The sequence below is a fragment of the Scyliorhinus canicula genome, chromosome 4 (genome assembly GCF_902713615.1).
Source record: "Scyliorhinus canicula chromosome 4, sScyCan1.1, whole genome shotgun sequence".
Taxonomy (NCBI): Eukaryota; Metazoa; Chordata; class Chondrichthyes; order Carcharhiniformes; family Scyliorhinidae; genus Scyliorhinus; species Scyliorhinus canicula.
In genome coordinates this window covers 12923213-13043098 of record NC_052149.1, presented here as the reverse complement: position 1 = coordinate 13043098, position 119886 = coordinate 12923213, and the positions used below count along the sequence as shown (strand labels likewise).

Sequence of the window (119886 nt, the reverse complement as noted above, 5' to 3'; positions counted from 1 at the left end):
TTCCCGACATATTCACGTCCGGGAAATGGGCTAGGAACGGGGCCGCGTCAATCACATGCGCGATGACGCCAGAACGCGACGACGACACGAACACGCCCACGTGACGCCGCCCCACGTCGAGCACAGAAACTGTAGGCCAGGATGTCGGAGCTGAGGAGAGCAGCCCCGCGATTCGTGGAGGCTGACGTGGAGACGCTGCTCGAATCAATCGAGCAGAGGAGGGGCATCATCTGCCCACGTAGAGGGCATCGCCACCCTGTCAGCACGGTGCGCCAGGCCTGGCGTGAGGTGGCTGCTGCCGTCAGTGCTGTGGGGCAGACCCCTCGCTCTGCAGAGCAATGTCGGAAGAAGATGCACAACCTCACCAGGGCTGCCAGGGTAAGTGCCAAGAGGGTGCCTCCGGGTCACAACCATCCCTCCCCCCTTTACTTAATCACCCACCTCCCCCCCCCCACCCCATCCCGGCACGGGGGGTGGAGAGGGATTGGGGCGGAGTGAGTTGAGGGTGGTTCACAAAGTAGTCACAGACCCAGCGCTCTGGCCCCCGTGGAGAGATGCAATGGTCTTATTACAACTTGACCCCCAAACTGTGCCAGTATCTGAACGGACTGCTGATACCTGCCGTATTGTAATGATATACCTATGCCCCCTCCCCCAACAGGACAAGACCGCTCACAACACCCGTGAGCGGAAAAGACTGGAGGGGATTCGCCCATCCTGCACCCCCTCACCACGTTTGAGCAGAGGGCACTGGACCTTGTTGGGAGATCTGCCACCCGGGAGATCGCGCAATGCGAGGTTGGCGGAGCTGCAACAAGTGAGATAACCCTGCATGACAAACACCCCCCTTCCCCCATCCTCTGTCCCTTCACACACCCTGCCCACTGGAACGCCTCCCACATCCTCTGTCCCTTCACACCCTGTCCACTGGAACACCTCCCCCATCCTCTGTCCCTTCACACACCCTGCCCACTGGAACACCTCCCCCATCCTCTGTCCCTTCACACGCCCTGCCCACTGGAACACCTCCCCCATCCTCTGTCCCTTCACACCCTGCCCACTGGGACCGTCCAGCGCCCGGCCGAGCATCTCTAAATAACCCGTTTCATTCTCTTCCCTAGGACGTGATGCCGAACGATCAGGGCCGTCTGCCTCCAGGCGGACACAGGCATCTGCCCCCACCTCACCCGGGGCCGCACGACAGAGGGTGCCCGATCAGCGGGGAGTCCCATCCTCCCCAACCGAATCTGTGGAGCAGGACGCCCAGAGGGCGGCGAGAGAGGAAGACAGAGAAATGGCCTGCGAACGCCCTGCGGCGTCTCAGCGGGCCGATTACATAGAGGAGGCGTCAACACAAGACGACCTCGAGCTTGCGGCACTGCTATCTCCCACACCATCCACCATCCCAGAGACACTCACCCCGGTTGGCCTATTTAGTGATGAGGCTCCTGGGTCACAGTCTGGGTCGCACATCACAGCTGAGCAGGTACAGCAGGTGGAGGTCGGAGCAGCCGAGGGCCCGGACTGGCGGAGGGCAGGCCAGGCCCAGCATGCAGCTGGCTCCCAGACGTTTTCCGAGTTCCTGAAGTTTCTGAACCCACCCGCACAGCCGATGCATCAAGAAACCCAGGGACACAATGACGGGATTAGGGCTGTCTTCCAGACTCTGCAGACGCTGTTAGAGGAGTCGAACCGCGTCCATGAGCAGGGAGTGGTGCCGCTCATGGCAGAGACCCAGTCCGACACCGCACGGGTGGCATCCGCGGTGGAGGCAATGGGTCAGGTTATGCAAGGTGTTGGGCTTAATGTGCACGCGTCATCCTCGGCCCTGGACAGGGTTGCCCTCTCACAGGCAGCAATGCGTCAGAGCCAACACGACATTGCCGGCGCGCTGCGGGCCATGGCCGAGTCTCAGCAGGTCATGGCCCAGTCGCAGCACGCCATGGCACATCACAGCAGTCGATGGCACAGTCCCAGCAGTCAGTCGCGGAGAGCACCAACCGCCTGACACATGTGCTGGATGGCGTCGTGCACTCACAGGTTGAGATTGCACAGTCCCTGGCGGGAATGTCTAACTCCCTGGACTCCGCCTCTGCAAACCTTCGGATCCTGGTGGATACCGTTGCAGGCCTCCAGGACTGGCAGCGCCAGGTGTCGGTGGCGCGACGGGGCACCTCCCCTCTCGCACCTCTGTCCCAAAGTGAGGCCCGGGGGCCACCGGGCTCCCCGAGGGAGGAGGAGGTTTCGGGGCCCGTCCCATTAACTCCATCTCGGGACGTCCCAGAATTCTCGGCCTCCCCCCATCCCATCCTTGGTGCATCGGGTGGGCAGCAGGCAGAGCAGGGTGGCACAACGTCACCCGAGACGCCCGCAGAGCAGCCTGGCCCATCAAGGCCGGGTCGCCCCAGGAAACGCTTGGCCAAGGAGAAACGAGTCGAAGGGGGCGATTCGCAGCAGTCCTCCTCCACTCCTGCTGTATCATCTGGGGAATCACTTAGACGTAGTGGTAGGGCCCGTAAGGCAACAAAGAGAGACACTGAGTAAGTTGGCACGGGTGAAGGGCACAGTTTAGTTGTAGGGGCTAGGGCACCTGTAAATTATTGTTAACATTAAACGCACTGTTCCACCTTACTTGTAACACCGTGTGATTGTTCCACAGCCGCAGGAATCGTGATGGTGACCGAGTGTCGCTGGGGTTGACGAGCGGTGAAAGTTCGGTGCCGGGTGTGCAGTCCCTGCCCCTCCCCCCACCCCTTCCCACAGCTAGCCCACGCGGGCACGTGATGGAGTGTCCGTGACGAACTCAGCGGCCACCAAGGTGGATGGTTCAGCTATTGCCATGGGTCAGACTCTCTCTAACGATTCTGAGCTCACAGCTCATCGCAGAGCGGGCTGTCATCATTCCACATGGCACTGATCACACCCGCTGACACAGTCATCAATGTTGTGCCATACCGTCTGGACCCAGTGGTAAGGGTGATGTCGAAGTGGAGCAGTGTACACTGAGAGGGGGTGGGGGGGGGGGGGGGGGGTTTGATGGTGGCAGTTATGTGTTGACCCTCTGCACGACTAGTGATGCAGGTGGTGGTTTGGTGTTCAGCGGGGACATCGCATGCGACGCGTGAACCGTGCTGCCACCAAGGCGTCGCGTGCCCGCCGTCCTCGCCGGGTCCGTCGTGCCGCCTCCTGGACATCACCAGCACCTGGGTCGTGTCTGCGTGCTGCGCCCGCCACTCCACCAGCCTCCTCCTCCTCCTCCTCTGTGCTGGCACAACTGCCACTGGCTTCTCCCTCCGCCTCCTGCAGCAGGTCATCTCCCCTCTGCATCGCGATGTTGTGCAGCGCACAGCAGAACACAACAATGCGAGCGACCCTGTCGGGCTGGTACTGCAGGGCCCCTCCGGAGCGGTCCAGGCACCTGAATCTCATCTTCAGGAGGCCAAGGCAGCGCTCCACCACACCCCTGGTTGCTGCATGGGCCTCGTTGTATCGGGTTTCCGCATTGGTCTGAGGCTTCTGTATAGGCGTCATCAGCCAAGACCTCAGTGGATAACCCCTGTCGCCTAGCAACCAGCCCCTCAGCCGGGGGGGACATCCCTCAAATATCGCAGGGATGTACGACTGCGCCAGTATGTAGGAGTCATGCACACTCCCTGGGAACCTTGCACAGACGTTCATGAACGTCATGTGGGGGTCGCATACCACCTGGATATTCATGGAGTATGTCCCCCTCCTGTTTGTGAACACCTCCCTGTCCCCTGCAGGAGGGCGCATGGGGACGTGAACACAATCGATTGCCCCCTGCACCATCGGTATCCCGGCCACACTGGCAAATCCACGAGCTCGTGAGTCTTGAGTTGCTTGGTCCTCGGGAAAGGTGATGTAGCGGTCCGCGATGGCATAGAGGGCGTCGGTCACATCCCGGATACACCTGTGGAGCGATGACTGGGAGATCCCGGAGAGGTCCCCGCTCGGAGACTGGAAGGAGCCGGTCGCATAGAAGTTAAGAGCGACCGTCACCTTGATGGCTACCGGGATCGCGTGTCCTCCCCCCGTTCCACGTGGGGCGAGGTGCGCCACTAGGTAACAGATATGTATCACCGTCCGCCTACTCAGCCGGAGTCTCCTCCTGCAGGTGATGTCCATCGTTGTTAGGAAAGAGACCCGGACACGGTACACCCTCGGCCTTGGTCGTCGCCTCTGGCGCCATGGCTGCACCCTCACTCTCTCCTCCCCCTCCTCCTCCTCCTCCCCCCCATGCTGCTCGACGACTGGCAACTCCTCGGCCCTTCCCTCTGCTGCTGCAGCTGGCCCTGCATCCACTGCGGGTTGTGGCTGTGGATGCTGCTCCATCTCCAAATGCAGTGCAGCGGCCCCAACCACTGCGCAGAACATAGCCGTTCTGTTCCCATGCATCGTGCTAACCTACAGAAGGGTGGTGGGGGGCAGAGAAACGGGACATGTTAGACAAACGTTAGTCGACACCTCGGCAGCCGCCAGCCATGGGATACCTGTGTGTCCCGGTGGCCTGGTCGCGCTGCTGACACGCGGGCAGCCTAACCCCTGGTCACTTTCTGCATCCAACGGGCAGTTAACTATGTCCTCCTCACCGGTGCGTCAGTGGCCTGTGGCCGTAAGTCACAGGGCAACCAGCGGCCGTGTCCTCGTGACCGGCTCGCCATGGCATGCTGGCAGACATTTTGTTACGGGGTTGGACGAGTCACTCGCTCACTCTCTCCCTACCCCCCCCCACTCCCACTCCCACTCCCCCCTCCGTCTCCCCCACTCCCCCTCCGTCTCCCCCACTCCCATCTCCATCTCCCCCACTCCCCCCTCAGTCTCCCCCACTCCCCCCTCAGTCTCCCCCACTCCCCCCTCAGTCTCCCACACTCCTCCCTCAGTCTCCCACACTCCCCCTCAGTCCCCCCCACTCAGTCTCCCCCACTCCCCCCTCCATCTCCCACACTCCCCCCTCAGTCTCCCCCATTACCCCCTCAGTCTCCCCCACTCCCCCCTCCATCTCCCTCACTCCCCCCTCAGTCTCCCCCACACCCCCCTCCATCTCCCCCACTCCCCCCTCAGTCTCCCCCACTCCCCCCTCAGTCTCCCACACCCCCCCTCAGTCTTCCCCACTCCCCCCCTCAGTCTCCCACACTCCCCCCTCAGTCTTCCCCACTCCCCCCTCTGTCTCCCCCACTCCCCCCTCCGTCTCCCCACTCCCCCCTCAGTCTCCCCCACTCCCCCCTCAGTCTCCCCACTCCCCCCTCAGTCTCCCACACTCCCCCTCAGTCTCCCCCACTCCCCCCTCCGTCTCCCACACTCCCCCTCAGTCTCCCCCACTCCCCCCTCAGTCTCCCACACTCCCCCTCAGTCTCCCCCACTCCCCCCTCCGTCTCCCCCACTCCCCCCTCAGTCCTCCCCACTCCCCCCCTCATCTCCACACTCCCCCCTCAGTCTCCCACACCTCCCCCCCTCAGTCTCCCACACTCCCCCCCTCTTAGTCTCCCCCACTCCCCCCTCAGTCTTCCCACTCCCCCCTCAGTCTTCCCCACTCCCCCCTCTGTCTCCCCCACTCCGTCTCCCACACTCCCCCCTCAGTCTCCCCCACTCCCCCCTCAGTCTCCCACACTCCCCCCTCAGTCTCCCCCACTCCCCCCTCCGTCTCCCACACTCCCCCTCAGTCTCCCCCACTCCCCCCTCCGTCTCCCCCACTCCCCCCTCAGTCTCCCCCACTCCCCCCTCAGTCTCCCACACTCCCCTCAGTTTCCCCCACTCCCCCCTCCGTCTCCCCCACTCCCCCCTCAGTCTCCCCCACTCCCCCCCTCAGTCTCCCACACTCCCCCCTCAGTCTCCCACACTCCCCCCCTCTCAGTCTCCCCCACTCCCCCCTCAGTCTTCCCACTCCCCCCTCAGTCTTCCCCACTCCCCCCTCTGTCTCCCCCACTCCCCCCTCCGTCTCCCACACTCCCCCCTCAGTCTCCCCCACTCCCCCCTCCGTCTCCCACACTCCCCGCTCAGTCCCCCCCAACTCCCCCCTCAGTCTCCCCCACTCCCCCCTCAGTCTCCCCCACTCCCCCCTCAGTCTCCCACACTCCCCCTCAGTCTCCCCCACTCCCCCCTCCCGTCTCCCCCACTCCCCCCTCAGTCTCCCCCACTCCCCCCTCAGTCTCCCACACTCCCCCTCAGTCTCCCCCACTCCCCCCCTCAGTCTCCCACACTCCCCCCTCAGTCTCCCACACTCCCCCCCTCTCAGTCTCCCCCACTCCCCCCTCAGTCTTCCCACTCCCCCCTCAGTCTCCCACACTCCCCCCCCTCCGTCTCCCCTACTCCCCCCTCTGACTCCCACACTCCCCCCCTCAGTCTCCCCCACTCCCCCCTCCATCTCCCACACTGCCCCTCCGGAGCGGTCCAGGCACCTGAATCTCATCTTCAGGAGGCCAAGGCAGCGCTCCACCACACCCCTGGTTGCTGCATGGGCCTCGTTGTATCGGGTTTCCGCATTGGTCTGAGGCTTCCGTATAGGCGTCATCAGCCAAGACCTCAGCGGATAACCCCTGTCGCCTAGCAACCAGCCCCTCAGCTGGGGGGGACATCCCTCAAATATCGCAGGGATGTACGACTGCGCCAGTATGTAGGAGTCATGCACACTCCCTGGGAACCTTGCACAGACATAGAACATAGAACACTACAGCGCAGTACGAGCCCTTCGGCCCTCGATGCTGCGCCGACCTGTGAAACCATCTGAAGCCTACCTGACCTACACTATTCCATTTTCATCCATGTGTCTATCCAGCGACCACTTAAATGCCTTTAAAGTTGGCGAGTCTACTACTGTTGCAGGCAGGGCGTTCCATACCCCTACTACTCTCTGAGTAAAGAAACTGCCTCTGACATCTGTCCTATATCTACCACCCCTCAATTTAAAGCTATGTCCCCTCGTGTTGGTCATCACCATCCGAGGAAAAAGACTCTCACTGTCCACCCTATCTAACCCTCTGACTATCTTATATGTCTCTATTAAGTCACCTCTCAGCCTTCTCCTCTCTAACGAAAACAACCTCAAGTCCCTGAGCCTTTCCTTGTAAGACCTTCCCTCCATACCAGGCAACATCCTAGTAAATCTCCTCTGAACCCTTTCCAAAGCTTCCACATCCTTCCTATAATATGGTGACCAGAACTGCACGCAGTACTCCAGGTGCGGCCGCACCAGAGTTATGTACAGCTGCAGCATGACCTTGTAGCTCCGAAACGCAATCCCCCTACTGATAAAGGCTAGCACACCATATGCCTTCTTAACAGCCCTATTAACCTGGGTGGCAACTTTCAGGGATTTATGTACCTGGATGCCGAGATCTCTCTGTTCATCTACACTACCAAGAATCTTGCCATTAGCCCAGTACTCTGCATTTCTGTTACTCCTTCCAAAGTGAACCACCTCACACTTTTCCGCATTAAACTACATCTGCCACCCCTCAGCCCAGTTCTGCAGCTTATCTATGTCCCTCTGTATCCTATAACATCCTTCAGCACTATCCACAACTCCACCGACCTTCGTGTCATCTGCAAATTTACTAACCCATCCTTCTACACCCTCTTCCAGGTCATTTATAAAAATGACAAACAGCAGTGGCCCCAAAACAGATCCTTGCGGTACACCACTAGTAACTGAACTCCAGGATGAACATTTGCCATCAACCACCACCCTCTGTCTTCTTTCAGCTAGCCAATTACTGATCCAAACCGCTAAATCACCTTCAATCCCATACTTCCTTATTTTCTGCAATAGCCTACCGTGGGGAACCTTATCAAACGCCTTACTGAAATCCATATACACCACATCAACCGCTTTACCCTCATCCACCTGTTTGGTCACCTTCTCAAAAAACTCAATAAGGTTTGTGAGGCATGACCTACCCTTCACAAAACCGTGTTGACTATCGCTAATCAACTTGTTCTTTTCAAGATGATTATTAACCCTATCTCTTATAACCTTTTCCAACATTTTACCCACAACCGAAGTGAGGCTCACAGGTCTATAATTACCAGGATTGTCTCTACTCCCCTTCTTGAACAAGGGGACAACATTTGCTATCCTCCAGTCTTCCGGCACTATTCCTGTCGACAAAGACGACATAAAGATCAAGGACAAAGGCTCTGTAATCTCCTCCCTGGCTTCCCAGAGAATCCTAGGATGAATCCCATCTGGCCCAGGGGACTTATCTATTTTGACATTTTCCAAAATTGATAACACCTCCTCCTTTTGAACCTTAATTCCATCTAGCCTGGTCGACTGAACCTGAGTATTCTCCTCGACAACATTGTCTTTCTCCAGTGTAAACACTGATGAAAAATATCCATTTAACGCTTCCCCTATCTCCTCTGATTCCACACACAACTTTCCACTACTATCCTTGATTGGCCCTAATTTTACTCTAGTCATTCTTTTGTTCCTGATATACCTATAGAAAGCCTTAGGGTTTTCCTTGACCCTATCCGCCAACAACTTTTCGTGTCCTCTCCTCGCTCTTCTTAACTCTCCCTTTAGGTCCTTCCTGGCTAACTTGTAACTCTCAAGTGCCCTAACTGAGCCTTCATGTCTCATCCTAACATAAGCCTTCTTCTTCCTCTTGACAAGTGCTTCAACTTCCTTAGTAAACCACGGTTCCCTTGCTCGACAACTTCCTTCCTGCCTGACAGGTACATACTTATCAAGGACACGCAGTAGCTGTTCCTTGAAAAAGCTCCACATTTCGATTGTACCCATCCCCTGCAGTTTCCTTCCCCATCCTATACATCCTAAATCTTGCCGAATAGCATCATAATTGCCTTTCCCCCAGCTATAATTCTTGCCTTGCGGTATATACCTATCCCTGCCCATTGCTAAAGTAAACATAACCGAGTTGTGATTACTATCACCAAAGTGTTCACCTACATCTAAATCTAACACCTGGCCGGGTTCATTACCCAGTACCAAATCCAATGTGGCCTCGCCCCTTGTTGGCCTGTCTACATACTGAGTCAGAAAACCCTCCTGCACACACTGCACAAAAACTGACCCATCTATAGTACTCGAACTATAGTATTTCCAGTCAATATTTGGAAAGTTAAAGTGCCCCATAACAACTACCCTGTTACTCTCGCTCCTGTCGAGAATCATCTTTGCAATCCTTTCCTCTACATCTCTGGAACTATTCGGAGGTCTATAGACAACTCCCAACAGGGTGACCTCTCCTCTCCTGTTCCTAACCTCGGCCCATACATGAACGTCATGTGGGGGTCGCATACCACCTGGATATTCATGGAGTATGTCCCCCTCCTGTTTGTGAACACCTCCCTGTCCCCTGCAGGCAGGCGCATGGGGACGTGAACACAATCGATTGCCCCCTGCACCATCGGTATCCCGGCCACACTGGCAAATCCACGAGCTCGTGAGTCTTGAGTCACTCGGTCCTCGGGAAAGGTGATGTAGCGGTCCGCGATGGCATAGAGGGCGTTGGTCACATCCCGGATGCACCTGTGGACCGATGATTGGGAGATCCCGGAGAGGTCCCCGCTCGGAGACTGGAAGGAGCCGGTCGCATAGAAGTTAAGAGCGACCGTCACCTTGATGGCAACCGGGATCGCGTGTCCTCCACCGTTCCACGTGGGGCGAGGTGCGCCACGAGGTGACAGATATGTATCACCGTCCGCCTACTCAGCCGGAGTCTCCTCCTGCAGGTGATGTCCATCGTTGTTAGGAAAGAGATCCGGACACGGTACACCCTCGGCCTTGTTCGTCGCCTCTGGCGCCGTGGCTGCACCCTCACTCTCTCCTCCTCCTCCTCCCCCCCTCTGGCGCCGTGGCTGCACCCTCACTCTCTCCTCCCCCTCCTCCTCCTCCTCCCCCCCATGCTGCTCGACGACTGGCAACTCCTCGGCCCTTCCCTCTGCTGCTGCAGCTGGCCCTGCAGCCACTGCGGGTTGTGGCTGTGGATGCTGCTGCATCTCCAAATGCAGTGCAGCGGCCCCAACCACTGCGCAGAACATAGCCGTTCTGTTCGCAGACATTGTGCTAACCTACAAAAGGGTGGTGGGGGGCAGAGAAACGGGACATGTTAGACGGAGGTTAGTCGACACCTCGGCAGCCGCCTGCCACGGGATACCTGTGTGTCCCGGTGGCCTGGTCGCGCTGCTGACACGCGGGCAGCCTAACCCCTGGTCACTTTCTGCATCCAACGGGCTGTTAACTATGTCCTCCTCGCCGGTGTGTCAGTGGCCTGTGGCCGTAAGCCACAGGGCAACCAGCGGCCGTGTCCTCGTGACATTTTGTAACCGGGGTTGGACGAGTCACTCGCTCACTCTCTCCCTACCCCCCCCACTCCCACTCCCCCCCTCCGTCTCCCCCACTCCCCCCTCAGTCTCCCACACTCCCCCCCTCAGTCTCCCACACTACCCCCTCAGTCTCCCCCCCTCAGTCTCCCCCACTCCCCCCTCAGTCTCCCACACTCCCCCTCAGTCTCCCACACTCCCCTCAGTCTCCCCCACTCCCCCCTCCGTCTCCCCCACTCCCCCCCTCCGTCTCCCACACTCCCCCCTCCGTCTCCCACACTCCCCCCCTCCGTCTCCCCCACTCCCCCCTCCGTCTCCCACACTCCCCCCCTCCGTCTCCCACACTCCCCCCCTCCGTCTCCCCCACTCCCCCCTCTGACTCCCACACTCCCCCCTCCATCTCCCACACTCCCCCCTCCGTCTCCCCCACTCCCCCCTCCGTCTCCCCCACTCCCCTCAGTCTCCCATACTCCCCCCCTCCATCTCCCACACTCCCCCCTCAGTCTCCCCCACTCCCCCCCTCAGTCTCCCACACTCCCCCCTGTCTCCCCCACTCCCCCTCCGTCTCCCACACTCCCCCCCTCAGTCTCCCCCACTCCCCCATCAGTCTCCCCCACTCCCCCCTCAGTCTCCCACACTCCCCCCTCAGTCTCCCTCACTCCCCCCTCAGTCTCCCACACTTCCCCCTCAGTCTCCCCCACTCCCCCCTCAGTCTCCCTCACTCCCCCCTCAGTCTCCCACACTCCCCCCTCAGTCTCCCCTACTCCCCCCTCCGTCTCCCCTACTCCCCCCTCCGTCTCCCACACTCCCCCCTCCGTCTCCCCCGTTCTGGTACCCCTCCCGTTCTTGGGGATGCCTTCCCCGTTGTGGCCAGACTCCAGCTGTGCGCTGAGCGGTGCGCTTACCTACTCGAAGCTCTCGTCAGCCAGTACGACTGGTTGACGAACTTGAAAAGCAGGTGTGTTGGCCGGCGTGAAAACATGGCGTGAGGACGTCGGGACTTCGGCCCATCCGGGCCGGAGAATAGCGGGGGGGGCCAATAAGTCGGGCTTCTGGTCGTGTCGGGGGGTCTTTCGAGGCCTTTTCCGGGAATGCCGACGTGTAGTTTGTGCGGGGTTCGGAGAATAGCGGGAGGGCGTCGGACCGGCATCGCCGTGAAAATATGCGCGGCCCGCTATTCTCCGAACTGGCGTGAGAGCGGAGAATCGCGCCCATAAGACATTGATCATGAGCCTTCTGGGTGAGAGCAGATCATAGTTAATGTTATAGTGTAGAGATTAGTAGTAGATAAGTGCAGATTAGATGTTTATCAACTGTGGACTATCTAGTAATAAGTGTCGAATCCAAATTAGTAGAGTTAATAAATTTATAGCTTTGTTCGAGTTAAAGCTATTTTGTGGTCTTTGTGAACACTTTGCCAACCATCCTGAATTTAGCAACAGAAAGAACACCTCAGTTTCTCTTTTCTAGTGGACTTCCTGACAGGCGTCTAATTTCTGGCAGCCTTCTTGACAAGTTTCTTTTTTCTGGGGGGGTCTAATGGTCCCCCTAATTTGGGGGTCTCCTCAGTGGTCGTCGTATTTAGGGAATCTATGTGGGCATCCCTTATCTAAGGGGTCCTGTGGGTTGGGGGGATTCCCCTATTTGGGGAGTCTCTGTGCGGGTCCTCCAAATTAGGGGTTTTGGGGGGGCATGTCCGGTCACCCTCATACTTGGGGGAAGGGGGGTGGGACCAAGATAACCCAGGGGTGGGGAGCTGATTTGCAATCCAGAGGCGGGTGGCCCGCTGCAGGATCTGATTATTGGGCCTCCCGCTCAAAATGGCGGCCCAAGCGGGTTTCAGGAAACCACTGATTTTGGGGCAATTCCAGCGGTTCCGTGGCATTTTAAGTGGGAAAAATCGGCGAGGACCCAGCACCGATCCTCCAGGGGGCCTAGCAGCCATGCCACGTAAAACAATATAGAGAGCCGGAGAATTGCCGGGTCCGTGGCCAAGCATGGGCACGGCGACCACCTGCAGCCGTCGGGCCATACAACATGGCGCCGGCTGTGCGCGGACCCGACCTGCCAAATACAGCCCCCCTGCACCCCCCTCGCCACCCCTACGAATCCCCCCAGCCCTTGCCAAAGCCCCCCTGGCCAGCAGCACGGCTCCCCGCCCCCCCCGCGACTGTGGCGGCGCTGGACACAGTCCGCAGCCGCCATTGCGGGTTCACGAAAACTGAGAGCAGACATGTCCTGCGCCGTTAGGAACTCGGCCCATTGGAAGCGGAGCATCGGGGAAGGGTAACGTCCAGAGGCCATGCCAACAGCGTGCGGCGTACTTCTCGATCATGCTGTTTTGGAGGGGGCGGAGTTTTGGAAAACAGGCCACGCCCCCGATTTCATCATAAACAGGGATTTTCCGTCTGATCGCCGATTATGATATCGACGTCGGGCAATGGATAATCCAGGCCATAGTCTCCTAAATGGAGAATCCCGATCCATGGCGCGATTTAATGGAAACATTTCTCAGTGGGATTTGGGTGCAATTGGTGGGGTGTTCCTTGATGGCTGAGTTGGCGCAACCGCGGCCTGTAATTAACGGCACTTTGTGCCGAAAATAACCCCCACAAGAGTCTCCATTACTGGCTGTCTCGCTGTCTCATTCGTCAGACTCAGGTCTCAGTGATTTACCGCTAACAAGGGGGAGCTTCCTTTCAACAATCCCTCACCACTCACTCCCAGTCAACGCACAGACCTGCTCCTCGCTTTGGCGAAGCCGACCATGACAGCTTTCCCGACGCTGTGATTGAGAGATGGGGCATCCTGTATCCTCGAGGAGGTGGGAGTGCCAGCAGCAGGGTCACCAATGCCGCAGTGGTGGCGGCTGTCAGTGTGGGCAACATGGCCAGGAGGACCGCCGTCTAATGTTGGAAGAAGACCTCCACCGAGCTGCAAGGGTAAGTTACCACCTCTCTCCTGGCATCAGTTCTGCCTGACACCCCTCAAATCCTCAACCCATCCCCCCAATCCCCTGGCTGACAGGTTGCACCTTCCCCACATCCAATCATTGTGCTCGTTCCTCAGCACCCACTGGCAACCAGCAGCAAATCCCCTTTATGTCCAGGTGTGGTGCCCACATATGCCACGTGCAAAAATCCTACCTGACCCATCTAGCGCACGGCTCACATACCATCTATTTATCCCCGTAGGAGAAGATAGCCCATAATAAGCGGGAAAGGACCAAGTTGAGGCGAACTACAAGAGGTCTGAGACCTTACCCCCTATGAGGGACGGGCCATGGAAATCGCGGTGTTGTCCGAGCAGAGAGCAGCCACCAACAGCGAGGTTGGCCTCCACAACAGACCTGAGGATCCACTGCCGCAAATGACCTGTCTCAAGTGAGCTGTTCATGTCAGCCAAAATGATCCTTCTTTCTCACTGACTGCATGTCTATTCTCTTGCAGGATCACCATCTGATGGGGCCAGGCCATCCGGAGTCGTACCCTCCCTGCCACCCAATAGGCCACCTTGGAGGAAAGCTCCGAGGAGACCACCATCGAGGCATCACAACTATCACCCCACCTTCCACCAGTGCAGAGACACACACCTCGGTGGGCAACATTAGTGGACAGGCTTCTGGGGCACAATCTGGTGAGCACCACACCGTTGCTGATGCACATCAGGTGGAGGCAGCAACATCCAAGGGACTCAGCAGTCGGAGGTCTGCTGGATCCCAGGACTCTGCTGAGTCCCAGTCAGATGCTAACCCTCTGGACAGGGTTCTCCCAGAGCTGATCCAGATGCCCGGACACGGCTGTGAGATTCAGGGGGGGATGTCAGTCTCATTCTTGTGAGTGCCACAGGCTGAAAAGCACTCTCCTGAGGGATTTTCCCAGTCAAACCACAGTCCATTAGCCTAGATAGAAGAGTTTCATGACTGAATGCTAAAAAACCACAGGCCCTGTGATTTTAAAGAACGAGACTGACATCCCCCCCCCCCGAATCGCACAGCCGTGTCCGAGCATCTGCATCAGCTCTGGGAGAACCGTGTCCAGGGGCTCAGCATGCCCAAGGCCTGGGGAATTCTGTGCACCCCCATCCCACCACCACCCCCACCTCTGCCACCCCAGGGAATGGCATTCCACATGCAGGGATCACCCAGGTGGACGGTGGAAAGTGCTACCATGGGCAGGAGTCAGACATTGTCAAAACGATGCGGAGCACCAGAGCTCTTCGCTGAGCGGGTTGTCATCACCCTCTATCCCATGGACCAGACCCGCTGTTACTGCGAGCTTTCCCCCAGACCAGACTAAGTATGGTTTAACAGATTCTCTTGTGGATCCCAGTGATGAACAGCTGGTAACTGTCAACTTTGGTCTGAAGAGTGAAGACTTGACAGACTTGAAGCCCTTACTGCCTGTTCATCCTCTTCTGAACGTAATTTGTTAGGTCATTTGGACATTCTGAATCCAACAGATAACTGGAATTCCTGTTGACCTGACACAAAGCCCCATGGCTAAATATCTGTGTTACTGCTGGAATTAAAGAGATAATGATGTAGTGAAATAATGACACATTCATAAATGAATTAGGTTCAAACTGTCATTTATTATTCTCAATAAATCAGATTTTAGCAAGCAAATAAATGCATCATACAGCGTACAATTTGTATATTGCGCGAGATAAATTGTAATCTTTAAAAAATAGCTTTGTTTGCAGGAAGCGCTGAGTTAGATAAACACAGAGATATGTATGCTTCCATCAGCTCGCTCAATCGCTCAGTTGGAAGAGACCATGGGCGGGATTCTCCGACCCCCTGCCGGGCCGGAGAATCGGCGGTGGGGGGGGGGGAGGGGAGGGAGAGAGCGGGCAGCGTGAATCCCGCCCCGCTTCCCCGCCGCCAGCTGCCGGATTCTCCGGTGCCGGTTTATCGGCGGGGGCGGGAATCGCATCGCGCCGGTCGGCGGAGGCCCTTCGCCAGCCCTGCCTGCGCCGGCCTAGCCCCTGAAGGTGCGGAGGATTCTGCACCTTACGGGCGGCCCGACGCCGGAGTGGCTCATGTCACTCCTGGGGCGGCCCGCCCTGCCGGATAGCGGAGAATCCCGGCCCATACCTCTCTCTACCTTACCTATACAGATCAGAAGGGTCTGGCCTGTGCTGTTAAATGAGGTGCAACAATTGACCTCGATGTTCCTGCATTAATGAGGGCATGTGTGTGTGGATATTCAGTGACATCCCTGTACACGTCAAGGAATTATGCTGTAAGGCACAAAATTAACTTACATAGTGATTGGGGAGGTGCTGGCGCAGTGGACTAGTAATCATGAGGCCCAGGGTATCTCTGGGGACCTGGTTTCAAAACCCACCTGGGCAGCTGGTGGAATTTGAATTCAATAAAATTCGAGAATTAAACTCATGATGAAATTGTTGTCGATTGTTGTAAAGTCCCATTTGGTTCATTCATCTGCTCCTGGGAGGGAAATCTGCCATCCTTACCTGGGGCGAAATTACCTGCTGGGGGTCGGAGAATCGCCTGGGGCCGCCGAAAACCCCTCCCCCGCCATGGCAGAGATTCTCCACCACCCGGGAAGTGGCGGTGGCGGGAATCACGCCACTCCGATCGGCGAGGCCCCTGCGGCGATACTCCGGCCCACGATGGGCCGAAGTCCCGCCGCTGGGAGGCCTCTCCCGCCGCCGAGGTTTGTACCACCTCTGGTGGCAGCGGGATCGGCAGCGCGAGCGGGCCCCCGGGGCCCTGGGGTGGGGGCGGGGGGCGATCGGACCCCGGGGGGTGCCCCCACGGTGGCCAGGCCCGCGATCGGAGCCCCCCGCTCAGACTCCGGACCAGTGCCCTGGGTGCACTCTTTCTCCTCCGCGGCTGCCACGGCCTCCGCCATGGCGGAAGCGGAAGAGAAACCCACATCGTGCATGCTCCGACCGGCGAAAGCCTTTCGGCCAGCCCCGCTGCCGGGGGCGCTGGTTTTTTGTGCCAGTCTTCTGGTGCCAACCGCTCCGGCGCGGGGCTAGCCCCCAAAGGTGGGGAGAATTCCCCACCTTTGGGGAGGCCCGACCCCGGAGTGGTTGGCGCCACTCCCCTACGCCAGGACCCCCCGTCACGCCGGGTAGGGGAGAAACCCGCCCCTGGTCTGGTGGCTGCCATCTGATTCCAGAATCACAGCAATCCTCTGAAATGGTCTAACAAGCCACTCAGCTCAGGGGAACAAATGCTAGGCCTCGATGGCAACGGCCACCTCCCATGAAAGAATAAAGAAATGAAAACCCTCTTCCGGCTGCATTTTGATGGACGACCTGGTTTCCACGTGGCGAAGCATTTATGGGTCGCTACCTGTGATGTCTGAGCAACATCTTAGCTGGTGTGGATGCATGGAGCTCCGGAGTGCCTGTATCTGCTCCAATGTCTTGGATTGCCATTGTCCTGATGTCATACAACCTAACCAGCTGATGTGATGCCGAGTCACCAAAACTGGGCAACACAGGTCCTGGAGATGCCTCCAACGTCCAGTCCTGAACAAAGAAACATGAAGCAGCCGGCTGGGCCCTGCAGGAACAACCTTGAAAGGGCCCAAGTACTCTCACTGCAGGTAAAAAAAAATAAACAATGGAACTTTTTAATCTGGAAAGTGTCGGAAAGTACTCTGGAATTGTTTTGGTGCATTTTCTGGGGGCTGTTGCCACTCTCGCCCGAGGATGGCAAAAGCAGTGGATGACGTGTCCACGCGGAGACTATGGGTGAGGCTGAAGCCAGAGGGAATAGTTGTGAGCTAGCGTGAGTCAAGAGTCAGGAGAGCAATTTTTCAACTCTTTGTTCAGAATCTCCTGGCTGCCATGCACAGAGGGAAGTCAGGGTGACATAACTTCACCATCTACACGCTGTTCTGAGGCAATCCTTTTTTCAGTAAAAGGATATTCTGTCCTGGGAACCAGCAACTATACTTCATGCTTCACATCCTTATTTGAATCAGATCAGAACTTCCCCCAAAATATCAGCAGTAAGAATTTCAGAAGGACGCACTTGAGTAAACGTACCTAGGACCATAGAATAGAATGATAGAATTCCGACAGTGCAGAAGGAGGCCATACGGCCCATCGAGTCTGCACCGACCCTCTGAAAGAGCACCCTACCTAGGCCCACTCCCCCACCCTATCCCCATAACCCCACCTAACCTGCACAGATCTGGACACCAAGTGGCATTTTAGCTTGGCCAATCCAACTAACTGCACATCTTTTGGACTGGGAGGAAACCGGAGCACCCGGAGAAAACCCACGCAGACACAGAGAGAATGTGCAAAGTCCTCACAGTCACCCAAGGGCAGAATTGAACCCGGGTCCCTGGCTCTGTAAGGCAGCAGTGCTAACCACGGTTATTATTTCAGGGGAAAGCATTTCAGCTGCCTGGTATTCATTCAGAAGATGTGAGCAGCTCTGGGGAGACCGGCGTTTAAAGAACATTCCCGTTGCTCGAGAAGGCGATGGTGAGCTGCCTCTTGCAGTTCATGCGGATTCTTGTTTTCCATAATGGTTTTGATATAACTAAATAGCTTGCCGGCCACCAGAGGGAAGCTGACAGTCAGCCAAAACATCACATGTGGACCACATCAAGTAAGGGTGGCAAATTCACTTCACAGCTCCAGGGTCCCAGGTTCAATTCCTGCTTGGGCCACTGCCTGTGCGGAGTCTGCACGTCCTCCCCGTGTGTGCGTGGGTTTCCTCCGGGTGCTCCGGTTTCCTCCCACAGTCCAAAGATGTGCAGGTCAGGTGGATTGGCCATGCTAAATTGCCCTCAGTGTCCAAAATTGCCCTTAGTGTTGGGTGGTGTTACTGGGTTGTGGGGATAGGGTGGAGGTGTTGACCTTGGGTAGGGTGCTCATTCTAAGAGCTGGTGCAGACTCGATAGGCCGAATGGCCTCCTTCTGCACTGTAAATTCTATGATTATCTATGATTAAAAGACATTTGTAAACCAGACAGAATTTGAATAAAAATCCACCAGTTTCATGACCACTGTTACTGACACTAGCTTTTTTTTTCTTCATTCCTTCATGGGATGTGGGCGTCGCTGGCTGGGTCAGCATTTATTGTCAACCACATTGATGTGAATCTGGAGTCACATGTAGGCCAGACCTGGTAACGATGGCAGATTTCCGTCCCTAAAGGACATTAGTGAACCAGATGGGTTTTTACAACAATCGACAATTCCAGATTTCTTTAATGTCCGTGGGGAGGGGGCATTAGTTTTACCTTTCAGATTGGGACATCAGATGCCCGGTTTTGCTGTCGAGTTCAGCTGCAATGATGAAGATGAATGAGCAAGGTTCTCCAAAAAGCTATCTGCATATCGTAACATTTGTAGCAGTGCAGAGAGTATTAAAATATCTGTGGCACAATCTAGCTCATGAGTTGACCAATAATTTTCCACAGGAATTATGCACGTAACAGGAATATTGAGTTGCTTCTCAACCTCCAGCACCTGGAAACAATACAGTTGAATTATTATGGATATACAAGGAGGAAGACATTTTGATTATTAAGCACATCTTTAACCATGGCAGTTCAATACCTGCCAATTCACAGTGTCCAACTTTTCTTCACGTCCCATAATCAGCACGATGACCAAGCAAGTAACTATCTGACTCTTCGCTAGATCAATCCTTCCCGTCATGCTTTCTCTCTATGGTCACTTGGGATGGTGTACCCATCATTCTTCGCCACCAAGCCATCTCGCCAGCAGTCAGATAAGGGCCCCTTTGCCTCCATTGGCATTGGGCAGGATTCTCCGACTGCCCGCCGGGCCGGAGAATCGCCGGGGGGGTGGTGTGAAACCCCCCCCCACCGCCCTGACGCCGGCTGCTGGATTCTCCGGCGCCGGTTTTTCGGCGGGGGGGCGGGAATCGCGTCGCGCCGGTCAGGGGCCGTTGGCAACGCCTCCCCCCTTGGCCATTCCCTGCCCCAAGATGGGCTGAGTGGCCGCCCGTTTTCGGCCTGCCCCGGCGGCGTAGATTACACCAGATCCGTACCAGCGGGACCTGGCTCTGGGGGTGGCCTGCGGTGTCCTTGGGGGTGGGGGGCGCAGGGGGATCTGGCCCTGGGGTGGGGGCCCTCACGGTGACCTGGCCCGCGGTTGGGGCCCACCGATCCTCGGGCGGGCCTGTGCCGTGGGGGGGGCACTCTTTCCCTCGCGCCAGCCGCTGTAATGGTCCGCCATGGCTGGCGCGGAGAAGAACCCCCCCTGCAGATGCGCTGGGTTGATGCCAGTACACGCTGGCGCTCCCATCCATGCGCCACTCGCACCGGCCGGCGGAGGCCCTTCAGCGCCAACCCCGCCGGTACCGGCCTAGCCCCTGAAGGTGCGGAGGATTCCGGACCTTCCGGATGGCCTGACGCCGGAGTGGTTCACGCCACTCCTCGGCGCCGGTACGCACCACCCCGCCGGTTAGGGGAGAATCCCGCTAATATTGTCAGCACTTCGAGTTCCTCTACAGCGCTGGAAGCATGGTCGGCAATGACTTGGTCAACACAACTGTTGGAAATTTGGCCCATTAGCGATGGAGAATCGTAGAGGCCTCGGAGGATACCTGTTCGGGCCCGCTAATGATATGCAAACGGTTTTCACTGTACATGTGTTCTGGAATGCATTGACACCACTGTTGAGGCAGCGGAGAATTGGGATTTTGCATGAAATCGGCGCCGGACGCAAATGAGGCCTCGCTGACTGGCGGTTTCCCGTGACACGTTCGTCACCCCCCCCCCCCCCCCCCCCCCCCCCAACAACTCTCCCCACCACCCTCACCCTCACCCCCACCATGCTCCGGCCCGCGGTCTAATCACGCATCATGCCTTACAGGACCTGGAGATGTGGCGGGTCCATCTGGCACCCCCCCCCCCCCCCCCCCCCCCCCCCCGCCCCGCCTCCAGCCTGTGCCACAGCCGAAGCCCCTCCCCCATGAGCTGAGCACCGACGACGAGAGCAGATCGGAGCCCGGGTCTGATGATTACAGAGATTTCCCGTCACTGCTGTCTCTAACACCCTCCACCAGGCTGCTGTCCAGATGTGTTTCTGGAAAGGGCAGTCCCATCGAGTGTGGAGAGGCAGTCTCAGAGCCAGGGACTATGTGAAGGGTTGTTGACGAGCATCCAGCACCTGCAGGTGCAGTTGGAGGAGTCCAACCGCGTGCAGGAGCAGGAGGTGGCGCCGGCCATGCGTGTCACCCAGGTCAACACTGCACGTGTGGTGTCCGCGGGGGAGGCCTTGGTTGCGGCTGCGGATCAGCATGTCCAAGGCCTGGGAATTTCTGTGCAGGTGCTGGCTGAGGCTCAGGACAAGGCTGCCCAATCCCAGGCAGCCATGTGCCAGAGCCACCTGGACATCGCAGCAGCGCTCCTGATCGTGGCCCAGTCACAGCAGGCCATGGCTAGGAGAGTCTGCGGCATTGCCCATGCACTGACCAACATGGCGCAGACACACAGAAAAGATGGCCCAGTCCCAAAGGTTGATGGCCCAGTCACTGGCTGATGTGACACAAAACCAGGAGGTGGTGCACGTTCAATGGGTGATGTGGTGCAGTCCCAGACAGACCTCCAGTGCTGGCAGCGGGAGGGGAGCCTCAGGGATTAGCAGCGCTCACATCCCCAACCCATGCAGTGGCCCCGAGACAATCGGGCACTCTGAGGGAGGAGGAGGTGATAGGGCCCGTGGCGGTGACTCTCGCTGGGGAGTTGCCGGAACACCGCAGCACCTTGGACACCCCTCCCCCTTTCTCCCTGGCGCATCTGGTGGGCAGCGGAACCATGTCACCTGGGACAGCCGAGCAGCAGCCGGGCCCATCCAGGCCGAGTCGTTCCAGGAGGCACGCGCCAATGGGGACCCAGGTCATAATGCAGGAATCACAGCAGGCCACCTCCACTCCTGTTGTATCGTCTGGGGAGCCCCCTGGACATATGTTAGGACCCGTAAGGCCAGAAAGTTAGACACCTGTTCGGTTGGCACGGGTGCAGGGCACAGTTTAGTTACAGGGGATAGGGCACAAATCTGTATATATGTTGTCACGCTGTTCGGTGCTCTGTCAGATGGCTGTGAGGGGTGAGCCTGTCTGGCTGGCCAGAGAAGGGGTGCGGCGGAGTCGGGAGTGAATGGGCAGACACTGTGGGTTCCCCACCTTCCCCCCCAATCATTCCCACCACTGTCACCCCAGGGATCCGATGGCACTGTGTGATGGATTGACCAGCTCGCATACAGGGATCACCCAGGTGGAAGTGCTGCCATGGGCAGGAGTCAGACATTGTGAGACGATGCAGAGAAGTCATCACAGAGCGGGTCGTCATCACCCTTCATCCCATGGACCAGAACCGCTGTTACTGCCAACTCGGGGTCCACACCCCGTAGTGTGACAGGTATGTGTCACGGAGGGGGCTGCAGCCAGGGGTGGTATCTGGGAGGGGTGGGATGTGCTGTCCTTGCCCCTGGCCTCTACCCCCCTCCCCTGCAGTTGGTGAATCTGGAGGTGATCAGAGAGGCCCGTACGTATTGACCCTGGCGTACACGTCATGCGGCCTCCCTTGCCTGGCTGGGTCCCACGTCCTGAACACCCACCCCCACATCCTCCTTGTCAGTGGAGGCCTGGCATTTATCCTCCACCTCCAGCACATCGCCCCTCTGCTGTACGATGTTGTAGAGGGCACAGCAGGCCGCCACGATGGGTGCAACCCTCTCAGTGCTATGCTGGAAGGCCCCTCCACAGCGGTCCAGCCGCATCTTCAGGTCCCCTGGTCGCTGCATGGGCGTCCTTGTAGTAGGTATCAGCGTCGGTCTGTGGCCTCTGGATAGGCGTCACCAGCCATGACCGCAGCGGGTAACCCCTGTCGCCCATGAGCCAACCCCCTAACCGACATGGCGTCTCGAACGTGTCAGGAATCATCGAGTGTGCCGTTCACACTGTCCGTGCACACTGTCCGTTCACACTGTCCGTGCACACTGTCCGTTCACACTGTCCGTTCACACTGTCCAGATCTGTTTGATGCGTAGCTGATGGTCACATCTGAGCTGCATGTTCATCGAGTGGAACCCCTTTCGGTTTGTGTGGAGTGGCCTGTAATCTGTAGGTGGTCGTAGAGGGACATTCAGCCCATCGATCACCCCCTGAACCCAGGGCATCCCGTCGATGGCGGCCAATCCCGCTGCCTGGCATCCTGGTGGGCTGGGTCCACATGGAAGTGGATGGATTGTGCCGCCTGGGCATATAGGGCCTCCATGACGGTGCGGATGCACCTGTGCTCCTAGGTCTGTGAGATCCCAGACAGGTCCCCACTCGACGCCTGGAAGGACCCTGTGGGGTAATAATAATAATAATCGCTTATTGTCACGAATAGGCTTCAATGAAGTTACTGTGAAAAGCCCCGAGTCGCCACATTCCGGTGCCTGTTTGGGGAGGCTGGTACGGGAATTGAACCCGTGCTGCCGGCATTGTTCTGCATTACAAGCTAGCTATTTAGCCCACTGTGCTAAACCAGCCCCTCAAAGGTTAGGGCGACCGTCACCTTGACGCCCCCCCTCCCATACCCCTACAGTGCCTGGGGCGTCATCATCTGGCAGATATGCCGCGCTGTCTCTCTGCTCTGCCGGAGACGTCCATGGCTTGCCCGGTCTGGCAGTTCCTCAAATAACAGACGCTGCCAGTACACACAAGGCCTCATGTTGTGCCGCCTTGGCACCTACTCCTCCTTGGCCTGTTGGGCGGCTGGCTCTCCATCCTGGTTGGCTACCTCCTGCTCTGCTGCTGCAGCTTCCTCCTCCTCGAGCAGCTCCAGCTCACACAGCCACAGGGCATCCCCCAGGGTTCCAACGACTAGCAGGAAGGCCACCATTGCTTGTTGTATTCCAATATCCATTGTCTGCAGGGGGTGAAAGGAAGATATGTTGGCATGGTGCGTGCCCCCATGCCCAACCAGGTCCAACGGGCTACACGGTGCTCCCAGTTGGCACTGCGGACTCTGCCCCCGCATGTGCCACCCCATCTCTGCACCCCGGGCCCTGTCCATACAGGCATCATGGGGCGTCTGGCCCTAATGTCCATCTCTGCTGCCTGATGCAGCCCTTGCCAGGAGCACGATCTGCGGCCCCCATCTGGCACCCCTATACGGGCTACAGTGGGCATTGCCCTGGGTGGACACGTGATGCCCCACCGGCAGGTGGCGACCGTTTGGGTGGTGGTGGGGGTGGGGGTATAGTGGAGAGTGGGCTACGACTGTGATGGGGAGGGAGAGTGGGGCCTGGGGTTCGGATGTGATGGGTTTGGGGCACCCATACGTCCGCAGTCACACTGCAGAACCAGGGGGCAAGGTGGGTGGTCAGTGGGGTGCACAGCAAGATGGCGACCTTGCAGGCTGCGGCAACGGCGGCCCATGCCTGGACACTGCCCTAGTCCCGTGGGGAGGTCACCCCGGCCACACGGCCATTTCCCCATCACCCCCCACCGGCCCCCCCCCCCCCCCCCCAAACCCCAGCCAGCACGGCAAATGTCCGGCCCGGCAGCCCACGGTCGCTCTTCTCCGTGTCCGACCTCCTCTCTCTCCCTCAGCAGCCAGGCGCCGGTTTCACGATATTTATAAGAACAAGTGGACCGTTGGGAACTCGGCCCATCAGAGGCGGAGCTTCGCGGGGGCCCCAGAGAATTCCGGGACGGGCCCGCGAATTACATGCAAATGGTGTTTCCTGGACCCGCGTTCCGGAACGCATTGACGCCGCTGCTGAAGTGACGGAGAATCGCGATTTGGCATCAAATCGGTGCCTGCTGCGATTTTGGTGTCGGGAACTATTCTCTGCCCAATCCCGTTTCGCGATTTCGGTGCCGGACAACAGCGAATCCCACTCTTAGACTCAGGAATGGAGAATCCAGCCGCAAATGTTCCACATTCTCAAAATAATCTTTGTGTGTGTTATAGTTCAACCACCAGGGTTCTAATTCCAAGCTATTAGTTCCTTTGGGTAGAATTGTCTCATTTTATGACTATTTGTGAACTCAGGCAGTAGAAGCGAGATGTAGCGCACCGGCTCCAGTCCCGAATTTTCCTGCCATATTATTTGACACATAGGGCAAACGTTTCCCCAAAATGGCAGTGTCAGGTTCTGATTGAAAAGCGTCGTGCTTCTTCCCAGAGAAACAGCCAGATTTCCTCTCCGGTTCGGGCGGGCATGCTTTGAGACATCACTCTGGCGGGTGGGCGGGGCCCCATGGGGCCTGCAAACCCAGCTCTACAGAGATCACAGGATGGTAAAGGTGAAAGTAACGTCCACCGTCTGCGCCGTGCTCTCCCCCGACCCCCTCCTCCCACCCCCACCCGCCACCACAGTCCGCTTTTCCTGCCCGAGTTGACATGTGGACAAAAAAAATTGGAAAATTCCGCACCATGCGACTATATCTACTACATTGCGTTTGTTAAATCTATGCCTTGAACAAAACCGTGCTTCCTGCTCTTTATCAGTAAGTGCACATTCTGAACGATGAACAATGACTTATACAATAGAACGCATACCTGTTTTTCAATGATATCACTGTAATAGACATTTTCCACTCCTTTCCTAACCAAGGGGCACTCTTTATCCACTTTCGTTAACAAAACAATTTGTGGTACGTCTATGGAATGAAATAAATTAATAAGTTGTTAGAAAATCACCGACTGGGACTGCTCGCAATGGCTCATAGGATAAGGACAGCTGTATTATTTCACAGTGGTTAGCACTGCTGCCTCACATCGCCAGGGACCCGGGTTCAATTCCGGCCTCGGGTGACTGTGCGGAGTTCGCAATTTCTCTCCGTGTGAGCGTGGGTTTCCTCCGGGTGCTCCGGATTCCTCCCACGGTGGGGGGGTCTCTTTACTTAGGGAGTTCCTGTGGGGCGGTCCCTCTAGTCAGGGGGTCCCTGTGGGAGGTCCTGCAAGTAAGGGGTCCCTATGAGAGAGTCCCTCTAGTTTGGGTGTCTCTCAGGGGAGCCGTCCGCTCTAAATGACGGCCCGATTGTGGGACATCTCTCAGGAACCCCGCGTATTCCTTGCCCTGGATAACTTTGCATAGCAAAGGATGCTGAATTGCTCCCGCTGGAAAAATTGTCCATGACCCTCTCCCATCTGAAACATGAAGCTCCTCTCAAAATTAGCCAAAATCCACATGAAATTAGTTTCCATCCTGTCTTTTATTTTGTTTATTCTTTCATGAGATGGGAGTGTTGCTGGCAAGGCCAGCATTTATTGCCCATCCCTAATTGCCCTTGAACTTGGATGGCTTTCTGGGCCATTTCAGAGCCTGCAGTTTCAGGCGACAGTTCAGATTCAACCATATTGCTGTGGGTTTGGGGTCTCGTGTAGGCCAGACCAGGCAAGGACGGCAGATTTCCTTCCCTCAAGTAAACTGGATGGGTTTGCACAACAATCGATGATAGTTGTCAGGGTCGCCATTAATAATTAGTTTCGTATTCCAGAGTTAGTAACGGAGTTTGAATTCTACCAGGAGCCATGGTGGGATTTGAACTCATGTCCCCAGGTCATTACCTGGGTCTCCGGAATTCTAGTCCAGCGATATTGCCACTATGACAGCATCTCCCTTTAATGCCCGCCTGCTGCCAGGGATTTCAGATCTGGGAGTCTGAAGCTGTTGCTTCTAGATGTACACATAGAATCAGTCCAGGTTTGGTGAACCAGATCACATGATGTGGAGAGGCCGGCGTTGGACTGGGGTGAGCACAATAAGAAGTCTTACAACACCAGGTTAAAGTCCAACAGGTTTGTTTCAAACACGAGCTTTCGGAGCGCAGCTCCTTCCTCAGGTGATATGTTCCAGAAACATTTATATAGACAAAGTCAGAGATGCCAGACAATGCTTAGAATGCGAGCATTTGCAGGTAATCAAATCATTACAGATCCAGAGATAGGGGATAATCCCAGGTTAAAGAGGTGTGAATTCATCACAGGCTGCATTCAGCCTATTTTTCACTTGCTGAAGAGCCCTGGACTACTCACCAAACTGATCAATCCGTGATCGAATGGCACAAACTTTCTTTTCCATTTTGCTGGAGAGGATGGGGGTTTTGTTTGCATCGATCACATAGACAACACAATGAATCTTCTCACTGACGGGCACAGATTTAATGTAGCTCTTTGAGCCAGCATCAATTGGCGAAGTTGCATTAAACTGCAAGAAAAACAACCTGATGTTAAAAGAACACTTTATTTGAAACCATACTGAAGATGTAGGCAGGGCGGACATCTATTACCCATCCTACTTGCCCATGGTGAAGCTATGTCTTCTAGAATTGCCACAGTCCCTGTGAAAGCGCCTCATGGTGTTGTGATCCAAAGAACTCCAGAATTTTGACCCAGCAACAATAACGGGTCAACAATACACATCCAAGTTAGGATGATAAGTGACATGAAGGGGAACTTAGTGGTGCAACTCTTTAATACATACTGGGTGCACCAGTAGTGGAGGGAGTGTATAATAAAGATAGATATTTATGGGGTGCTAAGCCAGTAGACTGTTTTCTCTTGGCTAGCATGAAGCTTCTTTTCAAGTAACCAATCAATCAATGCTCTTCACTTGTATATACTTATCTTCAATTCATACAATTAGTATTCCATCACATGAATATTCCTTACAATTATCAGCCCAGGTCAGGACATTACCAAGGACTTGCTGCATGTCGGCACCAACTCCTTCTTGATACGAAATCTCCCCTTCCAGCGTCTTATTATTTAGAATCATAGAATTGCAACAGTGAAGAAGGAGGCCATCCGGCCCATCGAGACGGCACAGACACTCTGAAAGGGCACCCTATCTAGGCCCACATCTCCACCCTATCCCTGTAACCCCTTAACCCCACCTAACCTGTACATTTCTGGACACCAAGGGGCAATTTAGAATGGCCAGTCCAACTAACCTGCACATTTTTTAGACTGGGAGAAAACCGGAGCACCCGGACGAAACCCACGCAGGCACGGGAAGAAAGTGCAAACTCCACACAGTCGCCTGAGGTCAGAATTGAACCCGGGTCCCTGGAGCTGTGCGGCAGCAGTGCTAACCACTGTGCCACCATGCCATGTGTACTTATCTTCAATTCATACAATTAACACAATTCTTCAGTACTACAGCTCGAATTTTATCAGGGCCCAGGTAGTTTGCAGTATCCCAGGGAGTAGGCAGCACGGTAGCACAAATGATTAGCACTGTGGCTTCACAGCGCCAGGGTCCTAGGTTCGATTCCCTGCTGGGTCACTGTCTGTGCAGAGTCTCCACGTTCTCCCCGTGTCTGCGTGGGTTTCCTCCGGGTGCTCCGGTTTCCTCCCACAGTCTAAAGACGTGCAGGTTAGGTGGATCGGCCATGATAAATTGCCCTTAGTGGCCAAAACAAAAAAGGTTCGGAGGGGTTATTGGGTTACGGATAGAGTGGAAGGAAGGGCTTAAGTGGGTTGGTGCAGACTCGATGGGCCGAATGACCTCCTTCTGCACTGTATGTTCTATGTTCTATGATCCAATGCCTTCAGCTATTTCTTGATATCATGTGGAGTGAATCAAATTGGCTAAAGATGGGAATCTATGATGTTGGGGAGCTGAAGAGGAGGTCAAGATAGATCATCCACTCAGCACATTTGGTTGGGTAAATTGGGTGAAGTGGGTAGCCCGGAGGCACCGGTAGGGGTCGAAAGCTTGGGCTTTCTTTAAAAATGGCCCTCCCCAGTACAGGAAATGACTTAAAGGGCAGGGTTCTGCGAAAACTGGTGGACGGGCAACTCCGGCGCGAAGGAGTGATGTGAACCACTCCGGCGTCGGGCCGCCCCGAAGGTGCAGAATCCTCCGCACCTTCAGGGGCTAGGCCGGCGCCGGAGTGGTCTGCGCCCCGTCGTCCAGCGCGGAAGGGGCTTGGCGCCACGCCAACCGGCGCCGAAAAGCCTCCGCCGGCTGGTGCAAGTTGGCGCATGCGCTGGAGCGCCAGCATGTGCTGGCATCATCCCAGCGCATGCGCAGGGAGGTTCATCTCCGCGTTAGCCATCTCGGACTGTTAGAGCAGCCGACGCGGAGGAATAGAGTGCCCCCACGGCACAGACCCGCCCGCGGTTCGGTGGGCTCCGATAGCGGGCCAGGCCACCGTGGGGGCACCTCCCGGGGCCATCCCGCGCACCCCCCCCTACCCCCCGAGGACCCCAGAGGCTGCCCACGGAGCCAGGTCCCGCCGGTAAGTACCACTCGGCCTATTGTGGGCTGGAGAATCGCTGGGGGGGGGCGCTACTAGCGGCCGCCGACCGGCGTGATTCCTGCTCCTGCCAAATTCCCAGCGCCGGAGAATTCGGCAGCCGGCGGGGGTGGGATTCACGCCCCCCCCCCCCCCCCCCCAACCGGTGATTCGCCGACCCGGTGGGGGGTCGGAGAATCCCGCCCCAAGACTGGCCTCGACGGGCAGTTTCTCACTGAGGCCCAAAAAAATCATCAAAGTGCCGTTAAATAGCGGGGTCCTTCCTGGCGCTGCAGACATCCAGAAACACCGCAAATTAACTCAAGTCCATTGAATCATGCCCCATGTCTTCTCTCTCACTTCTCATGGTAACTGGTCACACATAGCAGCAACACAGAATGCTACTTGTTTGGTCAGCGATGGTGCATGGGAAAGGAAAAAACAGAGGAACTATGATATTGTTAATAACAGATTACCTGATACTTGTTCGGAACATGACCTTCAATGATATTGAGAATATCATCACTGTGAATGCCAGGGTCTGTGCCTTCTGCAAGTCCCATTGTATCACATAGAATAAGAGGGGGAGATGGGCAACCCTCTCCTTCTCTGAAGGGGTATGCTGAGTACTGCAATTAAACAAAGATATCAGGGTGTTTTGAGTGCATTGTCCAAATGAAATCACTGATAAAATCATTGAAAAACATACCAGAAAAATTTCCAAACTTCTAACATGAGAATTATTTAAATGGCAAAAACAGGAACCATCTAGTTTATCTTCTACAGTCTGAGTAGTCACATGATACAATTATAATGGCCAGTAAAAGTGACCTTCATAGAATCATAGAATTTACAGTACAGAAGGAAGCCATTCGGCCCATCGAGTCTGCACCGGCTCCTGGAAAGAGCACCCTACCCAAGGTTAACACCTCCACCCTATCCCCATAACCCAGTAACCCCACCCAACACTAAGGGCAATTTTGGACACTAAGGGCAATTTAGCATGGCCAATCCACCTAACCTGCACATCTTTGGACTGTGGGAGGAAACCGGAGCACCCGGAGGAAACCCACGCACACACGGGGAGGATGTACAGACTGCACACAGACAGTGACCCAAGCCGGAATCGAACCTGGGACCCTGGAGCTGTGAAGCGATTGTGCTATCCACAATGCTACCGTGCTGCCCCTTCAATGGTAGGAATCAATGTTTTCCATTCTAATCTTCGCCCCAGCATATTAACTATTTGGCCGGTAGGTTGGAATAGGAATTCTGGCAATGGGGGGGGCGGGAATTGGAATGGTTAATGGCTGAGTAGATTCTCTGGCTTCCATGTGGGAGGGACAAGCCAAGGCTTTCACTTCCTGACGGATCAGGGAATGGGTTTTCTCTTGCTGGGACATTGTACGAAGGGGTCCCCCAAAACCTGGCATGATGTCAGCATTGAGGATTCCCGAAGAATATTGGTCGCGGAAACCTCAGGAGCCCTCCTGTCCTTGCAGGCCGACAATGAGTTCAAAAACAGGCAAAGTATTTCATCTTACCCACATATAGAGCTTCAGATTATGGTGCAGTGTCGGTCACACCATCAGCCAACTTGTTCTGAAACTTAAGCAGGTCCATGCCTGCTTCTAGCAAAGGCTTATTCAAATTAAGGGGCAATTTAGCATGGCCAACCCACCAGGCCCACGACGGGTCGGAGAATAGCAGGAGGGCCTTCCCGACAATTTTCATGGCCTCCCGCTATTCTCCCCCCCTCCGGCCGCCCCCCGACACGAATCGCTGCTCGCCATTTTTTACGGCGAACAGCGATTCTCCGCAGGCCGATGGGCCGAATACCGCGGAGTTTACAGCCGTTTTCACAACCGCGATCACACCTGCTTTCAGCGTTCGGGAAAACGGCTGCAAAGTGCCCGTCCCGGACAACCATGGCACCGATTGGCACGGCCGCATCACGGCCGTGCCAAGGGTGGCATGGGTCTGCGATCGGTGGGCGCCGATCACGGGCAGCGGGTCCGATACCCGCGCACTATTTGTTCTTCCGCCGCCCCGCAGGATCAGTGCGGCTGAGGGACATGAAACTGAGGGACAAACTGAAACACGGCCAGTTTCACGCCAGCCTTCACGGCACGCCGGATTTGCGGAGAATCGCTCCCCTTGTGTGAGTATTACAACAGCCAAGAACATAGCAGTTTTGTTACAGGATCCTAATTTTTAAGATTTAAGTCCCTCACACACGACCCTTTCCAAGTGAAGACATTTCTCCTCGCCTAAGTCAAAGATAATCAGCCACTTATCCTGAGATTGTTCCCCCATATTTTAAATTCAACCAGCGTAAACTGGAGTGAGTTCTCTGTCCCGGGATACCGAAAGCGCGTTTCCCAATGGATCGGAGAATCGGGCGACAGGCGGAAATCGGGATTGGTGTCGGGCGCCGATCTTTTTTATAATACATTTAGAGGACCCAATTCATTTTTTCCAATTAAGGGGCAATTTAGCATGGCCAACCCACCTGCCCTGCACATCTTTGGGTTGTGGGTTGAAACCCACGCAAACACGGGGAGAATGTGCAAACTCCACACGGACAGTGGCCCAGAGCCGGGATTGAACCTGGGACCTCAGCACTGTGAGGCTGCAGTGCTAACCACTGCGCCACCGCGCTGGTCAGGTGCCGATCTGATCCCCCCACCCCCACTGGTGATGGGATCGTGCGCCAAGGGAAGGATGTAAATAATTGCAAATAAGTCTCAATGACCCATTTTCATCCACTTCGTGGGCCAGGAACCCTATTCACCGTCCCCCCGTGATACTCTGGTCGTCTGAGCCGGGAATCACATTGGGGATGGGGGTGGGGGGGGGGGGGGGGGGGGGGATGGGGGAAGACTGCCTCCGAAGTCAATCCCAGGGTCATCCGTCACCCCCCTCCCCCCCACAATGCAAAGCCCCTTCACTACCAGACCCCCAACACCCCGAAGCCCCCCCCCCCCCCCCCCCCGTTCCCCTCTCCTGGAGGACTCCTGCAAGAGATTTCTTTAATAAGGGGAACCTCCTCAGACCCCACAGGATTTAGGGGAGGACAGAGACCAGCAATCACTTAGGTCTTCCACCCCGAGACCCTCAGATCCCCCACACTCAGCATGGCTCTCCCAGCTTCTCTAGCGTGCCATCCAGCGAGCCAGTTGTGTGGGCAAACTTTACCCTGCACATTCACTCCCAGCCAGATCAGAAACACGTAGACTCCAGACCTCGGCCAGCATCATTCCGGAGCTTGTGCTGAGCTGTCATCCACTTACACTTCCCCTTTGGCTGTGATAGAGTCCTCAGTGGTGAAGCCCTGCTTTTCACTGCTTGATTGTTGACAGCTGCCTCTATGGTGCTGACACATTTGGAGTACAGGCGCTCTGTTCAGGCATCAAAGGTTACAGGACACACAGTCCAGAAACCATCCTCTCTCAGACAGGCCACCTGTTCCGTTGAGGAGGCCATCAAGCGTTATCACAACAAGGCTAATCTCTCCTCTAAGGTAGCCTTCAGCTGTGCAGCTAGCGGCTGGTGACAGTCAATGGGGTGTAAAATGGAATGTAAACAACCAAGTACAAAGTTAGAAAAGACTGACTGCAACATTGAAACCACAGAGCCTGTTGGAACCTCAATGGGGGTGAAATAGTTTGGCAGGACAGACGGGCTGCAGCATAGCTCTGTCCTGGGAAAGTTTGGTAGGACAGATGGGCTGCAGTGTTGCTCTGTCCTGAGAGAGTTTGGGAGGACAGATGGGCTACAGTGTTGCTCTGTCCTGGAAGAGCTTGGTAGGACAGACAGGCTGCAGTATAGCTCTGTCCTGTGGGAGGTTGTTCAGACGGGCTGCAGTGTAGCTCTGTCCTGTGAGAGTTTGGTGGGACAGACAGGCTGCAGCATAGCTCTGTCCTGAGAGAGTTTGGTAGGACAGACGGGCTGCAGTGTAGCTCTCCTGGGAGCGTTTGGTGGGACAGTCTGGCTGCAGCATAGCTCTGTCCTGTGGGAGTTTGTTCAGACGGGCTGCAGCATATCTCTGTCCTGTGAGAGTTTGGTAGGACAGATGGGCTGCAGTATAGCTCTGTCCTGTGAGAGTTTGGTAGGACAGACAGGCTGCAGCATCGCTCTGTGCTGTGAGAGTTTGGTGGGACAGGCAGTCTGCAGCATAGCTCTATCCTGTGAGAGTTTGGTGGGACAGACAGGCTGCAGTATAGCTCTGTCCTGGGAGAGTTTGGTGGGACAGACAGGCTGCAGCATAGCTCTGTGCTGTGAGAGTTTGGGAGGACAGACTGTCTGCAGCATAGCTCTGTCCTGTGGGAGTTTGGTAGGACAGACGGGCTGCAGTATAGCTCTGTCCTGGGAGAGTTTGGTAGGACAGACGGGCTGCAGTATAGCTCTGTCCTGGGAGAGTTTGGTAGGACAGACTGGCTGCAGCATAGCTCTATCCTGGGAATGTTTGGTTGGACAGACAGGCTGCAGCATAGCTCTGTCCTGTGGGAGTTTGGTAGGACAGACAGGCTGCAGCATAGCTCTGTCCTGGGAGAGTTTGGTAGGACAGACAGGCTGCAGCACAGCTCTGTCCTGTGAGAGTTTGGTAGGACAGACAGGCTGCAGCATAGCTCTGTCCTGTGAGAGTTTGGTAGGACAGACAGGCTGCAGCACAGCTCTGTCCTGTGAGAGTTTGGTAGGACAGACAGGCTGCAGCATAGCTCTGCCCTGTGAGAGTTTGGTAGGACGGACAGGCTGCAGTGTAGCTCTGTCCTGGGAGAGTTTGGTGGGACAGACAGGCTGAAGTGTAGCTCTGTCCTGGGAGAGTTTGGTGGGACAGACAGGCTGAAGTGTAGCTCTGTCCTGGGAGAGTTTGGTGGGACAGACAGGCTTCAGCATAGCTCTGCCCTGTGAGAGTTTGGTAGGACGGACAGGCTGCAGTGTAGCTCTGTCCTGGGAGAGTTTGGTGGGACAGACAGGCTGCAGCATAGCTCTGTCCTGTGAGAGTTCGGTAGGACAGTCAGGCTGCTGCTGTGGTTGACCCTGTTGTGGGTCTCCACTGTATTTCAACATGGCTTGAATGCCTCACATATGCTAACCCCTCCCGGCCCAGAGGCACCCCTGACCTGGCTCTCTCCAGACCCTCAAACAACCTCAGCCCCCTTGAAGGCCACCCCCCCCCCCCCCTTCCCCGCACAGCACTAGGGCATCAGCTCCGGTGTGCCCTTGAGTGCATGCCGGAAATTGGAGAGGGCGACTCATCCCCTCGCTCCCCCTCTGTATCCATTGTGCCAGGTCCCCACGTGACTTCTTCCTTTTTTGGGGAGGGTGGGGGGGGGGGGGGGGGGGGGGGGGGGGGGTGGGGAGGGGAGTGACTCCTGGGAGTACTGTTCATAGACTACAGCTCCGCCTTCAACACTATCATCCTGACAAGACTAATAACCAAACTCTCCAACCTTTGACTTGACCCCTCCCTGTGCAGCTGGATCCTTGACCTCCAACAAACTGCAATCTCTCAGGATAGGTGACAGCACCTCCTCCACAATAGTCCTCAACACCGGGACCTCGCAAGGATGTGTGTTCAGCCCTCTACTGTACTCCTGATACACACATGACTATGCAGAAAGATTCAACTCCAATTCAATCTATAAGTTTGCAGATGATACTCCAGTGGTGGGTCGTATCTCAAACAACGACAAATCAGACTAAAGAAGGGATAGATAAATTGGCTGCATGGTGTACCGAAAACAACATCTCACTAAAAGTTGGAAAGACCAAGGAACTGATCAGCGACTTCAGGACTGCACTGCCCCCCCCCCCCCCCCCCCCCCCCCCCTCGATATCAATAGCTCCGAAGTGGAGATGGTCGATAGCTTTAAGTTCCTGGGGGTCCCCTTCATCAACAGTCTGTCCTGGTCCACTCACGTTGACGCAGCAGTCAAGAAAGCCCAACAACGTCTCTACTTCCGATGGAGCTGAAGAAATTCAGCATGTCTGCATCGACTCTCACAAACGTCTACAGATGTGCCATAGAGAGCATCCTATCCAGCTGCATCACAGCCTGGTATGGCAACTGCTCGGCTACGTTCCCTTGGCCGCAGAAAAATACTTTTCACGTGACAATAAATAAATATCAGTATCAATCAAATAAATATCAAAGTTGGTGTTGGCAAATTAGTAGCAGAGGATGAATGAGCCCACAGAATCAACATGGGATGGGAACTGGAAAATGATTAAGTAGATGAATTATATTTGTTAAAAGGGGTGGGGATTTATAAGATTTTACTTCTTCCCACTCCTTCTCGATCATCCCCATATTATTTGGTGCAATGTAATATTTTGTTATTGTGTAATGTTCGAAAAAATAAATAAACTAAACTAAAAGAATAAAATACAATGGCAAGGAAAAGACAGAAAGCCCTTTGGATTGGTTTACCTTTGCTGTTCTGCCTCCAGCCAAAGCTTGACTAGTAACATAGCCACGGAAAACCGATTTGGCAGAGTTGATGAAGTTGGACTTGCCTCCTCCGACTGGTCCAATCAGTAAAATCCGCGCCTTAGGCACAGTGTTTCCATATAGATTAAAGGTCGTAATGCAGTCCATCAACTCTCGTCTTTTTCTGTTGGCAAGAACGTTTATATTAACGAGAATCATGATTTTTATTCTCCAGGGCGACGCGGTAGCACAGTGTCGCTTCACAGCTCCAGGGTCCCAGGTTCCATTCCCGGCTGGGTCACTGTCTGTGTGGAGTCTGCACGTTCTCCCCGTGTCTGCATGGGTTTCGTCAGGGTGCTCCGGTTCCCTCCCACAGTCCAAAGACCTGCAGGTTAGGTGGATTGGCCAAGCTAAATTGCCCTTAGCATCCAAAGGGGTTGCTGGGTTACGGGTATGGAGTGGAGTTGTGGGCTTAAGTGGGGTGCTCTTTCCAAGGCCGGTGCAGGTTCGATGGGCCGAATGGCCCCCTTCTGCACTGTAAATTCGATGTCATTCTATGTCAACGAATGGATCTCCCTTAACATAGAACACAGAGGGACATAGATAAGTCGCAGAGCTGGGCTGACAGTTGGCAAATGGAGTTTAATGCAGAAAAGTGTGAGGTGATTCATTTTGGAAGGAATAACAGGAAGACAGAGTATTGGGCTAATGGTAAGATTCTTGGTAATGTGGACGAGCAGAGAGATCTCGGTGGCCATGTCCATAGATCCCTGAAAGTTGCCACCCAGGTTGAGAGGGTTGTTAAGAAGGCGTACGGTGTATTAGCTTTTATTGGTAGAGGAATTGAGTTTCGGAGCCATGAGGTCACGTTGCAGTTGTACAAAACTCTGGTGGGGCCACATTTGGAGCATTGCATGCAGTTCTGGTCGCCACATTGTAGGAAGGATGTGGAAGCATTGGAAAGGGTACAGAGGAGATTTATAAGGATGTTGCCTGGTATGGAGGGAAGATCATATGAGGAAAGGCTGAGGGACTTGAGGCTGTTTTCGTTAGAGTGAAGAAGGTTAAGAGGTGACTTAATTCATGCATACAAGATGATCAGAGGATTAGATAGGGTGGCAATTGAGAGCCTTTTTCATCGGATGGTCATGTCCAGCATGAGGGGACATAGCTTTAAATTGAGGGGAGATAGATATGGGACAGATGTCAGAGGTAGGAAGGGCATGGAATGCCCTGACTGCGACAGTGGTGGACTCGCCAACACTAAACACATTCAAATGGTCATTGGATAGGCATATGGACGATAAGGGAATAGTGTAGATGAGCTTTAGAGGGGTTTCACAGGATGGCGCAACATCGAGGGCCGAAGGGCCTGTACTGCGCTGTAATGTTCTATGTTCTACTTGGTTGATAAGCTGGTTGATAAATAAGAGGAACATTATTTCAATGGCGGTGATTTTAAATGCCACCTGAGAGCAGGCCAGCAGTGGATATGGCAGCCAATTTACTTTGCGATCTCAGCCTCACTTACATTCTGCCAGTGAGCTTCAAGTAACACGTGAGCATGCACGCCCCCTGCAACCCTCCCCCCTCCCCAACCAGGGTGGGCAACTGGAAAAGGAACCAATCGACATCTTAGCTAGGAAGTGTGGGGATGCCTCAATCTGAAGTCCCCTCCTGACCCCTTCCCATGGCATCCCCTACCCGCCTGCCCCCCCCCCCCCCCCCCCCCCCCCCCCCCCCAAGTGCGGTTCCAGCACTCCGGTTGAGGCACCACACTGCAATACCTCTTCTGGCCACTGCAAGGCTGTGCCTGGGCTGGTTGGATGAGGACTTAAGGGTGGGTGGAAGTTCCCACCCACTGCCAACCATAGATAAATTAAGCATGAAATGGAAGTGGGCTTCTGAGAGTTAGCGGGAGCGCAGTATGCATCGCCTTTCAGGATGGCGAGTGATCCTGAAAATCCTGCCCATTAAATTGTGACGACAGGAGCGGGTCAGAGGCTGGGAATGTGGCAGTGAGTATCTAATCTGCTGCCTCCCCAAAGCCTGTCCAACACCTGCAAGGCACAAGTCAGGACTATGAAGGAATGTTCTCCACTTGCCTGGATGACTGCAGCTTCAACAACACTCAAGAAGCTCAACACCATCCAGGACAAAGCAATCTGATCGATTGGTATACAATCCACCATCTTAAAAATTCACTCCCTCCCATCACTGATGCATAGCGGCAGCAGAGTGTATCATCGACAAAGATGTACTTCAGCAACTCATAAGGCTTCAACAGCACCTTCCAAACTCACAAGTTTGATCACCTTGAAGGGCAAGTACAGCAGATGCAAGGATCCACCATCACTTGCAAGTTACCCCCGAAGCCACATACCATTAAGAGTTGGAATTATATCACCCTTTCTAGCTTCGCTGGTTCAAATACCCTGGGACCCCTCCCTAACAGCATTGTGGGTACACCTATGCTACATGGACTGCAGCGGTCTAAGGTGGTTCTACCACATTCTTGCCTGGGTTTGTGCAGATCCAAAGACACTAAAGAAGCTCAGCACCATCCAGGACTAAGCATAGTGGCAGCCATGTGTACCATCTACAAGACGCACTGCAGCAACTCACCAAGTCTCCTTCATCAGCACCTTCCAAACATGCGGCCTCTACCACCTCGGAGACATGCAGATGTATGGGAACACCAAACCTGCAAGCTCCCCTCCACACCACATACGAGCCTGACTTGGAAGGATCCACTCTCACCGGGTTATAATCCTGGAACACACTCTCCAACAGCGCTGTGTAGCAACACCACTTGGAGTGGTTCAAGCTCACCACCACATTCTCAAGGGCAATTAGGGGTTGGCAATGAATGCTGGTCCAGATAGAGAAATCCATATCCCATAAATAGTCGAAAAAGGAGATATAGGGCTCCTTCCACCAGGGTACCAGAAATTATTTGAAATATTTATTCGGCAGCACAGTGGTTAGCACTGTTGCCTCACAGCTCCAGGGTCCCAAGTTCAATTCCCAGCTTGGGCCACTGTCTGTGCGGAGTCCGCACGTTCTCCCCGTGTCTGCGTGGGTTTCCTCCGGGTGCTCCGGTTTCCTCCCACAAGTCCAGAAAGACGTGCTGCCAGGTAACTTGGACATTCTGAATTCTCCCTCTGTGTACCCGAACAGGTGCCGGAATATGGCGACTAGGGGCTTTTCACAATAACTTAATTGCAGCGTTAATGTAAGCCTACTTGTGACAAGAATAAAGATTATTATTATTTTTTGTTGCTGACGTTTGTTATGGTAATCCTCAACCAAAAACAAAATATTTTCCCAAATGGAAAATGAATGTGTCTTTCAAAAATTTTTTTAAATAACTAGAGTGAGATGGCAACGGATTAGAATTAAACAGATAGTATTTCAGAGAGTCAGTATTGCTGTTGTTGCTAACTGTCTTCTCCTTTGCTATAAATTTCTGATAATCACATGGAGCTTGAAGGATCTTAACGACTGGACTGTGTCAGTTGAGGGATTTTGTAACCATCGATTCAACGTTACCGGTTGTTCTTGTGCATTGCTGAAACTCAGTAGAAATTCAAGTTAAAAACTTGTCAGGTGCAAATAAGAATTGTTTTATTTTGTCTTCTATTGATTATGAAAAATGAAATGAAAGTCACTTATTGTCACGAGTAGGCTACAATGAAGTTACTGTGAAAAGCCCCTAGTCGCCACATTCCAGCGCCTGTCTGGGGAGGCTGGTATGGGAATTGAACCGTGTTGCTGGCCTGCTTTAAAAGCCAGTGATTTAGCCAAGTGAGCTAAACTGGGAATTAATATTTATGCTTTAAGCAGCTATCTTTTTTTTACCTATATTAAGTGTATTAGAAATACCTGGCTTCTACAGAGCTAGAATTATCAAAGGTACTCCTTGTTGGAAAGCATTCTCAATGTGATCCACATCACTTCCCCTGCTTGGAAAGTAGACCTGCTGCCCTGATGCCATAATTAAAAGGATGCAGTCTTGGATGAGGTAGCTGAGGGTCACTGGCACCTGGAGATATTGTTTTTTTCTTTATTCTTTCATTGGATGTGGATGTCACTGGTTAAGCCCAGCATTTGTTGCCCACTCTAATTGCCCTTGAACTGATCATTTCAGAGGGCAGTTAGGACACAACCACATTGTACTTCCACGAGGGTAAGGGAGAAAACAACACAGAAATCAGGTCATGACCAACTTCGACCGAAAGATCTATTATATTTCTCAGGGTTACGTTAAAATGGATCAGGGCCCCAGCACCAAAATAAGAACTAAAGAATGAATGAGTATACAGTGACCTTCCAAACACCCACTGAAAAATAAATGCATTTGTCTTACCTCAGTTTTCTTTAGATTTTGGGCGCGATTCACCGGAAAAATGTCAAAGTCGGCAGGGTGTTTCGCGATAGCAGCAGTGGCGAGATTGACACCACTATTCAACGGCACTTAGCCGGTTTCCGGGGGCTTCAGGGAATTTCAAGGCCACACTTTGAAAGTTTTCTGGCACTGGGGAACAGATCTCTACACGACCCGCTTTCACCCCCCCTGCTTTCGGGACCCCTCCCCTTCACCACTTTCCCCAACCTTTCGGTGGCCCCCTCAACCTCCACCCTCCCCTTTCATGGGTATGGCCCACCAGGCTTTTACCCGTGGCAGTGCCAACCTGGCTGGAAGTGCCCCTGGCACCCTGGCAGTGCCAGGCTGGCAGTGCCAAGGTGCTAGGGAGAGTGACAGTGTACTGCCCTGCCCCTGACCACCTGGGGGCTCTAATGGCGGGCTAGACCCTTCCCCACTCCCACTCCCCCATGAGCTGCAATCATACCCGGCTCACAGTTGTGGAAGCCAGTACTAAACAGCGCCTGGCTGAGGCCTTGGACACCCAGCCATTGACTCCCAGACACCCGGCTAACCCGGGGCTGGATTCTCCGAAAATGGGGCTATGTCCCCACGCCGGTGTAAAAACGCCGGCATTTTACTCCAGACTTTCCTGGAAAAAAAAATAGAGCTATTCACTTACTTTTGAAGGGGCTAGCAGGGACTCAGAATAATTCACACCGCTCTGGCTGTGGATACGGGCCACGCACTTGGGGTTCCAATACCGTGCATGCACACGGTGGCGGCCTGCAGCAGCCGTGCCGAATGCAATGGCGGACTCAGCCGGCTGACCTGGACCAACAAAGAAGGTCCCACCGATCTACCCCGCGCGATCGCCGCCCGGGCCGCCCATAAGGAACCCGCCTCCCACCAGGGTGGCAGCGGACTGAGTCCGCAGCTGCCGTGCGTGAGTCCTGACTTCCCATACGTGGTTAGAAGCACGCCATCGGGAATTCGGCTGGTCGGAACCGGAGCATCGCTGGGAGGGCCGCTGGCAATCGCTCTCCCCAGTCGTGCCGCGTAACTCGCGCGCGAGCGATTCTCCGGGGACCAATTCCCGCGTAAACGTTGATTCTCCGCCCCCGCGCCAAACCCATTTAGGTCCAGTAGTTGAACACACATGCCCATGAAGGAACTTACTGTGTGCTCCAAGTTAGGTTTCTCCAGGGAGATTTCAATTCTGGAAAACAAGGGCACATTCTGTATTAAAAAAAAACAAATTCAGGAACAGTTGGGAATGTGTGGCATTCCTGATAAAACGAGGGAGTCGATTTACCTTCCACCCGGTAAACTTCAAATTCTGCAAGATTCGCATCATCGCCGTACAGCTCAATTGAAGTGAACGAGAAGGAGTGATCAGATTCGTTTACAATTGTTTTGCAAATCCCCTCACGCAGAAAGGCGAGACCTCCAAAATTGGGACCATTTCTTGAATCACTGCTCACAGCTACAGCACCTGGTTTAACAGGAAACTTTAATGGCTTACCCTTTGCCTCTTTGCACAGTCGAAATAGAAAGGCCTGGTCATCGTAATGTGGCCTATAAGATTCAAAATCAACACTCGTGTAACCTCCAAACACGTAACCCGACCTATTGTAGGCGACAGTTAACGTCGGCCCCTGTCTGTCGCATTTATCATGGAAAGACTTCGCACCAAAACCGTGGACACTCGCTTTGTAAAGTAAATGTAAGCGGACCCGCCCTAGGAGCTGCTCCACTTGTTCCTCATCTTCCTGTGTGAGCCACGATGTTACCTGGGTCGTCTTCAGAGCCTGGAAAAGATTTGACAAGAAGTGGATATCAAGCACCATCTTCCGCCGCAAAACTCCACCACGCTCTTGGGTGGATTCGGTCCCAGGTTACAGGCAACACTCACCATTTCCACCAGCTCTTCAGTCACTCCAGCTACCCCCTCTGGCTGGAGGTTACTGGGGCCCGCCCAGCTTGCTCTTAACAGGAGTCACAACACTCCACCCTGCTCTCAAACAAACACCAACGTTTAACAATCCGGGCAAAGAAAGTGCACGAGTTTAGCAGCTGGTGCAGAATCTGGAATGCTGGATACACAGGAGGATCAAAGCCTGGGGGCCCCCGGAGAGTGAAGCAGAAGTGAAAATCAGACTGATTTCCCTCTGCGGGAACTGCCTGTTTTTTTAGTTCACAGATTCCTCTCCCCGCCCACGCGGCTGGCAGACGTGAGGAACCAACCGGCTCCACCAGGGGAACCTGTCAAACCTGAGTTATTGCCTTACTGACTGCCCCACCCCTGCTACTGACCACGGGCGGGATTCTGCGGGAATCAGTGGGGGCGGGCATCTCCGGCGCGAAGGAGTGGCGTGAAGCACTCCGCCGTCGGGCCACCCAGAAAGTGCGGAATCCTCCGCAACCTTCAGGGACTAGGCCGGCGCCGGAGTGGTTTGCGCCGGCCGGCAGGGAAGGGGCTTGGCGCCACGCCAACCTGCGCCGAAGGGTCTCCGCCGGCCGGCGCGAGTTGGCGCATGTAGCGGAGCGCCAGTGTACGCTCTTGTCATCCCAGCGCATGCGCAGGAGGAGGTTCATCTCCGTGTCGGCCATCACGGTTGACCACAGTGGCCGACGTGGAAGAAGAGTGCCCCCATGGCACAGGCCCACCTGCGGATCGGTGTGCCTCGATCACGGGACAGGCCAGCGTGGGGGCACCTCCTGGGGCCAGATCCCCCCGTTCCCCCACGAGGACCCCAGAGCCCACCCACGCAGCCGGGTCCCGCTGGCATATACCTGGTATAATATACGCTGGAGGGACTGGCCGAAAACGGGCGGCCACTCAGCCCATCTTGGGCCGGAGAATCGCCGGGGGGCCACTTCCAATGGCCCCCGACTGGCACGGAGCAATTTCCGCCCCCGCCAAATCCCCGGCGCTGGAGAATTCGGCAGCCGGCGGGGGGGGGGGGGGGGGGGGGAATTCACGCCACCCCCCCCCAGCGATTCTCCGACCGCGCTGGTAGTCGGAGAATCCCACCCACATGTCCATTCTCCCGCAGGTCCTCCTGCCAACGGCGCCGGCCCATTCCGGGCAGTCCCCTGTCCTGACTCTCGGAGGAAAGCTCGGAGGATGCCACCGTGGTCGAGGCACCGCTGTCATCTGCACCGTCCATGAGCGCAGATACACACACCTTAGTGGGACATGTTAGTGGTCAGGCATCTGGGGCACAATCTGGTGAGCACCACACTGCTGATGATGTACATCAGGTGGATACAGGAACCCCCTAGGGACCCCCAGGCGAAACAGCAGGCGGACGTCTGTGGGATCCCTGGACCCAGCTGGATAGCAGCCTGATGCTGAGCCTCTGGAACTGATGGAGACGATAGGGAGTGGTCGGGACATTTAGCGGGAGATGTCAGCGTCACTCCAGCAGATCCATAGCCGCTTGGAAGAGTCCCAGAGGCAACGGGCGCAGGAGTTGGTACTGGCAATGAGTGGCACTGAGGCCAACACTGCTAGGGTGGCGACCACAGTGAGAGTCTGGTTCACGATGTTGGCACCATGACTGAAGGTGTCCAAGGCGTTGCGCAGTTGGTGACGGCCATGGCTGAGGGACTGAGCAGAATGTCTGACTCGCTGGGGAATGTCATTCAGTACCACGCTAATCTTGCTGAAGTTCTGTGGGATATTCTCCGCTCTCAGGTGGGCATTGCTGAGGCACTGCAGATATTGTCCCAGTCACTGAGGAGCATCGCTGAGGGCATCGACACGATGCCAACCATCAGGGCTGCCAGAGCCAGACATGTCAGGGGCAGCTGGGGCTCAGAACCAGCTGCCGCTGCATCCCAAGTTGAACCCCAGGGCCCTATGGGAGAAGGGGGTGCTGGGTGCCAGACCGGACCCATCCCATGAAATGGTGATGGTGGGCACCATTCCCCCAAGTTCCACCCCTCTGATGAGGCTGCATCTCGTAGACAGCACATGGGACAGGGTGGCATGGCTGTGCATCTGCAGCCGATAAGTGCCCCGGGCCCTTCAGCCCCAGAGGACGCCCGCCAGGAACATCGAAGGCCACGGAAAGATGTAAGCATCTGGCTGCCTCAACCTCAGAGGTGCATCCTGGGAAAACATCAAAATGTAGTGCTGGAGCTCGGAGTGTGTCAATATTTACAGAGAGTGTGGAGTGTGTTAATATTTACAGGGTGATGAGCCATCAATTGCACGAGAGACGAGTTGCTATACAAAAGTTAGGCTTTAATAAGCTAGAACTTAGCCCTGCGGTCGACTACAATAAAATGGATGACCGCTGGGCGTTCTGACTATTTATACCTCGGTATGGAGGCGTGGTTAACTCAGCCTCTTGACCAATCGGAGAGCCGTCACATGACTGGTCTCAACCAATCGGTCGAGAGACACATGACCAACCAGGGCCAATGGTAAGCCGGTATTCTGCACCAATGGCAGACAGATATGCAAATCATACCACCACATTTACCCCTTGCGGAGAAAGAAGCCGGGGGGGGAGAGAACTGGTGGTATGAGTAGCAGCCGGGAGAACAAAAATTTTCTCTCCTTTTCTTTTATTACGTTTTTGGCTTCCCACTGGCCCAGACAATTAGCAATATTACACAAAGTCCCAACAAAGTCCATGGAGCTGTTGAAATTTAGATCGATTCGATCAGTCTTTTTGTGGCCCGTGACGTTCTGGCAGATCGCCGCAGTGGAGTAGGTGACGTCGGTTCAGCCGATGGTGGTGGTTCCGCTGACGTCCTGGAGTCCGGGAGCGATGGTCCTTGAACAGTTTCCATCACCCGGGCTGGTGGTGGAGACGCCATGGATGGGGAAGGGGTGACCTGGGTGGGGCGCTGGGGGGAAAAAAAACAGGGGGGTCTGTGGTGAAGGGGGGGGAAGGCCGCACGCCGGCGGGTGCCAGGTCCCGGAGGGAGACCGTGTCCTGCCGACCGTCGGGGTACTCCACATACGCATAGTTAGCGTGGAGTAACTGGACTTGTTCCACCAATGGGTCGGACCTGTGCACCCGCACATGCTTCCGGAGCAAGATGGGTCCGGGGATGACCAGCCACGTTGGGAGAGGGGATCCGGAGGGCGACTTCCTGGGGAAGACAAGAAGACGTTCATGAGGTGTCTGATTTGTTGCGGCACAGAGGAGTGAGCGGATAGAATGTAGGGTATCGGGGATAACCTCTTGCCATCGGGAAATAGGGAGATCTCTGGACCGGAGGGCCAGTAGTATGGTCTTCCAGATGGTACCATTCTCCCGCTCGACCTGTCCGTTACCACGGGGGTTATAGCTGGTCGTCCTGCTAGAGGCAATGCCCCTGTTGAGCAGGAATTGACGCAGTTCGTCACTCACAAAGGAGGACCCCCGATCGCTGTGTATGTACGCGGGGTAGCCGAACAGGGAGAAGATGGAGAGTAGGGCCTTAATGACGGTCGATGTGGTCATGTCGGGGCAGGGAATGGCGAAAGGGAAGCGGGAGTATTCGTCGATTACCGTCAGGAAGTAAATGTTGCGGTTGTTAGAGGGAAGGGGCCCCTTGAAGTCAATGCTGAGACGTTCGAAGGGGCGGGATGCTTTGACCAGGTGTGCGCGCTCGGGGCGGTAGATTGCGGTTTGCACTCGGTGCAGATGTGGCAGTCACGGGTTACTGTCCTGACTTCCGCGATGGAGAAAGGCAGGTTGCGGGCCTTAATGAAATGGTAGAGACGGGTCACCCCTGGATGGCAGAGGTCCGCGTGGAGGGAGCGGAGGCGGTCTATCTGCGCGCTGGCGCAGGTACCGCGGGACAGGGCATCAGGAGGCTCATTTAGCTTCTCAGGACGATACAAGACCTCATAGTTGTACGTGGACAACTCGATCCGCCACCGTAAGATCTTGTCATTCTTAATCTTGCCCCTTTGTGCATTATCAAACATGAAGGCTACTGACCATTGGTCTGTGAGGAGGGTAAACCTCCTGCCGGCCAAATAGTGCCTCCAATGTCGCACAGCTTCGACTATGGCCTGGGTTTCCTTTTCCACAGAGGGGTGGCGGAGTTCGGAAGCCTGGAGGGTTCTGGAGAAGAAGGCCACGGGTCTGCCTGCTTGGTTCAGGGTGGCCGCCAGAGCTACTTCTGATGCGTCGCTCTCGACCTGGAAGGGGAGGGACTCGTCGATGGCGCACATCGTGGCCTTTGCGATGTCCGCTTTGATGCGGCTAAAGGCCTGGCAAGCCTCTGTCGACGGCGGGAAGGTCATGGTTTGAATGAGGGGACGGGCCTTGTCAGCGTAGTTGGGAATCCATTGGGTGTAGTAAGAGAAGAAACCCAGGCAGCGTTTGAGGGATTTGAGGGTATTGGGGAGAGGGAGTTCCATCAGGGGGCGCATGCGTTCGGGGTCGGGGCCTATCACTCCTTTACGCACTACGTAGCCAAGGATGGCCAGACGGTCGGTGCTAAACACGCACTTATCCTTATTGTATGTGAGGTTAAGGAGTTTTGCAGTTTGGAGGAATTTCTGGAGGTTGGCGTCATGGTCATGCTGATCGTGGCCGCAGATGGTGACATTATCAAGATACGGGAAGGTAGCCCGTATTCCGAACTTGTCGACCATTCGGTCCATTTCCCGTTGGAAGACCGAGACCCCATTTGTGACACCAAATGGAACCCTAAGGAAGTGGTAGAGGCGCCCATCTGCCTCAAACGCGATGTATTTGCGGTCACTCGCGCGGAGGGGGAGCTGGTGGTAAGCGAACTTAAGGTCCACAGTGGAGAAGACCTTGTATTTCGCGATATCGTTTACCATGGCGGAAATACGGGGGAGAGGATACGCGTCCAGTTGCATAAACCCGTTGATGGTCTGGCTATAGTCGATGACCATCCGGTTTTTCTCCCCAGTCCGGACCACCAGCACTTGGGCTCGCCAGGGACTGTTGCTGCCCTCGATGACCCCTTCTGTCAGCAGCCTCTGGACCTCGGACCTGATGAAGGTCCGGTCCTGGGCGCTGTACCATCAGCTCCGTGTCACAACGGGTTTGCAATCGGGGGTGAGATTAGCAAACAAGGAGGTGGGGTCCACTTTGAGGGACGCGAGGTGAGAGTGGGGGGGGGGGGGTATAGGGCCGCCGAATTGGAAGGTCAAGCTCTGCAGGTTGCACTGGAAGTCCAGTCCTAGGAGTGCCGGTGCGCAAAGGTCAGGGAGGACAAGGAGTTTATAATTTTTAAAAACCTTCCCTTGGACCGTGAGGTCCGCGATGCAGCAGCCGGTGATGCGGACGGAGTGCGAACCTGAGGCTAACCCGATTTTGTGTTTTACAGGATGGACAGGGAGCGCGCAGCGTCTTACCGTGTCAGGGTGTACGAAGCTTTCCGTGCTCCCGGAGTCCAGCAGGCAGCCCGTCTCGTGGCCGTTGAGGTAGATCAGCGTTGTCATTTTGGTGAGCGTGCGTGGCCGTGACTGGTCGAGCTGAATAGCCTTGAGCCGTGGAGAAAATCCATATTTGTCATCGTCGTCCGAGTAGATGCTGGAAGGACCTTGCGTGCCAGTCCCGGAAGATGGTGCCCAGGATTCGCACGTGGAGTCGGGGCCCCAAGATGGTGGGGCCCAGGACCCGCACGTGGGGTCAGCGCCCCAAGATGGCGGCGCCCGTGGGGCCCTCGTGGTTGCTGGGGGCGGGGTTAGTGGTGCCGGCGGGCCGATCGGAGCGGCTGGAAGCGGGGGCAGAGAGGCGCGCAGGCCAGGCGCGGGGCCCGGGGGCGGCGAGTGGAGAGTAGCGCGTGCGCTGGAGGGGCCCGGAAGGGCCCGGAGGAGAGAGAGAAGCGCGCAGGCTGGGCGCAGGTGCCCGGGGGCGTGGGGGGGGGGGGGGGGGGGGGGGGGGAGAGAGTTGCGCGGCGTACAGGAGGGGCCCGGGAGGGCCCGGAGAAGAGAGAGAAGCGCGCAGGCCGGGCACAGGGGCCCAGGGGCGTGGGGGAGAGTGTTGCGCGGCGTCCAGGAGGGGCCAGCAAGGGCCCGGAGGGGGGGATCCTTGGTCGCTGCGCGGAACCGCAGCGACCGTTTTGGCCTGGCAGACAGCGGAGAAGTGGCCCTTCTTCCCGCAGCTCTTACAGAGGGCGGAGCGGGCTGGGCAGCGCGGGCGAGGGTGTTTCGCGAACTCGCAAAAGTAGCAGCGGGGTCCCGTGGACTTGTCGGGGCGTCCCACGGCGCAGGCCTAAGGGAGGTCGGGAGCAGCGGATGGCGGTGGGGAAGCGTGCCAGGAGACCCAGGATGGTGCAGCGCGGCTGGGGACATAGGCGCGGGCATTTAGGTTGCCGATCTCCAGGGAGGTGGAGAGAGTCCGTGCGTCAGTTAAGCTGAGATCATCTTTCTCCAGCATTCGCTGGCGGATAGCGGGGGACTGCATCCCAGCCACGTAAGCATCTCTGATCAGCAGTTCCATGTGCTCCGTAGCTGAAACTGCGAGGCAGGAGCAATTCCTCCCCAGGATAGCGAGGGCCTGGTAATATTGGTTTAGTGACTCACCGGGGAGCTGTTGTCTGGTGGCCAGCAGATGTCGGGTGAATACTCTGTTGACTGGTTTAAGGAATTGTCCATTCAGTTTAAGCATGGCGGCATCGTAATCTTTCTCCTCCTTGACTATCGCGTAGGCTGCTATGCCCACACTGGAGTGGAGGATGTGCAGCTTCTGTGCCATGGTGGGGGGGCTGGTTGCAGATTCCAGGTATCCTTCGAGTCATGTCAGCTAATGTTGAAAAAGTTCTGCAGAGTTCGGAGTTTGCGGGCTGATGCGGAGGCATTCGGGCTTGATCCGGAACTCCATCTTCAAAAATCTAGCTTATTAAATTGATGAGCCAACAATTGCATGAGAAACGAGTTGCTTTACAAAAGTTAGGCTTTAATAAGCTAGAACTTAGCCCTGCGGTCGACTGCAATAAAATGGACGACCGCCGGGCATTCTGACTATTTAGACCTCGGTATGGAGGCGTGGTTAACTCAGCCTCTCGACCAATCGGAGAGCCGTCACATGACTGGTCTCAACCAATCGGTCGAGAGGCATATGACCGACCAGGGCCAATGGTAAGCCGGTGTTCTGCATCAATGGCAGACACCTATGCAAATCATACCACCACACAAGGGGTGTGGAGTGTGTCAATATTTACAGAGAGTGTGCAGTGTGTTAATATTTACAGGGGGTGTGGAGTGTGTCAATATTTACAGGGAGTGTGGACTGTGTTAATATTTACAGGGAGTGTGGAGTGTGTTAATATTTATAGGGAGTGTGGAGTGTGTTAATATTTACAGGGAGTGTGGAGTGTGTTAATATTTATAGGGAGTGTGGAGTATTTTAATATTTACAGGGGGTGTGGAGTGTGTTAATATTTACAGGGGGTGTGGAGTGTGTTAATATTTACAGGGAGTGTGGAGTGTGTTAATATTTATAGGGAGTGTGGAGTATTTTAATATTTACAGGGGGTGTGGAGTGTGTTAATATTTACAGGGGGTGTGGAGTGTGTTAATATTTACAGGGAGTGTGGAGTGTGTTAATATTTACAGGGGGTGTGGAGTGTGTTAATATTTACAGGGAGTGGAATGTGTTAATATTTACAGACAGTGTGCAGCGTGTTAATATTTACAGGGAGTGTGGAGTGTGTTAATATTTACAGGGGGTGTGGAGTGTGTTAATATTTACAGGGTGTGTGGAGTGTGTTAATATTTACAGGGAGTGTGGAGTGTGTTAATATTTACAGGGGGTGTGGAGTGTGTTAATATTTACAGGGTGTGTGGAGTGTGTTAATATTTACAGGGAGTGTGGAGTGTGTTAATATTTACAGGGGGTGTGGAGTGTGTTAATATTTACAGGTAGTGTGGAGTGTGTTAATATTTACAGAGAGTGTGGAGTGTGTTAATATTTACAGGGAATGTGGAGTGTGTTAATATTTACAGGGAGTGTGGAGTGTGTTAATATTTACAGGGAGTGTGGAGTGTGTTAATATTTACAGACAGTGTGCAGTGTGTTAATATTTACAGGGTGTGTGGAGTGTGTTAATATTTACAGAGTGTGGAGTGTGTTAATATTTACAGGGAATGTGCAGTGTGTTAATATTTACAGGGAGTGTGGAGTGTGTTAATATTTACAGGGAGTGTGGAGTGTGTTAATATTTACAGGGAGTGTGGAGTGTGTTCATACTTATGGGAAGTCTGGAGTGCCATAACATACAGGGGTGTGATATATCTGAAGGGCAGCTATTTTCAATGTGGTGCTTCAACTTAAATGCATCGAATGAAACCTTCTGAAGTTTAATTATCATCAGAATAGGATTCCATTGCAGGAGTAATTTTCAATATTTTTAAAAAGCGAATCGCAGTTCACGCGGTCTAGTAAATTTCACTTTCGTTTCTGCTGAGGAAGTAACCAAGGTTAATTCCGGGAAATCTCAGTTGCAAATCTCTCATCTGACCGGATCTCTGTTGTTGCTGCATGTTTCGATCTGTCTGTGTGTTGGGGATCGTGCGGGCTGCACCCTGAACTGTTGAGAAGCATTTTGTGACCCAGTTTAATTGGCTGCAACGAGGAGAGTGAATTTTGCAAAGATATCTCCGAAAATAGTTTGCGGAGTGAGTATTCTGAGGTCACTTGTGAGACAGGAGACTGCACAGACTGTCGTAACTGATGGATGACAAGGAGAATGGAGTAAAGACAGACAAATGGGGCGGAATTTAATGTCGGGACCTGGAGCATGCAGGGAAGGTGCTGGTCTGGGGTGAGGGAGGTGGTGTTGTTGGGGGTGAGGGGCTGAGGGGAGGGGTGTTGGGGGTGAGGGGGGGGTGTTGGGAGTAGGTGGAACGGGGTGCGTTTGGGGGTGAGGGGAGGGTGTGTTGGAGGTGAGGGGAGTGGGTGCTGTTGGGGGTGAGGGGAGGGTGTGTTGGAGGTGAGGGGGTGTTGGAGTGAGGGGAGGGGGTGCTGTTGGGGGTGAGGGGAGGGGGTGTTGGGGGTAGGTGGAGGGGGTGTTGGGGGTGAGGGGAGGGGGTGTTGGGGGTGAGGGGAGATGGTGCTGTTGGGGGTGAGGGGAGGGGTTGTTGGGGGTGAGGGGAGGGGTTGGTGGGGGTGAGGGGAGGGGTTGAGGGTGAGGGGAGGGGTTGCTGGTGTTGCGGGGAGGGGGTGGTGTTGGGGGTGAGGGGAGGGATTGTTGGGGATGCGGTGAGGGGTTGCTGGGGGTGAGCGGTTGTTGGGGGTGAGGGGAGGGGTTGCTGGGGGTGAGGGGAGGTGGTGTTGGGGGTGAGGGGAGGGGTTGTTGGGGGTGAGGGGAGGGGTTGCTGGGGGTGAGGGGAGGGGTTTCTGGGGGTGTGGGGAGGGGGTGGTGTTGGGGGTGAGGGGAGGGGTTGTTGGGGAGGAGGTGAGTGGCTGCTGTGGGTGAGGGGAGGAGCGTCTGGGGGTGAGGGGAGGGGCTGCTGGGGGTGAGGGGAGGTGGTGTTGGGGGTGAGGGAAGGGGATGTTGGGGGAGGGGAGGGGTTGTTGGGGTGAGGGGAGGGGTTGCTGGGTGTGAGGGGAGGGGGTGGTGTTGGGGGTGAGGGGAGGGGTTGTTGGGGATGAGGTGAGGGGAGGGGCTTCTGGGAGTGAGGGGAGGGGCTGCTGGGGGTGAGGGAAGGTGGTGTTGGGGGTGTTGGAGTGAATGGAGGGGTTGCTGTTGGGGGTGACTGGTGGGGGTGCTTTTGGTGGTGAGGGGAGGTTGTGTTGGAGATGAGGGGAGGGGTGTTGGAGTGAGGGGAGGGGTTGCTGTTGGGGGTGACGGGTGGGGGTGCTGTTGGGGGTGAGGGGAGGGTGTGTTGGAGGTGAGGGAAGGGGGTGTTGGAGTGAGGGGACGGGGTGCTGTTGGGGGTGACGGGAGGGGGTGTTGGGGGTGAGGGGAGGGACTGAGGGGAGGGGTGTTGAGGGTGAGGGGAGGGGGTGTTGGGGATAGGTGGAGGGGGTGTTGGGGGTGAGGGGAGGGGGTGTTGGGGGTGAGGGGAGGGGGTGTTGGAGTGAGGGGAGTGGGTGCTGTTGGGGGTGACGGGAGGGGGTGCTGTTGGGGGTGAGGGGAGTGGGGGTGTTGGGGGTGAGGGGAGGGGGTGTTGGGGATAGGTGGAGGGGGTGTTGGGGGTGAGGGGAGAGGGTGTTGGGGATAGGTGGAGGGGGTGTTGGGGGTGAGGGGAGGGGGTGTTGTGGGTGAGGGGAGGGGGTGTTGGAGTGAGGGGAGTGGGTGCTGTTGGGGGTGACGGGAGGGGGTGCTGTTGGGGGTGAGGGGAGTGGGGGTGTTGGGGTGAGGGATGTGGTGTAGATATATAAGAATGCAGTGGATATTGGATTACAGAGTAAAATTTCAAGATTTGCCAAAAGTAACAAAAGTTGGAGGAGTGGCAAACCATGAGGATGGTGCAAATTAACTTCACCAGGGTAGGCTGGCAGATTGGGTAGGCATGAAACCGATGGAATTATGCAGTGAAATGTGATGTGATTTCTTTTGGCTGAGCAGATAGGAAGAGAATGTAACCTTGGGTGGGGGGGTGGGGGGCGCGATAGTCCCCAAAAATGCCTTTGGGAGTGATTTTGAGCCCCCTCTCCGTCCGTGACAAAGTTGACACGGCTCAAAATCTGTAGAGAATCAAAAAATGTGATTCTCTCCGGTGTGATCGGGATTTGCATTCCCCCTTCGCCAGTGAAGCAGTGCGAATCCCGCCGCGTGAGCCTGGGAATATAGGGCGAAATTCTCCGACCCCCACCCGGGAAGTGTAGGCGGCGGAATCTTGCCACTCCGATCGGAGAGGCCCCTGCGGTGATTCTCCGGCCCGGATGGGCCGAAGTCCCGCCGCTGGGAGGCCTCCCCCGCCGCCGAGGTTTAAACCATCTCTGGAACGGTGGGATCAGCGGCGCGAGCGGGCCCCCGTGGTCCTGGGGGGGGCGGGAGGCGATCGTACCCCGGGGGGTGCCCCCACGGTGGCCTGTCCCGCGATCGGGGCCCCCCGCTCAGACTCCGGGCCAGTGCCCTGGGTGCACTCTTTCTCCTTCCGCGTCCGCCATGGCGGAAGCGGAAGAGAACCCCACATCGCGCATGCGCCGGCAGTGACGTCAGCGACTGCCGGCGCATGCGCCGACCGGCAAAAGCCTTTCGGCCAGCCCCGCTGCCGGGGGCGCCGGTTTTTTGCGCCAGTCTTCTGGTGCTAACCGCTCCGGCGCTGGGCTGGCCCGACCCCTGAATGGTTGGCGCTACTCCCCTACGCCGGCACCCTCCGTCACGCCGGGTAGGGGAGAATGCCGCCCATAGTAGCATGTCATTAGCAAGCGATCTCTCCAGACATTCACTCCTCACGGAATATTCATCGGGTGCTGGCGTGATGTCCGGTGGCGTCATTTACGACAGGTCTACAAAGACATGAACCTGCCAGCCTCACCCTCAGAGAAGGATATCGGAAGTGACCGCTCAGGCAGCCTTGGTCCTCCAGGCTCTTCACTGCTCAGGGCCTGGGCTGGGGATCAGTCATTTATTCTTGGGGGTGGGGGGGGGGGGGGGGGGGGGAGGTGGTACTAACAGGCCGTACCTTCCATTCACTTCGGGTTGCCCCTTGCTTTCAGGGGGTCTGGAGGCTGGCGTGCAGGCATTGCTTTCTGTGCCTTCCTTGCTGAGCTTGTGGCCAAATCACCTCTGGAGGTGTGCCTGACCTTAGGGAGAGCTAGAAAGTGGGCGACAGGGGGATGGGAACCAGAGCAGCAGGCCAGTAAGTACAGAGGCTGGGGAATAAAGTGAGACTGAGATAAACATAGCGCAGAGTAAGAGCAGGCAGAGGGAAGCCACAAGGCTCAGTGGGACTGGAGGTCTGGCGTGCATTTGCTTCAATGCAAGAAGTATAACAGGTAAGACAGATGAACTGAGAGCCTGGATTACTGCATGGAACTATGGTGTTATTGCAATTACAGAGGCATGGTTAAATAAGGGCCAGGACTGGCAGCTTAACATTCTGGATATCGTTGTTTTAGAATGGGAAACAAAAGAGGTGGGGGAGTTGCATTGCTGATTAGGGAGCAGATCGCAACTGTGTTGAGAGAGGACATGTTGGAGGGATCTTGTAGTGAGGCATTATGGGTGGAGCTCAGGAATAAGAAGGGTGAAACCACAATGTTGGGAGTGTACTATAGATCCCCCCAACAGCCCACAAGAGACAGAGGAGCAGTTGTGCAGTCAGATACTGAAAAGGTGTGAAAAAAGCAGGGTAGCTGTGATGGGCGACTTTAACTTCCCCCATATTGACTGGGAATCCCTTACAGCCAGGGGCTCGGATGGAGAACAATTTGCCAGATGTGTCCAGGAGGGCGCAAAACTAGACTTGGTATTGAGGAATGAGCCAGGCCAGGTGATTGATGTTTCAGTGGGGGAGCATTTGGGCCGAGCGACCATAGTTCCATGAGATTTCGGGTAGTCATGGATAAGGGCAAGAGTGGCAGCGGGTGAGGGTGCTTAATTTTGCGAGGGTCAATTACATCCAAATTAGACAGGAACTGGGGAATGTGGATTGTGAGATGCTATTTGAGGGCAAATCCACATTTAACATATGGGAGGCTTTTAAAGGCCAGTTGATTGAAGAGCAGGACAGGCATGTCCCTGCAAAAATGAAGGATAGAAATGGCAGGATTTGGGACTCATGGATGACAAGGGAAATTGTAAGCTTAGTCAAAAGGAAGCATAGGTGTGGGCATCTAAAAACTGACAAAGCCCTTGAGGATTACAGTGAAAGTAGGAAGGAACTTAAACGTGGAATTAGGAGGGCTAAATGGGGCCATGAAATGTCTTTAGCAAACATGGTCAAGGTGAATCCCAAGGTATTTTATGCATGTATTAGAAGCAAGAGGGTAGCAAGACAAAGAGTAGGCCCACTCAAGGACACCGAGGGAAGTTATGCGTGGAACCACAGGAACCACAGGGCAGGTCGTGCCTAACTAATTTAGTGGAATTTTTTGAGGACATTACCAGTGCAGTAGATAACGGGGAGCCAATGGATGTGGTATATCTGGATTTCCAGAAAGCCTTTGACAAGGTGCCACACAAAAGGTTGCTGCATAAGATAAGATGCATGGCATTAAGGGTAAAGTAGTAGCATGGATAGAGGATTGGTTAATTAATAGAAAGCAAAGAGTTGGGATTAATGGGTGTTTCTCTGGTTGGCTAGTGGTGTCCCTCAGGGATCCGTGTTGGGCCCACAATTGTTCACAATTTACATAGATGATTTAGAGTTGCGGACCAAGGGCAATTTGTCCAAGTTTGCAGATGACACTAAGATGAGTGGTAAAGCGAAAAGTGCAGAGGATACTGGAAGTCTGCAGAGGGATTTGGATAGGTTAAGTGAATGGGCTCGGGTCTGGCAGATGGAATACAATGTTGACAAATGTGAGGTTATCCATTTTGGTAGGAATAACAGCAAACGGGATTATTATTTAAACGATAAAATATTAAAGCATGCCGCTGTTCAGAGAGACTTGGGTGTGCTAGTGCATGAGTCACAGAAGGTTGGTTTACAAGTGCAACAGGTGATTAAGAAGGCAAATGGAATTTTGTCCTTCATTGCTAGAGGGATGGAGTTTAAGACTAGGGAGGTTATGTTGCAATTGTATAAGGTGTTAGTGCGGCCACACCTGGAGTATTGTGTTCAGTTTTGGTCTCCTTACTTGAGAAAGGACGTACTGGCGCTGGAGGGTGTGCAGAGGAGATTCACTAGGTTAATCCCAGAGCTGAAGGGGTTGGATTATGAGGAGAGGTTGAGTAGACTGGGACTGTACTCGTTGGAATTTAGAAGGATGAGGGGGAATCTTATAGAAACATTTAAAATTATGAAGGGAATAGATAGGATAGATGCGGGCAGGTTGTTTCCACTGGCGGGTGACAGCAGAACTAGGGGACATAGCCTCAAAATAAGGGGAAGTAGATTTAGGACTGAGCTTAGGAGGAACTTCTTCACCCAAAGGGTTGTGAATCTATGGAATTCCTTGCCCAGTGAAGCAGTTGAGGCTCCTTCATTCATGTTTTTAAGGTAACGATAGATAGTTTTTTGAAGAATAAAGGGATTAAGGGTTATGGTGTTCGGGCTGGAAAGTGGAGCTGAGTCCACAAAAGATCAGCCATGATCTAGTTGAATGGCGGAGCAGGCTCGGGGGGCCAGATGGCCTACTCCTGCTCCTAGTTCTTATGTTCTTCTTATGTTCTTATGTAAGTGGGTGAAATCCTTATAAAGTATTTTATTTCAGTATTCACCAGGGAGAAGGATATGACGGATGTTGAGGTCAGGGATAGGTGTGTGAATGCTCTTGAGAAAGGCAATATATCAAGGAATTGTTGAGTATCCTAAATTGCATTAAGGTAGACAAGTCCCCAGGGCAGGATGGGATCTATTCCAGGTTTCTGCGGGAGGCAAGGGGAGAAATAGCTAGGGCTTTAACAGATATCTTCACATCCTCTTTGACCACAGGCGAGGTTCCAGAGGACTGAGAATAGCCAATGTTGTTCCCTTTTTTAAGAAAAGAAGCAGCGATAATCCAGCAAATTATAGGTCAGTGAGCCTGACATCAGTGGTGGGGAAGCTTTTGGAAAAAATATCGAGGGACAGGATACATGCACATTTGGAGGAAAATGGTCTAGTTAGTGACAGGCAGCATGGTTTTGTCCGGGGAAGGTCATGCCTCACCAACTTGATTGAGATTTTTGAAGAGGTGACAAAGAAAATTGATGAGGGAAGGGCTGTGGGTGTAGTTTATATGGACTTTAGGAAGGCATTTGACAAGGTTCCACATGGCAGACTGGTACAAAACTAAAATTACATGGGATTCGAGGTGGGCTGGCTAGATGGATACAGAACTGGCTTAGTCATAGAAGACAGAGAAGAGCTGTGGAAGGGTATTTTTCAGAATGGAGATCTGTGGCTAGTGGTGTTCCGCAGGGATCAGTGCTGGGACCTCTGTTTTTTGTATTATGTATATACAAATGATCTGGAGGAAAATGTGTGTGGTTTGATTATAAGTTTGCAGATGACACTAAGATTGGCAGAGTTGTTGGTAGTGCCGAGGAGTGTTAGAGGATACAACAGGATATAAATATATTGGAGACTTGGGCACAGAAACGGCAGATGGAGTTTAATCCGGACAAATGCGAGGTGATGCATTTTGGAGGATCAAATCGAGGTATGAATTATACACTAAATGGCAGAACCCTGAGGAACATTAACCTACAGAGGGATCTGGGCATGCAGGTCCACAGTTCCCTAAATGTGGCAACACAGTGGCCAAGGTGATTAAGAAGGCATAAGGTATGCTTGCATTCATCAGCCGGGACATTGAGTACAGGAGTTGGGAAATCATGTTGCAGCTGTATAAAACCTTGGTTAGGCCACATCGAGTATTGCGAGCAGTTCTAGTCACCACATTATCAGAAGGATGCGGAAGCTTTGGAGAGAGTGTAAAGAAGGTTCACCAGGATGTTGCCTGGTTTCGAGGGTGTTGGCTATGAGAAGAGATTGAATAAACTAGGATTGTTTTCATTGGAAAGTTGGAGGCTGAGGGGAGACCTGATAGAGGTCTACAAAATTATCAAGAGGCATAGACAGGGTGGACAGTCAGAGGCTTTTTCCAAGGGTGGAAGTGTCAGTTGGTGGCACGGTAGCACAGTGGTTAGCACTGTTACTTCACAGCGCCAGGGTCCCAGGTTCGATTCCCGTCTTGGGTCACTGTCTTTGCGGAGTCTGCACGTTCTCCCCGTGTCTGCGTGGGTTTCTTGCGGGTGCTCTGATTTCCTCCCACAACTCCTGAAAGACGTGCTGTTAGGTAATTTGGACATTCTGAATTCTCCCTCTGTGTACCCGAACAGGCGCCGGAATGTGGTGACTAGGGGCTTTTCACAGTAACATCATTGCAGTGTTAATGTAAGCCTATGTGGTGACAATAAAGATTATTATTATTAATTACAAGGGGGCACAGGTTCAAGGTGAGAAGGGGAAAGTTTAAGGGAGATGTGTGCGGTATGTTTTTCTCGCTGAGTGTGGTGGGTATCTGGAACGCACTGCCAGAGGATGTGGTGGAAGCAGGAATATTAGCAACATTTAAGAGGCATCTGAATGGATACACTAAGAAGGAAGAAATAAAGGGATATGGACCGAATAAGGGCAGAAGGTTTTTTTTTATTAAGGCATCATGATCAGAACAGGCTTGGAGGACCGAAGGGCCTGTTCCTGGGCTGTACTTTTCTTTGCTTTCTTTATTCTTTGATTACTGACGGTATACACTGGGGCAACTGTGAAGTTCCTGGGTGGGGTTCCAAGAGAGGCCTGACTGCAAGGGAAGAGTGGACACCTCAGTAATGACATTGTGGTGAGATAACCACTGTAGTTATGTGTACTGCAGTAGGGGGATGTATGCCCGTACCTGTAATACAGGTTCCTCCGGTAAGCCCCTGCTGGCTAGCTCCGCCCACAGGGAGCTTATGTATAAATGTATGAGAGCTGCTCAGACCCTTAGTCTACAGTTGCAGATGGAGGGACAACATCGTACAGCAATAAAGCCTCTATTGTACTAGTCTCTCGGCTTTGAGTTTAATTGTTAGCGCTACAATTTATTGCTGTACGATGTTGTCCCTCCATCTGCAACAGTAGACTCAGGCATACATCCTTGCGCCATGAATAATGGAGACCCTCTCAATTTGGGAAGCACAACTGAACTCTGCATTGAATCCCACATTCAGGCAGAACTCTTGAGTACCAAATGGTTGAGTTCTATTGGCCGGGATTCTCCGATCCCGTGCCGGGTCGGAGAATCGGCGAGCGGGGCGCGAGAATTGCGCCACGCCGCTCCAACGCTGGGCCGCCGATTGTCCGGCGACCGGAGAATCACCGCCAATCGGGGGCAGTTGAAAGTGAATGAAAATGAAATGAAAATCGCTTATTGCCACAAGTAGGCTTCAAATGACGTTATTGTGAAAAGTGCCTTCACTACTGTGAAGTGGCCCCCGCGGCGACTCTCCGCGCTCCACGGGCCAAGTGCCCGCTGAGTCCCGCCGGCGTGGGTTACGTATGGTCCCACCTAGCGGGACCTCAGAGTTCTGGCTGCGGGGGCCGTCCTGGTTGGGGGGGGGGGGGGGGGGGGGAGGGGGATCCGAGTCCGGGGGAGGCCTCTACGGTGGCCAGGCCCACGATTGGGGCCTAATGATCGGCGGGCGGGCTAATTCTGGGGGGCGGGAGGGGGGGAGCCTCTGTTCCTCCGCGCCGGGCCCCTTTAGGGCTCCACCATGCTGCCCGGGGGCCGGCGCGGAGACGGCAACCTATGCGCATGCGTGGACCCGCGCTGGCTTTCGAGCGCACAGCACTCCAGCACCGTACTAGCCCCCGAAGAAGGGGTGAATGCCTGGGCCTTGAGGCCCGTTGAAGCTGGCGTCAACACTTGACCCGGATTTCGGAGAATCCCGCCCTTGTCTCTCAGAAATAAGTGTGTAAGGCTATGAAATGGGAGAATGAGGGTGCCCTCTAGATGTGTGCTTGTCATGCTTACTGCAGGCTTTCCTCTAAATACCTGTGTCTCGTCTGTGACAAGGAGGCATTCAATTGATTGGAATGCAGTTTCAACCTTCATTGACAACTCAACAGTGCCAATGGGATATGAAAAGCTAAAGAAAACTGTCACCGATTTGAGACCTAATCGTCCTCCCATGCTTGTTTATTAAAAAATAATTTTTATGTGACAAATTTTCAACATTCTAAAAATACAACGCCCAAACAACCCCAAGTAACTCCCGTTTTGCTGGGGGCTAGCATGCTGGCTGTGTAGATCATCCAGCTCCAGCTGCCGGGTCCCTGGCTGCGCATGCGTCCGGCGGCGGCCTGCAGCCAGGCGATGGCCGCTCGCGGACCCAGCCCGCACAATGGACCCCCCCACTTAGGCCAGCTCGCGCGTCCCCGACCACCGCCCCCCCCCCCCCCCCCCCACATGTCCCCTGCCCGCGGATCGGCCCTCCCCCGACTGTGGCGGTGCTGGACTAAGTCCGCAGCCGCCACGCCAAGTTCCCGAAGGATGGGACCGACACGTGTCCCGTGTCGTCAGGAACCCAACCGATCGGGGACGGAGCATCGGAGGCAGGGGGGGGGGGGGGGGGGGGGGCTGGCTTCAGGAAACGGCCTGAGGCCATCGATACATGGCGCGGCGTACTTTCTGAGTATGCCGCTGTGTAGGGGGCGGAGCATCGCAAAAGTGGCAACCCACCCCCCGATTTGGCCGGGAACTTTGATCCTCGGGCCGATCGCTGAACCCGATTTCGGCGTCGGCGACCGGAGAATCCAGCCCATGGGATGAGCTCTAATCTGCTACAGGCCCCTTGGAGATCAGGGATTCTGGTGTGTTCCTCTGGGGAGGGTCAGCCTCTCTACATTTTCCCAGCCCATGACATCCTCATCACTGGAGAAGAGTGGCTGCAATGAGAGGCCTGAACATTGTTGCCGGGGGGGGGGGGGGTTAGACCACTGCCAGCTGCGTGGCGTCTTCACTGAGACGTCAGATGGCAAAGACGTGGCACTGCCACTGACACACTGCACAGGGATGAAGTGCCGAGTGTGAGCTGGGATTCGTGGAGCACGGCACCTTGAAATGACAGGGAGGAGGATCTGCCGGTGAACAAAAGGATGTTTGTTTACATGTGATTTTTTTTTAGAGCGGTGACCTATCTTACCTGGTGCCTATGTTTTACTAACTGTAGGTGCCCGCGAGGTACCTACAGTTTCCTACTCCTCCTCACCCTCCTCCAGATCCACAGCTAAGGTTGAGGCGGTCAGCTGCTTTCCACATCCTGCTGCCTGAGATGACTTTGGCGGGTGTCCCCTGGGGGTCCTGGTCTTGAGGGTCCGGGAGTACTCTTGAGTAACATGGGTGAGGCAACACTTCCCTCCTCGGTGCTCGTGGCAGGAGGTATCCCTCACAGGGAGGAGGTTATCAGATGGGCTGGAAATTCCCGGTGTCTCCCTGGGTGGTGCGCGCTGCGCTCCTGCCGAAACTCTCTCCTTAGGGTGCCCAGAGTCTCATGTGCTCCTCCATGGGATAGAGGGGCAGCTGGAGTGAAATCCAGAAGGTCTGGCGCTGACACTCATGGATTCCCTCCAGTGCCAGCACCATGCAGTTGAAGCCTTCAGCCACGGAGGTCATGAGCTGAGCCATTGAGCGGACAACCCACACCATGGTATGCACGTACTGCACCAAGGTCTCCATAGCAGATACCACCCTCACCGTGTTGGTCTTGACACATGGAGTGACAGCATCTTCTCTTCGGTCAGAAGGCGAGTGGACTCCTCCAATCGACCTTTGTAGTCCGAGGAGAGATCCCTTCCTGATGCTCACAATTCTCCGTTTGCAGTTCCAGCAGCTCGTGGGTGACAGGACCCCAGGGGCACGTCATTAGCCAGGGGCTCAGCAGTGTCCTGGGCTCTGACATCCCTCAGAGTGCTGAATCCCTGGTATGTCCCTGCCTTCACCTGTGAGGCGCCCACCAGTGAGTGACCTGGAAGCCTGCCTGCTACTTAACCCCACCGAGATGTGAGTATCTACGCTGGTCCAGGGTGTGGGTGATGTGCTGTAAAGCCTCTTCTGTGGTTATATCCAAGAATTCCCCCTCTGAGCTGCTCAGGTCTGGGTTTCCAGGAGGCATGAGCATAGTCCAGACTACTGTCCTGATTGCCCTGCCAGGGTAGGGAGATGGCATTAATACATTACGGAGGACAGATGATGCGAGATGTTTTACTCACGTGAGGCTTGATGAATGACTGAGTCCTCTGAAGGTTCGAACTTCTGCTCGATGCCCCCACTTCGTCATCAGCACAAGCATGGTCCTGCTCCTCCCCGACCAGTTCAATGGCTCTTTCCTCATGGTGGGGGGGGGGGGGGGGGGTGAGGATGCGGGGCTGCCGCATGACTCTGGATGTCTGTTCCCGCTCACGCAGGTTGTGCTCGGGTTTGTCCTGCAGGGATACAGACGGGGAGACGTCAGGCAGGAATCCTTTTGTTTTAGAACTTACAGTGCAGAAGGAGGCCATTCGGCCCATTGAATCTGCACCGGCTCTTGGAAAGAGCACCATACCCAATGTCCACACCTCCTCCCTATCCCCATAACCCAGTAACCCCACCCAACACTACGGGCAATTTTGGACACTATGGGCAATTTAGCATGGCCAATCCACCTAACCTGCACATCTTTGGACTGTGGGAGGAAACCGGAGCACCCGGAGGAAACCCACGCACACACGGGGAGGGTGTGCAGACTCTGCACAGACAGTGACCCAAGCCAGAATCGAACCTGGGACCCTGGAGCTGTGAAGCGATTGTGCTATCCACAATGCTACCGTGCTGCCAGTTCATAGAACATAGAACATTACAGTTCAGATTGTCGAGGAGTGGCATGTGTGGGACTGGAGTGAGAATAGGGATGTGAGGAGCAGAGTTAAGACTGAGGGGGCAAGGGGTAGCGCGGTGGCGCAGTGGTTAGCATTGCTGCCTCACGGCGCTGAGGTCCCAGGTTCGATCCCGGCCCTGGATCACTGTCCGTGTGGACATTCTCCCCGTGTCTGCCTGGTTTTCGCCCCCACAACCCAAAGATGTGCAGGGTAGATGATTGGCCACGCTAAATTGCCCCTTAATTGGAAAAAATGAATTGGGTACTCTAAATTTATATTACAAAAGACTGAGGGGGTATCATGGAAGATCGGGGGAGGGTGGATAAGAGGGCTTTGTCATCTCTGGGCAACCCGTGAGGTGGCTGGCTGAGAGATCGCCTTGGAGATTTGATGGGTGCGTGAGGGGGTGCAGTGAGAGACTGGAGGTGGCAGACGTACCCTGGCCACGCAAGGATCATTCATCTTCCTCCTGATCTGATGCCCTGTCCTCTTCTGGAGAGAGCTGGCACTCACCAAGGCAGCTATTGCGTCCCAGGCAGGGGTGGAAACCCTACTGGTGGGCCACTCCCGGATAGCAGGGACAGGGGCTGGGATTCTGCCCTACCTGGCGGGGCGGGGAGTCCCGGCAGGATGGAGTAGCGTGAACCACTCCGGCGTCGGGACGCCCCATCCGCACCTTTAGGGGCCAGGCCCTCACTTTGAGGGGCTAGGCCCGCGCCGGAGTGGTTCCCGTCCCGCTGGCTGGCGTGGAAGGACTTTGGCGCCCCGCCAGCCGGGGCTGAAGGGACTTCGCCGGCCGGTGGACGTCCGCGCATGCGCCGGAGCATCAGCGGCTGCTGTCGTCCTCCCCGCGCATGCGCAGGGGAGGGGGTCAGTTCTGCGTCGGCCATCGCGAAGGCTATGGCTGACGCGGAAGAGAAAGAGTGCCCCCATGGCACAGGCCCGCCCACGGATCGGTGGGCCCCGATCGCGGTCCAGGCCACCGTGGGGGCACCCGCCCGGGGACAGGTCGCCCCGCGCCCCCCCAGGACCCCGGAGCCCGCCCGCGCCGCCAGTCCCGCCGGTATGGGAGGTGGTTTGATTCATGCCGGCGGGACGGGCATTACAGCAGTGGGACTTCGGCCCATCATGGGCCGAACAATCGCTGGGGCGGAGGGCCCGCCGACCAGCGCAGCGTGATTCCTGCCCCCACCAAATCTCTGGTGCCGGAGAATTCGGCGGCCGGCGGGGGCGGGATTCACGCCGCCCCCCCGGCGATTCTCCGACCCGGCGGCGGGGGGGGGGGGGGTCGGAGAATCCAGCCCAGGATTTCCCATCTCTGCTGCATTCATCCAGTGGCTGGCCCCGGACTCCCTCCGTGAAATGCGGTCTGACTTTTGTGCAGCCACCCCGCCTCATGGATCTGCAACAAGTGCTGGGGAGGTGTTTATAGGGAGGAGGTCCCCAGTGTTTGCAGTGATTACGTTTTGCCAGGGGCAGTGAATCAAAGGGCGGGCACACGGAGTGCACCGTGATTCTCGGGAGAAAAACCTTTCTTTAAGAAGTGTCAAATTCCGTGAGAAATTTGCTCCATTTTTCTCAGCAGGTCTGATCTTTGTAAGATTCTGCCCTAAGTGTGATTTTGAGTGGGGAAAACCGGCGAAAATTCCGTCGGCTGTTCCACCGCGATTCACATCATAATCCGCCCACACCTTTGGAGCGTGGGGAGATTCTCACGGATTGTAGAACTTCTCCTGAAGTGGGAACTAAACATGGCGGCAAGTCGGGCCCCTCAGAGAATACCTAAATCTCAAAGTTACCCCCTGCCCATGGATGCTGTGACCCCCCCCCCACCCCCGCAGACATGGGCAACACCCCAAACCTTTCACCCTGGAGGGGCAACCACCCCCTCCTCCCCCCCTCCCCCAGCACTAAATGTTTGTATCACCCCCCTCACACCATTCAATCACAAGGGTGACCCAGCCCCACCCCCACCCCCCCCCCTAATCTCGCTGGCATCGGGCCCCGCACTCCACAATACCCTGCTATGGGGTCGCCAAAGGCCCCCACCCTTTCAGTCTACCCCTCAATTTCCCACCCCCTCCTTTCATGGTCATGACCCCTCTCAGGTCCCGCCCCTTGGCACTGCCCCCTGGCACTGACCTGTCCCCGACTATCCTGGGGTTCCAGTGGCACTCTGAGCCCCCCGGTGTGCTCATTACGCCTGGCGTCCGATTTTGGAAACCAGTGCTGACTCTCGCCGGCCTCGTGCTGCACCAGTGGGGGCGGCGAATCACGGGAGCCGGGAGACTCCATCCTCAAACAGGCTTGGCGTATTTAAATTAATTTAAAGACTCATTTAAGGGCAGCACGGTGGCCTAGTGATTAGCATTGCTGCCTCACGACGCTGAGGTCCCAGGTTCGATCCCGGCTCTGGGTCACTGTCCGTGTGGAGTTTGCACGTTCTCCCCGTGTTTGCGTGGGTTTCACCCCCACAACCCAAAGATGTGCAGGGTAGGTGGATTGGCCACGGTAAATTGCCCCTTAATTCGAAAAAATGAATTGGATACTCTAAAAATAAAAAAAAACTCATTTAAAATATGCCTGCGTGGTTCTCGCCCCGTGAGGGGGTGAACCGCTTCGCGTCAGGTGCTACAGACCGAGAGCATCACTCTCCATTTGAGACACAAGAGAACAAGCGGAGACTCACAAAAAACAAAAATCGGTTGTAAAACTAAACACTAATTTGCAGACCTCCATGATTCGTTGCTAAAAGACCAAATTGTATACGGTTTACAGTGTGATAAATTACGCGAGCATTTGCTGAGGGCAAGCAATTAAAATTAGCAGATGTCATTAAAATCGGCAAGGCCAGTGAGTTAGCACAAAAGCAGATTACTGAGATCCAGACGTGAGAAAGTGGTGGAAAAAAAGAGGACACCAACTTTGCTGTGCCGCAGCAAGATCAGAAACGTGGTCCAGGCGGTGGCCATTTAAAAAAAATTCAGAGCGTGCCATTTTGTGCCGGAGGTGTGGCAGAACACGGTCCGAGGAAATGCCCTGCATTCAGAAAAACCTGTGCCAGATGTGCTGGAAAAAAAACATTTTGCGCAGCAGTGGCTGTTCAGTGAAAGAATACAGCAACCAAAGAGTGTGAATGTCATAGACAAGGCTACAAAAACTAGCGAGTCATCAATTATGCAGAGTGCAGCTTTGAGAGGCAACATGAAATAAATGATGAACCAATTGGCCCTGAAGATCTGTCTTTGTGAACATAATTATTGAAAATGCTGGACGACAAAAAGCACTGAAAGTTCAGATGGTAAAAACAGGGCATGAGTGGACTACGTCGCTCAAAATAAACAAGATCATTGTAAAAGTGAAGTTAGATACCGGGGCTCGCTCAAACTTAATTAATATAACCGATTTGATGAAGTTGAAAATAGAACCGAATATCCAAAACACAGATTGCGTGCTGAGTGACTATCGTGGCAAAAATATCACAATTCTGGGTGCGGGTAACCTACAGGTGGAAGTTAAGGGAAAGAAATATTTAATCAAGTTCATAATGGTTCAATCACCAAGAATATTGTTATTGGGCGCAGATGCCTGCGAGCAGTTACAACTGGTGGAGCGTGCCTACAGCATGGTACAACAACCACACTGTGCGACTATTGAGCAAATAATAAAAAGATTCCCCCAAGTATTCCAGGGAAATGGAATGATGCCATTCCAATACAAAATCCAGCTGAAGGATGATGCACATCCAGTAATTCACCTGCCCAGAAGAGTGCCTGCGCTGCTGCGAGAGCGCCTCAAGACCGAGTTTGCCAAGACGCAGAGATTTGGCGTCATAGAGAAAGTGGAAGAGCCAAGCGACTTGGTTAGCTCGATGGTGTGTGTGAAGAAGCAGAACCCATACTTGCACATTTGCATAGATCCCAAAGACTAAACGAAAATATTAAACGGGAACACTACCAGATCTCCAAAAGAGACATTACCTGTTGAGATGAAAAATGCCGCAGTTCTTCGCAAACTTGATGCTTCGAGGGGGATTCTGGCAGCTGAGACTGGACAAGGACAGCACACGTTTGTGCACCTTTTAATACACCGTTCGGGCGGTACTGTTTTTAAAGAATGCCGTTTGGCATCATCTCTGCATCGGCAAGGTTTTGCTCGGAAATATGGGGCGTGATTCTCCTCCTCCCATGACGCTTGGGAGAATAGCGTGAGGGCCTCCTGACATTTTTTACGCCCTCCCGCTATTCTCCCCTACGCCCATCCCGCGCCAAGAATCGCCGCTCGCCGCTTTTCACGGCGAACGGCGATTCTCCGAGGCCGATGGGTCGAGCGGCCGGCCCTTCATGCCTGTTTCACCATGACAGCAACCACACCTGGTTGCTGCCGTCGTGAGGCATCTAGGGGCCCGATTGAAACGCTGCGGCCTATGCCCCGACCCTGCCCCCTCCCACCATGTGCGATCCATGGGGGCCGCCAACTTGCAAACCTCCACCACGCGGGCGGCCACGTGCGACTCATGGGGGCTGCCATCTTGGACGGCATCTTCCTCGCCTCCTGCCACGTGCGATCCACGGGCCTGACCTGCATCTCCACGCTCGGACAACTCATCGGAAGAGTACGACCTCCCCGGGCGCTCGTCACGCGGCCCGCAACTCGGCGCAGTCACCCTGGATCAATCACGCCCGAAGCATCTGCGAAATTCGATGGCAGAGGTCCAAATCAACGGGTACAACACGCCATGCCTTTTCGACTCCGGGAGCACTGAGAGCTTCATACATCCAGATGCTGTTCGCTCCCCGTTTTCCCCGTGCGGCAAACTATCTCGCTCGCGTCAGGCTCCCATTCTGACCAGATCCAGGGGCGCACCACCGCGACACTCACAATCCGAGGCGCTAGCTACTCAAAATTTCAACTCTACGTTTTGCCCGACCTCTGCGCGCCACTCTTATTAGGCCTAGATTTTCAGTGTAACCTTAAGAGCCTCACCCTCAGCTTCGGCGGGCCCCTGCCCCCATTCACTATGTGCAGCCTAGCTACACTGCGAATCTCCCCCCCCTCCTCTCTTCGCCAATCTCACAAAGGACTGTAAATCCGTAGCCACGCGTAGCATGGCGATACAGCCTACAGGATAGGGTATTCATCAGATCAGAGGTCCGAAGGCTTCTCAGTGAGGGGATTATAGAGGCCAGCAATAGTCCCTGGAGAGCTCAGGTGGTGGTCGTTAAGACCGGGGAAAAATTCTGCATGGTTGTCGACTATAGTCAGACCATAAATAGATTTACGCTCCTCGACGCGTATCCCCTCCCCAGTATTGCAGACATGGTAAATCAGATCGGCCAGTATCGGCTCTTTTCCACGGTGGATCTGAAATCTTCATACCACCAGCTCCCAATCCGCCTGGAGGACCGCCACTACACGGCATTCGAGGCCGATGGCCGCCTCTTCCATTTCCTCCGGATCCCCTTCGACGTCACTAATGGGGTCTCGGTGTTCCAACGAGCAATGGACCGAATGGTGGACCAGTCCGGGCTGTGGGCCACGTTTCCGTACTTGGACAATGTCACCATCTGCGGCTATGACCAGCAGGACCACGACGCCAACCTCCGCCATTTTTTCCAGACAGCACAGAAATTAAACATCACCTACAACAAAGAGAAATGCGTTTTCCGCACAAACAGACTGGCCACCCTCGGCTACGTCGTGGAAAACGGAGTCCTGGGCCCAGAGCTGGCCCAGACAGACTCTTCGAACTCCCCCTCCCCCATTGCCCCAAGGCCCTCAAACGGTGCTTGGGCTTCTTCTCCTACTCCGCCCAGTGGGTCCCTCAATATGCGGACAAAGCCCGCCCACTCTTTAAGGCCACACGATTTCCCCTGTCAGCCGAGGCACGCCAGGCCTTCAACTGCATCAAGGAGGAAATCGCGAAAGCGGCCATGCAGGCGGTGGATGAATCCACTCCATTCCAGGTTGAGAGCGACGCCTCAGTGGTAGCTCTAGCAGCCACACTAAACCAGGCAGGGAGACCAGTCGCATTTTTCTCCCGCTTCAGGGGCGGGATTCTCCCCTACCCGGCGTGACGGAGGGTGCCGGCATAGGGGAGTAGCGCCAACCACTCAGGGGTCGGGCCTCCCCAAAGGTGGGGAATTCTTCCCACCTTTGGGGGCCAGCCCCGCGCCGGAGCGGTTGGCAGCTGGCCGCTGCGCAATGTGGGGTTCTCTTCCGCTTCCGCCATGGCGGAGGCCGTGGCGGTCGCGGAGGAAAATAGTGCAGCCAGGGCACTGGCCCGGAGTCTGAGTGGGGGGCCCCGATCGCGGGCCAGGCCACCGTAGCTACGATATTAAGTATCAACCCGGGAAGCTCAACGAGCCTCCGGATGCCCTATCCCGCGGGACATGCGCCAGCGCACAGATTGACTGATTGAAAGCCATCCACAATGACCTCTGCCACCCGGGGGTCACCCGGCTCGCCCACTACATCAGAGCCCGAAACCTGCTTTTCTCCAACGAGGAGGTAAAAGCGGTCAAAAGGGACTGCCCGATCTGTGCGGAGTGCAAACCGCACTCCTATAGACCAGACAGGGCCCACCTGGTCAAGGCTTCTAGGCCCTTTGAACGCCTCGCGATTGATTTCAAAGGGCCACTCCCCTCAACTAACAAGAACGTTTACGTTCTAAACATCGTAGATGAGTTCTCCCGTTTCCCATTTGCTATCCCGTGCCCCGACATGACCTCCCACACAGTCATTAGGGCCCTGCATAGCATCTTCACCCTGTTTGGTTTCCCCAGCTATGTGCACAGTGACTGGGGTTCGTCCTTCATGAGCGACGAGCAGCGTCAGTACCTGCTCGACAAGGGCATTGCCTCGAGCAGGACTACCAGCTACGACCCCAGGGGGAACGGGCAGGTGGAGAGAGAGAACGCGACGGTCTGGAAGACCGTCCTACTGACCCTCCTGTCCAGAAATCTCCAAGTCTCCCAGTGGCAGGAAGTCCTCCCAGATGCGCTCCATGCTATTAGGTCCCTCTTATGCACAGCGACCAATCAGACCCCTCACGAGAGGCCTTTCATTTTTTCCAGGGGCACGACCACAGGGGTCTCACTTCCGGCATGGCTGAGGACACCGGGCCCGGTAGTCCTGAGGAAACACGTCAGGGGGCACAAAACTGACCCCCTTGTTGAGAAGGGTGCGCCTGCTCCACTCCAACCCCCAGTACGCCTTCGTCGAGTTCCCTGACGGCCGTCAGGACACAGTATCCCTCCGGAATCTGGCACGGCCGTCACAGAAGGACCCCTCACCCTACATCCTATGCTGCCGCTCACGAGCTCGCTCCCCAGTTCCGCGCACCCGCGCCGGCCAGCCCCCAGCGCCCCCAGTCCCCGGTCGAACCAGAAGAGTATGAATCTCGGACACAACCCTCCCTGGAGTCCGCCATCGTACCCCAGCACACAACACCCATCCAGCCACCGCAAGAGGCTGCAACCCCGGTGCTCCGCAGATCACAGCGGACAGTTCGACCACCGGACAGACTTACTTTGTAGACCACCACCCCCGCCGGACTTGATTTTTTGCAGGGGGTGAATGTGGTGAATGTAACTTAGTAATTCACACTGTATTTACCAATATCATTGTAAGCGCAGTAGCGTTATCCGACCACTAGGGGGAGTAGCTCTGGGAATGCTCAGGAGTTTGTACAGGGCTCCACCCTTGGCTCCACCCATGACTCCTCCCCCTGGACTACAATATAAATACCTTTGTCCAGAGCCAGCCTGCAGTTCAACTCAACGGGTAACAGGCTGGCTCTGTAGTAAGTAGGTTAAAACCACTGTTCATATCTTAAAGCGCGTGTCTAATGAATTGATGGTTCCATCAGGGCAAGACTACTTGTTTAGACCGTAAGGCCATAAGACATAGGAGCTGAATTAGGCAACTCGGCCACTCGGCCCATCAAGTCTGCTCCGCCATTCAATCATGGCTAATATTTTCTCATCCCCATTTTCCTGCCTTCTCCCCACAACTCCTAATCCCCTTATTAATCAAGAACTATCTATCTCTGTCTTAAAGACACCCAGTGATTTGGCCTCCACAGCCTTCTGCGGTAAAGAGTTCCACAGATTCACCACCCTCTGGCTGAAGAAATTCCTCCTCATCTGATCGTCCCTTGAGTCTGAGATTGTGTCCTCTGCTTCTAGTTTTTCCTACAAGTGGAAACATCCTCTCCACGTCCACTCTATCTAGGCCTTGTAGTATGCTGTAAATTTCAATAAGATCCCCCTCATCCTTCTAAACTCCAACGAGCACAGCCCCAGAGTCCTCAACCGTTTCTAATACGACAAGTTCTTCATTCCAAGGATCATTCTTGTGAACCCCATCCGGACCCTTTCCAAGGCCAGCACATCCTTCCTTCGATAACTGCTCACGATACTCCAAATGGAGTCTGACCAGAGCCTTATACAGCCTCAGAAGTGCATCCCTGCTCTTAAGAGAATCATGAACAAGGACTCCCAAGTCCCTTTGTGCTTCTGATTTCCTAAACATTTCTCCATTTAGAAAATAGTCTATGCCGAAATTCCTCCTTCCAAAGTGCATAACCTCTCACTTTTCCACATTGTATTTCATTTGCCACTTCATTGCCCACTCTCCTAGCTTGTCCAAATCCACAGGTCTTTGCATCATCTGCAAACGTAGTAACAGTGCCTTCAGTTCCTTCTTCCAGACCATTTATGTATATTGTGAAATGTTGTGGTCTCAGCACAGACCCCTGAGGCACACCATTAGTCACCGACCCTAGTGGGCTCTACAACAAGCTGCTCCACAAAAACATCTCTTAAACATTCCTTTTCTTGGGATCCACAACCAACCTGATTTTCCCAGTCCACCTGCATATTGAAGTCGCCCATGATTATTGTAATATTGCCTTTTTTACATGCTGACATGCTTTTCTATCTCCTGATTTATTTTCTGCCCTACATCCTGACAACAGCTAGGGGGCCTGTACATAACTCCCATCAGGATCTTTTTACCTTTGCGATTCCACCCCCCCCCCCCCCCCCCCCCCCCCTGCCATATTAGTTTAAATCCTCCCGAGTGACACGTGCAAACCTCCCAGCCAAGATATTGGTGTCCATCGTGTTTAGATGCAACTCATCCTCTTGTTCAGGTCCCACCTGCCCGGAAGAGATCCCAATAGTCAAGAAATCTGAAACTCTCCCTCCTACACCACTGGTTTAACCACGTGTTTAGCTGCACTATCCTCCTATTTCTAGCCTCACTGGCACGTGGCACAAGGAGTAATCCTGAGATTATAACCCTAGAGGTCCTGCTTCTTAGCTTGCTGCCTAACTCACTGAACTCCTTCTGCAGGACCTCATCACTCTTCCTGCCTATATCATCAGTTCCTATGTATACTATGACCTCTGGCTGTTCACCCTCCCCCTTCAGGGTGTCCTGTGTTCGTTCAGAGAAATCCTTGACCCTGGCACCAGGGAGGCAACACACCATTCTGGAGTCTCTTTCACTTCCACAGAAGCGCCTATCTGTGCCCCTTACTATAGAGTCCCCTATAACTATCGCTCTCCCGCACTTTGTCCTCCCCTGCTGAGCAACAGAACCAGTTGTGGTGCCACTGTTCTGGCTGCTGTTGTTTCCCACTGATAGGCTATTTCCCCCAACAGTATCCAAAATGGTATACCTGTTAGAGAGGGGGACAGCCACAGGGAATTCCTGCACTGACTGACTGCCCTTTCTAGTGGTCACCCATCTATCTGCCTGCACGTTGGGTGACACCACATCTCTATAACTCCTATCTATGACGCTTTCCGCCACCTGCATGCTCCTAAGTGCATCCAACTGCTGCTCCAACTGAACCATGTGATCTGTGAGGAGCTGCCATTGGTTGCACTTGCTGCAGATTTAGTCGTCCAGAACTCTAGAAGCGTCACAGATCTGCCACATCTCACAGTTGGAGCACTGCACCCAGCTGAGTGAATGTAAGCACTAGTTAATTAATTTAATATAAATACTTGAATTGTTGTTAGATTGAGTTACAATTAACTGTAATGCCTTGACGCTAGATTTCTTTGTAAAATTAAATGCTAAATACTAATCTCTTCCCTCGGTTTTAGTTACTCCACTATCTAGTTAATCAGTTAGATTTAATTACTTTCAGGGCAGCACGGTGGCACAGTGGTTAGCATTGCTGCCTACGGCGCTGAGGACCCAGGTTCGAATCCCGACCCTGGATCACTGTCCGTGTGGAGTTTGCACATTCTCCCCGTGTCTGCGTGGGTTTCACCCCCACAACCCAAAGATGTGCAGGGTAGGTGGATTGACCATGCTAAATTGCCCCTTAATTGGAAAAAATAATTGGGTACTCTAAATTTATTTAAAAAAAAAGATTTAATTACTTTCTCAATGGTCTTTTTTTCAAATTTAATAGATTTCCTATCAGCCAATCAGGACACAATTTTACTGTGATTTCACTTCAGTTTTCCCCCCGCAATTTGAAAATGTATTTGTATCACTTACCTTCCCGGAATGCTCTCTGGATCTCTCCCTACATATTAAGAGTTACACACCCGGAAGAAGAAAACAAAACAAAAAGGGAAAAAGCACCTCCTCCCACTCTGCACCGAATTACCTCACTGCTCCAAATTACCACATTTCAACCTCTACTAGCTGTCTCACTCACTCAGGATGTCTCGACTCCACCGTGCGCAAGCTTACTGAGTGTGCGCTTGTGTCTGCCTACTATATAGAACTCAGCTAAACTAAGATGAGTCACACTACTTAGCTTCAAACAGAAGTTTAAATATTTTTCTTCTCAGCAAGCCAAAGTTAATCCATTTCAATAAAATCTAACTTAACCAAATGTTTTCTCTGTTTCAGTATGTCTGAGATAACATCAAAGTTCACAGTAAAAGAGTGGGAACAATTAGCTCAACTTTTCGACGAGAAAGTGAACTTACATTTACTTTACAAAGCCAGTGTCCATGGTTTTGATGGGAAGTCTTTCCATGCTAAATGCGACGGACAAGGACCAACATTTACTGTCGGGTACAACACGTCTGGTTACGTTTTTGGAGGTTACACAAGTGAAGATTTTATCACTGATGGAAATAAAAAGGATAACAAGGCGTTCCTGTATCGACTTTACAATGCATGGAGACGAGCGAAGTTTGCTGTGAAACCGAATGCTGTCGCTGTTTGTAATCATCTGGAGCATGGCCCCAATTTTGGAGACAGTCTTGTGTTTCTGGCTGATGGCAACAAGATCACGTACACATCTGGTCCGTCCTATTGCGTTGATGAAAAAGACCTGTTTGGTGGTGATGTAAATCTTTCAGAGTGCGAAGTTTACCGTGTGGAAAGTAAGAACCCTTTCATTTTACCGGGAATGTTTATAAAATGTGGTGCTGACACCAAGTCTGTTTGATATTTAACTGTGTTTTTCAGAGTTAAAAACTCCCTGGAGAACTATGACTTGGAATGAACCGTAAGTTCTTTCATGGTTTATTTCTGCTTAATTACTGAACGCAAAATTCATTTTTCAAAACAGAGATATAAATTAACATGTAAATTATGCTTGTTACAAACTAGAAATGACATATGGGTGAGTATAGAATCCCGACAATGAAGGAGGCCATTCAGCCCATCAAGTCTGCACCAATCCCCTGAAAGAACACCCTACCTAGGCTCACTCCCCTGTCCGACCCTCGTAACCCTACCTAAACTGTACATCTTTGGACACGAAGGGCAATTGAACATGCCCAATCCATCTAACCTGCACATCTTTGGACTCTGGGAGGAAACCGGAGCACCCGGAGGAAATCAACGCATACACGGGGAGAACATGCAAACTCCACACAGTCACTCAAGACTGGAATCAAACCCAAGTCCCTGGCACTGTAATGCTGCTACCCTGTACTCCAACGGGCGGTCTGTACTCCGGCCTGGGAAGGCGGCTGGCAGCTGCCACGGTTTGCTGTGCCTGGACGCAGGTGGCAGAAGGCGCCAGCGCCACGAGCAACATTGCCCGGACCGGCCAGCAGTGCCGGAAGAAACTGCACGACCGCCTCAGAACGGCCAGGATGAGTAGGCAACACTGTGCCCCTGGCACCAGCCCTGGTCCCACACACCCGCAACCCCCTCCCCAACCCAGAGGGCACCCGAACCCCCACCCTGCACCACATACCAGCACCCATATCAGCCGCCATGGCTGGGAGCCCTGGCCACCACGTCGGTCTGTTTGACACTTGCATTTCTGTTTCCTCCCCCCCCCCCCCCCCCCTCCCAGCCCCACCCCCAGGAGAAGGCCTCCCATAACCACCGAGTGGGAGAAGACTGGAGGGGGACCATTGGACCTGCGGCCCCTCACCACAGCAGATAGGTGGGCGCGAGCAAAGGGCATGCGTCAGGATGGAGTTCGGCGTCGGGCGAGAGAGTGAGACCCCGCTGGGTTGCAGTTCCCAGTGACACATGTATCACCCCCCACACCACCCTCTCCCTCACATGACCCTCACCCCATACCACCCTCGCTCCCGTGTCTTGCAGGACCTGCTAGTGAGTGCGGGTCCTTCTGGTGTCCCCCGCCCTCAGCCAGAGCCAGAGCCCCGGGGGCCGAGCAGCGACAAAGATGACATCGCTACGGACGGGATCCATCAACCCAAGGCCCAGGACACCCCGGAGCTTGAGTCCGGGGATGACACTGATTTCCCATCACAGCTGTCTCTGACACCCTCCACCATCCCAGAGACACTCACTTCGGTTGGGCACTTTAGTGAAGATGCTCCTGGGACAACCTCTGGTATGCACCACACAATCGGTCTGGTACAGCAGATGGAGGTAGGAGCACTCGAGGGGGCGGACGGTTGGAGGGCAGGCGACCCCAGGGACCAGCTGCCGTCCAGACGGGTGTCGGGTTTCTGGAACAAACAGTCCCATAACCGTGGTGATGCTGTCGCAGAGCCAGGGATTACATGAGGGGTTGTCGGCGAGCATCCAGCATCTGCAGGCACAGTTGGAGAAGTCCATATGCATGCAGGAGCAGGAGGTGGTGCCGGCCATGCGAGCCACCCAGGCTAACACCGTATGGGTAGTATCTGCGGTGGAGGCAATGGGGGGGGGGGGGGGGGGGGGGCGACGGTTTCGGCCATGGATCAGCATGTCCAATGCCTGGGGCAATCTGTGCAGGCGGTTGCCGAGGCCCATGACAGGGCTGCCCTCTCACAGGCAGCAATGTGCCAGAGCCACGTGGAAATTTCAGCAGTGCACCTGAGCTTGGACTGGTCACAATGGGCCATGGCTGAGAGCGCAGGCAGCATTGCCCAGGCGCTGGCCAACGTGGCACAGATGAAGAGGGAGGTGGCCCAGTCCCAGAGGGAGCGGTTGCTACACTGGCTGATGTGCACAGTTATAGCATGCTGTGGCGGAGTCTCCGACAGAGATGATCCACTCCCTGTGCATGGCCGCAAGCATTCAGACCCTGCAGAATGGGTCTCCAGGACTGGCAGCACCAGGTGGCGGGGGGAACCTCAGGGTATAGCTCTGCCCGCACCCTTGCCCCATGGGGTAGCCCGGGGGCCATCGAGTACCCCAAGGGTGGAGGAAATGATGGGGTGACTCTTGCAGTGGAAGTTCCAGAACATCACAGCACTTCGGGCACCCTCCTGCCTCTGGCACATTTGGTGGGCAGTGGGCAAAAAAAGGGTGGCACCATGCCACCTGGGACACCCGAGCAGTGGCCGGGCCCACCTAGGCCGGGTCGCCCCAGAAGACGGCCACCAAAGGGGACCCTTGTTGCAGGGCAGGAGTCACAGCAGCCCACCTCCACTCTTGCTGTACCATCTGGAGAACCACCTAGATGTCGCATTAGGGCCCGTTTAGTGTAAAGGGCACAGTTTAGTGATAGAGGCGAGGGCATATATCTATGTATCCATTTTCACATTAAACATATCTGTGTACAATGTTACAACCTTCCTCAGTGCTCTGTCCGATGGGTGTGAGGGGTGGGTTGGTCTGGGCTGGCTGGAGAGGTAGCGCGGGCGGGGGAATTGACAGGGGGTGGGCTTGGCGCAGGGACCCCAGTTCAGCCAGCGCTCACTGCTCTGGTTGGTTGATGGGTTGGCTCGTGGGGGACAAGAGACACCTGCTGAGGTCATGGCAGGTGATGCCAGTGTGGAGGCCTGAGACTGAGGTGGAGACCTGATATAGTGAGACCCACATTGCCATCCATGCTGTCATTTAGCGATGCATTGGCCTGCTGAAAATGCGGTTCCATGCCTTGACCGCTTTGCGGTGGTCTGCTATGCCCTCCACAATCTGCCACAGAAGCAGGGTGGCATGCTGGAGGAGGAGGAGGAGCAGCAGGAGGAGGTGGACTGACATGCAGTCGCCTCCTCTGAAGAGGAGGCCGTCCAGAAGGGCTGGAGGACGGAGGAAGCGGAGGATGGAGGACAGGTGGTGGCAAGGGTCCGACATGCCATGAGGATGAAATAGTATGCAGCAAGTCTGTGAGGAAGGATAGGGCAAGGTTGCACTTAATGGGATGGGTTAAAGTGTGTCTGTTTCGATGCAAGGAGTGTCAGGAATAAGGGAGATGAACTTAGAGCATGGATCAGTACTTGGAACTACGATGTTGTGGCCATTACGGAGACATGGATTTCACAGGGGCAGAAATGGTTGTTAGATGTTCCGGGGTTTAGATGTTTTCAGAAGAATAGGGAGGGAGGTAAAAGAGGAGGGGGAGTGGCACGGTTAATTAGGGAGTGCATCACAGCTGCAGAAAAGGAGGTAGTTGAGGAGGGTTTGTCTACTGAGTCAGTATGGGTGGAAGTCAGAAACAAGAAAGGATCAGTCACTTTATTGGGAGTTTTCTGTAGGCCCCCCAATAGCAGCAGAGAGATAAAGGAACAGATTGGGCGGCAGATCTTGGAAAGGTGCAGAAATACAGAGTTGTTGTCATGGGTGACTTCAACTTCCCTAATATTGACTGGAACCTCCTTAGTGCAAATAGTTTGGATGGAACAGATTTTGTCAGGTGTGTACAGGAAGGATTCCTGACTCAATATGTAGATAGGCCGACTAGGGGGAGGCCATATTGGACTTGGTGCTCGACAACAAACCAGGCCAGGTATCAAATGTCTCGGTGGGAGAGCATTTCAGTGACAGTGGCCACAACTCCTTGACCTTGACCATAGTCATGGAGAGGGATAGGAACAGACAGTATGGGAAGGTATTTAATTGGGGGAGGGGAAATTATACTGCTATTAGACAGGAGCTGAGGAGCATAAAGTGGGAGCAGTTGTTCTTGGGGAAATGCACAACAGTAATGTGGGGGTTGTTTAAGGAGCTCTTGCTGCGAGTGCTGAATAGTTTTGTCCCACTGAGACGAGGAAGGAATGGTAAGGTGAAAGAGCCCTGGATGTCAAGAGAAGTGGAGCTTCTAGTCAAGAGGAAGAAGGAAGCTTATGTAATGTTGAGGAAGCAAGGATCTGACTCGGCTCAAGAGGGTTACAAGGTAGCCAGGAAGGAACTTAAGGACTGAGGAGAGCTAGAAGGGGGCATGAAAAAGCCTTGGTGGGAAGGATTAGGGAAAACCCCAAGGCGTTCTACACTTATGTAAGAGGATTATCAGAGTGAGAGTAGGGCCGATCAGGAATAGTGGAGGGAACTTGTGACTGGAGTGTGAGGAGATGGGGGCCCCTAAATGAATACTTTGCTTCAGTATTCACTAGAGAGAGGGACCTTGTTGCTCATGAGAACAGTGTGAACCAGGTTAATAGACGCAAACAGGTTGATATTAAGAAGGAGGATGTGCTGGAAATTTTGAAAAGCATCAGGATAGATACGTCCCCTGGGCCTGATGGGATATACCCAAGGTTACTATACGGGAAGCAAGGGATGAGATTGCTGCACCTTTGGGGCAGCATGGTAGCATGGTGGTTAGCATAAATGCTTCACAGCTCCAGGGTCCCAGGTTTGATTCCCGGCTGGGTCACTGTCTGTGCGGAGTCTGCACGTCCTCCCCGTGTGTGCGTGGGTTTCCTCCGGGTGCTCCGGTTTCCTCCCACAGTCCAAAGATGTGCGGGTTAGGTGGATTGGCCATGCTAAATTGCCCGTAGTGTCCTAAAAAGTAAGGTTAAGGGGGGGTTGTTGGGTTACGGGTATAGGGTGGATACGTGGGTTTGAGTAGGGTGATCATTGCTCGGCACAACATCGAGGGCCGAAGGGCCTGTTCTGTGCTGTACTGTTCTATGTTCTATCTTTGCATCCTCACTCTCCACTGGAATAGTACCGGATGATTGGAGGGAGGCGAATGTTGTTCCCCTATTCAAGAAAGGAAATAGGGAAATCCCTGGAAGTTACAGACCCATCAGTCTTACGTCTGTGGTGAGCAAAATATTCGAAAGGCTTCTCAGAGATAGGATTTATGATTATTTAGAAAAACATAGTTTGTTTAAAGATAGCCAGCATGGCTTTATAAGGGGCAGGTCGTGCCTCACTAGCCTCATTGAATTCTTTGAGGATGTGACGAGACACATTGATGAAGGTCGGGCAGTGGATGTGGTGTTTATGGATTTCAGTAAGGCATTTGACAGGCGCCGGAATGTGGCGACTAGGGACTTTTCACAGTAACTTCATTGAAGCCTACTCGTGACAATAAGCGATTTTTTTTTTTTGATAAGGTTCCCCATGGTAGGCTCATTCAGAAAGTTTGGAGACATGGGATACAGGGAAATTTGGCTGTCTGGTACAGAATTGGCTGGCCAAAAGAAGACAGCGAGTGGTAGTGGATGGAAAGTATTCCATCTGGAGCTCGGATACCAGTGGTGTCCCGCAAGGATCTGTTCTGGGACCTCTACACTTTGTGGTTTTTATAAATGACTTGGATGAGAAAGTGAAAGGGTGGGTTCGTAAGTTTGCCGATGACACAAAGGTTGGGGAAGTTGTAGATAAGTGTTGAGGATTGTTGCAGGTTACAACAGGACTTTGACAGGATGCAGAGCTGGGCTGAGAAGTGGCAGATGGAGTTCAACCTTGATCAATGCGAAGTGATTCATTTTGGAAGGTCGAATTTGAATGCTGAATACAGGGTTAAAGGCAAGATTCTTGAAAGTGTGGAGGAACAGAGGGATCTTGGGGTCCATGTACATAGATCCTTCAAAGTTGCCACCCAGGTTGATAGAGTTTTTAAGTAGGCGTATGATGTGTTGGCTTTCGTTAACACGGGGTTTGAGTTGAAGAGCCGTGAGGTTTCGCTGCAGCTTTATAAAACTCTAGTTAGACCACACTTGGAATATTGTGTCCAGTTACGGTCGCCTCATTAGAGGAAGGATGTGGATGCTTTGGAGAGGGTACAGAGGATATTTACCAGGATGCTGACTGGACTGGAGGGAATGTCTTATGAAGAAAGGTTGAGGGAGCTAGGGCTTTTCTCACTGGATCGAAGAAGGCAGAGATGTGACTTGATAGAGGTGTACAAGGAGATGAGAGGCATGGATAGAGTGGATAGCCAGAGACTTTTCCCCAGGGTGGAAATGGCTGTCACGAGGGAAAATAATTGTAAGGTGATTGAATTTCAAGGTGATTGGAGGAAGGCATAGGGGAGATGTCAGAGGTAGGTTCTTTACACAGAGAATGGTGGGTGTGTGGAATGCACTGCCAGCAGAGGTGGGGGAGGCTGAGTCATTATGGACATTTAAGTGACTCTTAGACAGGCACATGAACAGCAGTAAACTGAAGGGGTGTAGGTTAGTTTGATCTTAGATTAGGATAAATGGTTGGCACAACATCGTGGGCTGAAGGGCCTGGCCTGTGCTGTACTGTTCTATGTCTATGTTCTATGACCAGGGAGGCCCTCATCATCTCCACATCATCCTTGGACGAGGCTGTGTCCATTAGCTCAGCCCACCTCTAATTCCCTCCCTCCCCCGAACCCCCCATCACATCACCCCCTCCCCGGCCACCGTGTTGCCCACTCCAAGGGTCTGTGTAACATCACTCCAGGCCGATGGGCCTATGATGGCAGGGGGAAAAGATGGTGCAGGTTCAGGCAGGGCCGCCCTGAAGATTAGCGTGACAGAGGCTTCACTTGCATCAGGTGTGAAATTGTTTAATGGTGAACATTTTATGATGTGGAGATGCTGGCGTTGGACTGGGGTGAGCACAGTAAGAAGTCTTACAACACCAGGTTAAAGTCCAACATGTTGAAACAAACATGTTGGACTTTAACTGGTGTTGTAAGACTTCATACTGAACATTTTATTGTGACAGATGGGTTGGGAATTTGAGGGGTGGCAAGTGGAACTGATGCCAGGAGAGAGGCGGTTACCCTTGCAGCTCGGTGGAGGTTTTTTGTTTTCTTTTGACATTGGACAGTGTTCCCTGGTGATGCTGCCCGCACTGACAGCCTCTGCCTCCCAGGTGGTATTAGTGACCCTCATGCTGGTTTCCTGACCCTCTCGGGGGAACAGGGTGGTCCGCCCCTCCTTCACAGTGTCGGGAAGCCTGGCCAGGTTGGCAGCCCTAAAGCAAGGAACAGGTCTGCGTGCTGCCATGCTTGTGTGTTGACTGGGAGGGAGTGGCGAGAGAGTGTTTAAAAGCAGTTCCCCCTTGTTAGTGGCGAGTAGGTGAGGCGGGAGGCCATTGAATCAGGCAGCGAGGGAATCAATAATGTTGAGAACCTCCCGGGAGCTCATTTTTGGCACTAAGTGCCGTTGAATACGGGCCGCGTTCTCGCCAACGCAGCCATCGTGAAACGCCCTGCCAAACGCACCCAAAACCGGACTTAGAAATGTTTCCGTTGAATCGGGCCCCTGATCATTATTAATACAAATGTTCTTACCAGGTGGCGCAAACAAAGTCTGATTCAATCCATCAATAGCTACAAGTTGTACAGATGCTCTGTGCCTCAGGCAAGGATTTTACTAATTGGACCAGTTGGAGGAGGAAAGTCCAGCTTCATCAACTCCGTCAATTCGGTTTTCCGGGGTAATGTCACCAATCGGGCTTTGGCTGGAGGTGGAGCAATAAACGGCACAAAAATGGTAAGAGAAGTACAGCCAAAAGGACTCTGTCACTTTTATTTCCAAGTGAGTATTTTCACCCACCCATCTCTACTGAAGGCATATGTTCATAAGATATAGGAGCAGAATTAGGCCATTCGGCCCTGTTCTGGTCTGCTCCACCATTCTATCATGGCTGACGTTTTGTTATGCTCTTGACGTAGCATAAGCTGCTTCCTTGATATTCACTCTGACAAAGGAAAGTTCAGACTTGGAGATAGCTTTAACACGTTTATTAAACTGTTAACAATTCTCCTACTTGGATTCGACTCTCCTGTTAATCCTGCAATAGCTACTCAGACTAACTAACCAGTCTGCTACAATCCAGGTGGTGGGTATGATGTATTTCAAATCAACCCTGTGTACACACTGAGTGTCTCCACTGGAAATAGGAAGATCATGTGTGCTGTGTCCTTTATATATGGGTTGGTGTAATGCCCCCCTGTGGTAGTGTCACCTCTGTGTGTACTGTGAATGCCCATTGGTTGTGTCCTATCTTACTGACCTATTGGTTGAATGTCTGTGTGTCATGTCTCTGGTGCTCCCTCTAGTATCTATCTAGTCTACGTGCATTTACATTAACCCCTTGTGTATTTACAGTGATGCATATCACCACAGCTGATATGTTCCTCATCTGTTACCTACAATGTTACAGACCAAGAGCTGGATTGCAAAATCAGCCAGGGCACCTCCTCCTTAGAGCACATGACCTAGGAGCAGGAGTCAACAATTTCCTCCCGAGCCTAAACACCCTCAATGTGATCATGGCTGATCACATCCTGGCCTCAACTCCACCGTCTTGCCCGTCTCCATAACCCTTCAACCCATTACCAATTAAAAATCTGACTAACTCCTTAACTCCGTACCAGCCTCCCCGGACAGGCGCCGGAATGTGGCGACTAGGGGCTTTTCACAGTAACTTCATTGAAGCCTGCTCGTGACAATAAGCGATTTTCATTTTTTTTCATTTCAATTTACTCACTGTCCCTGTATCCACCGCACTCTGGGGAGCGAATTCCACAGATTCACAACCCATTGGGAGAAGTCGTTTCCCTCAAATCTGTTTTAAATTTGCTACCTCTTATCCTTATTCTAGAATGCCCCACAAGAAAATGAAATGAAATGAAAATCGCTCATTGTCACAAGTAGGCTTCAATGAAGTTACTGTGAAAAGCCCCTAGTCGCCACATTCCGGCGCTGTCCGGGGAGTCTGGTACGGGAATCGAACCGTGCTGCTGGCCTGCCTGGGTCTGCTTTAAAAGCCAGCGATTTAGCCCAGTGAGCTAAACCAGCCCCCTGGAAGCATCAGCTCCACGTCTACTTTATCCATACCTTTTAGCATCTTGTATACCTCAATTTGACTTCCCCTCATTCTTCTATATTCTAGAGAGTATCGGCCTAAACTGTCCAATCTCTCTTCATGTGACAAACCCCTCCTCTCTGGAATCAACCTAGTAACCTTCTCTGAATTTCCTCCAATGCCACTACATCTTTCCTCAAATAGGGGGACCAAAACTGCACAATACTCCAGGTGCGGTCTTACCAATGCCTTGTATCGTTCCAAAACACTTCCTTACCTTTATACTCAATTCCTTTTGCTATAAATGCCAACATTCCATTTGCTTTCCTTATTACGTGCTGTGCCTGTACGCTAGTTTTCTGTGATTCAATCACGAGGACACCCAGATCCCTCTGCATCGGAGCACCCGAAGTTTCTCCCCATTTACATAATAAGTTGTCTTCCCATTTTTCGACCGAAATGCATGACCTCACATTTATCCATCTGCACATGTTGGCCCACTCACCCAACCTATCTATATCCATTTGTAAGATTCTTATTGCCTCATTGCAACTTACTGTCACACCTATTTTTGTGTCATTTGCAAATTTGGCTATGGAACCTTCTATCCCTTATCCAAGTTGTTAATGTAGATTGTAAATAGCTGGGACCCAAGGACCGAATCCTGTGGCACCTCACTAGTTACATCTTGCCATCCAGAAAAAGATCCATTTATCCCGACTCTCTGTCTCCAGTCTGTTAGCCAGTCTTCTATCCAAGCTAATAAATTACCTTTAATCCCATGTGATCTCACCTTGTGAATTAACCTTCTGTGCATCACCTTATCAAACACTTTCAGGAAGTCCAGATATACATCTACAGGATCCTCATTATCCATCTTGCTTGTGACATCTTCGAAGAACTAAAGAAAATTAGTCAAACATGATTTGCCCGTCATAAAACCATGCTGACTCTGATGGATAATGCTTTGGCTTTCCAAATGACCTGATATTACATTCTTGATAATTGATTCTCACAATTTTCCAACAACAGATGTTAAACTAATTGGTCTGTAATTTTGCCTCCCTTTTTGAATAAGGGCGTGACATTAGCATTTTTTCAATCTACTGGAACCGTTTGTGCGTCCAGGAAAGTTTGGAATATCATAACCGATGGATCCGCTACCTCTGCTGCCACTTCCTTTAACACCCTTGGATGTAGGTCATCAGGCCCTGGGGACATGTCTGCCCTCAATCCCAAGAGTTTGTTGAGTACCGTTTCCCTATTGATGCTGATTTTTCCAATTTCCACCCTCCACCCTTTCTATTACCGTTGAAATGTGCGTTCCTATCGGAATGGTACTCGTGTCCTCCACCGTGAAAACTGAGGTAAAGTATTGATTTAGCATCTCCGCCATTTCTGTGTTCCCCACTATTAACTCTCCGGTTTCATCTTCCAAGGGAACCAATATTAACCTTAGTGACTTGACTCTCTTCCCTTTTATGTACTTTTGGAAGCCTCTTGACAAACTTTTTTGTCAAAGATAAAATTGCAGGGTGGCCGCCTCGAACTATTTCAGCTTGCGTCCTCTCTCCCCCAACCGAAAATATGCCCTGCTAGTGCACAGTTTTAAATGTCGTGTTCGCTTGACCGGAAATCTGACTGCGCACCTGATCCAGTGATGAAAATCTGCTCCTTTCTTTTCATCTCCCTTTTCCTCACGGACCAGCGATCCGGATGAGGAGATTCCTGCATTTGTCAATGCTGGTGTCGCTGATACCACTTGTCATTTCCTCAGACTGACAAGGAAAGAGACAAACATCACCAGCAACACCGATGGAGATCTGCAAAGGCGACTCCCAGGCCTCTGAGAAGGCTGATAGCTGGAAAGTGTAGGTTAACAGCAAAAAAACCCTTCCTCTGGAGAGAAATGGAGGCTGGGCCATTGAATTTATTCAAGATAGAATTGGCTAGATTTTTGATATATGAGGGAGTTATGGGGCACAGGCAGGAACGTGGAGTTAAGACCATAATTAGATCAGCCATGATCTTTTCGAATGGCAGTGCTGATGCGAAGGGCCGAGTGGCCCATTCCTGCTCCTGAGTCCAATGTTCCTAACTGACCTACAAACTTAAAACTTTTAAGGCTGTGAAATCGGACTCTGAAAGCAAGTCCTGTGAGAAAAATGTTTTCCATTCAGCAAGAGACATCTGATTTTATGCTCATCAATACCTTCTCTCCTTGTCCTGTTCAACCAGATGAGAGCCAGGAAACATTGTGGATGGCACAATTGCTTCACAGCTCCAGGGTCCCAGGTTTGATTCCGGCTTGGGTTACTGTCTGTGCGGAGTCTGCACATCCTCCCCGTGTGTGCGTGGGTTTCCTCCGGGTGCTCCGGTTTCCTCCCCAGTCCAAAGATGTGCAAGTTAGGTGGATTGGACATGATAAATTGCCCTTAGTGTCCAAAATTGCCCTTAGTGTTGGGTGTGGTTACTGGGTTATGGGGATAGGGTGGAGGTGTTGACCTTGGGTAGGGTGCTCTTTCCAAGAGCTAGTGCAGACTCTATGGGCCGAATGGCCTCCTTCTGCACTGTAAATTCTATGATAAACTCGAGCGCTGGGGGTTAAAGCCAGGATCCATGGTTAAAGATGCAGTCAATTTGATTTTAGCTTGTAATAATAGCTGAGCTGCCTCCACCATGGTGGGTTTCTGCACACTACCAAATGCACTTTTAAACAATTCATTTACAGGATGTAAACTTCGGTGGCCTCGACCAGCATTTATCGCCCATCCCTAATTAGCACTTCAGGGTCAGCCACATAGCTGTGGGTCTGTAGTCACATGTAGGCCAGACTGTGCAAGGATGGCAGATTTCCTTTCCTGAAGGACATTAGTGAACCAGATGTTTTTAAAAATAATTTTATAACAATTGACATTAGTTTCGTGGCCATCATTAGACTTTTAATTAGACATTTAATTCCAGATTTGTATTCTTTATTTTTAAAATTCCCCCATTTGCCATGGTGGATATCGCGCCCAGATCCCCAGCGCATTACCCTGGGACTCTAGATTACTAGTCCAGTGATATTGCCTCTACATCACCGTGTGCAAACTGCTGGGCTCCTGCCGGACAAACCGGCTTTTCTTGTACTTTTAACCTCCCACACCAACGCCTACATACTCAGTGTGAAATACAGTGGTTCGCAAACTGTGAGATGCGACCCCAATTGGGGTTAATGGTGGTTTAGCACACTGGGCTAAATCGCTGGCTTTTAAAGCAGACCAAGGCAGGCCAGCAGCACGGTTCAATTCCCGTACCAGCCTTCCCGAACAGGCGCCGGAATGTGGCGACTAGAACCTTTTCACAGTAACTTAATTGAAGCCTGCTCGTGACAATAAGCGATTTTAATTTCATTTCATAATGCAGCAACAGTGTTTGGGATCACGAGTCCCCTTTCCTCTGAGACTGCTCTGCACTGAGGCAGGACAGGGCGTCCTGCACCTTCCCCTGTTCACATCATAGTCTCGGGATTTTTTTGCTTCCTGAGCACCAGTTAAAATGTCTCCTGCGGAGCCTCAGCCGCACACCAGCTTGGTCGTGGGCGGCGGGTGCCGACTGTGGGAAAAGCTGGCCTGGCTCTTGATATATAGTAAGAAGTCTTACAACACCAGGTTAAAGTCCAACAGGTTTGTTTCAAACACGAGCTTTCGGAGCACGGCTCCTTCTTCAGGTGAATGGAAAGGCTTGTTCCAGAAATGTTTATATAGACACAGTCAGAGATGCCCCGGAATGCGAGCACCTGCAGGCAATCAAATCATCAAAGATGCAGAGAGAGAGGTAACTCCAGGTTAAAGAGGTGTGAATTGTCCCAAGCCAGTTCAGTCGGTAGGCCTCTGCAAGTCCAGGCTTGTTGGTGGGGGCCGAATGTAATGCGACATGAATCCCAGATCCCGGTTGAGTCCGCATTCATGCGTGCGGAACTTAGCTATAAGTTTTTGCTCAGCAATTTTGCGTTGTCGCGTCTCCTGAAGGCCTCCTTGTAGAATGCTGACCCGGAGATCAGAGGCTGAATGTCCTTGACTGCTGAAGTGTTCCCCAACTGGAAGGGAACAGTCCTGCCTGTTGATAGTCGCACGATGCCCGTTTATTCGTTGTCGCAGTGTCTGCATGGTCTCGCCAATGTACCACGCTTCGGGACATCCTTTCCTGCAGCGTATGAGGTAGACTACATTGGTCGAGTCGCACGAGTATGCGCCGCGTACCTGGTGGGTGGTGTTTCCACGTGTAATGGTGGTGTCCATGTCGATGATCTGGCATGTCTTGCAGAGATTACCCTGGCAGGGTTTTGTGGTGTTGTGGTTGCTGTTCTGAAGGCTGGGTAATTTGCTGCAAACAATGGTTTGTTTGAGGTTGCGCGGTTGTTTGAAGGCCAGTAGTGGGGGTGTGGGGATGACCTTGGCAAGATGTCCATCCTCGCTGATGATGTGTTGGAGGCTGCGAAGAAGATGTCGTAGTTTCTCCGCCCCAGGAAAGTACTGGACGACGAAGGGTACTCTGTCAGTGGTGTCCCGTGTTTGTCTTCTGAGGAGGTCGGTGCGGTTTTTTGCTGTGGCGCGGTGGAACTGTCGATCAATGAGTCGAGCGCCATATCCCGTTCGTACGAGGGCATCTTTCAGCATCTGTAGGTGTCTGTTGCGCTCCTCCTTGTCTGAGCAGATCCTGTGTATACGGAGGGCTTGTCCATAGGGGATGGCTTCTTTAATGTGTTTCGGGTGAAAGCTGGAGAAGTGGAGCATCGTGAGATTATCTGTGGGCTTGCGGTAAAGCGAGGTGCTGAGGTGACCGTCCTTGATGGAGACGAGTGTGTCCAAGAATGGAACTGAATTTGGAGAATAGTCCATGGTGAGTTTGATGGTGGGATGGAACTTATTGATGTCATCGTGTAGTCGTTTCAGTGATGTCTCGCCGTGGGTCCAAAGGAAAAAAATGTCATCGATGTATCTGGTGTATAGCATCGGTTGAAAGTCCTGTGTGGTGAGGAAGTCCTGTTCAAACTTGTGCATGAAGATGTTGGCATATTGAGGTGCAAATTTGGTCCCCATGGCTGTTCCGTGCGTCTGGATGAAGAATTTGTTGTCGAAGGTGAAGACGTTGTGGTCTAGAATGAAACGGATGAGTTGCAGAATTGCGTCTGGAGATTGGCAGTTGTCGGTGTTGAGGACTGAGGCTGTTGCAGCAATGCCGTCGTCATGGGGGATGCTGGTGTAGAGTGCCGAGACATCCATTGTGACGAGGAATGTTCCTGGTTCAACTGGTCCATGGGTGCTGAGTTTCTGTAGGAAGTCCGTCGTGTCGCGACAGAAGCTGGGTGTACCTTGTACGATGGGTTTCAAGATGCCCTCGATGTGGCCAGAGAGGTTCTCACACACCCCCACACCCCCACTACTGGCCTTCAAACAACCGCGCAACCTCAAACAAACCATTGTTTGCAGCAAATTACCCAGCCTTCAGAACAGCAACCACAACACCACAAAACCCTGCCAGGGTAATCTCTGCAAGACATGCCAGATCATCGACATGGACACCACCATTACACGTGGAAACACCACCCACCAGGTACGCGGCGCATACTCGTGCGACTCGACCAATGTAGTCTACCTCATACGCTGCAGGAAAGGATGTCCCGAAGCGTGGTACATTGGCGAGACCATGCAGACACTGCGACAACGAATAAACGGGCATCGTGCGACTATCAACAGGCAGGACTGTTCCCTTCCAGTTGGGGAACACTTCAGCAGTCAAGGACATTCAGCCTCTGATCTCCGGGTCAGCATTCTACAAGGAGGCCTTCAGGAGACGCGACAACGCAAAATTGCTGAGCAAAAACTTATAGCTAAGTTCCGCACGCATGAATGCGGACTCAACCGGGATCTGGGATTCATGTCGCATTACATTCGGCCCCCACCAACAAGCCTGGACTTGCAGAGGCCTACCGACTGAACTGGCTTGGGACAATTCACACCTCTTTAACCTGGAGTTACCTCTCTCTCTGCATCTTTGATGATTTGATTGCCTGCAGGTGCTCGCATTCCGGGGCATCTCTGACTGTGTCTATATAAACATTTCTGGAACAAGCCTTTCCTTTCACCTGAAGAAGGAGCCGTGCTCCGAAAGCTCGTGTTTGAAACAAACCTGTTGGACTTTAACCTGGTGTTGTAAGACTTCTTACTGTGCTCACCCCAGTCCAACGCCGGCATCTCCACATCTTGATATATAGAAATGATTTTACAAATAACACATTGTCCATGTGATTTCCTGAACTGAGAAGATTGAAGAGGAATATACAAGGGGTATTGGTTTCTGTGAGGTTGGATGGGAACCTGAGAGACTGATTAGCAAGTTTGCGGATGATAAAAGATTGCAGTGATGAAGATTGTCAGAGAATACAACAGGATATAGATGGGCTGCAAAATTGGAAAGAGAAATGGCAGATGGAATTTAACCCAGACAAACGCGAGGGGATGCATTTTGGTAGATTCAATTCAGGTGGGAGCTATGAAATAAATGGCAGAACCATCAGGAGCATAGAGATACAGAGAGATCTGGGCATGCAGGTCCACAGATCCTTAAAAGTGTCAGCACAGGTGGAAATGATGATGAAGAAAACATATGGCATGCTTGCCTTCATAGGACGGGGTATCGAACATAAAAGCTCAAAAATTATTTTCCAGTGATACAGAACACTGGTTCGGCCACATGTGGAATACTGTGCCCAATTCTGGTCACTGCACTACCAGAAGGATGTGGCGGCTATGGAGAGAGTACAGAAAAGGTTTACCAGGATGTTGCCTGGTACTGAGAGTATTAGCTATGAGGAGAGATTGAATAAACTGGGATTGTTCTCCCTAGAGAGATGGAGGCTGAGGGGTGACCTGATAGGAGTTTATAAAATTAGAAGGAGTATAGATAGGGTGAACAGCTGGAGGCTTTTTTCCAGGGCAGAAATGACAATTGCAAGGGGGCACAAGTTCAAGGTGAGGGGGGAAAGGTTCAGTGGAGATGTGCGGGGGAAATTTTTTACACAGTGAGTGGTGGTGGCCTGGAATGCACTGCCAAGTGAGGTGGTTGAGGCAGATACGTTAGCGGCCTTTAAGACTTATCTGGAGAGGCACATGAACAGACGGGGTATAGACAGGGCGGTTGGTCAGGTCACGTGATCGGCGTGGCTTGGAGGACCGAAGGGCCTGTTCCTGTGCTCTATTGTTCTTTGTTCTTTGTAAGTGTCCAATCAAGTTGCACCAGCCATCATGAATGTGGGGCAGGTTTGATGATCCAGCAAGTCTGCCCTGCCTGTTGTTTTCGTAAGTGTGTATATCAATGTTGTAATGCAATTGATAAATATGATCTGTCAACAGCACCAGGATAGAGGAAGATTAACAATAGAGGTCTTGGCTGGCCCCTCGCAGTGGGTTTTCCGGAGGTGGAGATGGGTCACCATTGGCTGGCGGTTACACTGCAGTGCGGCTGGCAAGCAATGCAAATGGCCATTGCCTTCCGTAGGACCAGAAGATCCCGCCAGTGGCCAATGGCGAGCTGCCTCCGCCACTGGAAAACCCATCGGTAGTGCTAGGGAGGGTGGGACAGTGGTGGGGGGGGGAGGGGGGGGGAGAGAGAGAGAGAGGGTGGGGGGTGGTGGGGGTGGGGGGGGAGGGTGGGGGGGGGGGGGGGAGAGGGTGGGGAGGGGCGTACGGTGAGCATAAAGTCCAAGCCCTTGGGTTTTTTTTGCATGAACGATCCCCATGTTCCACTTTTGTAGATTTTTCCACAACGCTATTGTATGATCGCTGTGTTGGAATTGATTTTATTTTGTCTGCACCTACAAACCCTGGTTAATTTTTAATTTGCAGTTCAGAACCTACTCCTTCGGGAATGCAGATGGCAAATCTCCCCCTCTTATTCTGTGTGATACGATGGGAATTTCAGAAGGCACAGAATGGGGGATACACAGTGATGATATTATCAGTATCATCAAAGGACACGTTCCTAAAAGATATCAGGTAACCGGTCATTGATGTCATCGTATTTGATTTGCTATTTTTCATGCCCCATCCCTGGCTCAAAGGGTAAAGAGTCTGATCTCAGAATCCTGTGTTGCTGCTCCAGTTACCCAGAGAGATATGGGAGAAGGTACAGCAAGTACTGTCTGTACAATTTCTTAAAGGCTTAATAACAACTTGTTAATGTCCTGAATGCCCAAACAGACTTGTTGACCCTGGATTTTACAGGATAGATTGGGACATTTTTGAAATCTTGATTTGTGGTTTGGAGTAAGCTTTTTCACAGCATACCTGCCCTGCACTAGACCATAGTTTCAGCATTTATTTTTGATTAGTAGTCTCTAGATCTGAGAGTGTGATTGTAGGGGTGAGCGAATGGAGATTTTCCTAGTCCTATATCTTGGCCTATTGGAACACCCGGAAGGTCACCAACCAGGGAGCCCCCGATCAATTGCCGCCTATTCGTTAAAATAGATTTGTTTTTCTGGCAGATTAGTTCAGTGTTCAGGACAGTATGTCATTTTCTGGTATCTTCTTCCAAATGTTTGTATCATTCATGCGAGGTTCTTGTTTTAATTGCTCTCTGCTCATGCACCTATTGCCTAATGCAACCTACAATCTCTGGGGTCTTGAAATGAGACAATAACATATCAACAATTCATGTATTTGGAGGAACACCTTCCCTCTGGAGAAAATTTTTGACTTGAGATCAAAACCAGCATATGGTGGGTGGAGCAATTCATAACTTGCCCAAGGGCTTCACCCATTGTAATTTCAAAATTAAAGTTGCAGGACGAACTTAAATACATTTTTTCACGGGATGTGGGCATTTCGGACTGGGCCAGCATTTATTGCTCATCTCTAACTGCTCTTGAGGCCACATTGCTGTGGATCTGGAGTCACGTGTAGGCCAGACAAGGTAAGGACACCAGATTTCCTTCCATAAAGGGCATAAATAAACCAGATGGGTTTTTATGACCATTGCTTCATTGTCACTATTAGACTTTTAATTCCAGATTTTTATTGAATTCAGATTTCACCACTGCCCTGGTGGGACTCGAACCAGCGCCCCCAGAGCATTACCCTGGTCGCTGGATGACTACTCCAGTGACAATATCATGGCACCAGTGTTTCCTCTGCTGCCTTTCTCTTGGATGAACCAAAGTAGTCAATGTCTTTTGTCTGCTTGTTCATGTTTTCACGTGCTCTGGCAGACTCTCTAGCCTTCAGTATTGTGAGCTTCACCTTCCTGACTTGCGTTTTCTGTATTTGCGGATTTGCGGAACCCCAAATCAGTTGATCTATAAGCCTTTTACATTTTCTCACTGCATTTTTAAAACTTATAACCAAATTATAAATCGGCTTGCCCAATTCTTGTCTGAGGCCTTGAAATTCAAACCAGTCGATCAGATGATTCAATTTTGGCTGGAGGTGGGTGGTGAAATTTTCCAAAATGATGACTGGGTTTTTTTTGCTGCCCTCCTCAGTAAGCTCCCAGCTGTTAACTAAACGTAGGGCGCGATCTAACCAGAAACAAAATCAGAGTTTGTTCTGCGTGGGATTAGCGGGGTTAGTTCCTTTGTAGCTTGTAGCGCCAGGAACAAGCCTGCTATCTAATGGTGGAGATCCTCAGAGCAGGCATAGATTAGGCTGCCATTTTAAAATGCCGCCCCAATCTCTCGACCCCCCCCCCCCCCCCCCCCCCCCCCCCCCCCCCCGCATGGCCCAATTCGTCTATCGGGAGTTCTCTGGCACCCCGCACCCCACGTCACACAGACAGGGCACCCTCAGGCCCGATCCCCAGCGTAGGAAAAATGCCAGTCTGGCACTCTGGCAGTGCCCCTTCCAGCCTGGCAGTGCCACCTGATTAGATCTCGTGAGCATAACGGCCGCCAGGAATGCCAGGGGTGGCCTCTCCTGGGATCTATCGGCCCCGTCTCGACCTGATTTCGGCAGGAGTCCCAGGGAGCAGTCTCGGAGGGTGGAGTACCAGAGCGGTGAGTATAAAAACCTTACTTCGAGGATTGGAGCTTAGTTTCAGGGAGCAGCCTTGAGGACCAGAGCGGTGAGTATAAAAACCGTATCTTGGGGAGATGTGGTATGTGGCATATCTGTGACGCTTCCAGCATTCCGTTCGACTACATCTGAAGCAAGTGTAACCAATGGCAGTTCCTCACAGACCTCGTGGTTTGGTTGGAGCAGCAGTTGGATGCACTTAGGAGCATGCAGGTGGCGGAAAGCGTCATAGATAGTAGTTATAGAGACGTGGTCACACCCAAGGTGCAGGCAGACAGATGGGTGACCGCTAGAAAAGGCAGGCAGTCAGTGCAGGAATCCTCTGTGGCTGTCCCCCTCTCTAACGGGTATACTGTTTTGGATCAACAGCAGCCAGAACAGTGGCACCACAACTGGCTCTGTTGCTCAGCAGGGGAGGGCAAAGTGCAGGAGAACGATAGTTATAGGGTACTCTATAGTAAGAGGTACAGATAGGTGATTTTGTGGAAGTGAAAGAGACTCCAGGATGGTATGTTACCTACCTGGTGCCAGGGTCAATGATGTCTCTGAACGAACACAGGACACCCTGAAGGGGGAGGGTGAAGATTCAGATGTCATAGTACACATAGGTACTGATGACATAGGCAGGAAGAGTGATGAGGTCCTGCAGAAGGAATTCAGTGAGTTAGGCAGTAAGCTAAAAAGCACAACCTCTAGGGTTGTAATCTCAGGATTACTCCCTGTGCCAGTGAGGCTAGAAATAGGAGCTAAGTGCAGCTAAACACGTGGCTAAACTGGTGGTGTAGGAGGGAGGGTTTCAGGTTTTTGGACCATTGGGATCTCTTCCGGGGCAGGTGGACCTGTACAAGAAGGACGGGTTACATCTGAACTGGAGGGGCACTGATATCCTGGCTGGGAGGTTTGCTAAATTCACTCGGGAGGATTTAAACTAGTGTGGCAGGGGGGTGGGAACCAGAATGTGAGCTGAGAAGGTTCCATAACTGAAGGGGAAATAGAGAACCAAAATAAAAGAACAACGTCATCCTCAGGCAGAGCAAAAAAGTGACAAGTGTGAGAAGGTCAATGCAGGACTGAGGGTGTTATACCTAAATGCGCACAGTGTACGGAACAAGGTAAATGAGCTTGTTGCGCACATTGAAATTGGCCCGTACGATGTTGCAGTAGTCAGGATGTGGGGCAGAAAATAAATCAGGAGATAGAAAAGACATGTAAAAAGGCAATATTACAATAATCATGGGGTACTTCAATATGCAGGTGGTCTGGGAAAATCAGGTTGGTAGTGGATCCCAAGAAAAGGAATTTGTGGAATGGTTTTTTGGAGCAGCTTGTGACAGAGCCCACTAGGGAACAGGCAATTCTGGATTTGGTGATGTGTAATGAGGCAGACTTGATTAGGGAACTTAAGGTGAAGGGACCCTTAGGGAGCAGTGACCACAATAAGATAGAATTTACCCTGCAGTTTGAGAGGGAGAAGCTGCAATCAGATGTAACGGTATTACAATTAAATAAGGGTAACTACAAAGACATGAGGGAGGAGTTGGCCAGAGTTGATTGGAAAAGAAGCCTAGCAGGGAAGACAGTGGAACAGCAATGGCAGGAGCTTTGGGTGGTTATTCAGGAGGCACAGCAGAAATTCATCCCAAGGAGGAGGAAACATGCTAAGGAGAGGACAAGGCATCCATGGCTTACGAGGGAAGTCAAGGACAGCATAAAAGCTAAAGAACCAGTGGACATGATTTTTTTTTTTCCAGAAGGCCTTTGGCAAGGGGCCGCAAAGGAGACTGTTAAATAAGTTAAGAGCCCATGGTGTTCAGGGTAAGATCCTGGCATGGATAGAGGATTGGCTGACTGGCAGAAGGCAGAGAGTGGGGATAAAGGGGTCTTTTTCAGGATGGCAGCCGGTGACTAGTGGTGTGCCTCAGGGGTTGGTGTTTGGACCACAACTTTTCATAATATACATTAATGATCTGGAAGAAGGTACTAAAGGCACTGTTGCTAAGGTTGCAGATGATACAAAGATCTGTAAAGGGGCAGGTAGTATTGAGGAAACAAGGGGGCTGCAGAAGGACTTGGACAGGCTAGGAGTGTGGGCAATGAAATGGCAAATGAAATACAATGTGGAAAAGTGAGAGGTTATGCACTTTGGAAGGAGGAATTTAAGCATTGACTATTTTTTAAATGGGAAGATGCTTCGGAAAGCAGAAGCACAAAGGGACTGAGGAGTCCTTGTTTACAATTCTCTTAAGGTTAACGTGCAGATTCAGTCGGCAGTTAGGAAGGCAAATGCAATGTTAGCATTCATGTCGAGAGGGCTGGAATACAAGACCAGGGATGTACTTCTGAGACTGAAAAAGGCTCTGGTCAGACCCCATTTGGACTTTTGTGAGCAGTTTTGGGCCGCATATCTAAGGAAGGATGTGTTGGCCTTCGAAAGGGTCCCAAGGAGATTCACAAGAATGATCCCTGGAATGAAGAGCTTGTCGTATGAGGAACGATTGAGGACTCTGGGTCTGAACTTGTTGGAGTTTCGAAGGATAAGGGGAGATCTTATTGAAATTTACAGGATACTGCGAGGCCTGGATAGAGTGGACGTGGAGAAGATGTTTCCACTTGTAGGAAAAATTAGAAGCAGAGGACACCATCTCAGACTAAAGGGACAATCCTTTAAAACAGAGATAAGGAGGAATTTCTTCAGCCAGAGGGTGGTGAATCTGTGGAACTCTTTGCCGCAAAAGGCTGTGGAGGCCAAATCACTGAGTGTCTTTAAGACAGAGATAGATAGGTTTTTGATCAATAAGGGGATCAGGGGTTATGGGAGAAGGCAGGACAATGGGGGTGAGAAAATATCAGCCATGATTGAATGGCGGAGCAGACTCGATGGACCGAGTGGCTTCATTCTGTTCCTATGTCTTATGGTCTTATGAATAGGAGCCTAGTTTCAGGAAGCATTCTCGGAGGACCAGAGCGGTGAGTAGAAAGAGTTACTCGCCTCGGGTGAGTAGAACGAGTTACTTACCTCTTTCGAAACGTCAGTTGATAAGAATTCAGGACCGGCATGTTCCTGTGAGAATGAAGGATAAGTATGGCAAGTTTCAAAAACCTTGGATAACGAGGGATATTGTGAGCCTAGTCAGAACGAAAAAGGAAGCATTCGTAAGGTCTAGAAGCCTGGGCCTGGCACCGTGGCAGCCTCTGGCCTTGACGCCCATCCCTGCTGCCAGGGGTAATGTTGGCTGGTGCTGCCCTGGCCAGGGGTATGCTCCGCGATCCCTGGCCGGTGCCCCCATGGGGCTGCAGTGGGCACTGCCCCATGGGGTGAGTCGACAAATGGCTCGCCGATGGGTGGCGGCAAGGTGTGTTTGGGGGGGGGGGGATGGTGGAGGGTGGCGGCGGCCAGTGTCACTCTGCAGAACAAGGGGCCTGGCAGGGTGGTTAGTGGGATGTGCAGCAAGATAGCTGCCTTGCAGGCCATGGGAATGGCGGTCAATGCCTGGACATCGGTCCAATCCTGTGGGGGGGGTCACCCAGGCCACACGGCCCGTTACCCCTGCCCCCCCCCCTCCCCTCTCCCCTCAGCCAGTATCCAGTCTGGCAACCCACGGTCGCTCTTCTCTGTGTTCTACCTCCTGTCCCTCCTCAGCCGCCATGACGCCATGTCATAATATACACCAGTATATCATGGTGCAGACACACACTGATGGACACACACAGGGACCAATCAACATGTACAAACACCGCAGCCAATCACCAGTTAGAATACACACACTATAAAGGCAGAGGGCACCACGGTTCCCGCACATTCTGGGTGCTGCCTCTCAGTGTAACAGGAACTCATACAGCCCAGCACAGACTTACACGACGTGCTGAGAGAATCAACTGGTTCGGACAAGGCTTAGGTCTCTAGTTTAAGTTAGCATCATTTAGTCCCATGGTCATCATGTGTTAGTTAGTTAGAAGTAGTGAATAAAATTGAGTTGAACCTTCATCAGTGTTGGAAGTGTCTGTTCATCTCTCAAGTCTACACTAGCCAACACTTCATGGTACCAGAAGTTGAGGGATGCTCGCACTTCTGAGACCTACCTTTCAGTGATCTGCCTTCCACCAGTCTCCAGCCATCCTACAGAATGGACTCCGTTCGCCCGCCGCCGCCTCTCCGCATTGCCGGGAACCTGGGCTCCAACTGGAAACTTTTCAAACAGCGCTTCCAGCTGTACCTCGAAGCCAGGGACCTGGAAGCTGCCTCGGACGCACGGAAGATTGATCTCTTCCTCTTCACAGCCGGGGACCACGCTCTGCACATTTACAACTCGCTTACCTTCGATGAGGGGGAGGACAAATCGAAGTTCAAGACCATAATTCTGAAGTTCGACAGCCACTGCGCGGACGAGGTCAATGAGGGCTTCGAGAGATACATGTTTCAGCAGCGAATTCAGGGTAAGGACGAGCCTTTCCAGCCCTTTATTACCCACCTCAGCGTCCTTGCGCAGTCCTGCAACTACGGGTCCACCTCTGACTCCATGCTCCGTGACCAGATTGTTTTTGGTGTTCAATCTGAGCCCCTGTGCCAGCAGCTACTAACAGTAAAGCAGCTCACTCTCTCCACGGCCATTGAGACTAGTGTACTTCATGAACATGCCTCCACGTGCTACTCCTGCATCCAGGCCACTGAAACAGCGCGGCAAGCCCCTTACGAGGCAGAACGGGTCCAAATGATTAAATCTTTTCAGGCTCTGGATCTGAACGATGGCGGCCATTTTGCACGCTTTTCATGGAGTCCCGCGCTTACACGCAGCGAGCGTGCTGATGTCACGGACCGCTTTGCACAGGTGCGCGCCACGCTGGATCGCCCCGCGCATGCGCGGTGGAGCGACGAACGTCCCGACGCTCCGGCGTACGGCAACTGCGGCTCTGTCCACTTGAAGCGGCAATGTCCCGCAAAGTTCTGACGCTGCCTGCAGTGTGGCAAACGAGGCCACTGCGCTGCAATATGCGCATCTTCCTTGCCTGCTATCTTTAGGAGGTCTACCCAGCGCCACAGAGACATCAGGGCTATCCAGCCTGCCATCAATGAACCTACTCCAGACCTTGCTCCGACTGTGCCTGCAATGACCCACAGGTCCCGTTCCAAATCGGTGTCGTTACCACGAACAGGATGTCCCCCAAACATGGCACTGAACCCGTCCATGTCCACAGCGTCAACCAGGATGATGAGTGGTGTGCCACCCTTACGGTCAACCGGCCCCCTGTCAGGTTCCGCCTGGACACTGGCGCTCCTGCCAATCTCATTGCGTTGTCTGATTTTCGCAAGCTCTGCGTACAGCCTGCTGTCTTGCCATCTACGTGTAAATTGCTGGACTACAATGGCAATGCCATCGCCGCCAGCAGCTCCTGCCGCCTTGAGGTGACACATCGTGCTCACAGCCATTCTCCCGTTTGAGATTGTTGCTGCCTCAAAACCCTCCCTGCTTGGTGCGCAGGCATGCAAGCTGCTCCACTTAGTGCAGAGAGTACACTCTCTCTCTTCAAGCGATGTGTCTGCATCCTCTGACCCAGACTTCAGAGCGCAACTCGACTCCATCATCCAGCAATACCATGATGTCTTCGAAGGCTTGGGCACGCTCCCGAACACATACAAAATCTTACTCAAGCCCAATGCCACACCTGTCGTTCCCGCACCTCGCAGAGTCCCAGCGCCCCTTAAGGACCTCCTGAAGCAACAGCTACAGGACCTCCAGGACCAAGGAGTCATCTCTAGGGTCACGGAGCCCACAGACTGGGTAAGCTCCAAGATCTGCATCAAGAAACAGTCCGGCGAACTGCGGATCTGTATTGATCCTAAAGATCTGAATCAGAATATCATGCGGGAGCACTACCCGATTCCGAAACGTGAGGAACTCATGTCCGAGATGGCCCACGCCAAACTCTTCTCAAAACTGGATGCCTCGAAGGGTTCCTGGCAGATCCAACTAGATGAGTCAAGCAGGAAGCTGTGTACGTTCAACGCACCCTTTGGCAGGTTCTGCTACAACCGGATGCCATTCGGCACCATTTCTGCGTCCGAGGTTTTCCATCAGATCATGGAGCAGATGACGGAGGGGATCGACGGCATCCGGGTATGTGTCGACGACATTATTATCTGGTCAACCACCCCGCAGGAACACATTACCCGCCTTAAGCGTGTTTTCAGGCGCATCCACGAACACGGCCTCCGCCTCAATAGGGCCAAATGCTCCTTCGGCCAGTCGAGTATCAAGTTTGTGGGGGATCACATCTCCCACCAGGGGATGTGTCCGGACAAGGACAAGATTGCAGCAATCACGTCCATGAAGGCGCCAGAGGACAAGAAATAGGTCCTTCGGTTCCTGAGTATGGTGAATTTCCTCGGGAAGTTCATCCCGAATCTCGCCTCACACACCACGGCCTGATTCAGATTTCCGATGGCTCCCTGCTCACGAGCGTGAATGGCAGGAGCTGAAGGCCAAGCTTTCCACGGCCCCAGTGTTGGCTTTTTTCGACCCGACCAAAGAGACCAAAATCTCTACTGATGCCAGTCAGTCGGGGATTGGTGCCGTGCTCCTGCAACGAGACGAGGCCTCGTCATGGGCCCCCGTTGCGTATGCGTTGTGGGCGATGACTCCCACAGAGCAGCGCTATGCGCAAATTGAGAAAGAGTGTCTCGGCCTTCTCACTGGAGTTGTGAAGTTCCACGACTACGTCTATGGACTTCCGCAGTTCACGGTTGAAACCGACCACCGCTCGCTTGTAAATATTATCAAAAAGTACTTGAATGACATGACGCCGCGCCTCCAGCGTATCCTACTCAAGCTGCGCAGGTACGACTTTCAACTGATCTATATCCCTGGCAAGGACCTTGCCGTTGCCGATGCCCTCTCAAGGTCAATCACAACTCCGTGTGATCATGACAGCTTCATTTGCCAAATAGATGCTCAAGTTCAGCTTGCAGCCTCCCATTTTCCAACTTTGGATGCATGACTGATACAGATTCCCCGCGAGACAGTGGCTGATCCACTTCTGCAGCGGGTGATGCATCTAATGTCAGACGGGTGGCTCAAGGGCCAATGCCCGCCATTTTACAATGTCCGCGATGACCTGCCGGTTGTCGACGGGGTGCTCCTGAAATTGGATCGCATCGTCATCCCACAAAGCATGCGCCAGCTAGTGTTGGAGCAACTCCATGAAGGCCATTTAGGAATTGAGAAATGCCGCCGCAGGGCCTGAGAAGCCGTCTGCTGGCCAGGCATCAATGATGACATCGCCAATGTGGTGCTCAACTGCTCTACCTGGCAGCGTTTTCAACCCGCCCAACCACGGGAGATCCTGATGCCCCATGGGCTCGTCACATCGCCTTGGGCCAAAGTGGGCATCGACTTGTTCCATGCATTGGGCAGGGACTACGTCATCATCATCGACTACTTCTCCAGTTACCCGGAGGTCATCAGGCTGCATGATCTCACATCCTTGGCTGTGATCAGGGCTTGTAAGGAGACATTTGCCCGACATGGCATTCCGCTGATGGTCATGTCAGACAATGGCCCCTGTTTCGTGAGCCAGGAATGGGCCGGCTTTACCCGATACTACAACATTGAGCGCGTTACCTCCAGTCCCCTATACCCCCAATCCAATGGGAAGGTGGAAAAGGGGGACCGACGCCGGCTCAGTTTTCCATCTTGCTCTGCTGGCATATCGCTCCGCCCGGCTCTCCACTGGCCTGTCGCCTGCTCAGCTACTAATGAACCGCACCCTCAGGACGACGGTGCCATCGATCCTCGCTCCCAACCTCGATTATGTCCCCGTGCTCCACCGCATGCACATGTCTCAACTGCAGCAGAAAACTTCCTACGACTCACGGGCTGCTGACCTTCCCAACATCCACCCACCCACGCATCCACCTCCCGGATGGTGGCTGTTCTGCACCTGCTGTCGCTCTGAGGCAGGTGGCCCCCCCCGCTCCTTCCTGGTCCGCTTACCGGATGGATCCATTCGGCGCCGCAATAGGCGTGCTCTTCGCCTGGTTCCAGGGTCGTCACGGGGTCCTCCGACCAGCTGTTTTACTGATCCCGCCATGGACTGTGTGGCGCTTCCGGTCACTCTGCCTGCCCCTGACTGTGCTGCAGCCCTCCCGGCTCCTGATGTGCCAGCCATTGCCCCACCCTTGAGGCGGTCAACCAGAGTTCGCCACCCATCTCAGAGACTGAACTTATGAACTCTGTACACATGTGGACTCTCTGAAATATTTTTTTTTCCTATATCGTTTATTGTAGCATTCGTTATCCAGTGATTTGTAAATAGATTGGTTGGTTGTTCCAGTCCATGGTAGTCATCTGCACCAGGCACCTTCCTCTGTGAATAGTCTGTTCCCTGTATATAGCTTTGTACATATGTCTTCGCACCTCACACGTAGCTAGGTACATTCTCCACACACCCACAGTATTTATTATCACTATTTATTATAAAAGGGGGGATGTCATAATATACACCAGTATATCGTGATGCAGACACACACTGATGGACACACACAGGGACCAATCAACTTGTACAAACACCGCAGCCAATCACCAGTTAGAATACACACACTATAAAGGCAGAGGGCACCACGGTTCCCGCTCATTCTGGGTGCTGCCTCGGAGTGTAACAAGAACTCATCCAGCCCAGCACAGACTCACACCACGTGCTGAGAGATTCAACTGGTTCGGACAAGGCTTAGGTCTCTAGTTTAAGTTAGCATCATTTAGACCCACAGTCATCCTGTGTTAGCTAGTTAGAAGTAGTTAATAAAATTGAGTTGAACCTTCATCAGTGTTGGAAGTGTCTGTTCATCTCTCAAGTCTACACTCGCCAACACTTCACGCCAGTTTCACGATTTTTAAAAGCACAAGTAAACCGCGCCATCGTCCCATTTGAGGTGGAGAATACTGGGTCAGGCCTGCTACTTATATGCAAATGGTGTTTACTGTGCGTGCGTTCTGGGTCGCATTGACACCACTGTCGAGATGATGGAGAATTGCGATTTGTCGTCAAATTGGCGGCCACCGTGATTTGGGCATTGGAACCTATTCTCCCACAATCACGTTTCCCAACTTTGCCGTCAGTCAACAGAGAATCTCGTCCCTCATGTCTAATTTTGCCAGGTTGTCTGGTACAGAGAAGGACTGGAATGCTGAAATGAACTTGTTCTGTTATACGTCACATAAATCTCTAGTGTAGCTGTGAAATGTGACCCTCTGGAGCATTTACACATAGCAATTAGTTCCTTGCTCTTTTCGGATTTTTACAGATAACACAGTACAATATAACAACCACCGATACACAAAAACTAAGAATGAATGAAATTGTGTTATTTTAACATCGGTTTCTTTATCTTACAGTTTAACACAACTTCTCCCATTGAACCTGATACAAAAGGCTACATTAAATCAGCAACTATTGGTGAGAGGATACACTGTGTTGTGTATGTTCTTGATGCAAGCAAACCCACCCTGCTGTCCCCTGAAATGGAAAAGAAAATGTGCACCATTCAATCTCAGATTAATGACCTGGGTGAGTATAGTTCTGAAATGTCTGAGAAGCAGAAGATGGACCAAGTACAGCCGGTGATCCGGCTCACCAATCACACTGGCATCATTATTCCGGTTATTCACGAGATTCCCAGGTTCCCTACTCTTCTGTAAAGCAAGAATGGGCACAATTTGTGCGGGTCCATTAGCCACAGACACAAATCCCATCATGGCCGCCAAATATCATGAGAGGACAAAAACGGGATTTGTGCTGGCAAGGTTTCCGATTGCGATCTTCCCCGACCCTCCCCGAAGACCCGATCAGGTTCACGTCCAGGAAGGGTGAGAACCTGATTTGAAGCATTTTAATCTAATCAGTGAGTTTAAAAGTTGATTCTTCAGGCCGCCATGAATCTTCCCAGTCACCAGCGTGAGGTCACCGAGGTGCAAATTACTGCTGTTTTTCAAAAAACGGGAACCGGGTTGTTACAACCTCTCAAGGAATGGCTGTCCAGGAATCTTAAGTGTAAAGGCCGGACAGCAGTGAGATCTCGGGATGATGTAACCTGAATTAGACCAGTGCCTATTAGCCTTGTCTATCCCTGATTCGGAGTATAATTGCGACTTGTAGCATTTCTGAGACTCGTGCTTGTCAAACTTATTGGCCAACGTGAGTTAACTCTGAACAATGTCAGCTGCCCACATTCTCAAAATCAAGGATATGGGTGAAAACTCATGTTTCAAGGATAAAAGGTTGGGTGCATGGGATTGAGAGGGAATGTGTAAGCATAATTGCTGGACCCTAATGCATGCCACAGAGGATCCATTAGCCCTCAAGGTAGACATGAGCAGTTGACCCTGCTCGTGCTGCCCCTTCATCACATGGCGACCCCCCCCGGGCTCTACGGGCACCGTCAAGGAGGAGGAAGCACAGGAGGCCAACCTGTGCACTGGAGCCTGCCATCAAGGAGACGGCGGCAGTCTCCAGTTCTTCTGCATTCACCCTTCCTCACACTGGCGCATCTCCAGGGCAGTGCTCAGAACAGGGTGGCACAGAGATGCCCCGTTCACCAAGGGCATCAAAGGCTACAGGGCACGGAAAGCAGCAGGCTGCATCCAACTCTGATGTGCATCCTGGGGGCATACTTAGATGTCGCAGTAGACCACAAAAGATCAAGAAAAAAGAGGTCACTGAGTGGGCACCGGGGGGGGGGGGCACAGGTAGCTAGAGGGAATGGAAATGTCAGATGTTCCCAATTAAAGCATGTTACACCTGATGCACGTGAAGCCTCTGTCATGTTAATCTGTCATGCGACGATGCAGAATTGCCGAGCAGAAACTTATAGCCAAGTTCCGCACGCATGAGTGCGGCCTCAACCGGCATCTTGGAATCATGTTGCATTACATTCACCCCCCACCATCTGGCCTGGGCTTGCAAAATCCTACCAACTGTCCTGGTTTGAGACAATTCACACCTCTTTAACCTGGGGTTACCCCTATCTCTGGATCTGTAATGATTTGATTACCCGCAAATGCTCGCATTCCAAGCATTGTCTGGCATCTCTGACTTTGTCTAGATATATGTTTCTGGAACATACCTCTCAATTCACCTGAGGAAGGAGCTGCACTCCGACAGCTCATGTTTGAAACAAACCTGTTGGACTTTAACCTGGTGTTGTATGACTTCTTACTGTGCTCACCCCAGTCCAACGCCAGCATCTCCACATCATGTTAATCTTCACAGCGGGCCTACCTTCACCCCCAACCCCTGTTGCCCTCTACTACCCCCCCTGGGCACAGTGGTCCAAGATCAAACACCCCCGATGCAGACCCCGTTCAGAGGACGGGTGTGAGCTGTCAGCAGAAAGACAGGAGTCAGACTTTGGAATAAATTGAGCAGCACCAGAGCTAACCTCACAGCGAGTGATCATCATTCTCCTCTCCTTGGCAGCAAGGAGGGATTAGAAGAGGAGTGAGCTGATGGACAAAGCCTTGTCCTATAAGATCAAGTGAGGATGAGGGTCTCCCTGGTGTTTCGGACATGCTTGCTGCTGCCTGTCCTCCACCCTCCAGCCTCTCCTGGTCGGCTCCTTCTCCTCAGGCGGGCCACATGTCCCTTCTGCTTCTCCTCCTCTAGCATGTCGCCCTGCTGCTGTGCCAGGTTTCGGAGGGCACTGCAGACTATCACAAAGCGGAAGACCCTCTGGGGGGTGTACTGCAGGTCACCACCAGAGCAGTCCAGGCATCGGAACCGCATTTTGAGCAGTCCGATGCACCGCTCAATGACAGCGCGGGTGGCAACATGGGCCTCTTTATATCGGGTCCCTGCCTCAGTCTCTGGCCTCCGCACTGGCATAATCAGCCAGGACCTCAGTGGGTACCCCTTATCCCCAAGAGCCAACCCATCATCTTGAGGTGGTCCTCGAAGACGCTGGGGATCTCCGGGTGTCCCAGGACGTAGCTGTCTGGCACGCTCCCTGGGAAACGTGCACACATGTGCATGATCCAGAAACAGTGGTCGCACGTGTGTTGAACATTCAGAGAGTGGATGCCCTTCCTGTTAATGAAGGGCACTCCCTGATATCCCGGTGTGCGCAAGGTGACAGCGTGCCACCAATTACCCCCGGAACCTGGGGCATCCCAGCGATGGCAGAGAATCCTGCAGCCCGGGAATCATGGTGGGCCTGGTCTAGCTCAAAGTTGATATCGTCTGATGCCCGGGCTCCAATCAGCATTCCGCGGCGAACCTGTCTGCTTCGGCGGGGACTGTGAAGAAGTGTTCTTTGCCCTGGTATGTGACCCAGAGCTTTGCTGGGTACAGCATGTCAAAGCGTACGCCATTCTTGTACTGTGCTGCCTTCAACCTGTTAAATTCTGCCCGCCGCTTGGCGCAATGCCCCGTACATTCTGATTCTGTGTCCTTCCCAGCTGAAGTTCTTGGACTGCCTGGCCCAGTGCAGGATTCTTTGCCGGTCTTGGTACCAGTGCAGTTTGGTTATTACTGCCCTTGGATGTTCCCCTGCTTCGGGTTTCAGTTGCAGCCAGTGGTGAGCCCTCTCTGTTTCTGGTGGGTTGGGGAAAGTCTCCCTTCCCACCAGGTTACCCAACATCTGGGTTATGTAGTTCGTGGGGTCCTTGCCCTCGACTTTACACCTCATTGCCCTGCATCATGACCAGCCTTGTGTGCTGATTGGCTCGTCCAATTGTCTCAGTTCCTGCCCCCTTCCACTCCTGGTCTCTGCTCGCACCCTAGACTGGCTTTTTCCGGGCATTTTTTCCTCTCTTTCTTTCCTGCCTCGTCTTACTAATGTTTGGGGAATGAATTGCCGGGTTTGCTGGCGTGTTTTCGGCACAAGGTGGCTATTTTACAGATCCATGGGAGGAGTAGACAGGCGTTTCTGTGGTTGAAAACGAGACTCCCGAATGGTATGTTGCCTCCCGGGTGCACGGGTCGGGGATGTCTCAGATCGGCTGCAGGACATACTGAAGGGGGCGGGTGAACAGCCAGTTGTCGTGGTGCATATAGGCACCAACGATATAGGTAAAAAAACAGGATGAGGTCCTACAATCAGAATTTAGGGAGTTAGGAGATAAGTTAAAAAGTAGGACCTCAAAGGTAGTAATCTCAGGATTGCTACCAGTGCCACGGGACAGTCAGAGTAGAAATTCAAGAAAAGTCAGAATGAATACGTGGCTTGAAAGATGGTGCAGGAGGGAGGGGGTTCAGATTTTTAGGATATTGGAACCGGTTCTGGGGGTAGTGGGACCATTACAAACCGGATGGTCTACGCCTGGGCAGGACTGGAACCAATGTCCTAGGGGGTGCTTTTGCGAACACTGTTGGGGAGGTTTTAAACTAATGTGGCAGGGGGGTGGGAACCAGATTAGGAAGTTAGAGGTCAGTAAAGAGGCAGCAGCTAAAGCCAGTAAGGTACTAGATAATAAACTCAATGTGACTAAGGGGAAGAGTAGACAGGGAAGAGATGATGATCGCAAAGGGACAGGTGGTCTAAGGTGCATTTGTTTTAATGCGAGAAGTGTAGCAGGTAAGGCAGATGAATTTAGGGCTTGGATTAGTACCTGGGAATATGATGTTATTGGTATTACTGAGACTTGGTTGAGGGAAGGGCAGGACTGGCAACTGAATATCCCAGGGTATAGAATCTTCAGGAGGGATAGAGAGGGAGGTAGAAGGGGTGGAGGAGTTGCATTACTGGTCAGCGATGATATCACAGCTGTGATTAAGGAGGGCACGATGGAGGATTCGAGCACTGAGTCAATATGGGTGGAAATAAGAAATAGGAAGGGTTCAGTAACATTGTTGGGACTTTACTACAGGCCTCCCAAAAGCGAGCATGAAGTAGAGATACAAATATGCAGACAGATTATAGAGAAATGTAGGAGCAATATGGTGGTTGTGATGGGAGGTTTTAACATTGAATGGGATTCGTGTAGTGTTGGAAGCGTAGATGGAGCAGAGTTTGTAAGGAGCATCCAGGAGAGTTTTTTAGAGAAGTATGTAAATAGTCCAACTCGGGAATGGGCCATACTGGACCTGGTATTGGGGAATGATCCCGGCCAGGTGGTTGAAGTTTCAGTCGGTGATTACTTTGGGAATAGCGATCACAATTCCGTAAATTTTAGAATATTCATGGACAAGGACGAGAGTGGTCCTAAAGGAAGAGTGCTAAATTGTGGAAAGGCAGAGTATAACAAAATTCGGCAGGAGCTAGGGAATGTGGATTGGGAGCAGCTGTTTAATGGTAAATCCACATTTGAAATGTGGGAGTCTTTTAAGGAAAGGTTGATTAGAGTGCAGGACAGACATGTCCCTGTGAAAATGAGGGATAGAAATGGCAAGATTAGGGAACCATGGATGACGGGTGGAATTGTAAGACTAGCTAAGATGAAAAAGGAAGCATATATAAGATCGAGGCAAAGCAAAACTGATGAAGCTTTGGAGGAATATCGGGAAAGTAGGACGAATCTCAAACGCGCAATAAAGAGGGCTAAAAGGGGTCTTGAAATATCTTTGGCTAACAGGGTTAAGGAAAATCCCAAAGCCTTTTATTCAAGAGGGTAACTAGAGAAAGGATTGGCCCACTCAAAGGCAAAAGAGGGAATTTATGCATGGAATCAGAGGAAATGAGTGAGATTCTTAATGAGTACTTTGCAGCGGTAGACACCAAGGAGAGGGACCTGACGGATGTTGAGGCTAGGGATGGATGTTTAAATACTCTAGATCATGTTGTCATAAGGAAGGGGGAGGTTTTGGGTATTCTAAAAGGCATTAAGGTGGACAAGTCCCCAGGACCAGATGGAATCTATCCCAGGTCACTTAGGGAAGCGAGGGTCGAAATAGCTGGGGCCTTAACAGATATCTTTGCAGCATCCTTGAGCACGGGTGAGGTCCCGGAGGACTGGAGAATTGCTAATATTGTCCCTTTGTTTAAGAAGGGTAGCAGGGATAATCCAGGGAATTATAGACCTGTGAGCTTGACGTCAGTGGCTGGCAAACTGTTGGAGAACATACTGAGGGATAGGATCTATTCACATCTGGAAGAAAATAGACTTATCAGTGATAGGCAGCATGGTTTTGTGCAGGGAAGGTCATGTCTTACAAACCTACTAGAATTCTTTGAGGAAGTGACAAAGTTAATTGATGAGGGAAGGGCTGTAGATGTCATATACATGGATTTTAGTAAGGCGTTTGATTAAGTTTCCCATGGCAGGTTGATGGAAAAAGTGAAGTCGTATGGGGTTCAGGGTGTACTAGCTAGATGGACAAAGAACTGGCTGGGCAACAGGAGACAGAGAATAGTGGTGGAAGGGAGAGTCTCAAAATGGTGAAGGGTGACTAGTGGTGTTCCACAGGGATCCGTGCTCGGACCACTGTTGTTTGTGATATATATATAAATGACCTGGAGGAAGGTATAGGTGGTCTGATTAGCAAGTTTGCAGATGATACTAAGATTGGTGGAGTTGCAGATAGCAAGGAGGACTGTCGGAGAATACAGCAAAATGTAGATAGATTGGAGAGTTGGGCAGAGAAATGGCAGATGGAGTTCAATCCAGGCAAATGCGAGGTGATGCATTTTGGAAGATCAAATTCAAGAGCGGACTATATGGTCAATGGAAGAGTCCTGGAGAAAATTGATGTACAGAGAGATCTTGGAGTTCAGGTCCTTTGTACCCTGAAGGTGGTAACGCAGGTCGATAGAGTGGTCAAGAAGGCATGCTTGCCTTCATCGGACGGGGTATTGAGTACAAGAGTAGGCCGGTTATGTTACAGTTGTATAGGACTTTGGTTAGGCCACATTTGGAATACTGCGTGCAGTTCTGGTCGCCACATTACCAGAAGGATGTGGATGCTTTTGAGAGGGTGCAGAGGAGGTTCACCAGGATGTTGCCTGGTATGGAGGGTGCTAGCTATGAAGAAAGGTTGAGTAGATTAGGATTGTTTTCGTTGGAAAGACGGAGGTTGAGGGGGGACCTGATTGAGGTCTCCAAAATTATGAGAGGTATGGACAGGGTGGATAGCAACAAGCTTTTTCCAAGATTGGGGGTTTCAATTACAAGGGGTCACGATTTCAAGGTGAGAGGGGGAAAGTTTAAGGGAGATGTGCGTGGAAAGTTTTTTACGCAGAGGGTGGTGGGTGCCTGGAACGCTTTGCCAGCGGAGGTGGTAGAGGCGGGCACGATAGCATCATTTAAGAGGCATCTAGACTGATATATGAACGGGCGGGGAACAGAGGGAAGTAGACCTTGGAAAATAGGTGACAGGTTTAGATAAAGGATCCGGATCGGCGCAGGCTGGGAGGGCTGAAGGGCCTGTTCCTGTGCTGTAATTTTCTTTGTTCTTTGTTCTTTTATCATGTTGCAGTTGTACAAAACTCTGGTGCGGCCGCATTTAGAGTATTGCGTGCAGTTCTGGTCGCCACATTATAGGAAGGATGTGGAAGCATTGGAAAGAGTACAGAGGAGATTTACAAGAATGTTGCCTGGTATGGAGGGAAGATCATATGAGGAAAGGCTGAGGGACTTGAGGCTGTTTTCGTTAGAGAGAAGAAGGTTACGAGTTGACTTAATTGAGGCATACAAGATGATCAGATGATTAGATAGGGCGGACAGTGAGAGCCTTTTTCCTCGGATGGTGATGTCTAGCACGAGGGGACATAGATTTAAATTGAGGGGAGATAGATATAGGACAGATGTCAGAGGTAGTTTCTTTACTCAGAGAATAGTAAGGGCGTGGAATGCCCTGCCTGCAACAATAGTGGACTCGCCAACATTAACGCATTCAAATGGTCATTAGATAGGCATATGGACGAAAAGTGAATAGTGTTGAGGGGCTCTGAGGGGTTTCACAGGACGGCGCAACATCGAGGGCAGAAGGGCCTGTACTGCGCTGTAATGTTCTGTGTTCTATGTGACGTGCGACTGCTCAGCACATTGTCGTCACTGGAGGTCAGCCCGTTATTATTTTGGTGCCTTTTACGTGAAGAATAATGCATCTAATATTATGATTGCTATTTCCAAACACTCAATGTTTATGTTGAATTTCTTTTTAAGCCTTTCCATTGGGCGGGATTCTCAGAGCATCACGCCGGGCCGGAGAATCGCCTCAAACGCGACACGCCGCCCCGATGCCGGCACGTGATTCGCCAAGGAGCCGAGTATCTGCCCCATTTGCGTCGGCGCGTTTGGCGCAGCGCCGGTCGTGTGCCGCTGTTGGCGACCGGGCCGCCCAGTCTCCGTCCTTGATGGGCCGAGCGGCTGAGCGGAAACGGCAGAGTCCCGCCGGTGGCGTCCACACCTGCTCGCAGCCGGCGGGAACTCTGCGCACAGGGTCGGGGGGCTGCCTGTGGGATGGGAGGGGGGGGTGGGGGGGGAGGGAGGTGGCAAAGGGGAGCTCCTTCACCGGGGGAGCCTCCAACAGCGTCTGGCCCGCGATTGGGGCCCACCGATCGGAGGGCCAGCCTCTCCAGCCCTAGCCCTATTTTGTTACGCGGCCCGTCCCCTGAACCCCCGTGCCATGTTGCGTCGGGGCCGGCGTGTTGAGGAAGTCCCCTGTACATGCACGGGTTGGCGCAGTGCCACTGCGCATGTGCGGGTTGGCGTGGCGTCCAGTTGGCCATGGGAAGGGAGGCTGGAGCGGCGTGAACCACTCCAGTGCTGTCCAAAATCGGTAGTGCCCACGCCCGTTTCGCACCGTCTTGAAACGCGATGGCGTTCACAATGGCGCGGACACTCTGCCTACATTTCAGAGAATCGTGCCCGTCAAGTTTTACTGTTTGTATATATTGTCAGAAGTGTCTTCTTTAAGATGAGAACTTAAATCACAGCCCCATCTGTTGTTCAATTCACTGTGTAATCTATAACATACCCTGTGAGTTGCGAGCAATGCTATGGGAGATCAGCTAATAAATAAATTCTTTCTTTCATCTAAAGAGATACCACAAGTTGTTTTATTAACCAAAGTGGATGAAGCGTGTCCTTTGGTTGGGGAAGACGTGACAAATGTTTATCGGAGTGAACACATTGAAAAAAAGGTACAAATTCTGATTTTCAAAGTTTAATCGTACACACTGACCAATGTATTGCAACAGAATTAATATTGAGGGCATAATAGGGACAGAAGAAGACAAGAAACAGGGCCAAGAATGAGGCCCTTCTACCCTTTGAATCTGCTCTGCCATTCAATAAAATCATGGCCAATCTTCTACCTCAACTCCACTTCGCCACATTATTTCCTGATCACTTAATTTCCGCAATATCCAGAATCACAGAATCCTAACAGTGCAGAAGGAGGCCTTTCGGCCCATCAACTTTGCACTGGCTCTCTGATAGAGCATTCTACCTAGTTCCACTCCCCTGCCTTATCCGTATAACTTTGCACATTCTTTTCAGATCGGAATCCAATTCCCTCTTGACAATCTCAATTGAATCTGCCTCTGCCACCCTCCAGTTTCGGACAGGACCAAAACATGTGAACATGGTTTGCGGGGCTCCTCCCACAATGCTCCGACACATCCTCCACCCCCTCAAAATGTCGGCTCATCCTTGCCCTCGTGAGGTGCGCCTTATACACGACCTTCAGCCCCAACCTCGCACCATCCCCTACTCGGGCTGGTTTAGCACAGGGCTAAATCGCTGGCTTTGAAAGCAGGCCAAGGCAGGCCAGCAGCACGGTTCAATTCCCGCACCAGCCTCCCCGAACAGGTGCCGGAAGCCTACTTGTGACAATAAGTGATTTTCATTTCATTTTGAGGTTGAGGCGTTTACCCTCCGGAGTACTCGTGTTGTAGTCAATATTCTTCCCGCTTCTGGACTGTGATAGAAAGATTCAACAACGCTTGTTAAGAAAACAAAACTCAGCTTTATTTGCAAATGTCTGCATGCAGAAATGGCTGAAACTTGGAGTCGGAAAGCAGTCAAATACAAACTGCTGGATCCTTTCCAAGTCTGCGCTGTTACAGAGAAATAGGACAATATTTATACATTATACGAATCAAGATAACGTGAATACAACTTGGTCAGGAATTTGATCAAAAGTAAAACATAAGCAATATCATAAAACTGCCGTCACCTTGCTGACCTTTGAGGACACGGGGTCTCATATCATTATCTTGTCTCTTGATCGCATGTTTAAGAAATGGAGCAGACTTGTTTAAGTATGATAAGAGATGAGTTCTGGCCTATCTTGTCATATTTAGACTGCTTTGGGTTATGACAAGTTAGTTTTATCAAGTTTACAGAGCCAGACAGTTTTCGGGTCAACTTGACCTTTTCTGCTTTCAATGCATGCTTTAGGCTATGAGAGCTTGGCTTTTCTTACTTTGTACTAAAAGTTGACCACTTTTCCCAGAATGCCATTATTTACTTTGTACAGCATCACACTCACACCACAGCCCATCCTCCATACTCTCCCCCAACCTTTCCTCCCACTTAGCTTTAATCGTCTCCAATGATACCTTGCCCTCCCCAGAATCTTCCCATAAATTGCCGACACCACCGCCTTCTCCATTGCCCCTGTGGTCAGTACCCCCTCCAACAACGTGGATGCCGGCACTATTGGGAACCTCTGAACTTCCTTCCTGGCAAAATCCCGGATCCCTCCTGACCCAATTCCTTACCTTTTCAGCATTCACCACCCGGTAATAATACAATAGATTCAGGAGGCTTTAACCCCCCCCCCCCCCCAATCTTCTCCATCTCCTTAAAAAATGCTTTTGGTAAAAAGATCGACAGGCACTGAAATATAAACACCACCCGTCCTGCCAGCGACAGAGGAAGACCATCCCACCTTGCCATGTCCGCCTTCATCTTCCCCACCAAATGAGTAAGATTGTACCTACGAACCCCCCCCCCCCCGCCCCCCCCCCCCCACCCCCAACCCCAGCACTGCACCACTTGCAACCCCCAGATATCCAAAGTAAGTCACCCCCCCGGAGCCATAACTACATTGAACACCCTCCTAAAATTTGAAAATAACTGCCTCCCTTTTACGAACCCCGTCTGGTGCTGCCCTATGACCTTCGGGAGGCACTCCTCCAACCTCACCGCCAACATCTTTGTTTCCATATTCAATAAAGTTATAGGCCTGTACAACCCACATTCTGTTGGATCCTTATCCTTCCTTAGCAGCAAGGAGATTGAGGCCTGCCCCAAAATGAAGTTACTGTGAAAAGCCCCTAGTCGCCACATTCCGGCGCCTGTTCGGGGAGGCTGGTACAGGAATTGAACCGTGCTGCTGACCTGCCTTGGTCTGCTTTAAAAGCCAGCTATTTAGCCCAGTGTGCTAAACCAGCCCCTGATATTAACACTGCAATGAAGTCACTGTGAAAAGCCCCTAGTCACCACATTCCGGCACCTGTTCGGGTCCCCGACTGCATCCTCACAATTGCCTCCTTTGTCTCCTGTGCCCCTATCACACCCTCTAATGTAGCCCTATCCTCCTCCCCCAACCTTGTGTATTCCAAACCGTCCAGGAATTCCTGCACCTCCCGATCCTCCCCCGGTGGTTCTGACCTATACAAATTCTCGTAAAACTCCTCGGACACTCTTATGATCTGATCCAGGGGCACCACCAATTTTCCCCATCCTGTCCAGCACCTGAATGATTTCCCTTGCCGCCACCTTCCTACGAAGTTGACCTGCCAACATGCGCCCTGCCTTCTCCCCATACTCAAACTGCTCCCCTCGCCTGTCTCAATTGGCGCACCACCTTTTCCAAAACCATGTCCACCCAATTTGGTGCATAGCCCAAAATTGCTATTAGCCAAGTACTCCAATCCCTTAACCCCAGCCAACAGCACCTTCCCTACCACAAAAAAAAATCTATCCTCGAATAAACCTTATGGACCGAGGAGAAAAACAAATACTCCCGCTCCCCCGGGTACAAAAACCTCCAAGAGTCCACTCCTCCCATTTCCTCCATAAGCCCAGTCAACGCCTTCACACCCCCCCCCCCCCCCCCCCCCCCCCCCCCCTCCCCCTGACTGGGCAAGCGAGTGTGGCTGTGACCTATACAACTTTGGCTCCTGCACCAAGTTCCAGTCCCCTCCCCCACTATCACCTCATGCGAACCCAAGTCTGGGATGGCCCTACATACCTTCCTCATGAACCTTACATCATCCCAGTTAGAACAAAGAACAATACAGGCCCTTCAGCCCTCCCAAGCCTGTGCCGACCATGGCACCTGCCTAAACTAAAACCGTCTGCACTTACGGAGTCCGTATCCTTCCATTCCCACCCTAATCATATATTTGTCGAGAAGTCCCTTAAATGCCGATATCGTACCTGCTCCCACCACCTCCCCAGGCAGCGTCTTCCATATATTTACCACCCTCTGTGTAAAAAAACTTGCCTTGCCTTGCACATCTGTTCTAAACTTTTCCCCACGCACTTCAAACCTATGTCCCCTAGTACTTTACTCTCCTAACCTAGGAAAGAGCATCTGGCTATCCACACTGTCCATACCATAATCTTGTAGACCTCGAGCATGCCACCAACCTCCTCTCCAATACCCTGTCACTATAACATACCTACCCCACTGGTTCACCAACACGTCATCACTTTCTCCATCTGGAACCTGACTGTTTTACTAACCAAAACTGCTACCCCTCCGCGCCCTGCTATCAAACCTCGAATGAAACACATGGCTAACCCAGCCCTTCTTCAGCCTCACATGATCCTTCACCCTCAAATGAGTCCCCTGCAGCATAACCACATCAGCCTTCAAACTTTTTAGTTGCTCGAGCACCCTCGACCTCTTCACTGGTCCTCCCAACCCCCTCATGTCCCACTTAACTAACCTAACCACCGCCGCCCCCCCCCCCCCCCCCCCCCCACCGTCCCCCTACCTTCCTATCCACCATCATCGTGACTCTGGGTCCTGCCCACTGGACCTGAACCGGCCCCATCCATTGTTACTATTGAACCCCTCCTTCCTCCCAGAATCCCCTATCCACTTCCACGCGAACACACCTCGCCCAGTGCAGTATCGGTCCCCTCCCTGCTTTTTCAGGCTTCCTCGACCCATCAAAACCTGCTCACCAGGCTCCAATGTCCGCAGCCCCTACCACCCCACCATACCTCCATTCACTAGCTAACTTAAGCTTGCTAGTGTGTGGGCCTCTGCCTAGGCTCCCCCCCCCTCCCCGCAGTCCAGTCCCAGGAAAACAACAAGAAAAAACATACCCCCCTCAGCCCGACATGCCCCGTGCAACATACAGATCTCAGAAAAAACCCGTCACTACAAAAAACAATTGCAAAACGTAAACCATATAACAGCATGAAATAAATATAAAACAAAACCATATATATATCTCTTCCAACTTCCCTTCCATGGTCCGCGACCAATCTTCAGTCCCATTCCCCAAGCCTTCACAAACGCCTCTGCCATTTCCACCGTCTCAAGATAAAAGTCTCTGGAGTTGTAGGTCACCCTCAACTTCGCTGGGTGCACCACTCCAATCCCCACTCCACTGTTGTATAATGCCGTCTTTACTCGACCGAAAGCCGCTCGCCTCCTTGCCAGTTCCACCGTTAAGTCCTGGTAAATGCGAACACCAGTGCCAGCCCACTGCACCTCTTGCTTCTGCTTCACCCAACCCAGGACCTCCACCCCTTCGGGCAGGCCTACAATCCTCAAATTGTGCCACCTCGAATGATTTTCCAAGTCCTCCAACTTTGCTCACAACCCTTTGTTAGCCTCGACCACCCTCTGCAGCTCCTCCCTCATCGAGGTGAGCTGATCGCTGTGCTGCAACATGGTCTCCTCCACTACCTTAATTTTCTCACCCTGCTCCCGCACCTCGGCCGGTGCCTTCGACACAGCCACCCTCACCGGGGCGATTGCCTCCTCCACCAACACTTTCAACGCCACCGTCATCTCCTTCCTCAACACCTCCATGTGCTTTGCGAACTGCTTCTCCAACTCCAAAGCCATCACCTCGGTCATCTTCCCTGCCATAAGCAGTGCAGCCCCACCCAGCAGCCTAGCCTCCACCATCTTGCCAGCTCCCGGGCTGGCCCTGTCACTCAACGGTGAACCCTCACCTCCTCCCTCCTTCACAGTGGCTTTCTTCTGATTTTTTGACATTTTCCACCTTCCTTATGCCTTCCTACACTCGATCATCAAAAAATTGCCACTGGGACTGGGCATTAAACTCCAAAAAACAAGCCTTGAGCAGGAGCCACCCAACGTATGACTTCCCCCTCTACATGCCACCACCGGAAGTCGAATCTAATGTCCTACTCATGCTTTTATGTGCCTTTTTCTTATATGTGTGTTTTTTTCCCTAGGTACTGGAAGTTGGAAAAAAACTCAGTGTGCCAGTTTCGTGCATCTTTCCTGTGAAAAATTATTGGTTAGATATTAACGGTGACGATCCTACGGATATGTTAATAATTTCTGCAGTGCTACAGATGTTGCGATATGCAGATGATTATTTTCAGAATCTGGATGACTAACTGTCAGTGTATTGGATTGTTTTCCATCAGTCCTATCTTTTTTTACGTGTGATATTTCCAGAATAGTTGCACCTTAATCTGAGTGAATTTAAGAACAATCTTTCCTTTGTTTCACAGCAAGATGGCGCCGGAGCGAGGCGACTCTCTGCGAGCTCTCCCTAACAGATCCTCTTTTTATTTATCTTATAATCGTTCTAATCTTTTAAAATTTAATTCTAAGACTAACATTATTACTAACCTCTCTCTTTTACCTTGTGTTGCCCTATTATGTATTTTCTTTTATTTCCTTTTCTTTCCATGTACTTAATGATCTGTTGAGCTGCTCGCAGAAAAATACGTTTCACTGTATCTCGGTACACGTGACAATAAACAAATCCAATCCAATCCCTGGGATCTCACAATTTTGAATAGTTTAAAACTAACCTGGTTTAGAAAGATACTCTTGTTACTAGTGTAATGATGCGGAGATGCCGGCGTTGGACTGGGGTGGGCGCAGTTAGGAGTCTGACAGCATCAGGTTAAAGTCCAACAGGTTTATTTAGAATCACGAGCTTTCGGAGTGTAGCTCCTTCACCAGGTGAGTGATTCCAAATAAACCTGTTGGAATTTAACCTGATTGAGTAAGAAAGGGTTTAATCAAATTGCTCTGAAATTTTATAATGTTCAATTACTTTTGAATCATTTTTTTCTTTTGCTTATTAAATAAAGAGATATAAGTCAATTTTGATACAGTGACCATTAAATTGCTGCATTAAGACAGCTTAAAGCAATGGCCAGTTTGATCTCTAATTAAAATATATTCCAGTGTATACTGATGTGTACATTTCAGAGATATTTTACAGAAGGAAATTCTTCTTTTTAGAAATAGGTGAATGGTATAGACTTAATTTAGAAATGTCTTCATTTGGTGGAATAGCAAGTACAGTAGTGAGACTATTGTTAAAACATCAATGTCAGGGAATTGTTCTTATCTCTGGAAAAGAAAAATGAGTAAAGCTAGTTATTAATAAGGGCTAGGCTTACTAAAAGTCAACAAATGGGTTTGGATTATGAAATGCAGAAAAAATGTTGATTTCTGTATGGGAAGGGGTAAGACAAAGATATAAAAATAGGTGAAGAAATGTGCAGAGGCCTAACTGCTGAGCTCAGAATGGTAACATGTTTGAATTCTTTGACTAAATGCGCATTTGTTTGGTGACTGCTTATTAATGTATCCTTAATAAATCAGCAACCTCTTGATATCCAGTGTCTTTGAGTTCAATTGATTTGGGAAGTGAATTACAGATAAGAACACGCCTCTCCTCTCTACCAGTCGGAAGCAAATCATTGCCTTCACATTGGAATTCAGAAGAATTGGTCTGAATCTTAGAATTAAACTGCTTTCAAAGCAAAATGAAGGAAAAATTAAAATTCAAAATCATGTTAAGCTTGTGTTATAAAGTCAAGCTTTTTATCAAAGCTGGCGTTATTTTATCGTGCTTAAACCTCAGGTTGAATTTTTAAAATACTCAAACAGCATTATGGCTAGTGACTTCAAACAGTTTCTAAGATGGAAAAGAATTGCCTGCTGTACCTGGCACGTTCCAAAACCATTAAAATAAAGTCAGCCTGTCTAGAAGACCACGTCGGTAACAATCACCTGAGAGAATGTGAATGAACCATTGTCGGACCGAACGAACCATTGTCAGACCGATTCACAAAGCATCCAGACGACCTGAGTGTTTTGGTGAGGTAGACTAACATTAATGAGCTAGTAATATTCTGGGGACACAGCTTCAAATCCCACCACAGCAGCTGGTAAAATTTTAATTCATTTAATAAATCTGGAATTAAAAATCTCGTGATGACTATGAAACCATTGCTGATTGTCATAAATACCATTTAGATTCCACTACCTGGGGATCCAAATAGCCCATGACTGGAAAGGGATCCACAAATGGAACCTCACCAGCCTGACGGAGGAAGTAAAAAAGGACCTGCAAAGATTGAACACACTCCCACTCTCCCTCGCTGGGAGAGTCCAGACGATCAAAATGAACGTACTGTCCAGGTTCCTCTTCCTGTTTAGATCCATTCCGATCTACATCCCCAAGGTCTTTTTCACAGCTGGACAACCTAATCATGGCGTTCGTATGAGGGGGGAAGAATGCTAGGATCCCAAAGAAGGTCCTACAAAAAACAAAATCCAGCGGGGTGCTAGCCCTCCTAAACCTACAATTCTACCACTGGGCGGCGACGGCCGAGCGAATAAGGGGATGGATCAAGGAGCCAGAAGCCGAGTGGGTGCGTGCGGAGGAGGCCTCCTGCGTGGGGACCTCCCTCCGGGCCCTCGCCACGGCGGCACTCCCATCCCCACCCAAAAAACACTCCAGCAGCCCGTTGGTGATAGCCACCCTCCTATCCTGGAACCAACTACGGCAGCAATTTGGCCTGACCAAAATGTCAGACAAAGCTCCCATCTGCAACAACCATAGGTTCACACCAGCACTAACTGACGCCACCTTCAAAAGGTGGAGGAAGGACGGAGGGACACTGACAGTCAGGGACCTATACACGGACGGCAGGATCGCAACACTGGACGAACTGACAGAGAAATTACAGCTAGCCGGGGGAACGAGCTAAGGTATCTGCAGCTTAAAAACATCCTATGAAAGGAGACCAGGACGTACCCACAACCGCCACGACAGACACTACTGGAAGAACTACTGGACGCAAGCATAGTAGACAAAGGAAACTGCAGTGACATGTATGACCGACTGATAGAAAGGGCCGACATCGTACTGGACGCAACAAGAAAGAAATGGGAGGATGACCTGGGGATTGAGGTAGAGTGGGAACTCTGGAGCGAAGCACTGCATAGGGTCAACTCCACCTCCATGTGCTCAAGGCTCAGCCTGACACAGCTAAAAGTGGTACATAGAGCCCACTTAACAACCACCCGTATGAGTAGGTTCTTCCCGGAGGTGGAGGATAGATGTGAACGGTGCCAAGTAGACCCGGCCAACCACGCCCACATGTTCTGGTCTTGCCCCAGACTGGCGGGGTACTGGACAGCCTTCTTTGAGGCTATGTCCAAAGTGGTGGAGGTGAGGGTGGAGCCATGCCCGAAAGTGGCGGTGTTCGGGGTCTCGGACCAGCCAGATCTATTCCTGGGGAGGAGGGCGGACGCCCTTGCCTTTGCCTCCCTGATCACCCGCCGTAGAATCCTGTTTGGCTGGCGGTCAGCAGCACCACCCAGAGCTGCAGACTGGCTTTCCGACCTCTCGGAATCTCTCCAAATGGAGAAAATCAAATTCTCCATCCGAGGGTCAGACGACGGCTTCCACAGAACGTGGGAGCCATTCACGCGACTGTTCCGGGACCTTTTTGTGGCCAACGAACAAGAGGAAGAATAGCCGGGTGGCCAAGAATCAGGGGAAAGTAGTCAAGAAGCAGGGGAAAGTAGCCAAGGCATGAAATGGATAGATAGGCCGGGAGGGAGGGAGGGGGGAGACAGCTAAACCTGAGGAAAGAAAGGCGAACCGTTGGGGGGTGGGGGGGAACAAGAAAGGAGAACCAGGGAGGAGGGGGTGGGGGGGGGGCAGGGAAATGGGAGCCGGAAGGAAGGCACGGGATACCAAAACGAGCATGACATCTCCAGGAGCGGGGAACAAGGAAAATAAAGACGGAGGACGGGAGGAGCAGCAGAAGCTGAGGCGAGCGCGAGACGGCAGCGAGATCCGTCCAGGAGAAGCAGGCGGCAACAACACAAAACACAGCCAAGTATCGCACACTGTAATTATCTCCCCAGTACCCAAATGTATATTTGCCTCCCCAATCCCACCTTCCCCCCCCCCCCCCCCGCCCAAACAGTCGCCTACTTACGTGTTGTAAAGAATTTTGCCAGGTGCACAGAGCTTCCGCTGTCGAGCTGGTGCACAATACCCCACCAGTTATTCTATTTCATTTTTTACTGTATTTTTTTTTACTTTGTACTATTTTCTTCTCTTTGGTATGTTTGGGTGTGCCCTTCTCTTCTATATATGTGTGTATATATATATATGTGTTTCTTATCCTGTGCACATAACGGTAATTATACTTTGTTCAAAAACCCAATAAAAAAACATTTATTAAAAAAAAATAAAAACCATTTAGTTCACTAATGTCCTTTAGGGAAGGAAATCTGCCATCTTAGCTGGTCTGGCTGACATGTGACTCCAGACCCACATCAATGGGGTTG

At 52.5% G+C, this 119886-nt stretch overlaps 2 protein-coding genes across 2 annotated transcripts; one reads left to right on the top strand and one right to left on the bottom strand.

Annotated features, from left to right (window-relative positions):
• Positions 1-18498: 18498 nt before the first annotated feature.
• LOC119964133 (interferon-induced protein 44-like) lies at positions 18499-41437 on the bottom strand. Its single transcript, XM_038793435.1, has 7 exons — positions 40643-41437; positions 40507-40546; positions 34962-35145; positions 29002-29154; positions 26319-26490; positions 24840-24940; positions 18499-18780 (listed from the first exon to the last, which is right to left on the bottom strand). Exons 1-7 carry the CDS (start codon positions 41175-41177, stop codon positions 18568-18570), a joined length of 1398 nt encoding a protein of 465 aa, XP_038649363.1. The 5' UTR covers positions 41178-41437; the 3' UTR covers positions 18499-18567.
• An 8324-nt stretch (positions 41438-49761) lies between these two features.
• Positions 49762-116908, top strand: LOC119964355 (interferon-induced protein 44-like). Its single transcript, XM_038793729.1, has 8 exons — positions 49762-49939; positions 72644-73125; positions 73211-73250; positions 80604-80802; positions 90010-90159; positions 101562-101733; positions 110142-110242; positions 115500-116908. Exons 2-8 carry the CDS (start codon positions 72645-72647, stop codon positions 115665-115667), a joined length of 1311 nt encoding a protein of 436 aa, XP_038649657.1. The 5' UTR covers positions 49762-49939; position 72644; the 3' UTR covers positions 115668-116908.
• Positions 116909-119886: the final 2978 nt, after the last annotated feature.

Coding starts and splice junctions, on each gene's coding strand:
- LOC119964355 (XM_038793729.1), top strand. CDS start 72,645: ATGTCTGAGATAACATCAAAGTTCACAGTAAAAGAGTGGGAACAATTA. Junction 90,160..101,561: donor ACGTTCCTAAAAGATATCAG/GTAACCGGTCAT, acceptor TTTATCTTACAG/TTTAACACAACTTCTCCCAT. Junction 110,243..115,499: donor GTGAACACATTGAAAAAAAG/GTACAAATTCTG, acceptor TTTTTTCCCTAG/GTACTGGAAGTTGGAAAAAA.
- LOC119964133 (XM_038793435.1), bottom strand. CDS start 41,177: ATGGTGCTTGATATCCACTTCTTGTCAAATCTTTTCCAGGCTCTGAAG. Junction 29,155..34,961: donor CTGGAGGCAGAACAGCAAAG/GTAAACCAATCC, acceptor GTTTAATTGCAG/TACTCAGCATACCCCTTCAG. Junction 26,491..29,001: donor ATGTTCCGAACAAGTATCAG/GTAATCTGTTAT, acceptor TTTTTCTTGCAG/TTTAATGCAACTTCGCCAAT.